Source organism: Capra hircus, chromosome 4, assembly GCF_001704415.2.
Source record: "Capra hircus breed San Clemente chromosome 4, ASM170441v1, whole genome shotgun sequence".
Classification (NCBI taxonomy): domain Eukaryota; kingdom Metazoa; phylum Chordata; class Mammalia; order Artiodactyla; family Bovidae; genus Capra; species Capra hircus.
In genome coordinates, this window is record NC_030811.1 from 26,202,966 (window position 1) to 26,347,144 (window position 144,179).

The following is a 144,179-nucleotide window of genomic DNA, read 5'->3' on the forward strand; positions in this document are numbered from 1 at the left end:
AAAATAATGGATGACAGTGTGCTTTAGGGTAAGGGAAAAAATGGACTTAAAAAGCCTTTCAGGGGACTTCCTGGTGGTCCAGTGGCTGAGACTCCATGCTCCCAATGCAGGGAGCCCGAGTTCAGTCCCTAGTCAGGGCACTAGATCCCACATGCTGCAATGAAGATAGAAGATCCCACATTCCTCAACTAAGACCTGGCATGGCCAAATAAGTTTTTTTTTTTTTTAATAAGTCTTTCAGAATAACGTTAATATAAAACTAGGAAACGGCTCTTTGGCATTGTAAAGCAACCCTCTCATTCTTGGACTGTGCTGAGATGTATATAGATCTTCATGCCTTGACACACTCACACCTACCCCTACTCTCCTAGCCCAGCCGTGTCTGCCTCCTGCTTCCTATTTTCTTCCCCGACCCCAGACCTGGCCATTCCCCAATCAGAGACAGTACTGCCCTTGTATCTTGAAGGTTGGGGTTTCTGGTCTACCAAGAAAACACTGTCTCCCTCCTTTACCATTTCTAAACTAGAAGGAAAAAATAACAACCCTGAATCAGACTCTGCTTTCATGAACTGCATCCCACAGGAGGAAAGTCAGAAGGTGGCAATCTGCTCTGTTGGGGGCAAAATTTGTTTTTTCAGGAGTCAAAGCCAGGCATGATTCTTCCTCAAATACATGGTGTGTAGACTGGGACCAGGAGCTCTGTGATAGTTTTGGCCGGGAATATAAGCATTAACTGGCTGAGCTGCAACTCCAAAGAAAGGCCCCTTTTGTTCCTAACGGGGAGGGTATCATCCACTGGACACCCTGAGGGGCAGAGGAGTAGTCCCGTTAACTTGTCAAAGTGAGACTTGGCAGAAGGGAGTCTGTACTAAAGCCATCAGTCCCCAGACCTGGTGGTTTGAAAAGGTGTTTTACGGCTTCCATCTCAAGTTAGTTAACCAATATTAAAAATAAATTCACTACAATGCTCTGCTTCCAGTTAAATGCTCTGCATGAATTCTTTAAAGTTTTTTTATGCCATCTAGAGAATTCCTGGAGTTCACTGCCTTAAAGTGGTGGTTTGACTCCACTTAGACCAAGTGCCTTGGGTAGAACCTGGAGGCAAAGTCCACATCCTAAAATACAGTGTCTCTTCAATAAAACACTAGGGTTTTTTTTTCTGTGTAGCCAGAGAAACGATTTTTCATTTAAACTACTGTATGTAAGTTGCTACTTTTTCCCACCTCACTGTTGTTCAGTCTGTCAGTCGTATCCAACTCTTTGCGACCCCAGGGACTCCAGCACACCTGGCTTCCCAGTCTATCACCATCTCCCTGCTCAAACTCATGTCCATTGAATCAGTGATGCCATCCAACCATCTCATCCTCTGTTTTCCCCTTCTCCTCCTGCCTTCAATCTTTCCCAGCATCAGGGTCTTTTCCAATGAGTTAGCTCTTTGCATCAGGTGGCCAAAGTACTGGAGCTTTGGCTTCATCATCAGTCCTTCCAGTGAATATTCAGGGTTGATTTTCTTTAGGATTGACTGGTTTGATCTCTGTGCTGTCCAAGGGGACTCTCAAGAGTTTTCTCCAGCACCACAGTTTGAAGGCATCAATTATTTGCTGCTCATATGCGTCAAAGAGCTCATTTCCAGTTTTCATATCCATACATGACTACTGGAAAAAAATCATAACTTTGACTATATGGACCTTTGTAGGCAAAGTAATGTCTCTGCTTTTTAATACATTGTCTAGGTCTGTCATTGTTTTTCTTCCAAGGAGCAAGTGTCTTTTAATCTCATGACTGTAGTCACCATCCACAGAGATCTTGAAGCCCAAGAAAATAGCCTGTCAGTTTCCACTGTTTCCCCATCTATTCACCATGAAGTGATGGGACCAGATGCCATGATCTTAGCTTTTTGAATGTTGAGTTTTAATCAAGTTTTTTTCACTGTCCTCTTTTTCCCACCTCACAAATCTTATTTTCCCACACATCCTACCTCTCCACTCAACCAATCCCAGGCTGACTTGACCTCTTGACCCTGACCTGGCTCCTGTAATAGTGGGGCTATGCTAGAACAAGTACCCAAGGAAAATATTGATTGGACAGAACTCCTATGAATGATGAAGCTTCTGTTAGACTGTGACTTCCTTATCGTTCTTGAGGGCAGGTGCATGTCAGGTGTTCAGTAAATATTTGTTGAATTAACACTTGGGTTAAGTAGACAGAATTCACTTGAAAAGCAATCTTTTTTTTTTTTTTTAACTAGATTTTTTTATGAGTGTGCTTTCTATGCTAAAGACCATCATTGGGAATGCGGGCAGAAGGCCCACATGTGGCCTCTACATGTGACCTGGGCTTCCTCATAACACAGTGGCTGAATGCCAAGGGCAAGTATCCTGAGAAAAAGGGGAGTAGGTAGAGGCAGAGCATATTACTTTTTACAGTCTGGGCTTGAAAGTTCTGTGTTTCTTCCACTGCATTCTGTCGATCAACATAGGTACAACTGAACAGTTTCAAAGGGAGAGGACGTAGGGAGAGCTCTCTGGCCGGAGAGTCGAAGTATGGCAGAGAAGAAAGGAAGCAAGAACCTGGCAACTGGCAGTGGATCTAAACTTGTAGAAGCAAAGGCGGAGGGCCAGCTCTACATTTCCATGCATTCCTTTGTGCTGGGCTCTATGAAAATTGATTCAGTAGTAAAGAGTAGGCATGGCGGTGGGAGAAATACCATCTAGATATATATCTAGTTACACAGATAGTAGTTTCTCACTAGAAAGCAAAATTGGTGGCATCGTGCAATCCCTTACAGCTGGAGCTGTATTGGCAGTGGCTGTAAGGTTTCAGGGCTGGGAACACTCCGATCCATTATCAGAGTGGATACCATTATCCCGTTCCCTGACACACTGTATAGTTTCCTCCAAGCCTGTGTGTAATTGGACCAGAGCATGTGTTCTCTGAGCTGCTTCTCTGGAATCTGCTTTCTCTAATGAGGAAACCAAGATAGCTTCAGTCTACTACACGGTCAGACTCTGTGCTTCCTGGCCAGGACAATGCATACCCTAGTTACGTATACTTCTAACAAATGTACAAATGGATAAACATTTACCAAGTGCCTGCTAAGAACTGAGAATAAAAATGCAGTGATGTATCCCCTCAAGGAGCCTACAGATGAGAACCAGAGAGGAGATTTGCAGACTTTGAGATCAATGCCCACAAAGAGGCCACACATCAGGGCTCATGAGGTTGTGGTGAACATGCAAATTACTACAAATCTTTCGGAACAACATGGGATTAACTATGTGTGTGTTTCAGCCACTTCTGCTGCATAACAAATTACCCCCAAACAATAATCATTGGTATCTCTCTCTGTGGATCAGGAATTCAGATAGGATACAATGGGGATGGCTTCTCTCTTCTCCACAGTGTATGGGGCTGGATGACTGAATCATCTGAAGGCTGTTCACTCCCACGTTCAGTGGTTGATTCTGGGTATTGACTGGGGACATCACTGGGAATGCAGGCACAAAGCCCACATGTGGCCTCTACATGTGGCTTGGGCTTCCTTATAACATAGTGGCTGAATTCCAAGAGCAAGTATCTTAAGAAAGAGGGGGAGATAGAGACAGAGCCTATTATTATAACCTGGGCTTGAAAGTTCCATGTTTCTTCCACTGTACTCTGTTGATGAGATGGTTGGATGGCATCACTGACATGATGAACATGAGTTTGAGTAGGCTCCATGAGTTGGTGATGGACAGGGAAGTCTGGAGTGCTGTAGTCCATGGGGTTGCAAAGAGTCTGACATAACTGAGCAACTGAACTGAACTGATTCTGTTAATCAACACAGGTATTAAAAAAATGAATGGTTTTAAAGGGCGAGAAAATAGATTCCACCTCTCAATGGAAGGATATCCCACATCATAGCATGTGGGATGGGACATATATCGATATGACCATTTTTGAAAAATACAATCTGCCACAATGTGCAAGGGCTTCCCAGGTAGCTCAAACGGTAAAGAATCTGCCTGCAATGCAGGAGACCTGGGTCAGGAAGATCCCCTGGAGAGGGGAATAGCAACCCACTCCAGTATTCTTGCCTGGAAAATCCCAAGGACAGAGGAGCCTGGTGGGCTACAGTCCATGGGGTCACAAAGAGCTGAACATGACTGAGCAACTAATACTTTCACTTCACAATGTGCAAAGCCCCCCAAAATGTTGATTTTGTATTAAAATATTTTATATAAGATGTTAATGCTCTTTTAGCACTCTTTGGCTGGGAAAATATTCAACAGAAAAAAAGTTATGTCTAAGGATGTTCACTGTGTGCATTTGTTTATTTATCCATGCACCCAATAAATACTGATTGAAGTAGTTAGCTAGGTGCTAGGAATAGAAGCCTTAAGATTTCCTTTTTACGTTGAAATAGCTTTCTAGTCTATTACTAGCTCGGCTATAATAATACCCATCAAACGTCAGTGATAGATGGTCTTACAAATTATAGTACACCAACTCTGTAAGACACTTGGAGGTGGTGGTTTAGTCACTAAGTTGTGTCCAACTTTTGCGACCCCATGGACTGTAGCCCACCAGGCTCCTCTGTCCATGGGGTTTTCCAGGCAAGAATACTGGAGTAGGTTGCGATTTCCTTCTCCAAGACACTTACAGACTTATTTTGACCTCTTTTCAAAACTCCTACAACTTTGGAAAGACTGTGGAAAGATGGGGGGAATGTTGGGTGGAAGTGAAAACAAATCAGAATTGTATGTCTACTATGATTACAATTTTGTAAAAATATGCATGCAGATCACCAGAACTAGAAAAAATAGCCAAATGTGAAATCAACTTGTCAAAATAGTAATATGGATGATTGTTTTTCCATTTTCAGAACTTTTCTCAATGTTGTATTCCTTTTACAATCACAAAAGTCCCGAAAAAAAAAAAGTGACATGAAGAGGATCCTGTAGGTCAAAGGATGAAAAAGCTCTGCTGAGCAAGGAGCTGAGGAAAGGCTTCATGAGAAAGGTGGCAATCGAATTCCAGGAGGAGGAAGAAGCAGAAGGAATCAAGACATGAAGACAGGAGAGGAAGAGCTGTCTTTGGAAAACTGCAAAGAATCCAAATAAAGATGTACTTAGAAGAGCATGGGAAGATGGGACCCTAAGGAAAGGTGGACCCTAGTGACTAGGCTAAGGACTGCAGACTTTATTTGTAGAGACTCTGAAGCTTTCTGAGCAGAGGAAGCCAAGGTGGTGCTGCAGGAAGATGACTGAGCACAGTCTTGAGGATGGACAGAAGCTGGAGCAGCTACAGGCACGGAGACCTGCGAGGAGGCTGCTGCAGTAGGCCAGGGTCTGGATGCCAGGGGTGGCAGAGAAGACTGGAGAGCATTTGTAGAAGAAAAATGGTCACAGCTTGGTAATCTGAGGCACACAATGCCAACATTTCAGTTTAGGTTATTATGATATGAAGATAGTGGCACCAACAGAAACAGAGGAAGAGGAACTGGTTTGGAGCAGAAGAGAAATCTTAAACATGTTGAGTCTGAGATGCTAATGGGACACTGAGATGGAGATGATAACCAATAGTTGGAAATACAAGTCTGATTCTCAAGAGACTTCCACGTTTGGCAGAACAATTTGACTGTATCCCTTTCCCTCAAATGTTCTTACCCCAGCTATCTGTTACAGCTCCTCCCTGTCTTCACTAAGCCCTCTCCTCAAAAATCACCTCCTCAGACCCTTTCACGTTACCCTTGAAATTACAACCCTGGCACTTACCATCCCCATACCCCACATGCTCAGTTCTTCTTCATTGCATATACCTGAGATTTTACTTAATATCTGCTCCCCCCACTAGCATCCTCTTAGAGATGGAATGCTAGTCTCATCTTCCTGTTTGAGGAACTATATACTAAAGGGCACCTATGTATCAGTTAGGCTTCCCAGGTGGTGCAGTGGTAAAAAATCTGCCTGCCAATGCAGGAGATGCAAGTTGGATCTCTGGGTCAGGAAGATCCCCTGGAGTAGGAAATGGCAACCCACTCCAGTATTCTTATCTGGGAAATCCCATGGACAGAGGAGTCTGACAGGCTACAGTCCTCGGAGTTGAGAAGATTTAGACATGACTGAGCAACTGAGAACACACCACATTTATCAATTCACTCCTAAATAAATTTCTACTGTGAAATGATAACAACTAATAGCATGTGTTTTTTCTTCAGATCCTAGTCTAAAAGTTTCAAGCTTTTCTGCGATGTTACAGAAGTAAAAACACATACCAGTGGGGTGGTTGCACACACATCCCACTGACCAGCACTTAATCACATGGACAGGACTTCCCTGGAGGCCCAGTGGTTGGGACTCCGTGCTTCCAATACAGGGGGCACAGGTTTAATCTCTCGTTGGGAAACTAAAATCCCATATGCTGCATGGCATGACCACAAAAAACATCACACAAACATAACTAACTGCAAAAGAATCTGGGGAAAGTTATTTTTTTTCCCTGGCCATGGCCAGCTAATAATCCTAGCACTACAGAAGAAGCAGATAATGGGTATCAGACAACAGTAGTAGTCTTTCCCTGCAGGAGATGTCTGAATCAATCTCCAGAGCCCTGGCTGCACCTAACTCCAAGAACAGTAACTGTGGATGCAGAACTCCTGGTTCCCTTGAACAATTTAACTCTCATCAAGTGCTTCCTTAATTGCCTCACCCTCTCCGCCTTGCCCGGGGAACTGAAAATGAGGAACTGTCCAACATTTCTGTATTCCAGATGCCACAATTCTATAAAACAAAAAACACTGCAGACTTGTCCACGGTTCTCCTTGACCAACATTCTAAGTGTGTGTAGCCAGCATCAGCATTACAATTGCTGGATCCAGTGTAAAATAAAAATGTGGGGCCCTTGCACAAAACTTACCAAGACTTTTAAGACAGCCACAACAGAGTATTAAACCCAACACAGGGCTGTTCAAAGTGTGGGGTTCTGTATGACTACCCAGGTCACAGGCCTGTGAAGTCATTTCTCTATTTAGCCTTTAACAAAAGAAAGGAGTTGTTATATATCGTGAAACCCAGAGGCAAGTAATGTTGGCTTTTCAGCCTGCTTCAGCTTTTAGGGGAGTTTTTTTTTTTCCTTTGTCATGGCTCTGAAACGGCCCTGGGAATCAAACAGTTGGATGTTTGATTTTACAGAAGTCCAGAGAGGATCTTGGGGCTTCCCTTATAGCTCAGTTGGTAAAGAATCCGCCTGCAATGCAGGAGACCTGGGTTCAATCCCTGGGTTGGGAAGATTCCCTGGAGAAGGGAAAGGCTACCCACTCCAGTGTTCTGGCCTGGAGAATTCCATGGACTGTCCATAGGGTTGCAAGGAGTCTGACTTTCACTTTTACTACTTTCAGGGAGGATCTGTGAGTGCCTGGGGTGCGGCTGGGTGCTGGTACCAGAGTCCACTCTAGAAGTCTGCCCCCCACACTGTGTCCCCTGGGAGCCCTGACTGCATTGCAGGAGGGGGTCACTTTTCCCATCAGGCAGGCTCTGTGGTGTCAGGTCACAGGCACACTGGACAGTCTTGAGACCTCCCATTGCTTACTTGGGCTAGACTCCTCTTCCCACCTCTGGTCAAAGCAGAGAAAAAAATCAACCAGAAAGTCACCTTGTTCTTGATTCCCTTTAGGGAAGTACTGCTAGTCATGGAAAGGCTGAGTGGCTGGCCTGAGAAGGAAGAGCTTAGCCACTGCGCTCCCAGGCTCCCTCCTCAGATATCCCCTGGCGGTGGGTCTGTGCCTCTCTAAGTGGGCAGAGAGATTACAGGAGGGCTGCCTGACACAGCAGAGGGCTCACCCTGACGGACACTCGCCGGGGTGAGGTATGGGCAGACAGACAGTCATCCTGGCAGAGGCTGGAGCAGGAGGCAGCAAGCTGGGGAGGGCAGCGTTGGGGCTGCGCAGAGCAGAAGCAGGGGCAAAGACAGATGAATGCGTCACGGAGAGCAGGCGCGCGAGTTATCAGATGGGCACGCTTTTCTCCAGGGGAAGGAAGGCTGTGCGAGACGCGAGAGGGAGGAGAGTGGAGTGATTAGCAAAGCAGGGATTGAGTCACGCGTCCAGTCCCCAGGGCAGCGTGTGCAGGCTGCGGGCTCTCCCGGGTGCAGACGTGGTGGCAGGCAGCCCAGCAGGCTCCGGGAGAGGTGCCAGGCTTCCTGCGGGGCCTCGAGAGGTGGGGCCTGGAGCCTGGGGTCTGATGGCCACCTGGCTCCTGGCTGGGATCCAGAGTCTGCGGGCATCTTTGCCTTTGGGCGTCCTCGCTGGCCTCAGACACCGTCCCAGTGAGCAGGCCTGATGTCCCTCCCCCGCACCCCCTTCCCCTCCACACTCTAAGGATTCGGGGTTTCTGAAGAGCTCGAGGGAGGCAGAACTCCCCCCGAGGCTCCCTCCCAGCACCACTCTGGCCCAGAGGACAGAACCTGCACCCCGTGGGTGAAGGAGAGAGCGTCCAGGTCTAACACACACCGAGGTGCTGGTGATCGTGGCCACATCACCGCGGGCAGACCCTGCCTCTCCACGACTGCTAGGCCTGTGTCCACTAGGTTTCTGGCGCCCTGGGGAGTTGTGGTAAAGAAACCCCACTATTGCTCTTCCCCGGAGGCTGGAGAGCTGTGAGTGGCTCCCCATGCCGCCAGGCCCCTCATCGCCCGGTTCCCGGGTCCCCACAGCCCCTGAAGATGAACGTCGTGCGGCCCTGTTTCTAGAATTCCCTTTTAAGAGCCGATGGTCCCGCCCCCCGGGCTCTGCTTATGGGGGCTCATCAAAGTTGGGGAGCACCGAGGGCCGAGGTCGAGGGGGACAGGGAGCCCACGGGGAGGAGCTGTTCAGAAACGCAGGGCCGAGCGCACTTCTGAAGCCGTGCCAATGTCTCCTCGAGGACCAGGGAGTTCTTCACACCCTGGCCTGGTCACTGATGCTCGCCCCTCTGCTGCCAGAAGCTTCTCTGCCCTTGCTGAGGAGGGGTCGGGGTGGGGTGGGCGTCCAGGAGGAGGAGGCCACACCTCTCCGGCCCCAGCAGGCGAGGGCCGGACTCTGTCCCGGGCTCGACCCCGCACGCGGCCCTGCGTGTCCTCTCCCTTCTTCCGCGTCCCTCGCGGAGGCATGGACCGTTCTGAGGCTGGGGCTTCTGAAGCTGCTTTCACCTTCCGCTCACGTTCCCCGCCTCCATTTTCTCTGTCTGCAAAATGAGATCAATACATCTCGGCTGTGAGGTAAGAGGCCCTCCCAAGGCTTAGCTTGGGACGGAACAACAGGCCCGCCGCTCCAGGCGGTGACGTGCTTTCTCTCCAAAGACAGAGTGAGCGAGCCGCCGAGCGGGCCTCGTGCTGCTGCTGCCTCGTGCGTCACCGGCGTGGGGGGGCCAACTCCCCAGCCTCGCCCAGAGGCCGGGACAAGGGGGAATGGTGCGCGCGCACGTGTGTGTGTGTGTCTGTGTGTGTGTGTGTGTGTCTGTGTGTGTGTGGCTGGCTGGCTGTCTCCCTGTGTCGGTCCTTGGTATATGTGAGGTGTGTGTGTGTGCCCCTGGTGTATTTGGGGTGTGTGTCCCTGGTATATCTGGAGTGTGTGTGTGAATGTGTGTGTCCCCCTGGTATATTTGGGGGGTATGTGTATGTGTGTCCCTGGTATATTTGGGGTGTGTGTGTGTGTGTTCATGTGCGTGCCCTAGTATATGTGGTATGTGTGTGTTGTGTATTTTGTGTGGTATATGTGGAGAGGTGTGTGTGGTGTGGTGTGTGGCTTGGATTAGAGGCTGGGACAGGGGTCAATGGTCCTAGTATATCTAGGACCCTAGTATATCTGGGATCTGTAGGGGCTATGTATTTCGTGTGGTGTATGTAGAGGGGTGTGTGTGGTGTGGTGTGTAACTTTTCTGTGGTGTGGCATGTGTGTCTAATGTGGGACTGTGTACACAGCTAGTACTAAACCGTTTATGAAATAAAAAGAGGGCAGGAGAGACTCTTAAGAGGCCATGGGGGTCCTCTTCCCTGTGCTGTCCCCTCAGCACCTTGGTCTGCCCCCCCCAACCCTCTTCATTAGATGAATGTTGGAGAGGAAGCAACTCCTGACAGACCTAGAGCAGATGTGGGTGCAGCTGGGGCAGGGCAGCAGGTGGCCGTCCTTGGCTGACACGCCCTGGGTTGAGAGCCAGGTTCGGCACGCCCACTGCTGGTGGGCTGCCAGGAGCTCTTCTGCAGGGAGCAGGACCCGAAGCTGCACCCCACCATTAGACCCCCAGGCAGCAGGATTTGGGGGAGGGTGCAGCACAGCCTCAGTGCCCCCCTCCAGGATTATATGCCAGGCAACCCTCTGGGAGAGCAGGAGGAATTCGAGGTTTTCAGGGTCAAATGTCTTGACAGGCTCTTAGCCTCCCTCTCCCCAATCTGTTGTTGTTTAGTCACTTAGTTGTGTCTGACTCTGTGACCCCATGGACTACAGCACGTCAGGTTTCCCTGGCCTTCACCATCTCCCCAAGCTTGCTCAAGCTCCTGTCCATTGAGTCAGTGATTGATGCCATTCAACCATCTCATCCTCTATCGTCCCCTCTCCTCCTGCCTTCAATCCTTCCCAGCATCAGGGTCTTTTCCAATGAGTCAGCTCTTTGCATCAGGTGGCCAAAGTATTGGAACTTCAGCTTCAGCTGGAGATTAACTCATGTTATAGCAAAAGCATTTAGGTTTTGCATTCAGAGCTCCAACTCCCCTGCTTACCAGCTAAGTGGCCTTGGGCAGGTTTCTTAACCGAGTCAGATTTTTAACTGAAGCCTGTGAAGCCCAAAGTCATACAGAAACTATGAGAGCTTTCTGGAAAATGGAGACTGACAACACTCCCTACAGGGAAGAGCTGTGAAAGTCATTCACAGCTCACCAAGCCCTCTGGACAACGAACTCCAGGGCACCTAGCCAACAGCGTCTCCATCGTCTGTCCTATCTGAGTCCTCTCCCAATCCTGATCTCATGAAAAGGAAACAAGAAGGGCTCTATTACTTGGCTTCTATCTGGCATCTTGAGATTTAAGGACTTTAATCAGTAGAACGTTTAAGAGTTAAATAGTTACAATAACAAGAAAGCTGCCAGCTGGCCCTTCCAGTGACCTTGCCAGAACGTGAGGGAAATGCATGGCACAGTCTGAGTTTGACTTCCCTCCCAGGGAAAAGTGAGTGACTGCAACACTTTAGGATCCAAGTTTACCCAAAGATAAGCTATGGTCCCAAACAGCTTATATCTAAAGTATCATCTGCGTCCTGCACCCCACTGCCCCCACCCTACCCCAGCCCTCCTCCATGCCCTGTTCCAGGTCCACAGTTCCAACATGGCATCTTTGGGAAGGGCTTATGGCACCACAGGAGGGCTCCCAGGGAAGAAATGTGGAAAAGTCTTAAAAAGCAGGAAGTCAACAACACTGGTTGAAAAGACAAGAAAAGGGGTGAATTTTTTCCTCAAGTCCAAGTCCAGGATTTCCCAGGCCTCTTCTGGAGGTCATCCTGCTGTCATTGGGGGAACTTACAGCTAAATCTGTGAAGGAAAGATAGAACAATCTTCCCAGCGGTGACCGTCGAGGCAGGAGCGGGAAGGAGTGTTCCTTTTTTGAGGAACCACTGACAGGAAGCCTGAATTTGGAGACTGGGAGGCCGCCCCTAAACTCCCATGCCCCCCCAACCCCAAACCTCAGCTATGGCTGACTAGCCCCTGACCCACCTTGTCCCTGGAAAGAAGAGGCTAGGGGAGCAGGAAGAAGGCGGGATTGAAACTCGGGCTGAGGCTCAGGCTCTGCTCTTGGAAGCACTACCGTAAGGAAGGGGCTGGGCTCTTCTCTCCCAAAAGAGTTGTAGGTGATGCGGCAGTCTGGGAGACATCTCCCCACTGAAGGACACACTGCAGCCTTGCACCACTTGGCCAGCTTGCCCTCTCACCTCGCTGCCCCTCAGACTCCTTTCTTCAGCCCTGGAAGCTTTGCCGCCTTTGACTGGTAGGACATCACAAGCCGGCCCTAGAGGTCGTCAGCGTCTCGGCCACTCATGACCTTTCTGAAGGAACTGACCGTCAGTCATCCTCCCAGGGAGCAGCTTGAGCTACAGAGGTTGGGGTGGCCTGACTGTGGTGGGAAGAAGTGGTGGTGAGGAAGAGCTTGCTTCCTGAAGCATGAGAAGCAAACCCGGGAGAGAGAGCCTCATGAGGTCAGCAAGGGCTTGAGGTGGGAATGGGGCGGCAGCTGGGTAGATGGTGCGGCTCCCGAGGCTGGGACCAGAGCTCCTCCCAGGCTGTAAAGTGTGACATCAACCACCCAGGAAGAATCTAATCAGATACCTGCTGACACTGGCACTTTACAGGTCACTCTTTTTTCTTCTTGGGCTAGGGTCTCATAACCTTTGGAGGGCAGTTTCTCTCATTTCAGAGAGGAGGAAAGCAAGGTCCAGATCACATTCTAAATAGAATCATGAAGACTCAAAGTCACGTTTGGTTTAAAGCTCATGTAACTAACCCCTGGGGCCTGGCCAGCTGGGTCCAGGTGCAACCAGGGCGTCAGGGCCCACTCAGCCGCTGGCTTGTCCTTTTCAGGGCAGGCTCTCCACAGGCGGAAATCACATGACCCAAGGCTCAGCACCACCCATGCCAGTAAAAAGACACTGAGTCTTCTTTTTTAATCCTTTAAGAGAAAGTATAGAGAATACTCTTATACTTATTACTCAGATTTATCTAATACCTACTACTCAGCCCTGAGTTGGTGTTGAAAAAAAAATTTTTTAAGAAAAAACATAATAGATAAACTGTAGTATATCCAGATAGAGGAGTATTATTCAGCACTTAAATGAGCCATCAAACTATGAAAAGACATGGAGGAAACCAAGTGAAAGAAGCCAATCTGAAAAGGCTACATCCTGCATTACCCCAACTATGACATTCTGGAAAAGCAAAACCATGTAGACAGTGAAAATATCAGTGGTTGCCAGGGGATGAGGGAAGGGGAGGTGCATTGGTAATGCGCAAAAGATTTTTAGGGCAGTGACATTATTTTGTATGATACTGTGATGATAGATACATGTAACATGTATCTTTTTTTAAAATATGAAACACTTCACAAATTTGCATGTCATCCTTGAGCAGGGGCCATGCTAATATTCTCAGCATCATTCAAATTTTAGTATATGTGCTGCTGAAGCAAGCACTGTAATATGTATCTTTAATTTTTAAAAAGTATTATTTAATAAAATACATACAAGAGTGAACCCTAAGGAAAACTGAATTATGCCTGCTTGTGACGTGTCATCCTTTGCAACAAAAGTACCCCTCTGGTGGGGGACTTAATAGTGGAAGAAGCTGTGGCTGTGTAGAGGCAGGGAGTATATGGAAAATCTCTGTACCTTTCTCTGTTTTGCTGTAAACCTTAAACTGCTCCAAAAAAAGATAATCTTGTAAAAAACAAAAAGTACAGAAACATTAAGGACAATAACACCTAAGTCTTGATGACACAAAGCCTCTACAGTGCCCCCATGGAAGTAGTTCTGTAGGTCAGTCATAACAACATACCTCAAACCTGGTGACTTCAACAGAAATTTCACATAGCTCTGGAGGCTACCCATTCTGGATCAAGATTTGACAGGGTTCATACCTCTCTCCTAGCTCTGGTGGTTGGCTGGTAATCTTTGGTGTTCCTTAGCTTGCAGATGTATCTCCTGTTTCTGCCTTCACATTCACATGCTGTTCTCCGTGTGTCCGTTCAAATTTCCCCTTTTTCTAAACACACCAGTCATGTTGGATTAGGTAGGACCCATCCTAATGATTTCATTTTAATTTACCTCTGTAAAGACCCTATCATTGAATATGGTCACTTTCTGAGGTACTACAAGTTAGGACTGCAACATATCTTTTTTTTCGGAGCCACAGTGCAACCCATAATGCCTGCTGAAGACACAGCCTTGCTCCAACATGTGGCAGCTGGTTGAGTGCTACGTTGCTATGGAGCCATTCAGACAGTGTTTATAACTAGCCCCGGCCAAGCGGATTTTATTCCATCTCAGAGTCTCACAGGTAATTTCACAAGCAGACTGCCACTCACACCTGCTCTCCCATCAGAGCAGCCTGTCAACCTGCAGCGTGGTGAGACGCATTTTCCAGGTGTCACTGGACAGTTCTACACGTGGCAGGTCAGCCTGCATTCAACAAGCACAGACAATTCTCCACCAGAGGGTCTCAGGGAACCCGGGCACTCTCAGAGCTTTTCTCTTTCCCATCTGTCTCTCTTGCACAGAAGCCATGCCAGACATTCCACCAGTGAGAATTTTCTCAAGATCTATTGCCCAAAACACACTTACTGTCTGACACAGTCGTTTTTATATCTTTTAGAGTCCCTTTTTGCACTGCTGACTCCAAGAAAGCTAATTAATTATTTTAGACACCACTATTAAATTGACACAGTGATTAATCTGATCATCCTCTTTATGAAATTACCTCTGAAATGCTAACTTCTCGTCTTCTGAAACTCACTGTGTAAATTACTCTGAAGATTACATTGTACCAGCTTTTGGCTCTGTAAATCTTACTAGCAGTTTTTTGTTTTTTGCCGAAAGCAATAAAAGCTGTCCCGAATTTATCAGGTCAATCAGGAAAGAGGCGGGCAGCAGGAAATTGAAGGTGACTCACGCCACAAGTGGGAGTTTGACTGATGGATTGTTCAAACCTTCTGTTGCTGGTTACCATCAGGGGACTTGGCGTCAGTGAGTCAGTGAGCAGTACACAGGCAGCCTCATGAACCAGAGGGACATGTGGAACCCACAGTTGCAGGTGTCAGGGCTCCAGCAGGAGAGAAGAACTAGTGTTCTAAGAGTGGTCGCTCCCCCCACTCTCCTCACCCCCTCCACCGCCTTTCTTGTATTTTCTCTCAGTGCACCCGCTGAGTTTCTTGGTGTCCCATTTGGGCTCAAAGCCCACAGAGAGCTGCCTCATGGCTGCCCACCCTGAGCAATCCCCAAAACTCCTAGGCCTGGGGAGGGAGCAGAGAGCACACCTTAGCTACTGCCCTCCACCATGCTTTACTCCACCCAGTGGGCAGGCTCCTGGACTCCAGGCTCCATCAACGCTGCCCCACAGAAGGAATTTTAAAGCCTGCAGAGGCTCTCAGGCCTGGTAGAAATAGCAGTGTCAATCTTCAATTTTTTTTAAAAGCTAGTTTTCCTTCTTTTTTGTAGTAAATCCTGAGCAGCCCATGTGTGCCTTACCAGGAGAGTGTTAGATGTCACATTGCCAGTCCCTTCTCAGGCTGCATGCAAAACAACTTTTACTTGTTTTGAAAACAGCTGAAAGACAAAACATGCTGAACCTGTATCAGGCTTCCCACTTCTTTACCAGTGGCAAAGAATCCACCTGCCAATGCAGGAGACACAAGAGAAGCAGGTTCGATCCCTGGGTTGAGAATCCCCTGGAGAAGGGAATGGCAACCCACTCCAGTATTCTTGCCTGGAGAATCCCATGGACGGAGGAGCTTGGCAGGCTACAGTCCATAGGGTCTCAAAGAGTTGGACACGACTGAGCACGCTGAACCTGTGGCCTCATTTATCCATCCATCAGCCCATCCATCCATCCATCAGTGTATACTGAGTAACCTACTGCATGTAAGGCTCTGCTCTAGGCTGTTGCGGAAAACAGAACAAGAACATGGCAGAGTTGATTCCTGCCAGTATCCGTATCCAGAGATGATACCCTTAATAGAGAAGTTGGACAATAAATAAGATAAATACTAAGTAAGATGGTGTTCCATGCTTTCAGAAGAGGATAGGGACTACTAGTGTGGGTGGCAGTCTACAGTTTTAATTAGAAGAGACAGGGAAGGCTGAGTTGCCTCACTAACCTCACCCTAGCCCTGGCTCTGCCTCATGGAGAAGATGACATTTGAATAAAGAACCGAAGGAGGTGAGAGGTTGAGCCATGTGGAAACTGGAAGGAAGAGCCTTCCAAGCAGAGGGGAACCTTCCAGTGCCAAGGCCCTGACACGGGAGCATGCCTGACTGGTCGAGGAACAGCAAGGAGGTGCTGTGGCTGGAAGAGGGTGGCAGGAGTTGAGTCAGAGAAGTCTGGAATCCACGGGCCATGGAAAGAGCTGAGTAAACTTGCCACTCAGGTGTTTAAAGGAAGAAAGCATCTCCGTCTTGTTCCCGTGGTCCCCTGGGGTTCTGGCCTGCCCTGAAGGTGTCTATCGGCAGGCAGAGCACAGCCCAGGCTAAGAGAAGGGTTTGGGCTGGAGAGCATGGGGTTGGGGGGGGGGGGGGGGCGGCGGAGCGTTTCCTGGGCTCTGAAGCCCCGCTGCCAGGATTCTCCATGTGCCTGAGGAAACTGAGGTTAGAGGGCCTCTCCCTGCGGCTCCCCCTGTAGTGTCACTAGGGCAGGCCTCGCCTCTGAGCAGGTTCCTTCTGCTTCACTGGGGGCAGGCAGTTTACCACCTGCAAGCTCCCTCTGTCGGGGATTTTTCTCCCATCCCTGCGCACGCAGGTGCGAGATAAGAAAGTCCGTTCCCAGGAGCTGCTGGGCCGACTCCTCTGGTGAAGGCGAAGCGGTTAAGGATGCCCTCACGTTGCTCCTGAGGGCGGAACACTGTGAGGGCGGGCTCCGGTCAGCAGCTGGAGCGAGGCACGGTGAAAGGCAGTCCCCGTCCTCTGGAGGCCTGAGGGGAGAGGGGGGCACTCCTCTGTGACCCCCACACCCGAAGTCCTGTGTGGAAGTTAGCCTGTTATTTCATTACTCTCACCCCTTCAACAAAAGGATGACTTTTCCAGTCATGACGCCACATTGAGGCATTAAAGCCTTCCCGGGGTCTGAAGGAGGGACGGGAAGGGCCCAGGAAAGCTTCTGAGGGGAGCAGGGCAGGGAACGCAGTGTCTGTCCCCCTAGCTCTCCCGCGCAGGCTGTTCGTTTCAGACAAACTCTTGTCTTTGGGCCTGCGATCGCATCTGTGACTGCCCCTCTGCTGAGCTGCCCCACGAAAGGATCTTTCTGGAAAGGGATAGCGAAGTGTGAATCCGGGGAGGCTAGGAGAGCTCTGGCAGCTGTTTTCTGTTCAGCTCTGGGTGTGAGGATGCGTGACAGCGCCATAGCTGTGTGTGTCCCCTGCCCTCTGGCTTATCTGCCTCTTCCCCCCAAGAGGGCCCAACTCCTGCCTCTTCTCCTCCCCTCCTCCAGGCCCACACCACGTTCCAGAACAATCCCCCACACCCCAACCGGGTGCGTGGTGGAGCCGGCCTTCCTCCCGTGGCTTTTCTAGTGAGCCTTTCCTTCCCCCAGAAGTCACGCTCACATACCCGAGAGCGCCATTATCGACGGCCCTCAGGGTTGCCATGGAAACAGAGCATTCCTCCCGCCTCCCCTCCTCTCTGTTTACCTTGGTAAGGGACTGCGGCAAAAACCAGCCTGCGGCGGAAGGGGAGGGAGGGCGGAGGGAGGAGAGAAAGCCAGCCTGCTCTAAACCAGATCATTCCGGTTCAGAGTGGTCCCCACTCCCTCTCCCCCGCCCCTTTCCAATCCCGGGAGCCGCTCGGCCAGGCCTGGTGGGCTGCATTGGTAAACTCTGGGCCTTCCGGTAGCGTTAGTGGAGAGGGCCCGAGGCTCCTCTCCCCGGCCTCCCCGGCCTCTGATCAGAGCTAGACAGGTGTTCACTACACAGGGGCGCCCTGCTGAGGGTGGGAAGGGAGGAGAATTGAAATCCAGCCCTGACCGGTGTGCCCTGGCCGCCGGAAGCGTCCTTACCCTGCCTGGACCACTGCCGTGACCTCCCAACAGAGTCCTGCTTCCTTCCGCGCCCTCCCTGGGGCAGCCAGAAGCATCCCCCTGGCTTAAAAGCGTCTCACTTGCTCTTAAATAAAAGCCAAACTATTTGCCCAGCTCTTCTTGATCTGCCTCACCTGGCTCTCCTTTCTCGCATTCCGCACCTCTGCTTCCAGGTTCCCCTTGTTCCTTCCTTATAGAAGACTCCAGAAGGTGGGTTTTGTCCGTGTCAGGTTCGTTATAACAACATTTGATACGCTCTGGTCCGTTATAATAACATTCGTCCTCACTGGCGCTTTCTAGCTTCCTGAACATTCAGTAGGTTCCTAGGTTTTATCTAGCTTTTCTATGTAAAACGTAAAATAGTTCGTATTTACATCAGCCCCATTCCACCCACCCCAGATGGAAGCTCCCTGAAGGCAGGGCCATAATCCCTGCTGCATGGCTCACCAGGAGGCGATTGCCTCCTCTAGGGGAGCTCCGTTGGCTTCCTTTCTGCTGAGGGGAAGAGGGAGTAATTGGCAGGGGAGCCACCCAGACAGCTCTTCAGGATGCCCGAGTTGAGCACCAGGTCACCTTTAATTTTTTTTGGCCGCAGCATTGGGTTGCAGCGTCTCAATTCCCCAACTTGGGACTGAATCTGTACCCCCTGTATTGGAAGCTCGGAGTCTTAACCATTGGACCAACAGGGAAGTCCCCACCAGGCCATCTTGCTGCTGACAGAGTAACACTGCCCAGTGTGTGTGCAGCGGGCATCCCCAACCCTGCCCAATGGGGAAAAGCCAGGATGGCAGGGCGGCTGGAATCTCAGTCCTGGAGTGGAGGGGGCATGTGGGTTATCCTGCATCCTGAGGTGTAACTCCAGTGCCAGGGCTTCACCGCCCCAAACGGCCCACCCCCAGGAGGTGGGGGTGGGGGGAAATGGTTCTCCAGATGCCCTTCCACTAGGATTTTCTTGGTCATGACCTGCTGTCTGCAGCCAGGCCCTGCCTGGTGGATGACAGTTCTTACAGAAAACCTCTCGGAACTGTAGGCAGGGCACCCTTTTTCTGGGCTTTGCAGGTCTGGGTAACTCTCGTGGCAAATCACATAAGTTGGCTTGTCTTGGTTTCACAGTCTGTGAAAGGGGGGTAAGACTTCTCCATCCTTTCAATCATCCAGTCATTTACAAACAGACTTGGCCAGAAGGGACCCAGAGTTACAGTATCTTGAAGAACTAAATTGAAAGAGCTGCACAGGGTTCTGCATTATAAAGGAAAAAAAAAAAAACACACAAACCCACCAAGAACACACACTTAAGGAAACAGCAGCTCCCTCTGCAGCCCATCTTATCTCCCAAACTCTCTTACAGTTGCTAGGTCGTTCGTCTGTTTTTTCCCTCCGTTTCTTCTTTTTTAAAATTTATTTATTTAGGCTGTGCTGGGTCTTGGTTGCTGCACAGCATTTTCTCTAGGTGTGGGGCATTGGGCTTCTCACTGTAATGGCTTTCTTCTGTGGAGCATGAACTCTAGAGTTCAAGGACTTCAGCAGTTGTGGCTCCCCAGCTCTAGAGCACAGGCTTAGGAGATGTAGTACATGGGCTTAGTTGCTTTGCAGCATGTAGGATCTTCCCGTGGGATCGAACCTGTGTCTCCTGCATTGGCAGGCATATTCTTTACCACTGAGCCACCAGGGAAGCCCCGTTTCTTCTTTACATTTCTAATATGCTTCCCTGATTATTTTTAGCTTTTCTATGTTATTTCCTTCCTGACATGGAAAATGAGGATTTATCTCTCTTCCAACACTCACTCTCTCTACTACCTCAGCTTCCTCTATTTAGTTTCTTTACTGGGTTATCTTTATAATTTTAATAAGTAAAGGTACTTCACCTTTACTTCTTATTCCATCATCTCTAGAGAGTAACCTAATAATGCTTATTGTGTGCCGAACATCATTCTGAGCACTTTACACATATGTTTAAGCCACACAGTAATATCAAGAGATGGGTTATAGTTATTAGCCCCATCTTAGGGAAAAGAAAACTAGGACTATTTTACTATTATCACTAGCGGTTTACCAAGAGGGAGAGGAGATAAACGTGGGTGGCCAATCTGCCACCTGTGCACTCAGTTCTAACAGGGAAAGTTTTCGGAAGCATTCATTCTGGTCTTTGCTCTAGTTCCTTGTTGGGCAAATAAGTGTGACGGTGGCAAGTAAGGTACAGCAGTCTCCTGGTCATCTCAGCCAGCACCAGGCAGTTAGCTCAGCTGTGGGACAGGGATCCTCAAATGTCACTGATCAGCTAAAATGCAATCAACTAAGGAGTTTGTTAAAGTAACTCACCTACAAAAACAATCTTTGGGATTTGGACCTAGGAATCTCTGTTTTTACCAGTCATGCCTCATGCTTAGAAACCAGTGGTTTTTCCCTTGAATCATACAGACAGTTGTGACTGTACGTAAAGATGCACATTTTTCCTCTGAATTCCCTGTAGCTTCTCCAACCCTTCAAAAGTCTTGGTACATCCATATAAACTTGTCTAGCAGTGATCTGGGGAATATATGGGATGAGACAGTAAAAGGGAATATGATTTGCCCTGCAGTCACTCCCTTGCTGATGTCCTGGAGGGAGCCAAGTCGTGTTGAAGGGACTATGTGTGTCCAGGAGTTCCAGAACAGGAGCAGAGAGAAGGCACACACAGTGCCTGTGGGCATGAAAGGTGGAAGACACACAGATATTACAGAGAAAAGCTGTCCCTGTGGGTGGCAAAGCACATGGTGGCGGCAGGTGGGACTGATACTTAGGTCATACAGGTGAGCTCACATTACCATCAGACAATCACATTACCATCAGAGCATCACATTACCATCAGACAATCAAGGTGGCCTTGAACCAAATAGATCTGGATAAGATTTATTGATCAGATTGTTTTAGAAAACCAACAGCAAAACACTGACAAGATACATAAATACAGATTGGACATTTTAGGGTAAATTCACTATATTTCCTACCTGCTCTTAGGAAACCAGGTAAGGTGGAAAAGCTGTCCTGATCACATGGCATGCACACCAGACTGCAAAAGGACTTCCACACTATTTAACAGGACTGTGGCAAATAGCTTTAAGGTAAGGCGAGCATCGTGTGTGGCCTAAGCATACCCTGTACCAAGAGCCAAGCCCAGGCTCGTTCTCAGAGACTGCTGAGTGGGGGGTTCCCTTTTGTGCCCATGTCCTTCCACTGAAAGCCTCACTGGCAAGTGCCACTAGAGGGAGATGCCTGGTGCTGTCCCTGCTCAGACTCTGTGTACAAGGAAGTGGCTTTAGAGAAAGTCAGTGTGTTTCTGATGCCTCCTTTGTATTCTAAATGTGCAACTATTAAAACAGCAATTACTACAGCTTGGTGAAACTGCCTCTGACTCACCCTGTACAGTGACTAAGCAGGTCCTTTTCAAAACTTATAAAAAGTAAAGAAGAAAAAAAGATAAAAACATTTAAATTATACTAAAAAGATGGTACCACTTTTTGAAGCACAATTCAAAACTTTTTTTCTTAACACCAGATGAGGGAAGAAGTCACTTTCCAACGAATCTAATGACCTTAGAAGGGAAACACCACTGCTGGGCATGAGCTGGTGGCGACGCACAGAGGTCACGGAACTCTACCAAACCTACCTCAGGCCCTGCCAAGGCCCTGGAGCCCCAAGGCATTTGGGGAACTTAAGCAATTGAAGCCAATGGTGACTGGTTTTGGAAGCTTATGATCTTAGGACCATAAACCCTCATCCATCCTGGAGCTCAATGCTAGAACAATGAAGAAGAAGGAAAATGGCTTATTGTGCTACATCAGAGTGCTGGCAGGTAGACAATTCAATAACCTATACCGCCTTCTAAAAACATCTGTAAGACACATAAAAACAAACTGGTTTTAGAGAATTAAGACCAACATAGTCTTAAAGGATAATTTAACCTTCCCTACAAGCCAAGCTGAATGGCTGGAAAAGGTATCTCCTAAGGAAAATGAAGTTTCCTTCAAGAACAGTGGAAAAGCAAGTGTTTGCAAAGAGAGCCAAAGAAATGTATTCAAATGATGGGATTTCTTGTGCATCATACACAGCTTTTTCTTCTAATATGTGCTAAGAGTTCTTTGGTTGTTACAGGAGAGACAGCCTAGAATTCAGGGCAGGAGACTATGCCAAAGCAGAAGAGCAAAGAGTGATATCTAAACTCAGTATTAACAGCTGTCATCTTGTTGACCAATTACAGCTAATCAAGCTGTTTTCATGTTCGCTGGTTTCTAGCCCCTCTGGGATTCCTGCTTTTCCATTTCTAACTATACATTAGCCCCACTCCACTGAAAATGAGGTACTTATGGGAAAGGGGTAGGGAGAAGGAAGAACTATAAATGAATCAATTGTTTGATAGGAAAGTTGAAACACTGATTATCTATGGATTTCAATTATCTGTGCTTTAATCTGGTTACTCTGGGTAACCAAAGGTCACTGTTAATATACCTTTTGCTTAGAAATGTTAATGTTTATTATTATATTTTTAAATTAGTTATGTATTGGACATGAACAGTTTAGAGCAAATTTTTATATCATGTTCCAGGGCCCTGAAAAAAGAAGATTCTGCCAGTAGAAAGGGTTTCAGTTTGGCTCCTGAAAAACAGTTAAAATTTCAATCTATTCTATATTGGTTTATAGATTTTCCAGAATATGGAAAATACTTTATTACATGAAGAAAGTCATCATTTTCTTCATGCAATAAAGTATTACATTCACAGATAAATTAGTATATACATGGGAGAACTGACAGTATTAAATATTAGGTTTTAATTCTCCATTTAAAAAACTTATTACAGGTAGACTTCCTTGTTCCTGGGCAAGGAAATTTAAGAAGATATGCAAACATGAGATTGAGTACAAAGATGACTGGGGAAAAGTCTCAGTGCTAATAAGACCAAGAAACAATAAATCTCTAATAGTTGGAGTAAGGAGACACTGGACTTGAAATCCAGGTTTGCCAAGAGTTGGCCTAAGTCAGCCAATCACATCTCAAATTTCTGGTATAATTTTAACTCTAATGTAGTAAGCTGGCTTCCCCAAGACAGATACAAAAAAGTAGTCTACCTGCTTTACAGTCACACCCTATATATAATCTGTATATATCCATATGTGTTTCTATATATTGCACTTAAACTCATAGGACTGCAGTAAGATGGCTGGGAGTACCTCAAAGAGGCAGAGAAGCAGCAGGCATAAACTTTCCTAAATCAAGTAACAGTGTCAGGCATTCAGAGTGCTGGTTATGGATATACTAAATGCCTGGTGATCCCCTATATAAAACTCTAGTCATCTACATTTAAGTCATCATACACACAGTCTCATTTGGCATCCAGAACATGTGCACCTGTGTGGTTCTATAGCGCTCAGAGCTGATCATACTACATCATTTTCACTAGTGTTATATTAAAAGAAGACACTTTAGACCAAGGGTATGTACTTTTATGAAAATGTCACATACAAGGTCTTGGCTGTCAGGCCCCCGAAGTCCACATCAAAGAAGACTGCCTTCAGAAGGCTTTAAAAAGGAGGCTAGCAAGTGTGGATTGAACCAGTCTCTCTTTTAGCTCTCTGGTGTCGCAGAAGTAGAGACCTGCTTATATCCCAAGACTATGGAAGGATAAGCACAGAGGCTGAGCATTCAGTCTTTGGTCCCTATGAATCCATGACAAAGATCTTTCTGCCACCCTGAGTAGTGTGACTTATTTATGGATAGTCTCCCCCCAGCCAAATATCCAGAGACTAGACTGGAATCATGCAACAAAGCTTTGTTTTGAACTAACAGAGCTGCTCAGACTGACTTGGTCTGGAGAGAGCTCCTCACAGGAACAAGCCTACCAGTGGGTGGTAAGAGGTTAAAAGGCCAGACCGGTCATGGCAATGTGGGGGTGAGGCCTCCAGAGGAATCGCTCCTTTCCTCCTCTCCCCTACCCCTTCAACCCCGCAAAGGACCCAAACTCACAGATGAAAGATGATAAGACCCTTCAGAACACAGGCTCCATGAACTCAATCCCACATGGTTGGGAGATTATAATAAGGCCTAGAAGTTAGGAGTCCAAGTCCAGAGGCCATATTTTTCTCTTTCCCAGAACCAAACAATAGATAGTAACTTTTCAGCTACAACTCAAAGGTGATTTTAAATCCACACATGAGCCTAAGAGATTCCCTTCTGAGATGAAGGAAAAACAAGAATAATCTTAAAAGCTAAGTGAAAAAGAGGCACTTAAAGGAAAAATATGTCCCCAGTCTGTCTGAGTCTCCTGTTGTGATGTAACCAACGGGATGATCAGCACTGTGCCCGCCTGCACACCTTTAGCACCTTTCATGCACATAAGGACCTCCAACTGCTCGTGTCTCAGTAGGTCACTGATGGCAAAGCAAGTGAAAATTTAAGTCATTTCTGTTTTAAAATTAAAATACAATATAAAACAAACCAGAACTAAAACTTCACACCAAAGAAGTGAATGATTCTCAGTTCCTTTTCTTCCGCATGCTAGTTTTTAAAATGATACTTAGGTCTTCAGGAAGAATGACTTGTGGCTTTTCCCCAAGACCTTTTATCCAATTAATAGGCAATTACAGCACCATGCACATTAAAGCAGACAGAAAACGAGGCAAAAAGCTAAGAGAAAAATCAAGGGCCGATTGGTTTTCTAGAGATAGAACCCATTGCCTGAGAATATGGTAAGTGCATGGCCCAGAGTGAGAAAAGAAATATTCTAAAAGGAAATGGCCAGCATGACAGCCAAAGCTCACAGCCCAAGAGCAGAAGCCCTCCCTGCACTGCTCTTCTCTGGCCTCTCGTGAACTTTATATGTTTAGGGTCTGCAGTTCCCCATGATGGAGTCAAGATACCTGAAACCATTAACAGGCAGAGGAGAATTTAAAAACTGCCCAGAATGAAGAACTTTGACCACAAGTTTCTTGATTTGAAATGTTCTCATGCCATAATTTCTAAGAGCAACAACAAACAGCACAACCACCACACACGATGAAGTCTTTAGACAAGTCAACTCTAACCACTGCTGGCACCAGAAGGATGAGAAAAGAAATCACTGATTGAGAGTTGCTGAGCTGCTTAACTTTCCTCTAAAGCAAGTTAAAAGATGGGTTATGAGCTGCTTAACTATCCTCTAAAGTAAGTTAAAGGATACGTTTGGGTATCTAGGCTGCAAGATACCAACCACTGCTGCCATTAGATCCAGCTACTCAATTAGATGTACCTTTGAAAACAGCAAGTTAAACACTGAGCTTTCCCTATAATCTGCAGGATTCTCAAGGTTAGCCTTCTTGTTCTATCCCCAATGCTGCTTCTCATTGTTGCTGGATTTACTTTTTTTTATTTTTGTTTTTATTGACGATGTTGATTTAATTTATAGGGCAATGCCTGACATGGTCATATGTTGAGAGTTCCTTTAACATTTTTTTTATCTTATCTTGATTCATAATGTTATGAAGGTACTTTCAGACTCTCCCTCAACTTCCATCAGGGAAGAGGGAGTATGTGAGTATGCGTGTGTACTGGGGCAGAAGGGAGAGAAGCAAAGAAAAAAGCACAAGGGAAAGTGAGATTCCATAAACTTAAAACAATTTACAGAAAGGCATCTGATGTATTTTCTGAATAAGGCCTTGATCAGGGTAACCAATTCTCTCTGTAGCACATTCTACACTGCCCATAAATAAAGGAGTCTCTTTAAATTAACATTTCCAGTATCAATGAACAGTCCAGTAATCCTCATTTCAAGCGCTCGATGAGTCCCTGTGTGAGTCCAAGGTGCAGAAGCTGTGTTCGGGAGAGGTTTGCTAGGTTGGGGAAGGCCGCAAGCAGCTTCTCCCACGCCAGTTCCAGCAGGCTAGGAACCACCAGCCAGATCTTAAACAATGACCCAGTCCGTTTATTTTCGTGGATGTTCACCACTCCTCCATGAATGTACATGCAACCAGCCTATGAACAAATGGCAGTCAAAAGAGGATAAATGACAGATACTTAAGCTGAAAATTCGGCAAAAAAATTTCATAGCAGGCTGAACTGAATGAAGTGAAATCAAAAATTTCTCACTGATACCAACACAGTGCAGAGATCAAGAAAGATTTATATAATGAATGAGTTACTAAGGGAAAAACTAGAGATTACTTTTACTTCAACAACTTTGACATCGTTAAACTAAGATTATATTAAGTACCCATCATGCCAAAGATAAAAATACAGAGATTAAAATAAAGCTCTTAGCATTCAAGAAGCTAGGAGAATCTTCAATAACACAGCATTTTGGGGGTAAAATTATTCTGCCCTCCCAGGAAACATCTTTGATATTACTGTCAGGGCCTGAATACCACATGCAGCATTTCTTTTACATTTTATGCAGCTCTTTTAAGCTGGTACATGATGGATTTTCTCCCTTTTTCTCAGAGGAAGAACTAGCTTTGGAAGAAAGGTTTTAAAAGCACATTCTTAATCCAAGCTTTGCTAATATCAGACATCTTTTTTTCTTGCTCTATCCCTAAAAGTATTTCCTTATCATCTGCAACTACATAAAGAAGATAAGAAAATGAAAACTTACTGGTGTAACAGCTGCACAGTGAAAATAAACTGGCTCCGGCATGGTAGCTGGGAGCTTAACCCATTGAAAAGTCTGCAGATTCAGCTTCCAGATATCTCCCAGGATCACTTCTCCATTATAGCCCCCACAAATAAACACATCTATCAGTGGAAGAGAAAACCAAAATCAGGCAAAGGAAAAGAGCCACGGTGACAGCATGTCCTATCATAGCTCTCATGGCTAGCTGACATGGGGCCGGTCCAGTTCCCATACCATAGGGAACTTCAGCTGGTGGGCTGCTCATTCTGCTGCCTTGTCCCTCACTAGAGTCTGAACTCAGTGTTTGGATTTTTTCTAGGGCTAAGGATGCAAGCCTCTGAGGATGCTTCCTGTCCAGGTTCTTAAATTCCAACACCTTCAGGTGCCAGGCATAGGAAGTGAATGAGCAAGAAGGTTCAGGGAAAATAGATAAGCCAGGTAACAAACAGGAGTGCACTTGCTCTAACGGGCAAGATGGTGATGCAGCTCCAGCTGATGGAGCTACGCGGGACTTAAGGTCAGTCATGGCCAGACCTTCCAATTTTGTAAGAGAAGCTGGAAATTCAGATTCTTTTTGAAAAACAATACTTCTTGATTTTTAAGTACTGGCCACTAATTCAAAAACTGTAATACACACATGAGCCAAACAAACCACAACTGCAGGCTACCAGTTTGCAAACCCTTCTTTTAAATAATGTCCCTAAAAGGACGGACATTTATCTGCCCATAGAGACAAACATTCTCTACGTAGACAACTAGCCTGCAATGTTCAGTTTGGGGCACAGAGGTTTTTCCAAGCTTTCTTCAGCCCAAAGAGAACAGTCTGAAGCCCATGTTGATCTGTGCTAGTTATTAATGTCAGGAAAAAAACCTTCCCAAAATCAAAAAAAATTTTTTTTAAATCGCTGTTATTTTTCTGTTTGTTTTTGTAAAATCAGTTATAACCAAGTATACAACATGTAACAAAGGCTATGTGAAACTTCAAACTAAATGCTCAGAACTACAGCTGAGTTCAGCTTCTATGGTGCCTGGATTCAAAGAACCAAATGAACCCTTGTCTTAACTCAGGTCTAGATCAAGTTTAAGCCAATACCTAATTAAACTATAAAATACACTAGAAACATTTTTGGCTAGGATTCAAAAAAAAGTATGGTTCCATTTTTAGAGAGGCAAAGCTGAACAATGCCACTATCTATAAATCTTGCCCAAAGAGCAAAAGCATAATAAAAAGCACCTCTGTACTAGAGATGGCAGCATAATCCTAGTAAAATCTGAACTAAGTTGCTAAAAGGATATAGGCTATCAAACTCGTTTATACACACCTTCTTCCTCTCCAAAACTTTAAGGCAGTATAACCAACTATAAAATAAACTGTAAATTAAAAGACAGGAAGGTTGTCCAAAGAGGAGTCATTTATCACACTTAGATAAAGTAGCTGCAGCTGCTTTCTGAAGCCATACAATGCCTGTGTTGTAATATGGCCAAAGAATGAGCTAAGAGTTCTATTTGGCATCAGACAGAGAACAGAATAAACTTTAAGAAATAACACTCTGAAGGAGTTATTACAATGTTAATACAATGTCTACCAAGGTCTCTATTGTATGTCAGGATTATTAGTGTTACTCATAATAACCACAGACATCTGTTAAGGTACAGTGCTGAAAGATTAGGTGGTATAGAAAAGCTTACTTATCGCTTATTTTTGAGTTCTCTGATAAGAAGGAACCTAAGCACATTAGTTTACTTTATGAAAATTCCTAAGAGAAGCATAACTTTATGGATTTCCCTTTAAGTATAAACTACAAGAAATAGACTCTCCCCAAAGGTATGCTATGACTCTTTTAGGGTTATCATTAAGAAATAAGATATTCTCAGAATATACAATTACAAAAATGGAACCAGCATGCGATTTGAAATCCTTACCATTTTTTATTTGAACACAACTGTGACATCTCCGGGCTGCAGGAAAACCTGCCAAACACATAAACATGGAAATTCCATTATTCATAAGATACAGCAAAAGACAAACTATGAATAAGTTATTTAAAACAATCCCTTTGTTGCATTAAGCAAACACTGACTAGTCTTTCCAACCCTCCCTTATTTCACACTCAAATAAAGCCATCAGAAGTTCCATCATAATGATACAATGTTAAGATGTCAGCAAAATAAAGTGAGGTGGCAGTGGGCAACGGTTACTAGTGGGTCTCAAGCCCTTTTACCCACAAAGAGACAGGTACATCTTGATTTAAGTGCCTACTTCTTATCCTACCCAGATTTCCCTCTGCCACAGAATTCAGCAATCCCCATTAAAAGTCTTTGCTCAGCTGCTGAGGAAGAATAATTGGGCTAAGGAATACAAGTAATTTCTTTCTTTCTTTTTCTTAGTTCCCCAACCAGGGATCAAACTCATGTCCCCTGCAGTGAAAACACGAGTCTTAACCACTGAACTGCCAGGGAAGTCCCATAAGTAATCTCTAATACCAGTTCAACAGATATTTTTCTTGTCATATAATGCAATAAAATCACTATTTCACTTTCAGAACCAACTGTAAAGTACATTTATTAAAGATAAATGAATCAATACTTTAAATTTACCTATTTTTTCATGGGGTTTTGTTGCAATTTCCTCCCATGCATTCGTTTCAAGGTTGTATGCATGAATCTTGGAGACAGAAAATAAGAAGACACACAAATAACTTTAGCCCGAAAACTGGATTTTTCACAAGCCTGTACAAACATATTCCTGGTTGAAAATGCTGCTTCTCCTTTGCTATTCTCTGATCTCTCCTAATTCTAATATAAAGCAAAACATTAGGTGAAGCAGTTGAAAGTTAAGCACACACATAATTTTATTATTTTTAAGTCATAGAAAAAAATGAAGAAAGGTGGAATTCCGCTGCTTCCACATTTTCTGTGATAAACATATATCATTTTTATAACAGAAAAAAGCAACTGTTTGTAAATAAATATGAGAACACAGTTTTGACAAAACTTGGAAAGGACCATTAAGATTCCAAAGCAGACCAGGAGCTCTGAGGCCTATAGACTTCCTCTGGGACATGTGGATTTAGAAATGCCACAGGGATGGATGAACAGAAGCCCTTCAGAGCTCAGCTTTCTAAGGTTAGTGATGTGTCGTCCTAAACATGCCTGTTCGTTTTAGATACACAGTACTGACAATGAGAGCAATGTGACATTCTGAGAATCCTGATTCCAATTCTAATTAGTTGCTCCATTTGAGCTACTGTATCTTTCTTTTAGTATCTTTTCTCATCTAGCGCAAAGGGATAATTCTAATAAAGGATTTTCAGTGTGTGGTTACACAACTGTCAATGGGAAAGCATATTAGGGGCACAGAGTTCAACCTTATATTATAAAGAGCATCCAACACAAATAGGTCTTCATAAACAACCTGCTTGAAAATTAAAATGTCTACCATAACAGGACTGTTACTTATTATGCTCAGTGTAACAATGCCTTTCCTCTGGCCCTCTTCCTCTCTCTCTCCTTTTTAATGTACCTTGTTTAAGGAATAAGCTGTCCAAGAAGTACCACCTCCCAAGATGTAAATCCTCTGCCCATCATGTGCAATTTCATGTCTGTACCTGAAAATATACAATAAATACATTTATAATTAAGGGAGAAATGACCTACATAAGAATTGGCTGCAAGACTTTTACTGCATCATTATTTATAATAATAAATTACTGGAAATGACTCAAGTGTCTAATAATAATGAATTGGTTAAATAAATTATACAATATAAAAAATGGATTAGTATGCAACCAATAAGAATGTAGACACAAAGAATGTTAATATACTGAAAACTTCTTTTCATGTCACTGACTGAAAAAAATCAGTTAGATAAGAGCAGATAGGTTATAAGCCTACTAAAAATTTACAGATATACAAATAATGCTCAGAAAAATGACTATAAGGATACATGTAAAATGTTAACCCTAGTTATCCCTGAGTTTAGATTTTATTTTTTTATTTTCTTCATTTTGCTTATTTGTATCTTCTAGATTTTCTATAATCTTTTTGTGGTAACTGTATAAGGGGGGAAAATATTACGGAGTTTTAAAAAGTGATCTGCCTACATTTAATCAGAAAGTCTAGACTATGGGTTTTCAAATTAAGTTGCTTATTTAAGAGATACACAGATTATCAGGAAAAATCATGCTACATAAAGCTGTGAATATAATATGAAACATCTACCAGAACTTTCATCCAAATAGTTTAGCTAAAAGCTGAAACAATTTATAATATATCCATAAAATTACTCAAAGAAGGCAACTATGTGAAAATACTTTGAAAACTTAATCTAGTTTCTCCTTTCCTGAGGCCTTGGTGCTGATAAAATATATTACATCAAAATTATTCCCTGTACCAAGCCACCTCCCACGTCCTCCTGTGGTAGTTCTGCAATGATCAGAGCACTAAGATACTACAACAGAGATAAATCTTCCTTAGCACCCAAATGCCATTTTTAAAAAGCCAACAACAGTAAATAAAAAATTGTTTACTATCTTTGCTTTTAAACTAGAGAGGGAAAAAGAAAACCACCTCTTTAAGTTTACTGGTGAGTTTATTTCTAAGAACAGGCAATTGCTGTTAGGAAGGAAAAATGAAAGATAGTTTATTTAGGACTGCTACTAAAAGGTAACTAAAGAGAATCATGTGATGTCTGAGTGTTTAATAGAGCACTTAAAATACACAATCTTCCCTCCCTTTCTTCCATCCATCTAACCACCCATTCAGTCAACATTCACTGAGTACCACATGAGCAAGGCACTGTGTCCTTCCTGGGGACAGGTTATTAAGCAAGGGAGCCAAAGAATCCTAATATGCAAGTTAAGAAGGCAAATCAAAAGTAACTAGAAAGTAACTGTTATGCTGGTAATATGAAATTTAGTTACAATTGTTACCACTGGTTTTTTTTTAAGGGCTACTACTTTCTTAATGCAGGAAAACTGAAGCATAAAAGGAAATAACGTGAAAAAAATGCTATAGTTCAGAGGGAAACATCATTTCCTCACCAGAAAACCCTTCTTTAATGCTGAACAGGGATCTAATAGCCAGTCAGCTATTTCAACCAGGGCAACTGCCAATATTCTAAAAACAAGTAAAATCTTAGCAAGAAAGAATATGCTTTAATTCTAGAATCTCACCTCTCTTCTGGTAGATCACAGGATAGGTTGTTTGGTTTCAATTGTGTCCACTCTCTGGTATTGAGATCTAATTTGTGCAGGTCTGTGCTGTAAATATAGCCAGTTGTCCCTCCAAATACATAAAGGGAGCCATTGATGATAGCCATAGCCTGGATAATGAGGAGATGTGCACAAGACTGCCTCGTTAACACATGATTAAAGAATGTAAACTTATCAGATACCCCCAAATCAAGTTTTATGAAGTTTTCTTGTACTTTTTAATCTTCTAAAAATCAGACCCTTAAAGGATTAAAGATTTTAGAGAACACAGAGATTGTTTTTAGAAAAATAACTTTTGCTCAACTGGAAAGCAACTTCTGTCTAGATGGGCAAAGGGCTCCTTAGGGGTCTTAGCTAACCAAAGAATTTACAGATCATGGACATGAGCATTTTCACTGAAAGCTGCTTCACTTTTTAAGCAGTCTAGAGAAAAATGTCTTTAAGAAGAAGGAGCAGATATGAAAATAAGACCCCAGGATCCCTAAAGTAAGAAAGTTCTCAAAACTTGACATGTTCCACCAGACTCTTCTCAACGTAAGTCTGGCTTTTGCTATAGTCATTTCTTAGCGTTTAAACCTGTGGTGGGATACAGTCATCCAGTATGTGCTTCTACACACAGTCCAGAAGCTACGTATCAATATCAATGCCAGCTAGTTGAGAAAGAAGCCATTGCTTTGGCTGTTTTAAGCTTAGCCCATTATTCTCAAAGGGTCTCTGATGTATGATGAGTTGCTTCCTATCATTTTGTATGTAACTTTTCAAACCTAAGGTCTGAAGTACTAGAACCTAACTGGAAGCTAATTTCTGTGTAATATGTGTTTTAGCCAAGATCTATATAAAAGTCTCTTAACCAAGTGCAGGGATCATCTACTCTAAACTTAGGTTAGAAAGCTCTTCAAAGCATCAAATCACTGTAAAGACGATAGGACTTGGACTATATATATAGCCCAATCTCTCACTGAGGGTAAGTGAGGTCCTGACATTTAGGAAACTTCCATATAGGTCTAGATCATTGATCCTAAAAGTTGGAGTAGGGAAAAAAAAAGAAAAAAGAGGGGGTAAAAGAACGGAAAGAAGAAGGCAAGCAAGCAGATTTAAAACTTCACACTGGAACTGAAAAATCGAATAGTAACAATGGATTTATTTTCCGTTTAAAAAGTTGGTGGTAAAAAAAAAAAAAAAAGTTGGTGGTAATATAAATATTCTGACATTGTTCCTGGAACTAAAGAACCTGAACAAACTCATCCACCATGACTGGCCATAGATTGGTACCTGTCCATATATACGACTGGGTTTCTTCCCCCGACAGCTGAGCAAAGCCCATCTCTTATATTTCACGTTGCAGACGTGGACGTCATTGCCATTGCTCTCACCAAATGGGATGCCAGTACCTCCAAACACTAACAGGTTGTTTCCATGCAGCACAACTGGGAAAGAAGAAGCATGAATTTCATTTCCGTACTGGCTACTTGCATGGTACTCCCACATTAACCCAGGATATCGGAAAAACTAAAAAATGTCTTCTTAAATGCTTTCAGAAAATAGCTCAAATCACTGACATATAACTACTGTAAGTTCTACAGAAAAAGATCTAATTCACACTACATCACATGGCTCACTCTTTGATACGTGACATGTATTCAATGCACAGTTGTGGAATTCATGAAACATCGTATATAACAATACAGAATGATATGAACTACAATCCACCACTGCTGCTTAACACAGTTCAAGTACGCAGTAGAGCAGAAGAAAATGAAGGCTCATCTTTGCCTTAGCAAAGACCCAGTGGGACTCAGGATGAAGGGATAAAAGGATCATTCTGTTTTTTTCCAGGGGAATGATCTCTACATGTTAAATTATAGATTCTGTCATCTTAATCCTACACCTGATAAAAAGAACATGAATATCCTGCTGGCAACTTTCTGTTCCTGTCATCAAATACACTTGTATATTCTTTCTCTTATGGCAAATATTCTGAAAATACAGCTACTGTATCATTTCAATGATTTTTTTTTTTAAACCAGTTCTTCAATTGATAGTGTTAGAGTCAACAGCAGGAGCTCCAGAGACAGTGAAAGCTGGGTTTTAAGTCTCATGTGACCTCAGGAAAGTTATTTAATCTTTTTAAATTAATCTTTCCAACAACCCTATGAGGTAGGAACTATTATTCTCTTCTTCATTTTTATAGATGATGAAATAGAAAGTGGTGAAAGGTTTAAATAACTTGTTGAAGGTTTTCTAAAAAGAACCTTGCCAAGCTAGGGTTCAATCCCAGGCAGTCTGGCTCCAGACCCTATACTCACAGCCACTGTCCTCAGGGCCTCTCTAAAGCCTCAATCTCCTCATCTGTACAATGGCAAGAATTCCAGTGTTGGCACCATAAAGATGCTGTGAGGACTAAACAGATACCATGTGTGAAGCACTTTGCTCAACAGCTGTAAACCCCATTTGTTGATCTTCTACTACATTTTGCCAAGCTGATATATGATACTTTATGTTGTACCCTCTGAGATATTAATCCCATTTTATGGGTAAGGAACTAGAAGCGAAAAATCATTAGGCAAGTACGTGACATACAGCTAAATTCAAACTCAGGATGATCCAACTCACAATTTATTCTGAAGACAATGCTAAAGTGTTATCATAGTGAGTCTACCCATTAACAGGACTTAATCATATTACTATTATGATTTAATATTCTTAAAAATCATGAACAAGAAAAACACCTAACATTGAACCACACCTCTCGGATATTTCATAAAGCCCAAAGTTCAGAACTGCTTGCACTCACGTGACATAGATGCCAATTCTCGGGGCATGTAGCCATCTGTGCCCATCTGGTGCCATACTCCTGTAGCAAAATGATACCTCCAAAGCTCCCTGAAGAGAGGATAGTCTTCATTATCTGGCCCTCCTGATTCATCATAATCTGGGTTATAACCTCCAAACACATACAGATTGGTATTATCTGCCACACAACGATGTCCACTTCGTGCTGGTGGAGGTCTGTGGCCTAGGAGAGAAGAGGACAGTTTTCCACAGGTGGCCCAGCAGATTAAAAGCACACACAAAATTTGGTAACAAGCATTTGATCTTTAAAAGGTAATCAGGGAAAATTTATGACGTGGATGCACTTTTTTTAAACTAGGTTATTTTTTATGTTCACACATACTACTTAGGATTTTAAGGAGCTAGTCTCCATTTCTATTTCATAGAACTATTTTCAAATTTTGATAACTGTAAAAGGATTTTTCCCACGGGAGGCAAAACAGCATCATAAACTTGAGAAAATGGCTGGTAACAGAATTTTTCAAGAAAAGGAGGAGAAGGGCTTAAAAATACAAAAGCTAAAAGGACGAATTTTCTATTTTCTTAGAGGAGGAAAAACACAGGCCAACTAAATTAAACTGAAAGTATTAGAGAACTACATAAATATAATCACAAATGTGAATGAGTCATGTATAAATAAAAATACACATACATAAAACCTGTGATTTTTCTACAATATATAATTATACACTTAAAAAGAAAACTGGCTTTCAAAGAGTTATAGCAAAGTTTAGAATTTAAACACCACTCCAGATATTATGGTAGTTAACAAAGAATATCCCTGTACTTATCTTAAAGAGCATCTTTCATCCTATTAAGAACTTTATTAAGAAAAGCTATTTCAGGGAATTCCCTGGTGGTCCAGTGGTCTGGATTCAGTACTTTCACTGCCGGGGCCCCAGGTTCCATCCCTAACTGGGAAACTGAGATCCCACAAACCATGCAAAAAAAAAAAAAAATCTGTTTCTACAACCCATATTTGCAAGCTCTCTGAAGTTTAAATTGTCAACTAGTTCACTAGAAGTTACTTCGATTATTTTAGAGTAAAAAAACCCCAAATTTATATTATTTCTTCTATCCTTACAATTTTTGTACCAGTCTACACAAATCCTTACATAGCTATAGAACCAAAGATGATTAAATATACACTGGATGGAGTAAGGTACTAGGTTGTCTGTTATCCTAAAGACTTATCTACTTTCATATATTACGAATGGATACTAGTATAACATTAGTATTTATGACAATGCTAGACACCTAATAAACACTGTTATATAAACATTACCAGCCTAGTACAGGCCTCACTTTTTTTTTTTTAATCAAAATCCTACTTCCTATGGTATGTTTTGAAACAAGAACTGAAATGAAACTGCACAGATTTAGAAAAACTAAAAGCCAAATGAACAAACCACGCCATCAAATCACTCAAGTCCAACCTGTAGGTCCTGAGAAGTTCTCAAACAGCAATTCAGAGCCTTCCATGCTCCTTCACACTCCTGCCTATTTAAGTCTGCTCTCTGCTTGGAAAGCCGAGTCCTTCCTTTAGCCCTTGACCTGGTCTACCTAGCCTTCAATGTCTGGTGTGGCAAGACCTCAGGGCTCAGTCCATACAGTTCTCTCATCAATAAAACTCTATGGCCCTGGGAGTTCTCTGGTGGCCTAGTGGTTAAGATCCTGGGCTTTCACTGCCATGGCCCAGGTTCAATCCCTGGTCAGGAAACTGAGACACTGCAAGCTGTGTGGCACGGTCAAAAAAAAGAAAACTTGTGGCCCTTACTGTTCAGTACCACACCACTCAAATATTAGGATAGACGTGGACAATTAATAAGATGACTACACCATAACTAGGTAAGTACATAATAAATATAATATTACACAAACTATAGTCAGTTTGGAGTTTACTCATGAGCTATGATTTATCTCAAGAGCTAAATTTCTATTTCTAAAAATCTTGAAGCAGAAAATGTGGTGTGGAAGGAAAAGCGATAACTTCTATAAATATCTAGATTTGAATCCAGGTTCTAACTACTTCCTTGAGCAAGTCACTGACCCTCACTGAGTCTCAGCCTGCTTTTGTATGAAGGAATATTATTTCTGTACTTCACAGATTATACTTGCTATTTTGTTAAACTATGTTTATTGGTTAATATATGTATCTTCCTAGGAGGCAATCTTTTGCCTGGAAAATCCCATGGATGGAGGAGCCTGGTAGGCTGCAGTCCATAGGGTCGCTAAGAGTCAGACATGACTGAGCGGCTTCACTTTCACTTTTCACTTTCATGCATTGGAGCAGGAAATGGCAACCCACTCCAGAGTTCTTGCCTGAAGAATCCCAGGGACAGGGGAGCCTGGTGGGCTGCCGTCTATGGGGTCACACAGAGTCAGACACGACTGAAGTGACTTAGCAGCAGCAGCAGCAGCAGGAGGCAATAAACTATTTGAGGGAAACAGAACGTTATTTGTATTTACCTTTCTATTACCAGGCCTAAGGAACACAGGAACTACTGAACAAATTTACAAATTTTAATTTTTCTCTATTCATTTCATTAATATTTATTTTTCTTCTCCAAATAAAGGGCAAAAATCACATATAGCAATTATTTCTGTATCACCACAACATCTAAAACAGAGATGTATAACAGACACTGGAAGTCTCATTGATATTAACTTCAGGTCAAAGTTAACAGTAACAGGGTTGATCAGAACAGCATACAGCTCTCAGAGGACTTTGATACTTTACTTACAATGAGATACAATTTAGGGGAGAGGGATTGGATTATGCAATGGTCTTCTTAAAACATAAATGCTTATAAGAATTAGCAAGACAAATTTAATGAAAAAAAACTCAACAGAGTTACTATGGTCAACAGATAGGAACTCTAAGATTCTCTATAGTGTCATTTGCTTGATTACCTGGAACCAACAGAAATTTGTGAAACTGCTTTTGAGCAGATATGAAAAGACATATAGTATATTCCAGGATCTTCTCTAAATGCACAGCAGAGAAGTCATTCCATTTTATGTTTACTGCCAACTATTTTTGAGACAAATATAACTTATATGATTAAAGGTTGAGAAGTCAATGAAAAGATGACTTTATATTTTTCCATTTATTCATTGAGCCAAAAATATTATTGGGCGCCTGCTATATGGCAGGTACTGCAATAGGTGCTAAGGATACAATGGTAAGATCGTTCCTCTTTCTGTCCTTTGGGCTCAGAGTTAGCCCTGTGCTGTCCAACACGGTGCCCACTAGCCACATACGACTGCCAAGCATCTGAAATGAGGCTAGTCCAGACTGAGTTATGTTTTAACTGTAAAATACTCCCTGGATTTAACAGACTTAGTATCCAAAAATGAATGTAAAGTTACTAATTTTTATATCTGAATATAGGTTAAGTGATATTTTTGATCTCCTGATCAAATAAAAATTAAGATTAATGTCACCTGTTTTTTACTTTTTTCATAAGGCTACTAGAAAATTTAAAATTTCATGGCTCACCTAATATTTATATCAAAAGCACTGGTCTAGTTCAATTGCTGGCTTCTGTAAATAATGACATTATCTATGCAAATTAAACTGCTGAGTTAGGAACATCTGATCGATGTTTGATAAACATTAAACATCCCGTCAAGAAGTCCTAGGGCTGGGAGTGAAGAGCTAACTATTCTTTCTCTCTAGTCAGTAACTAAAGATTTCTTTGGGTCTGGGGTCAAAAGAACTATACACTTAAAGTTGTCACAGATGCAACAGGGTTACAACTGAGCTATATTGCTTTTCAAGAAGACTGAAACAATGTATATACCCAGCAATAGTGTATAGAAGTGCTTATTTCTTCATGCCCTCTTCAACCTTTTTAGTTTGTGCCAATCTAATGGGTGAAAGTGAAGTCGCCCAGTCGGTTCCGACACTTTGTGACCCCCGTGGACTGCAGCCCCCCAGGCTCCTCCATCCATGGGATTTTCCAGGCAAGAGTACTGGAGTGGGGTGCCATTTCCTTCTCCAGGGGATCCTCCCGACTCAGGGATTGAACCCGGGTCTCCCGCATTGTGGGCAGACACTTTACCCTCTAAGCCACCAGGGAAGCCCAATCTGATGGGTATCAGACCAATTTGCATTTCCCTGATTATCAGCCCATTTGTACTTCTTCTTTGGGGAACTGCCTGATCATATATCCTTTGTCCACTTTCTTATCTACTGTATTGTCTTCTCACAGATTTGCAGAAATTATTTATTCTATTTCTTTCTTTCGGCCTACTCTGGTCTTTTAATTTTGTTTATGGTATTTTTTAACATATGGAAGTTTTTGTACAATTGAATCTCTCAATCTTTTAAGGCTCCTCCTTTGCAACAACAGCAACAAAAGGCTCATTTGCTTTACATCTTACATTATAAGATTCCTCGTGCCCTTGTGCTCCTGTCGAGTCGCATCTGACTCTTTACGATCCCATGGACTGTAGCCCACCAGGCTCCTCTGTCCGTGGAACTTTCCAGGCAAGAATACTGGAGTGGGTTGCCATTTCCTACTCCAGGGATCTTCTTGAGCCAGGGATTAAACCTGCATTTCTTGCACTGGCAGGCAGGATTCTTTTACTACTGTGCTACCTGGAAAGCGTAATTATAAGATTACTATTTTCATTTCTAATAATTTTTAGTTTTGGTTTTTCATATTCAGAACCTGAATACATTCAAAACATATTTTTGTATATTTTGAGGTAGGGCACTAATATTTCTCACAAAATGGATAGGGTGTTGTCCCTGAATCCCTTATGGAAAGCTATCCCTCCAACACTGAACTGAAAAGCTGTCTTTGAAGCTAGAGTAGTGTGTGCATGCCAATCACTTCAGTCATGTCCAACTGTACCATTACCCTTAGTCTTTATTGAATACTACACTGACAAGTTCTAGAGTAGAATTAGGAAAATCTCAATATCCAGGTCTAATCACCATGGACACAAAATCTATTGCTCTTTAAGAATGCATACAATCAACAAAGACTCCACACACTCTTAAATGCAAAAACTTGTAAACAGAATATAATATTTTAGCTTAATAAGCCTATCACTTACAAGATGAAGCCACCTCTTGATGTGCTATGAAACATTTGTGGTAAAGTCATTAAAAAAAAAATTGAGACCTTTACTTCTAAAAGCATTAACTAGTTATAAATATATAGCCTAAAGGATGAATTCAGTTTTAACTGGTTGCAGTTGTGTTCAGTCGTGTCCAACTCTTTGTGACACCATGGACTGCAGCACACCAGGCTTCCCTGTCCTTCACCATCTCCCAGAGCTTGCTCAAATTCGTGTCCATTGAGTCCGTGATGACATCCAACCAATTTAACTGGTTACTTCTTTCCAAATATAAAGCCTACCATTACCATTATCTGAGAAGACGGGTCTTCTGTTGTACACTTGGAAGCCTGGACTGTGCCAGCTGGCTCCCACCCCTGACTGGTAGGCAGGCCTTTTTACTACTCCCAGAGTCCAAGCTGCTCAGGCAAAGGCCATCCATCAACAGCAGCACACAGTATTCTTGGTTATGTAAGTGTCTCGTACTGCAGGGCTTCCATACCCTGTGTAAGACTTATATATAAGATCTGGCCTCTAAGAGCAGAGTAATCTTAAGTCTAAATTGGCAGCAATAAAAAACTTGGTCTGACAGACACTGGTGCTGCCATGAGTTCGTTTCAAGTGCTGAGCAAAGCGTACTTGTGATAGCTGTCACTACATACTGGCCTGGGTTTCTGGGCTCTGTTCAGTCCCGCTATTTATTAATACCTGTACCATTACTACACTGTTTTAATTACGACAACTCTGAAGTATCTTAACATCTAATGGGACAAATTCCCTGCTGTTACTCTTTTTCAAAACTTCTCAGCTACTTTTCTCCATGTACTCTTATACTGGGTTTTAGAATCAGTATGTTAAAATCTATGAGGCCCCTTGGGCAGATACCATCGTATCCAGGTGATCAAAGTTCACATCACCAGTAATGGGATAAATTAACAGCACATGCAATGAAATGAACACAATATTACTTCAGTTGGTCTTCCAGCCCCAAACGTATAAGCTGAATGTAATCATCAAAAAACATGAGAAACCCAAACTGAAGGACATACTCCAATATGACTAGCCTGTACTGTTCAAGAATATCAATGTTAAGGCTAAAGATACATGAGATCTGAATGCAACACGTGATCGGGGATTCTATTTTACTATAAAGGACATTTTTGGAAGAACTGACAAAATCCCAAAATGAGGTCTGTAAATCTGATAATAGTGTTAATTCAGCCCATTATTTATAGTGTTAATTTCTCAGTTTTAATACTTGTTCTGCAATTACATAAGAGAGTATCTGTTTTCCAGGAACAGACACCAAAATATTTAGGGGTAAAGGAGTATTGTGTCTGCAGCTCAATCTCAAATGATTCAAACAGAAAAACAATATGTATATACATATGTATTACAGATAGAGAGGGGAGAAGGGAGAAGAAAAAGAAAGGGAGCAGGATAAAGCAAATGTGATCAAATGCTAACATCTGCGGGATCCAGGTAAAGAATACAGGAAAATTTTATCATTCTTTTAACTGTTCTGTAAGTCTGAAATTATATAAAAAGAATGTAATCTCTAGCCATTTATCCTCATCTTTTTGTATCATCAGTATGCTTTCATTGTTTTCTTGTTTTCTTTCCTATGTTAAAATTTTCTGTACAACTGTAAATAGACATCTTCTATTTTTTAATTCAGTTCAGTTGCTCAGTCATGTCCGACTCTGCAACCTCAAGAACTGCAGCACGCCAGGCTTCTCTGTCCATCCCCAACTCCGGGAGCTTGCTCAAACTCATGTCCATTGAGTCGGTGATGCCATCCAACCATCTCATCCTGTCATCCCCTTCTCCTCCTGCTTCAATCTTGCCCAGCATCAGGGTCTTTTCCAGTGAGTTCTTCACATCAGGTGGCCAAAGTATTAGAGCTTCAGCTTCAGCATCAGTCCTTCCAATGAGTATTCAGGACTGATTGCCTTTAGGATTGACTGGTTTGATTTTTTAATTGGTTAATATATGGTCTGTAGCCCACCAGGCTCCTCTGTCCATGGGATTTCCCAGGCAAGAATACTGGAGTGGGTTGCTATTTCCTTCTCCAGGGGATCTTCCCAACCCAGGGATAGAACCCAGGTCTCCCACATTTCAGGTGGATTCTTTACTGTCTGAGCCACCAGGAAAGCCCTCAGGCAATTGTTAATATACAAGAAAGTAATTCATCTTTAAAGTCTAAATTTTATCTAACTAATTTTCTAAATTCTAGTATTAGTTATCATTAGTTAATTATCTTGAATTTTATAGTAGATAATCATCCTGTTATTAATGGCAATTTGCAGCTCTTTCTAATATACATACCTTTTTTTTCCTCCATCTTTTATTGTATTGGCTGAAACCTTCAGAACAAGGTTGAATGGTGGAGATGACAATGGGCACTTCTGTCTTGGTTTTCACTTTTTCAGAGGATACTGGTAATGTTTCACCATTATATATGAAATTTGCAATTGGTTTCTTATATAGTCTATCAATAAAACAAACTTTCTTTTATTCCTGGATGTCTACAGATTTTTTTGATTTAAAAGTCTTATTAAAATGTATATATAGAAAAGGGCAGATATCATAACCAGGAATGAGTATGATTTAAAAGTCATTATTAAAATGTATATATAGAAAAGGGCAGATATCATAAGAGTATAGTTTGATGGATTTTAATAAAATGAATACAGAGTATCAAATTTTATTAAATGTGTTGATAACAGAAAAATCAAATTGTTTCTTTTAACCTTTTAAAGTACTATGTTCCACAGATAAACCCAATTTGATCTTGATTTTCTTTATATTACCCCTGCCATCTTATATACATATATACATACATATATATATATACAGTTTTTTTTAAATCTGTCATTCTTTCTTATTGTTCCATTTTCCCACTTACCTAATCTTACTGAAATAATCAAGGTTTCTTTTTTCCTCAGTTGAGCTACATACTATTACCCCCTAATATTCTTTAAAAACCCATAAGTTTGTATTTCTATAACAATACTAAGAGTAAACGAGGCCTGGAAAGAAACTTGGCTATTAACGGTGGTTACTTCTGGGAAGGGGAATAAGGTGAGGAGTAAAGATGTGAAATGGCATCTTGCTTTTTTAAGTTCTTTTATTGAGAAATATAAGACATGTATGTCAAATATAAGACATACATAATTATAAATGTATAGTTTAACAAATTTATCAGAAAGGTAACATGGAACCATCATCTAGGTCCAAAAATAGAATATTGCCAGCACACAGATGCCCCCCTTACCTGCCCCTTTTGATTACAACTCTCTCCATCCCATTGGCTTCACTTTTAGAGAAAATCTATTTCCTAACATTTTACAGCAATCATAAAACTTGCTTTCTTTTAACAGCCTGATTATACCTAAGTATGAACCTCTAAACAGTCCTGTTTATTTTGGCCTAGTTTTAAAGTGTATTTGTATAGAATAATACAGCATGTTTTCTTTCTGGGATCTTTCATTCACTATTGTGTTTCTGAGATACATCCATGTTGCTGGGCTTAGAGGTGGTCTGTTCATTTCCACTGCCAAATAGTGTATGTCTTTGTATGAATACATACCACAATTTACCCAGTCTATGTTGCGTGAATGGACATTTGGCTTGTTCAAATCAGTGGTTCTTAATGTTGCTATAAACACTTCCGTACATGTTTTCAGGTGTATAGAGATCTATATTTGTTGGCTGTAAATGTAGTAATGGAATTTCTGAAGTCATAAGCTACGAAAATCTTTACTAGATAAGGCCTGTTTACAAATTATTTAGTATTAATGTCTTCAGTCTTTTAAATTTAGCATTCTTGTAGACCTAATTCACCATGGTTTTAATATGCATTTATCTCATTACTAATGAGGTAGAGCACCTTCTTGTTTACTGGCCAACTGGATTAATCCTTTCAGGAAGTGCCTGCTCCAGCCTTTTATACATTCTTGTACTGAGATGTCTTTTTCTGATTGATTTGTACAAATTTGTTATATATGCTTGAGATACGGACATTCATTTTTCACCCTATATATTTCCATATTAAATTTTAATAAGCATACATTATACCTATAAATCCTAAAACAAAAAATTATAAGATCTTTAGTAGTTTTACTTTCTCCCTAGTTTATTTAAATCATCTGAAATGTTAGAGAATATTTCATATATATATATACACACACACACATACATACATACACATGCATATATATTTTTTATTATTCTGTATATTTAGAAATCTTTTGTTATCAATTATACCAGGTTTCACAGTCCCTGTATTTCAATGTAACTCTAAAGTTTTACTGTGTTTTTTGCACATCACCACTTCTTGTGCCCAAATCTTCCCCTTTCTTGGATTTGTTTTCCATTTTACTGGGAATACCTCTTCAGGTAATTTTCTCAAAAAAGGTGTTTCCCATACTTTCAGAGTATTTTGACCCCTATTTAAACATTCAAATATTAGTGAGGCTGGGTACAGTTCTGTGTTCAAAATAATTTTCCCTCAGAACACTGAAGGCACTTATTTTCTAGAAAACTATACTATACCCCAAACCAGTCTGATTCTTAATCTTAAGTCTTTCTATGTAGCCTGTTTTCCATCTTTGGAATCATAAGTAGCTCGGTAATGTACAGATAGATGCTTTTTGCTTTTACATTTCTCTAGCTTGTTCCCTGGTAGGCTCTTTATACTTGAAGATTCAGTCTTTCTTCAGCACAGGGAAATATTCTTTAATTCTTTATATTTTCTCTTTCACTGTCTTTCCATATGTACCTCTATAAAATGAATACTGGATCACTTAGATCTATCCTAATAGCATAATTTTCCTCATGTACTTTCTCTTTTTGTCCTGTTGCTTTATGGTCTGTAAATTTCCCCTACTTTAGTTTTGTAAAAATTGGTCTCAAGTCTGTGTACTATTTGAGTTGGACACAACTGAACGACCTCACTTTCACTTTTCAGTTTCATGCACTGGAGAAGGAATGGCAACCCACTCCAGTGTTCTTGCCTGGAGAATCCCAGGGACGGGGGAGCCTGGTGGGCTGCCGTCTATGGGGTCACACAGAGTCAGACACAACTGAAGCGACTTAGCAGCAGCAGCAGCTGTGTACTATTTAACTAACTGCATTTTATTTCAGCAATCAAATTTCAATTGGAACTAAATCTTTAACCACTCCTTTTTTTCTGCACAGCAGTTATATTTTTATTTGTAAACCCAATTTTCTCTTGATTCTGAGGGAACCTGCTGTGATCAGAACTTCCTCAAGTTCCATTCTGTTTCCTTGGTATCTCTATTTCCATAGTCAGCTGTTTCATTTATTCAGCTTACTAATCTTTTTTCAGGTTTTGTTGTTGTCCAGTCGCTCAGTAGTGTCTGACTCTTTGTGACCCAACTGAGCATCCCAGGTTCAGCAGCACTCCAGGTTCCTCTGCCCTCTGCTATTTCCCAGAGTTTGCTCAAATTCATGTCCATTGAGTTGGTGATGCTATCTACCCATCTCATCCTCTGCCACCCCCTTCTCCTTTTGCCTTCTACATCTTTCTCAGCATCAGGGTCTTTCCCAATAAGTCTGCTCTTCAAAATAACAGATTTCTTCTACAGTTATATTACTCCGTCTCCAAACTTCCAAATGGGAGATATGTTTGACTGTGGGTCTCTGCAGGTATGTGGTATACTCACAGACAGGTTTCTCTTTAGAAGTGGAGAAAAAAAAACAGTTTTTCCAAAATATTTTGATGGTACAGTCATTTAACATACCTCAGTCTTCAGTGGTGCTCACTTTCTTCTCCCACATTCCGTCCACCTCATCCAATCTGTTGTGGAGATCCACTACCTAAAGCTCTGCTTTGCGTTCACACTCTCCAATCCCAGGTCCACTGTCTGCTCAATCCCCCCTCCAACAAATCCCCTACTTTGCTTGAAGAACTGTCCTCAGAGCAAAAGCCACTGCTCTTCCTCGCTGGCTCAATGGTAAAGAATCTGCCTGCCAATGCAGGAGGTGCCGGTTTGATCCCAGGGTGGGGAAGGTCCCCTGGAAAAGGAAATGGCAACCCACTCCAGTATTTTTTTCTTGGGAAATCCCATGGACAGAAGAACCTGGCAGGCTATAGTCCACGGGGTGGCAAAGAGTTATGTTTAGTTATGTGACTAAACAACAACAATAACAAAGCCATTGCCAGGGAGGGAGAGAAGAAGTAGAGGAAATAAAAGTTTTGAAGGCAGTCTCTTAATTATTTGCCCTGATGTTCCATTTTCCCCCAACCTTCTCCTTCCTCCTACACCTGCTGGTTCTAGGCTTAGAGTTTCAGGAAAGAAGTTCCATTAAGCAATTCTCTTTCAGCATGCAGCAGGAGTATCTACTTGGGGTTGCATTTTATTCTGTTCTGGTTTCTCAATCATTATAATTCCAACTGTTTTCTATTACCCTGAAATTCCACCAATTTTCTGGTATTATAACAATAGCAAGAATGACAGCAGCTACCATTAAGTCGATACTGGCTGAATGTAAAAGCTCTTGAGTGCTTTGCACATATTACCTCTCTTGATACTCACAGCAACCCTAGGAAGCTGGTATCATTATCATTATCCTAATTTTGCAGATGAGGAAATTGAGGTTAAAAAAAAAAAAGAATAAGCAACTTGCCCAAAGTCACACAGTTGGTAAAAGCCAGAGCCTGGATTCAGACAAGAGTAATCTGGCTTCAAAGCCTCCCTTTACTGTTTTTCAATACAATTATGATTCATTCTTTTTTATATGTCTGTTTTGTAATTTTCAGTAATATATGAGAAGTATGGGAGAGGAAATGGGTATAATCAGACCATCATTTTGCAATGAAAACACAGTCTTCACTACACTGATATTATTTTCACACTACTTTTTACATGGGTAGAAAATATCTTTTAGAAAAGATACAGGATCTAGTGAAGGAATCTAGTGACAGAAAATGAGTACCATGAAACTGTTTCATCAGAATCAAAAGAGGTAATGTGTAGGAGTCCCAAAATGAGAGGCTTAAAAGTGGCAATTTCAAGAGTATAGATAACTTAAAAAAAAAAACTAAGAAAACACTAAACTGCATTTTCATATTCTCAGCAACTCATTAGTTTGCTGTCACTATCACCAGAAGGAAGTAAAAAATGTACTAAAATTTTAGTCCCATCCTATTCTCTTGACAGCAGCTTTACAAATAACAAATTCAACTCAAATACATGTGATACACCTACCACATGCACTGTGCTACAAACTGAAGATAAAGAAATGAAAGGCAGTGTTCCACTGTCCCTGCCCTTACAGAGCTTACAGTCTACGGCAGGCACAAAACAAGTAAACACATGACTGTAACTCAGTGTGATCAGTATTATGATACAGGCAGCTACACAGAGGGTGCAATCAAAACAAAGAGGCAGGCTTCCAAAGAGGTTTCCCTAGAAATAACTCTTAGACTGAGTGTCCAAGGACATGCTTTTATTGGTTTGGGAAGTTTAAACTGAATTTATTATCCTTTCCCTCAACCTGCCCTTCCATCCATCTAATACAACACCTGGTAAAGAGAAAACGGTCCACACAGAAAGCTGACGCTTTCTTGGCTTTTCCCTCCTCCTCTTCAAGTGGTCACTGAGTCTCATCTAATTCCACTTCATTACATTTTAAATCCATTACCTACTCTCTAGTCCTACTATATATAACTACCTTAGTTGAAATCTCCATCATTTCTCACCTTGATAACTCTAGCAACCTTGTAACTGGTCTTCCAATTAAATCTCTTTGCTAGTTAAATAAACTGATCCTAAAAACTCCTCAGGGACGGTGCCCAACTTGATCTGGACCTTCTCCAGCTTCTATCCGCACTCTTTCCCACTCTGCTCAACTCCCTACAGTTCCTCTGAAAGACCGTACTCTGTTCTGCCTAACTGCTTCTACTCAAGCTGCTTGGTCCCCATGAGGTGAGATGTTCCAACCCTGCCCTGTTAACACCTACTCAGACTGCTTGTGTATCTCTTCTGAAAAGGCATCCTGATGACTTCCCTTCCTCTGTCCTTCCCACATGTTGAGTCAGGTACCTCTTCTTGCGCTCCCACACCATACTACCTCATCAGGACATTTACCACAAAGAATTACACGTTCAAATTATTCTGTAATTATGTCTTTACCTGATTCTCTAGTATCTAGATGACTGAGATAGCACAGAACCTGTTACCCAGGAGGCAATCAAAAAATACTGGAAGAATGAAAGCATGAATGAACGAACAAGGTTAGTTAAGTCTGTGAAATCTGATGAGATAACAGAAGGAGATAATGGAGAGGACAGAACATTGGAGTAATACCCATCTTTAGTGAGCAGAAAGAGAAGAAGCTAGTATAGGAAACGGAATGAACAATCAAAGAGGTTGGAAGAAAACATCTCAGATTGTACATCAAAGTATAACCCAAAAAGAGAGAAAAATTTAAGAAGGTGCAGGTGGTCAACAGATCAAACACTACAAACAGGTCAAAGGTGAGAAATAAGACAAGGCCCTGCATCAGGGGCGGCCACTGGGGGGTCCTGATGTTGCTGGTGCTGAGTTTAGTCCCCTCAATCTTCTCAGCACAGTCAGTCCATCTTCCTCAGCCATTTTTTGAGGCAATTTAGGGCTTACAAAAATAACCAAAGGTATGAAACTTACCTGTACTAATCTCTTTTTTCTGTGATTAAAACATTGGAAAAGAGAGAATATACGAAAGAAAATAAAATCCCACCAACCAGACAAAATGTTATTTCACCATTTCCTCTGTTTTTTTATGTTTATATTTGTACAAAATTAATATTATATTGAATTTTATATCCTAATTACATAATTGCTTAATTATACTTAAGTTTAGTCAGCCCGTTAGCTTTCTCATTATAAATCAATAAATTAGTATTTTAATCTTTTAAATAGGAAAAAGAAAAATTATGTTATAGAATTAGATGTACTGCTTGGCCACATGTACACAATGGTTTTTTGTGGGTTTTTTGGGGTCACATAACACTAAAATTACCTCTTAGTTTCTATTAATACAATTATTTTTGCTAGAAGATAGCATAGCAGGAATTCCCTGGTGGTCCGGTGGTTATGACTAGGTGCCTTCACTTCCATGGCCCAGGTTCAATCCCTGGTCGGGGAACTAAAATCCCACAAGCCATGCAGTGCAGCCAAAAAACAAAAGAAAAGAAAAAGAGAATTCTTAAAAAAGGTAGCATAGCACCCTCCGTATCTTATCTTGACCTATTTATTATTTCATGATCTGGAGCTTGGCTGCTAAAAATAGATTAGGCACTAGAAACAGGAAACATCTTTAGCTGCTGCAGGACTTTTTTCTAGACTTTTTTTTAAAATAATCTCTTTAGTCAAAATTAGATAAATTGGCTTTTAAATAAGGTCTAAATTATAATATTAAGAATGTTTGTCTGAGAATTTTGTTATATCTAGAAAAATAGTGTGAACCAGAGTTTTCAACCCTCTTCTGAGATTTTCTTTTTTTCAGTAGGAATATGTTTTATTGAAAAAAAAAAAACCAGAAAGAATGAAACCTAAAAGTAAGGTTACTAGGTCAAAGGATGTGAACATTTTTAAGGCTTTTGATACATACTGCCAAATTAAATCCAGAAAGGCGGTGTTAAATTTGTACTTCCTTCAGTATATGAGTTTGGATTTCCCCATACCATTGCAACACTGAGTACTTTTATTTTTAGTCTTCGCTGACCTAACAGGCAAAAAATCTTATTATTTCAGTTATGTTTATAACAATAGTGAAACATCTGCTCATATTTATTGAGCTTTTTATTATTTTTAATTAATTGTTCACGTTCTTTTGCCTATTTTTCCAATGGGTATTTGTTTTTAAACTATTGATTTGTAAGAGCTCTTTATATATTCATGATACTAACCATTTGTTACAAATATTTCCCCCTTTTATCTTTTTATTAATGGCTTCTGACATACAAATTAACAGTCATATAAATTGTATTTCTTCCCTAAAATCATATTTAGAAAAGCATTTCCCATACCCTTATTTTATAAATTATTCAAAGTTCTTTTTAATATATTTACAGGGGAATAACACTGATATCAGTGAGATGATTTTATTTCTACCATCTAATACACATGAAGTGATTCTAACTTCCCAAAACTTATAATTACAATTCCAACAGTGCTCAATATGAAATACAGGTTTAAAATTAAAATTCTAGACTTTCCTTAATCCAATTTTAGCTGTTCAGACAATTTTTAAAAACCAGAGTTTTGAGTTAAAAAAATTCAAAGCTCCCTTTAACCCATACGAAGCACATATCTCTTGCTAGTTATCACCCACCTCTCAAAAACCTGTTAGGGATCCTTATGATGGGACAGGACTGAATGAAGCGCCTCCTAACTGGGTCCCATCGTATTTTCTTCTTACCTGTTACCACAATTATCAGCAATAAGTCAGACACATACAACACATGGCAAATAATACATAGCAACTGTAGTTAAAAAGACAGAAAAACAGGAAACAAAACAATACTTGAATACAGAAAGAAATGATGTAAAGTAGCATTTAACCCTGTTTTGGAAGTCAAAACAAAATCAAATTAATATATAAGCAGTGATGAAGGTTTTCAATTCATCCCCAAAAGAATATGAACAATTATGTGCACCATTTTTCAAAATTCTGGTTCAACAGAACATGCATTCAATAATCACCAATGCCATCTTGTGGCAAAAATTTACCAGGAGCTTTATAAACAGATCAGAAACGATGACATTTTTAAAAGTCAGTGAATGTTAAAAAGGGAGCTCTTACTAAAACTAATTTGATATAACGTAGGCTCCTGTTCTCTTCTGGGTTTGGTAATTCTTTTATCAGTTTTATGGTTAACAGGATAAAGCAATGGGCATCACTCTTTAAATATGAAATAAGCTGAACTCACTAAATTAAAATTTTATGATAGCAAACGAATAAAACAAACATTTAACATTTGACAATTCCACTGTGGGGGGAGAAAAATAAGGAAAATTTTCTATCTTCACAGGAAGCAAATTAACTGCACATTAATCCCGATTAAAACTTGTTTTCTTATAATATAGAAGAAAATGCAAAGTGTTAATGGGATAATTTTGTCTCTTCTCAAAGTTTTGATAGGTCCCAAAGATAGCTCTTATAGGCAATAAAAACAATTAACATTAGTATTGAATTTAAAGTTTACGAAGAGCTCCTATACATGTTATCTCATTTGATCCCCACAATAAGCCTGTACGGATTCAACAGTCATTTCATTAAGCACCTGCTCTGCTGTGAGCCCCAGGCTAGGCTCCACGGTAGCCAGAGAAGGCTATGACTCCTAGCCTCAATAACTCATGGTCTTCTGAGGAAGGCAGATGCCTAAACAAATAATTACATTACAGTGAGGTAACTGCTGTAATAGGGGCAATAAAAACACTTCAAGGTAGATATTATCATTTTAATTTATAAGTAAGGAAGCTAAAAAAAAAAAAAAAAAACATTAAGTGACTTAATGCCAAAGCCAGGAGTCAAGCCTGGGCAGTCTGACTCTTAATACATGCCTTCTTTCTACTACATCACACTTAACCTGTCTCAAATTCCTTAGAAAGCATATAGTTTTTTATTTTGGCAGCTGGAAATATCTTAGATGCAGCACTTGTATGTAGAGATATACAAATTCTGCGTAATGAAATGGTATTACCTGTACATGTATACTTAATATTGTGGAGGATACAGACGTGTGGGCAAAGGAAATAATTATTTATTTTGCATAGAGTTTATCTGTTAATCCTTTAAGTCTTTTAAATCAGTAGTTCCCAAATGTTGGCCTATGGACCACTGCTGGGCTAAGGTAAAGATTTACCAGAACAACACAAAATAAGAAAAATATGGACAAGGCAGTGAGTTTTTTAAATGCTAAAATGTTCCATTTAAAAATCTATCCTTTTTTCAGAAATTAGCAACTTCTGTTATTAAATATTCTTTTGTGAGATGAAGGTGATAAAAAATGGTAGCTGATTTTGTTTTTTAATATTCTTTCTTGGAAACACAGAAATTTTGCAAGCCTGTTTGTATCCCCAAACAGATACATATTTTTAAATTTATAGGTTTATGGCATCCAAAGATTGGAGAACCACAGCTTTAAATCAATACAATACTTGTCGATCACTCATAAGTCCAACATTGTAAAACCACACTATCAAAGGATACATAAGATGCACAAGAAACTTCCCTTGCCCTTAAGGAGCTTATATTCTAATTAGGAAGACAAGACAAACACATAAAACAATTAGATAGCAATACGAGACAAAATATAACAAGTGATTAGCTTAAAATTTGACATCTTTATGTATCAAAAGCATTGAAATGTACATACCCTTTGACCCAGCTATTCCACTTCTAGGAATTTATTCCTAAAGAAACAATTATATATGCATGGAAAGATGTATGGACAAAGATACTACGGTATTATTTATAATGGTAAAAAATCTGAAACACTTTTAGATTCCAATCATAGGGAGATGGTTAAGTATGCTAAGTAAACATACTTAAATATATTCACATTCTACGCACCACTAAAAAATACATACAAAAGTATTTACTAACATGAGAAGACATTCACAATATATTGCAAATGAAAGGTACAGGTACAAAATAGCAGTAGCGTATTATACCATATTAACAAAGAAAAAAGTATATATAGTCATGAAAAATTCAGGCAGGATATACATCAGATTTTAATTGTGGTTATCTTTGGGCAGTTATTAAGAGCAATTTTGTTTTCTTTTCCTAGTGCTGTCTCTATTTTCCAAGCTTTCTCATTGAATAGGTATTACTTTTGGACTAGAAGAAAAACAATACCATATTACTAATTTTTTCTGAAGCAATGATAAGAAAATACCATAAAGAAACATATCAAAGTGCTAACAGTGGTTATGATTCAGGCTGAGGATTATCACTCCTTTTATATTATCCCAAACTTCTAAGACATACATTATTTTATAGTGGAAAAATATAAAACAAATTTAGATAACAGTGAGGGAGTAATACTGAAAATTACTGAACCAAAGTTGTAATCAAAAATTCTTTTTGATGTTTTTTCAGAATTTGTCATACATCTTTGGCGTGCTTCTCTGTCAGCAACCAACATAAGTCTGTCAAAGGCACAGGCTAATATTGACTCTGCAGAGGGTTATTCAGGCGAAGTAGGCACTAACTTCAGAAGCCTTGTTTTCTTCCTTTAGCCAAAGAGCAGATAAAATGAGAAGTCAGCAACATACCAAATATATCTTTCTGATTTCAAGTAAACATATTCCTGAAATTTTGTCATTGAAGCTTTAATTTTTATATATATGAGTGTCAATCTTCATTTGTGATTGCTTCTCCTCTTCAAAACAAAAAACCATAATTTTCCAATCATTTCATCAAGATTTTATTTTTGGCTAGCTTTTAAGTTTTTCCTGTTTATTTATTGTACAATAAATATGATGTAGTCATCAATAATCAAGACAGTAGGCTGAGCACATTGCAAGCAACTCCCCTCTCCCCAAAACCTCACAAATAACACAAAAGCCATTTTAAAAAATATATAATCAAAAAAGAACAAGAAATGGTCTTAGTCAATCACTGAAAAATGAAAAGGTGACAGAATCAGCTTAAAGGAGGTTTATCACAGTCCTACACACCAAGAGTAGAGGGCTATTGCAAGTGATCTGAACAGCCCTCAGAGTTAACTAAATAAGCCCAAAGGTGAAAGCAGAAAGAACAGAAATAATTTACAGAATTTCAGCATAGCTGGTTAGGAGTCGTTGCTTCCAGATGAGAACAATGGCATCAAACTAGAAAGGTGTCACTCCCCAGGTAGGAACAATGAGTATGCAAACACTTGGATCAAAAAGACAGGACAGAGCTCTGGGTGGATATTAAATCCTAGGAAAAAGGGGACAGACATTGGAGAAGACTGGCAATTGTGTATTCCATCTCTACCCTCAGTCAGTGGAGACTCGCTGCAGTGAACAGATGTAAGATTCACAGGAAGGCTAACAAGGACTCTCAAAGAAAGACGAGTGAGCACAAAACCAAGACTCAAACATGAAAAAGGTATTAATGTTACAAAAAGAACTTACACCCAAAGAAAGAGAGCTAACAAATTGAACAGAGTAAGACCTTAGATTAGGTAAAATTACTATCCTGAGATATATCAGACAGCAATACATTTATTTAAGAAGAGATAAACTGGAACTTTTAGAAATTAAATTTTGATCATTTAACTAACAAAAAAATTAATTAAGGATGAAAAAAAAGAATAAATTAAGTTACTAGTTTAAAAGATGGAGCCAAAGAAATTCACCTGAATACAGTATAGAAGGAAAAAGAGGTGGGAAGCATTTTAATAAGATATAAAAGGAAATTGAGCAATTATTATAAAAATTCCACCTGCTTTTTTTTTGCAGAAACAGACAAGCTAATATGAAACTTCATATGGAAACACAAGGAACTCATAAAACCAAAACAATCTTGAAAAAGAAATGAACTGGCAGATATACTTCCTGGAGTCAAAGCTTACTGCAAAGACATAGTATTCAAAACTGTAGTACTGGCATAAGGATAGACATGTGTATTAATGGGCCAGAATTAAGAGAGTCTACAAGTAAATCCATATACATCTGGTCAATTGACTTGACAAGGGTGACAAGATTACTCAATGAGAAAAGCATGATCTTTTCAACAAATGGTCCTGGGACAACTAGATATACTTTCAAAACTAGAAATCTGTATAAACTCAAACTCTCACTCAATTGTGAGAGTGAAATTAAGACATTCTTAAATTTTTTTTATTATTTTTTTTGGCTGTACCGCATATCTTGTGGGATCTTAGTTCCCCAACCAGGGATCAGACCCATAACACATGCAGAGGAAACATGGAGGTTTAAGGACCACCAGGGAAGTCCCTCCCAAGACATTTTTGAATGCACAAAGACACAAAATTTTTGCTTCTCTCAAGAGTTCTAGTGAAAGAATTACTCAAAGATATTATATCTAGAATTTTTTTAAAATTCAGTAATAATCATCAAAGTAAAAGAAAAGAGTAAGCAGAGAAGTACTGACTTACTAAATAAGTGTTTTAGTAAAACAAGAGCTTACTAACATTCAAAAGTATACTCTCAGGTGATACTGACAGAAATAATTGTAAGGGTAAAAAGAAGGGTTGGGAGAAGGGTAAGTTCATGAATGGTTAAAAAAAAAGATACAGAGGGTGACTAATATAGATATTGATGAAAAATATAAACTTAAGTATTATGTAAAAATTTTAAGATGGCTTCATTCCAAACATTTAAGGCAGACACAAATGCGTATAGAGAATAGAGAATCTCATTTATGAGACTAGTAGAACCCTCATATCAAAGTCTGATAAAGATATTAAGAATCATTAAGGTCAACATCTTTTAGAAACACAGGCACAAAAATTCTAAACAAAATATTATCAAATCAAAATTACATACAGAGGATAACACATCATGACTAAGTGAAATTTGTCCCCAAAATGTGAGACTGATAAAAAATTCAAAAATCAGTATAATTTACCACAAAAACAGAATAAAGAGGAAAAACTATACAATCATCTCAATAAATGCAGAAAAAGCATTTGATAAAATTAAACACCAAGCAAACTGGGAGAAAAAAAATAACTTACGCTTACACAAAAACTTGTCCATAAATGTTCACAGATCAAAACCTGACCAACTTTCCAATGAATCAGAATGAGTAAACAAACTGTGGTTCTGTCTATACCATGGCAGACTACTCAGTACCAATCAACTATTGATGGGGGCAATAACTTGGATGGCTCTCAAGGGAATTATGCTGAATAAAAAAAGCCAGCATCAAAAGGATACATGGGAAAAAAAAAGGTTACATGATTCCACTTCTATAACATAACTGAAATGATGAAACTATACAGAGATGGAGGACAGACTAGGGGGTGCCAGAGGTTTGCCAGGAGAGGTGGCTGTGCCTGTACATGAGGGGCCCTTGTAAATGGATCTGTGCCGTATCTTGACTAGGTGGCCATGAAAATCCACACGTGACAAAATTACACAGAACTCAAAGCACGTGCATAGACACACACATGAATTAGTGCATGTAAAACTAAGGAAATCTGAGTGAAGTAAGTTGATGGTATCAATGTCAATTTCCTGGTTGTGTTACTATGTGATAGCAACAAGATATTATCATCTGGGAAACTGGATGAAGGGTATATGGATCTCTCTGAATTATTCCTTACAACTGCATGCAAATTTACAATATTCCAAGGTAAAAAGTATGAAAAATAAAAACCAGAATGAAGAAGAAAAACCTAACTATGTTGATATGGAGCAGACTGCATTCAAAATGACATATCAGAAACAAGAATGAATCAGAACTATTGACAGAGAACTCGATCTAAGAATTCTAGTTTAGATGATATGGTCGTACTGCCTCATACAATTCAATATTTATAACGAATTTCAAAAGAGAAGCAAATTAATACAGTATTCAGAATCACTGCATGGTTGTGCAGACTGCTTACTGCATGAGAACTCCATGCCAAGTGGATAAACGGGAGCTAAAGTTCAGCCTGCACTCTACTCCTAAGGTACTCACAGAACTATGCCTACCTGTGCCGTGGTACACTTTGGGCTGACAGTGACCAACTTGTTAAGTAAATTACTTCCTTTTAAACATAGGAGAAATGACATTTACTGAGTATACACTCTATTCCCAGCATGTACATACATTCAATTTTAAACATCTGTCTTTGCCTTTCAAAATAAGATCTGAACCTGTATCGATTCTGCTGTGCTGCCTGGGTACAGAGTATTTCTTAGGAGGCTTTGGTTCTGCCTCAAATCCTTCTTGAAACAAAGCAGTGTATAAATTAATACAAACCAAAATATGAGTTACAGTGCTATCCTGTGCTGTGTTCCGGTTTAGTCATGCATTATGTGTGTGTATATATGTCTGTGTGTGTGTGTGTGAAAACAACTGTATTCCTTAACAAAAATACTCTTCCAAGAACTCATTTAGTCCTTACCACAACTCAGAGACAGACAAAAATTATGATCCCAAATTTACAGATGAGGAAACTAAGACACAGAGAGATTAAGTAATTTGCCCAAGGTCACTTAGCTAAGTAAGTAAGTAAAAACTCCGGGATTCAAACCCATGCAGTCAATAATGCTCATAACCACAATTCAATTTGGCACCTGAAAAAAGTATGTGTAATAGAGATAAATACTTGTTAAATGAATGAATGAATACTGAGGCAGTAATTCTCAACCAAAGGTACACTCTCCCAACTCCTTAAACAAGTTACTCTCCTCTCCCAAGATTCTCCATTATACAGTCATTCCTCAATATCAACTGGGGATTGGTTCCAGGACCCCTTACAGATACCAAAATCCAAGGATGTTCAACTCCCTTATTCTATAAAATGGTTAAGGCTTAAGTAGGCATACAACCTACTCACACATCTTCCTGTATACTTCAAATCCTCTCTAGATTGATAATACCTAATACAATGTAAATGCTATGTAAGTAGTTGTAAATACAATGTAAATTATCTGTAAATAGTTGCCGGAGTGAAGCAGATTCAGTGTTTGCTATTTCAAACTTTTTATTTTCCCCAAATATTTTTGATTCGAGGTTGGCTGAATCCATGGATGTGGAACTCGTGGATAGAGAAAGCTAACCGCATCATTATACTGCCACTTAATTAAGAATAAAACCATAGCAAGCCATTCCTAACTACTGGAGTAACTGTTAATACTTTCCATCCGTTAGGTTTTGGGAGTCAAACACTGTGAGGAGCAACTGTGCTGGCAACTTGCAGCTCACTCTGACTCTTTTTGGGCCTTCAAGCAGCGTGCAAGCAGCTGTTGACTGCTTGCTGGTTTCTAGTGAACTTCCCAGATACAGGCAAAGGAAATGTATCTTGAGGGAGCTAACAATATTGAGGCAAAAGCATCTATTTGTTCCCCCAGACATCAGATGTTATATCTGCTGTCTTTTAACCACATTCCTTATTTATTTTAAATGCTCCCATTTTCACATGTATCTGCTTATAAGCCAACTCTATAAATAAATGGTAAATGAATGAAAATTGCTGGTTCTCGCCTTTTTGTTGCTTGCCATTTCTATTGGTCATTAAAACATACTCATTTCCCTTGCCATGCTTCATTTTTCTGTTTGCTTTCACTTTAGTCTCTTTGCTCTTCTGACATTACCCCTCTAATACATGTAGCAAAAGGTAGGCCTATCATAGATTTCTTTTATTCTATAAAAATAATCACAGCACACTGAGAGAAATCTTCAAATCTGAAGCTATTCTTTGTCATTTCAGTTTATATTATTAGTTATTCAAGTACTACTTTACTGAAAAAAATTGGGCTCGTTGGATGAGTAGTTTTGTCTTCAGAGGAGGGAGGGAGCACAGGGGGAGCTGTAACTAAACTGTTCCAAAAGGTAGCCGTGAAACCAGTGTTCATAAATGATACTATCCTTCCTTAGAAATAGTAAAAATAAAAGAGGCTAAAATTTTTACAGATTAAAAATTAATCACAAAGTACCGTAATTCATAAACTTCTGTTAGATTGAAATACTATACCCGGATCTAACAAACAAAAATTCTAGGAACACTTCTAATTTAAAATAACATCATCACAGGCTCCCAAGACTTTGAAATAAAGTTTTAAATAAAAACCCACCCTTTTGGACCAGTTTAATCTTTTGATAGGAAAGATATAACTATAAGCACATCACCAACTATATGTATACTAGATGATCTCCAAAGCTCTAAAGATTCTACCATTTTCAACAGAATCAGAAAGGCTTTAATCTTAGAACTTACCCAGTGCAATGGTTCCTGAGATGCTGGACTAGATGGTTCATTGCAAGCTTATTAAAAAATATAAAAACTGGGACTTCCCTGGTGGTCCAGTGGCTAAGACTCTGAGCTGCCAGTGCAGGGGGCCCAGGTTCGATCCCTGGTCGGGGAGCTGTATCCCACATGCTACAACTGGGACCCAGAGCAGCCAAAAAAAAAAAAAAATTAAAAAAAAAATAAAAACAAAAAGCAGATTACCAGGTCCATTCCAGTAGGTCTGGTACATTAACTTTGGTAGGGAATTGGGTTCCACTGAGACTAATAAAAATTATGGCTCTTCCCAGGAAAATGCACATATATGTTCACAACTTTACATATGATATAATCCTCTGAAGACTATCAACAGACTTGTGAATGTATAGACCCCCCAAGTTAAAAAATTAAAAAGAATTTAGACCCAGAAAGTTACAATTGTTTTCAAAGGGTAGTTAAAGGAAGAAGGAATGGATTTATTCCATATTCTACCAGAAGATACAACTGAAAAACTTTAGACCCAGAATATTATAACTGTCTTCAAAGGGTAGTATTCTACCAGAAAACATAACTGGGAGAAACTCAAAGTTGCAGCTGAATTTAAGGCAAATCTCTGTAACAATTAAAGACAACATATAATCTGACAGCTCTCTCTGCAAATAGGCAACCCATTAACTAAAGAGATCAAAATAAGCAGATCTCTTTAAATAGAGATTTTTTTTTTTTTTAATTAGAGCTATTGTGAAAAGGTTTCCACACTGGATAGAAGATAAAGCAAGATGACTTCCAAGGTCTTTTTCAATTTTAATATTTTATGATTCTAAGGCGTTTTAGAGTAGGGGAAAAGGGAAAAATTAAAAGTCATTTTTAAACTTTTTTTTACTCCTTATCTATGTTAATGTGGCTTTTTTTTAATTGAAGTATAGTTGATTTACAAAGTCGTGTTGATGTGTGCCTGTCTATAGCAAAAGGATCTGTATCAAGCATATCAAATATTTTTCTACAACCCTAAAAAATAAACTGATTAGTTTCTTTGCTAACAACTACATATCTGAATCCTAATTATACTGAAATGAAAATGTATAGTAATAATTCACCCAAGAGCTAGACTACACTGTTTGGTCTTTACTTGCTCCTGGATTTCTTGTACTCTGTAACTTGAATTTACAGAGAATAACCTCTTTCCCTAAAAACACTTCTGAGAGAGAGAGAAAAAAAAGACTACGTACTCTATGAGTATAGATGTTAGCAGACTAAATATGAAAAACAGATTTTTAAATCAAATCCTTTTGACAAAGCCTGCTGACCTAAACTTTTGCAGCCTCCCTCCTTTAAGGAACACTGAAGACGGGTAGCTCCTTACGGACACAGAGTCCATGCTATTTCTCAAGTGAAGCTGAGGAACTCCTAAGGAGAAGGAAATTCAAAAATTCCAACAGTCAAACAAGTGTACCCAGAAATGCCATTTATTATTTTTGCTATTCATTGTTTCTTGATTAAAACTAGAAAAGTGATCAGTTTTGAAAGTGAAGACACACTGTTTTCTATGAATTAACTTTGCTTTCTCTCAAGTCACCATTTTCTATTGGTAAATGCAGTGTCTTCCAAGAAAAGATCTAGAGTGACCAATGGCAATGAGAGCTTGTGGTGGACTAAATCTGGCCAAAAGCAACAAAATATTCATTAAATAATTAATTTTTTAACACTGGATTTTTTAAAAACTTAAAATTTGATATTTAGAAACAAACTATCTGAAAAATTGGTAATAATCCTGTTATGTAATAAGCAGAGAGCCAATATCTTAAATTCAACACTAAAAAAATACCAGATATGAATATGGCCAAAATACACGATTTCTAGTAAGATATTTGCATGAAGCATTATATTCAGAAATAGATATTCTTTTCTTAGAAACAAAAATTACAAAAAGTAACATTTCACAAGAACACTTGCACTGAAGTATTCTTTCTAAAAATGCACAGATAAATTTTGGACTTAAAATCAAAACTGAATAGAAAAGATTTTGTTACAGCTTTGAGAAGTTATTTTTCTCCTTGAATGCTTTCCTCAATGTTTTCCTTTGTATATGCATAGTATTTAAAGCTAAAGACATTACCTCTTTCTAAGGTACCCAATTCACATTCATTTCAGTCACTCAGTCGTATCCCGGTATCCCGACTCCTTGCGACCCCACGGACTGCAGCAGACCAGGCTTCCTGTCCATCACCAACTCTCAGAGCTTGCTCAAACTCATGTCCACTGAGTCGGTGATGCCATTCAACCATCTCATCCTCTGTCGTCCCCTTCTCCTCCTGTCTTCAGTCTTTTCCAGCATCAGGGTCTTCTCCAATGAGTCAGTTCTTTGCATCCGGTGGCCAAAGTACTGGAGTTTCAGCTTAAGCATCAGTCCTTCCAATGAATATTCAGGACTGATTTCCTTTAGGATGGACTGGTTGGATCTCCTTGCAGTCCAAGGGACTCTCAAGAGTCTTCTCCAACACCACAATTCAAAAGCATCAATTCATCAGTGCTCAGCTTTCTTTATAGTCCAACTCTCACATCCATACATGACCACTGGAAAAACCATAGCTTTGACTAGACAGACGGCAAAGTAATGTCTCCACTTTTTAACATGCTGTCTAGGTTGGTCATAGCTTTTCTTCCAAGGAGCAAGCATCTTTTAATTTCATGGCTGCAGTCACCATCTGCAGTGATTTTGGAGACCAAAACAGTGAGGCTCTCTGTTTCCATTGTTTCCCCATCTATTTGCCATGAAGTGATGGGACTGGATGCCATGATCTTCATTTTCTGAATGTTGAGTTTTAAGCCAGCTTTTTCACTCTCCTCTTTCACTCTCATCAAGAGGCTCTTTAGTTCTTCTTAGCTTTCTGCCATAAGGGTGGTATCATCTGCATATCTGAGATAATTGGTATTTCTCCCAGCAATCTTGATTCCAGCTTGTGCTTCATCCAGCCCAGCATTTCGCATGATATATTCTGCATTTAAGTTAAATAAGCAGGGTGACAATATTCAGCCTTGATGTACTCCTTTCCCGATTTGGAACCAGTCTGTTGTTCCATGCTTAGTTCTAACTGTTGCTTCTTGACCTGCATACAGATTTCTCAGGAGGCAAGTCAGGTGGTCTGGTATACCCATCTGTTGAAGAATTTTCCACAGTTTGTTGTGATCCACACAGTCAAAGGCTTTGGAAGTAGCCAATAAGGCAGAAGTAGATGTTTTGCTGGAACTCTCTTGCTTTTTCAATGATCCAATGGATGTTAGCAATTTGATCTCTGGTGTCCCTGCCTTTCCTAAATCCAGCTTGAACATCTGGAAGTTCATGGTTTACATACTGTTGAAGCCTGGCTTGGAGAATTGGGGCATTACTTTGCTAGCATGTGAGATGAGTGCAATTGTGTGGTAGTTTGAACATTCTTCGACATTGCCTTTTTCTGTGATTGGAATGAAAACTGACCTTTTCCAGTCCTGTGGCCACTGCTGAGTTTTCCAAATTTGCTGGCATATTGAGTGCAGCACTTTCACAGCATTATCTTTTAGGATTTGAAATAGCTCAACAGGAATTCCATCACCTCCACTAGCTTTGTGTGTAGTGATGCTTCCTAAGGCCCACTTGTCTTGGCATTCCAGGATGTCTGGCTCTAGGTAGGTAATCACACCATTGTGGTTATCTGGGTCATGAAGATCTTTTTTGTATAGTTCTCCTGTGTATTCTTGCCACCTCTTCTTAATATCTTCTGCTTCTGTTAGGTCCATACCATTTCTGTCCTTTATTGTGCCCATCTTTGTATGAAATGTTGCCTTGGTATCTCTAATTTCCTTGAAGAGATCTCTAGTCTTTCCCATTCTATTGTTTTCCTCTATGTCTTTGCACTGATCACTGAGGAAGGCTTTCTTATCTCTCCCTGCTATTCTTTGGAACTCTGGTATATCTTTCCTTTTCTCCTTTGCCTTTAGCTTCTCTTCTTTTCACAGCTATTTGTAAGGCCTCCTCAGACAACCACTTGACCTTTTTGAATTTCTTTTTCTTGGGGATGGTCTTGATCACTGCCTTCTGTACAATGACATGAACCTCTGTTCACAGTTCTTCAGGCACTCTGTCTATCAGATCTAATCTCTTGAGTCTATTTGTCACTTGCACTATATAATTGTAAGGGATTTGATTTAGGTCATACCTGGATGGTCTAGTAGTTTTCCCTACTTTCTTCAATCTAAGTCTGAATTTTGTAATAAGGAGTTCATTATCTGAGCCACAGTCAGGTCCCAGTCTTGTTTTTGCTGACCGTATAGAGCTTCTCCATCTTTGGCTGCAAAGAACATAATCAATCTGATTTTGGCACTGACCATCTGGTGATGTCCATGTGTAGGATCTTCTCTTGTGTTGTTGGAAGAGGGTGTTTGCTATGACCAGTGCGTTCTTGGCAAAACTCTGTTAGCCTTCACCCTGCTTCATTTTGTACTCCAAGGCCAAATTTGCCTGTTATTCCCGGTATCTCTTGACTTCCTACTTTTGCATTCCAGTCCCCTATAATGAAAAGAACATCTTTTTCGGGTGTTAATTCTAGAAGGTCTTGTAGGTCTTCACAGAACTGTTCAACTTCAGCTTCTTCAGCATTACTGGTTGGGGCACAGACTTGGATTATTGTGATAATGAATGATTTGCCTTGGAAACGAACAGAGATCACTCTGTCATTTTTGAGATTGTATCCAAGTACTGCATTTTGGACTTTTGTTGACTATTAAGGCTACTCCATTTCTTCTAAGGGATTCTTGCCCACAGTAGCAGATATAAAGGTCATCTGAGTTAAATTCATCCATTCCAGTCCATTTTAGTTCACTGATTCCTAAAATGTCAATGTTTACTCTTGCCGTCTCCTATTTGACCACTTCCAATTTACCTTGATTCCAGGTTTGTATGCAATATTGTTCTTTACAGCATCAGACTTTACTTCCATCACCAGTCCCATCTACAACTGGGCGTTGTTTTTGCTTTGGCTCCATCTCTTCATTCTTTCTGAGTTATTTCTCCATTTTTCTCCCGCAGCATACTGGGCACCTACCCACCTGGGGAGTTCATCTTTCAGTGTCATATTTTTTGCCTTTTCTTACTGTTCATGGGGTTCTCAAGGCAAGAATACTGAAGTGGTTTGCCATTCCCTTCGTTGGTGGACCACATTTTGTCAGAACTCTCCACCATGACCTGTCCATCTTGGGTGGCACTACACAGCATGGCTGATTGTTTCATTGAGTTAGACAGGGGTGTGGTCCACGTGAACAGTTCGATTAGTTTTCTGTGATTGTGGTTTTCATTCTGTCTGCCCTCTGATGGATAAGGATAAGAAGCTTATGGAAGCTTCCTGTTGGGAGAGACCGTGGGGGAAAATGGGTCTTATTCTGATGGGTGGGGCCATTCTCAATAAATGTTTAATCCAATTTTCTGTTGATGGGCAGGGCTGTGTTTCCTAACTGTTGTTTGACCTGAGACCAAACTATGGTGGAGATAATGAAGATAATAGTGACCTCCTCCAAAAGGTCCCATGCATGCACTGCCACACTCAACCTTGCAGTAGGCCTCCAACACTGCAGGAGGCCACCGCAGACCAACGCCTCCAAGGGAGACTCCTAGACACTTACAGGAAAGTCCGGGTCAGTCTCTTATGGGGTCACTACTCCCGTCTCCCAGGTCCTGGTGCATACAAGGTTCTGTTTGTGCCCTCCAAGAGTCTGTTTCCCCAGTCCTGCATAAGTTCTGGTGGCTCTATGATGGGGTTAATGGCGACCTCACCCAAGAGGGCTCCTGCCACACCCAGGTCTGGTGCACTCAGCATCCCTGCCCCTGCGGCAGGCCACTGCTGACCCATACCTCCACAGGAGACATTCAAACACTCACAGGCAGCTCTGGCTCAGGCTCTGTGGGGTCTCCCTGTGTGCACCAGGTTTTGTTAGAGCCCTCTGAGAGTCTCTGGTGGGCCTGGGGTTTGATTCTAAACACAATTTCGCCCCTCCTACCATCTTGCTGGGGCTTCTCCTCTGTCCTTTTCAATTCACATTAGAAAATTCGCATTCCTGCATCAAGTTTGCGTACTTCCGTGTGTTTTAAGGAAATTATTTTATGTGACACCAAGATGTTTGCAGCTAAGCTTTGGTTTGATCAATTACACATCTGATTCAAATTAACTGGGTTGATAGTTTGCTGAAGAAACCATATGGCAAGAGACACTGAGTAAAAAGGGAAACAACTTTTCTAAAAAAGCACCATTCAACTCCAATGACTGTTTACCTCATCTTTTTTTTTTTTTTTTTTGGCTTAATTACTTCTAATTTCATTGGAGTCTTTAGACAACTCAACGATCACACCTTAGATAAGGCTTGGAGAAAACTGACTGACAGTATAGCACATATGAAAAAGAAGAGCATGAGCTAGAGCTGAATTTTCAATGCAGCAAGAAGCTACTAAGGATTTTGATCTGGGAAGCAATAATCAAAATTACGCTTTGGGGAGATTAATCTTGTTTCAGTATATAGAATGAAATAGAAAAGGAAGACTGAGAGTGACAAAAACATTACAGGCTTCCCCTGTTATCCTAAAGTAGAGTGTTCCCAATGAAACCTTTCCTAAGCAAAATGGTGTTATGTGAAGAAGCAATTACCTTAATTACCTTTGTGCTAACTGAGGTACAAAATAAATCCTAATAAAACCCAGATGCTCACAGACACAGTGTAAAGCTATGGTGTCTTGATGCTGAGATGCTGAGTGTAGTTTCCAGGGAAGGAGCCTGGAAGGGCCACTCACACTGCTTGGGGTGTGTGCTGCCTCTGTACCAGCTTACTGCAAAACAAATGTTGAACCCATATTTTTACTTTATCATAAAAGTGACAATCCTCTTCCAATTTCTTTCAGTTAGTGAAAACAGACACTAACATAGGACTTTCTTAAAAGTGGTGTAAAGTAAACTTGGAAAAGTGGGGAATACCTATATTTGTTTTGTCTATTTGTTTTCTTAGTTGCTAGGTTGTGTCCAACTTTTTAGCAACCCCAGAGACTGCAGCCTACCAGGCTCTTCTGTCCATATTTCCCAGGCAAGAACACTGGAGTGGGTTGCCATTTCCTTCTCCAGGAGATCTTCTCAACACATAGACTGTACCTGCATCTCCTGCTTGGCAGTCAGATTCTTTACCACTGAGCCACTGGGGAAGCCTTTCCCTGTCTTAATAAAGTCACATTTGAGGCAATCAACAGCTGAATTATGGCACTACTGGGAAAGACAGGCAACAGAGACGAGGACAGCACAGTAGTTAAAAACATGGACACTGGAACCACATTGCCTGTATCCAAATCATAAGAGTTCTGTCCCTTGTGAATTATATGGCCTTAGAAAAGGTGTTACCCTCTGGGCCTCAGTTTCTTTCTCTATGCAAAGGGAACAGTAACAGTACCTATTCCTCATTAGGTTATGAGTAAATGTTTATAAAAATTCTTAGCTAATAATAGTTACTATATGTGGATAAAACACAAGGGCTAAGACTAGCTGGATGGGAAAGTTGAGTAAGGTAAAGAGGTAACTATCAGTGTGAGTTTTAAAATTCTATAACTTAAAAGAAAACTTTAAAAACACAGATAGTGAAGGGCAAGTCAGCAATATTTACCACATGCATTACACAATCTTTTTAAAGAGTAAAAGACCAGAAAAATGTAAATATCTATCAGTTGTGTGGCTGGCACTTTGCTGTATACCTTGAAACTAACACAACATTGAAAATCAACTATATTCCAGTAAATTTTCTTTAAAAAAACTGTGTAGCTGGTAAATTACCATACATCCATACAATGCAATACTTTCAGCCATGAAGAAGAATCAGATCAATCTAAATATGCTAATATAGAACAATTCCTACAACATATTTTTAGTAAAAATTTAAAAAGACAGGTGCAGAAAGAATATGTACTCCAGGTATTCTTTATGTATTGACTCTAATTTGTCCAAAAATAAAGATAACACGTCTATATGTGAAGTGAAAGTGAAAGTCACTCAGCCATGTCCGACTCTTTGCAACCTCATGGACTATACACTGCATGGAATTCTCCAGGCCAGAATACTGGAGTGGGTAGCCTTTTCCTTCTCCAGGGGATCTTCCCAACCCAGGGATCGAACCCAGGTCTCCCGCATTGCAAGCAGATTCTTTACCAGCTGAGCTACAAGGGAAGCCCAAGAATATTACAGTAGGGAGCCTATCCCTTGCCCAGCGGATCTTCCCAACCCAGGAATGGAACCAGGGTCTCCTGATTGCAGGTGCATTCTTTATCTACTGAGCTATCAGGGAAACCCCATACCTATATGTATACATATGTAAATTTTAATTCTGGAAAGATAGACTAAAAACTAACAGATGTAATACCTCTGGGGAGAAACTGGAGAATTAGTGATCTAAGGAGAAAGGAGATTTGGTCTCCCTTGTATACTATTTTATCAGGCTTATAGAGTGTTTTTCAGTTTAACAAAAATAATTTTTTAAAAATGACAGGCGGGTAAGGTTGAGTTCAATAATAAGAAATCATATTTACATATGTAAGTGAGCATAACTTTTTTATGTGTTCTACAAGTTTGCCCAGTATAGATACTGGTAACAGTCTAATGATCTGGGTGTTCAAAAACACTAAAGACTGTTTTTTTTTTGTTTTTGTTTTTTTTAAAAAAAAGATCTTAAAAAAGCTCAAGGTCAATATACAAACTGAACCTTCAACCGCATCTGTTGTTTGGTCGCTAACTCATGTCTGACTCCCTGCGACTCATGGACTGCGGCATGCCAGGCTTCCCTATCCTTCACTATCTCCCGGAGTTTGCTCAAATTCATGTCCACTGAGTAGGTAATGTCATCCAACTATCTCATCCTCTGTTGCCCCCTTCTCCTCCTGCCTTCAGTCTTTCCCAGCATCAGGGTCTTTTCTAATGAGTCGGCTCTTAGCATCACGTGGCCAAAGTGTTGGAGCTTCACCTTCAGCATCAGTCCTTCCAATGAATATTCAGGACTGATTTCCTTTAGGAATGACTGGTTTGATCTCCTTGCTGTCCAAGGGACTCTCAATGGTCTTTTCCAGCACCACAATTTAAAAGCTAATTCTTTAATGCTCAGCCTTCTTTATGGTCCAGCTCTCACATCTGTATATGACTACTGGAAAAACCACAGCTTTGGGTGTACAGATCTTTGTTAGCAAAGTTATGTCTCTGCTTTTTAATGCACTGTCTAGGTTTGTCATAGCTTTTCTTCAAAGGAACAAGAATCTTTAATTTCAAGGCTGCAGTCATTGTTCAGTGATTTTGGAGCCCAAGTAAATAAAATCTGTCACTGTTTCCATTGTTTTCTCCATCTATTTGCCATGAAGTGATGTGACCAGATGCCATGATCTTAATTTTTTGAATGTTGAATTTTAAGCCAGCTTTTTTACTCTCCTGTTTCACCTTCATCAAGAGACTCTTTAGTTTCTCTTCACTGTCTGCCACTGAAGTGGTATCACTTGCATATCTTGCATATCTGAGGTTGTTGATATTTCTCCTGGTAATCTTGATTCCAGCTTATGCTTCATCCAGCCTGGCGTTTTGCATGATGTACTCTGCAAATAAGTTAAATAAGCAGGGTGACAATATACAGCCTTGACGTACTCCATTTCCAATTTTGAACAAGTCCATTGTTCCATGTCCGGTTCTAACTGTTGCATACAGGTTTCTCAGAAGAGAGGTAAGGTGGTCTGGTATTCCCATCTCTTTTAGAATTTTCCACAGTGACTGTAAGTACCATCTGCATGCTAATAATTCCAAAATTTATATCCTGAGCCTCTACCTCTCCCTTGATTTGATTATATATGGGGATTGTTTACCTTATATCCTCTACTTTGATGTCAAATAGGCATGTCAAGCTTAACACAGCCAAAAGAGAACTCTTGACTGACTTCCATAATCCTTCTTGTCTCAGTCTGCTCCATCACATTTAATGACACCATCATCCATCCAGTTGCTTAAGACAAAAACTTTGAAGTCATCCTGATTCTTCTCTTTCCTTCATATCTCACAATAAATCCTGTTCATACTATTTTCAAAATATATCTCATACTTAATTATTCTCACCACTTATACAACTATACCTTGCTCCAAGCCACTACCATCTTTTTAGGAGACTATTGCAGTATTTTTCTAAATAGCCTTTATGCTTCACTTTTACCATTTCCCACAATCCATTCTCCACCCGACAGTTACAGGAAGCTTTAAAAAATGTAAATCACACATACACAAAAAATTGTAAATCATATCACATACTCCCTTGCTTAAAACTGTCCAATAGTTCCCCTGCTTAGAATAAAGGAACGTCACAAATTCCGTTTTAGACATGCTGAACTTGAGGGGTAAATGCCATGTGAGTGGAGACATGACGAAGGCAAGCATTTGGCCCTCAAGAGTGATTTAGGCAGAATTACAAAGTGGCCTGATTTCTTCATATATAACTGAAAAATGAACACCATGGATTTTGGGGAAAAAATACCTAAAATAATTTGAAAAAAGAAGGGCAGAGGCATGGGACCAAGACTTGAGAACTCCAATTCCTTAAAGGCCTGGTAGAAGAAGAATCAACGATAAGACTTAGTATGAGAGGCCGGACACAAAAAGAAAACCAGAGCTGACGCCAGAGAAGCAAAGGAAAAAGGATGTTTCAAAATCAAGAGAGATCAGGTAAGGCGGAAACTGAAAAACATCACTTGATTGACAACACATAAGTCACCTGTGACTTTAACAAGAGCTACTTCAAAGAAAAGAGGGGGAGATGTGGCAATGAAGACCTCAACTTTAGTCAATATTTTCATGAACTTGGCTCTGAAGACCAGAAAGATATAACTTGAGTAAGGTCTGGAGAAGGAAATGGCAACCCACTCCAGTATTCTTGCCTGCAGAATTCCACGGACAGAGGAGCCTGGCGGGCTACAGTCCATGGGGTCACAGGCCTGAGCATGTGTGCATGAGGGTGGAGGGTGACAGGTTGGTAGCAATAAACTGGTAGAACTTAAAAAAAAAAAAAAAAAAAATTGAGCAAGGTCAAATGCTAAAGGGATGACTTGATCAACAGAAAGGGTCAGAAGACAGATAAGTGGTAGAAATGTAAATATTCTGAAAAGCCTGAAAAGGCAGGAAGGGGTGGAATCGAGGAAAAGGCAGAAGGATACAAAAACCACTGATAAGATTAGACATAAAACTGTACTTGGAAAAGCCATACAAAAACTGTATGTGCTAAATTCCTAGGTTAAAAAAGTTTATTTAGCCTTATGTAATGTAAAATAACTTAAACTCAACTCTCTGCCTGAGTAACTATAGATATTGACAATCACTAATTCATTCAATAAATATTTATGAAAAGTCTGCTATAAATGGGGCAGTGTTCTCGTCCTGTGGAAGGTGACAGAGAATAAGACATTATTTTTCCCTTTAAGAAGCCCACAGTTACACAGAGAGCTCAGTCCCCGGTGCTTTGTGACAACACAGAGGGGTAGGATGAGGAGGGGGTGGCAAGGAGGCTCAAGAGGGAGGAGATATATGTATGTATACTAACAGCTGATCCACATTGTAAGGCAGAAGCTAATACAATATTGCAAAGCAATTGTCTTCCAATTTTTTAAAAAAAGCCCATAGTTAGATAAGTTCGAAAACAAATACTTGCAAAGTAATTCAATATAAGTACTGTGATCCTTTGTATAAACAAAAGAAGGTGATGGCACAAAGAAGAGGCACAACAGCATGGACTCTGAGTCCAAGAGACGGTCTGAACCCCACCTCTGACATTCATTAGCTATATGCCTTTTGTGCAGGTTCTGCAGCTTCTCTATAAGCCTCAGTTCTTCATCACAGAAGGGAATGAGAAAGTTATGAGGATTAAATGAATTAATATTTGTAAAACACCCTGAACAGAGGCAGACACACAGTAACTACCCAGTATATAAGTACTCTATTTGTATTAAAAGAGCAAACAGAAAAAAAGCTATGTAACATATACTTGGGTGGGTCTTAGAAGGGATTTAGGAAATGGCAGTCTAAGAAAAAAATGGTTATGTGCAGAATCATGACACAGTGTGGTACTGCAAGAAATTGCAACTTAAAAAATTTCTCCCTCCCAACTTAACTTCTAAGAATTTAAAGCAACTAACTGCAAATAGTTCTATTGCTGAAATATAAAATGAAAGACCTAAGTGGTGAAGCTGTAGTGGTAGAAAAGGTCAGAAAAATTATTAGAGTAAAGAGGAAAAATTGGCAAGACTTTGTGACCAACTGTACAAGGGGTGAGCAAAAGAAAGGAATCTAATGTGATTCTTAGATATCGGGCTTGATTCACTAAATTGATGAGGTAGCCATTAAATTAATCAGAATAAGGAACATAGAAGCAAGAACAGGTTTGGCAGGAAAGATAATGAAATTGTTTTCAGACAAGCTGAATTTAAGGCACTCATTAGTCACCTGAGTGGTACTGTCTAGTAGCCACTGGCAAACAGGCCAGGAAAAGAGCTCTGGTCTAGAGATAGATTTGTATGTTGTCAGGATATTAATGACATCACCCAGGGGAAAATATAAGAATGAGGAGGGAAACAAACAGATATACTCTTGGATATCAGTATTAAGCACTAGATAAAGAAAAACTAATGAGAAATTCAAGCGATAAAAAGGGTAACTAAGAGCTCTTTAGGAATACAGACTGTGTCTAGTTATATATTCCCAGGCTTTAGTAAAGGGGCTAGTCAAAATCAAAATCTAGAGCAACTGGGTAGGATGAAGACTAAGAGATAGCTAATGAATTTGGCGGTTAATAAGTTATTACCTTAGCAAGAAGACTTGAGTAGAACAATGGGGGCAGAAGTGAGACGTGCAATAGGCTGAAGAGGAAAAAAGGAAACAATTGAGTCTATTCTTCCAAAACCTTGGCTGTGAAGAAAAGAAGTAAAATAGTACATCAGCTAGAAAAAAATCTAAACAGTTATTTGTATGATCAATTGAGGAGAAACAGAGTCTACTTGGTAAAATAAGAGAAAACACTTAAATACAGAACAGGTTTAAGAGAATCCCAAGTTGCCACTAGTAGTATGTAATGATTTACACAATATTAAATAAACACAATTCACTGATAAAGAACTAAAAAAGCAAAATATCAAAATGCTGACACAAGTATCAAATGGAATTATTACTATAGATGATTTTCTCCTTGTTTCAAGTTTTCAATATTTTCCAAATTTTAATAATGAGCTGTATTCCTTTTTTAAAAACTGAAGTATAGCTGATATACAGTATTATGTATTTTACAGATGTACAATATAGTGTTCTACAATTTTAAAGATTATATTTCATTTACAGTTTGTTATATTCCATAGGTTGTATAATATATCCTTGCAGCTTATTTTCTACCTAATATTTTGTGCCTCTTAGTCTCCTATCCCTGTGTTGCCCCTCCCTACTCCTTCAGCCCATGGGTAACTGCCAGCTTGTTCTCTATGTCTGTGAGCTTGCTTCTTTTTTTTTGCTCTATTCACTAGATTGTTGTGTTTTTAGATTCTGCATATAAGTAATATCATACAGTATTTGTCTTTGTCTGACTTATTTCACCAGGCAAAGTGCCTTTCAAGTCCACCCATGTCGCTGCAAATAGCCAAACCTCATTCTTTTTTATGACTGAATAGTATTCCATTGTATATATACACCACATCTTCTTTATTTATTAATCTGTTGATGGACACTTAAGCTGTTTTCATATACTGGCTTTTATAATAATGCCACTATGAGAGCTTGTATTCCTTTTACAGTGGTGGTAGGAAATAGAAGACAATAAGCTTTACCAAAATTAATGCTGCCTCAGGGGCAGAAAAGACAAGTAATTCTAACTTGAAGAAGACAAGATAACAGAGACAAAATATCAGCAGGCAGAGAACAGAAAAGAAATGGAAGGAACAAAAATGAAACCAATGCAGAAATGAACGCTTCCCTGTAACTAATACAAAGGGGCACAGACACTGCTGAAAGTAGAGTGAAGCACCAGACCGCACTTCCTTGCTTGAGAAAGGCAAGCGAGGCATCAATATAAACAAACTCTGGAAAGGCAAGCGAGACATCAATATAAACAAACTCTGGAAACCACAACACATTGTTGAAAGAATTAAAGAAGATCCAAATAAATGGGAAAATATCCCATGTTCAGGGATTAGAAGACAACATTAAAAGATGATGACATCTTCAAACTGATGTGCAGATGGCAATCCCTATGAGAGCCCCAGCTGAGTTCTTCCTACAAATTGACAAGTTGATTCTCAAATTTATATGGAACTGCAGGGACCCAAAATAGCCAAAACAAACCTGAAAAAAGATAAAGCAGGAGAACTCACATTTTCTGATTTCAAAACTAGGTCCAAAGCAGCAGTAATTGAGGCACTATGGCACTGGCACACGGAAAGACACATAGATTAATGGAACAGAATTAAAAGTCCATAAATAAGCCTATACATGTTTAAGGTTGACTGGTTTTCAACAAGAATGCCAAGACTATTCAATGGCGGAAAGCACAGTCTTTTCAACAGGACAGTCAATTAAGAAAACCTTTACCACAGGCATTAATGTTACAGCAAAACTATAAAATTCTTAGAAAAAACACAGGTCTTCACGACCCTGGATTTGGTAAAAGATTCTTAGACATGACAACAAAAGCAAAGGCAAATAAATAAATAACAACAGTAAGATAAACAGGCCTTCACCAAAATTTAAAACTTTTATGCTTCGAAGAGCACAATTAAGAAACTGATAAGACAACAGAACAGGGAAAATATTTGCAGATCATATATCTGACAAAGGACTTGAAATACATAAAATATAAAATGTAGAGAGAGGCTGTGGTACATATACACAATGGAGTATTACTCAGCCATTAAAAAGAATACATTTGAATCAGTTCTAATGAGGTGGATGAAACTGGAGCCTATTATCAGAGGGAAGTAAGCCAGAAAGAAAAACACCAATATAGTATACTAATGCATATATATGGAATTTAGAAAGATGGTAAGGATAACCCTGTATGCAATACAGCAAAAGAGACACAATGTATAGAACAGTCTTTTGGACTCTGTGGGAGAGGGCGAGGGTGGGATGATTTGGGAGAATGGCATTGAAACATGTATAATATATGTGAAACAAACTGTCAGTCCAGGTTCCACACATGATACAGGATCCTCGGGGCTGGTGCATGGGGATGACCCAAAGGGATGGTATGGGGAGGGAGGTGGGAGGGGGGTTCAGGATGGGGAACACGTGTACACCCATGGCAGATTTATGTTGATGTATGGCAAAACCAATACGATATTGTAAAGTAAAAATAAATAAATAAATAAAGGAACTTTGAGATTATGTTAGGCCTACCTGTGGGGGGGGGGGGGGTGGAATGTAGAGAGAGCTAAAATGTATAAGGAGTTCTTACCATTCAATAATAAAGACAATCCAATTAAAAATTGAGCAAAGGATCTAACAGACATTTCTCCAAAGAAGACATACAATTAGCCAACAAGTATATGAAAAGATAAACAATGTCAATCATACCTTAAAAGAAAAAAAACTAGAAAGGAGGAGAGAAAAGGGAAAAACAAGGAAAGATGCTTGACATCATTAGTCCTGAGGGAAATGCAAGTCAAAAAGTACAATGAGATGCCACTTTATACCCACTGCTGCTGCTGCTGCTAAGTCGCTTCAGTCGTGTCCAACTCTGTGCGACCCCACAGACGCCAGCCCACCAGGCTCCCACATCCCTGGGATTCTCCAGGCAAGAACACTGGAGTGGGTTGCCATTTCCTTCTCCAATGCATGAAAGTGAAAAGTGAAAGTGAGGTCGCTCAGTCGTGTCTGACTCTTTGAGACCCCATGAACTGCAGCCCACCAGGCTCCTCCGTCCATGGGATTTTCCAGGCAAGAGGACTGGAGTGGGGTGCCATCGCCTTCTCCCTTTACCACTGCACCACCAGGGAAATCCTACTTAGGCATGTACCTAAGAGAAATGCAAACATATGTCCACACAGAGATCTACACACAAATGTTTATTTACAACAGCCAAAAAGTGAAAAACAATCTATACGTCAATTAATGGATAAACAAAATGTGATCTAGTCATACAGTGGAATATTATTTAGCCAAAAAAAGGAATGAAGTGCTGATATCTGCATCAAATTAATAAACTTAAAACAGTATGGAAAGTGAAAGATGGCAGTCAAAAAGACTATGGTTCCACTCATAGGAAGAAGTCCATAACAGGGAAATGTAGAGAGAAAGAAAGTAGATCATGGTTACTTAGTGGGTGGGGGAGAAGAGGAGCAGGAAGATGAGAGAGGGACGACTTAAGGGACATAGGGCTTCTTCCTGAGGGGATGAAAATGTTCTAAAATTGACTGTGGTAATAATTCCACAAGTCTGAGTATACTAAAAATCACTGAATTGCACACTTTAAATAGTGAACTGTACAGTATGTGAATTAAATCTCAATAACACTACTAAAGCCATATAAATGGATATGTTAACGTTTAAGAGGATTAACTACTCTTGTGCTAAAGAAAATAAATCAAAAATTGAACTACAAAAATATTCAGAAAGTAAACACAAGAAACCTATAACTTACAAGACACATCTCAAGTACTGTTCAGAAGAAAACTCAAAATTTAACACCCAGGAGGTGCAGTGGTAAAGAATCTGCCTGCCAATGCAGGAGATGAAGGTTCAATCCCTGGGTCAGGGAGATTCCCCTGGGGAAGGAAATGGCAACCCACTCCAGTATTCTTGCCTGGAAAATCCTGGATTCTCTGTGGACAGAGAATCCTGGTGGGCTACAGTCTACGGGGTCACAAAGAGTCAGATATGACTAAGCCCGCACACAAACATACACAACACAAGAATGAAAAGAACATTAAGGATTCCACAGAAGAAGACAGGAAAACAGCCACAAAATAAACATAACAAAAACTAAAGGGAGGATTTAAAACAGTGAGAGAAATATATAAGAAAAGAGAAAATAATAGAACTAATTTTTTTAAAAATCCAAGACTTGGTTGCAAACAACAAAAGGGCAAGGCCTCACATATACTAAACAAGAAGTGATAATGAGTAAAATGACAGTGTAGTCACAGACACAGGAAATTTTTTTTAATCATAAAAGAGTACCTTGCTCATGTTACCCAAATAATTTTGAAAAAGTGGGTGACTCAGATTGTTTTGTAGGATAATACATATTGGCAAAGCTTCCTTACAAAGATATAAATGATAAGCAGTCAAATTATCATAGAAGTAAAGAGATGACTGTCAAAGAGCTAGTCTCCTCCCAAAATACTCAAGGTCCAATAATCTCACAGGCAATTCAACCAAACATTTAACTCGAAGGCCATTTAACCAGAGAGGAGAAAAAAGCCTAGAAAAATAAAAGTTTGAAATTATTTTTATGAAAGTGGCATAATCCAATAAAGATAAAATACATAAAAGAAAACTACAAAGCAATTTAGCTTAAGAGGAGTGATGCAAAATTTCTCAATAAAGTTTAGGAAATAGAACCCAATAGCACATATAAAATAATACACAATAACAAAGTGAATTGATTTAGGAAAGCAAGGATGGTCCAGTCACAGTAAATCTATTAGGACAACTCACCACAATAGTAAACAAAGGAGAAAAATCACATAATTCCCACAGAGGCTAAACTTTTAACTTCCATATTTTAAAAAATATTTGTAAAATGGTAAGAGCTGACTACTTTAACATAGTATGTACACTTTAACCTAAAGTCAGGCTTAATAGGAAAGCATGAAAAAACTAGCATTTAAGTCAGGAAGACAAAAATCCACTATTTTACTGTTTAATATTTTTGGAAAGTACTAACCAAATTGATTTGCCAAAAGAAAGAAAGAAGTATAAAAACTGGAAAAGAGCAGATAAAGTTATCTTTATTTGCTAACAATATTGTGTGCAGTCACTCAGTCATGTCTGACTCTGTGTGACCCCGTGGATGGTAGCCCGCCAAGTTCCTCTGCCCATGGAATTTTCCAGGCAAGAATACTGGAGTGGGTTGCCATTTCTTCTTCCCGGGGATCTTCCCAACCTGGAGATCTAACCTGTGTCTCCTGCATTGGCAGGTGGATTCTTTACCTCTGAGCCACCTGGGAAGCCCAATGATATTATTTAACTGCAAAACCTTAGAAAAACAACTGGGGAACCATAACAGATAGCACTGGGATTCCAAAGGTGGCCAAGTACAAAATTAATACTCAGAAATTAATAGCATTACCATGTTCAAAGAGCAAGATAAAAGTATAACAGCAATAAAAGCCCCATTTACAATAGCAACAAAAAAAGGTAAAATACCAGGAATACATACAAAAGAAATGTAAAAGGTCTGCATGAAAAAAACTTTAAATTGTTGTCAAGGGATACAAAAACAAATTTGAAAAACAAGAAATGAATGTACACCCTCTTCCTGAACAGGAGACTGAACCTCAAAAAGAAGTCAGTCATCTCTAACTTAATCTTCAAATATAATGCAGGATCAACAAAAATACCAAAAGATGTGGGGAGGGAGCTCAATAAACTAAGTTTTATACAGAACAAACAAAGAGTATCCAGGAAAACTCCAAGAAGTAGAATGAAAGAATTATAATCAAAGAATGATGTCATTAGGTGCAAATAGGTAATCTGATCAATGAAACAGAATAAAAGTCTAGTAAAAATACCAAATTATATATAGAAACTAAGCACACCTATAGATAATATTTCAATACTGTGATAACTGGGTAGCCACCTAGAAGAAAAGTGAAGTTAAATCCTACCTAAATACTTTACCTAACTAAATTTTGTACCAATAAGTGCATTTAACTTAAAAATAAATTATAAAGTTACCAAGAAAAAAAAACAAGAATTTTACTTTTAATTGGAAATATCAATAATATTGAAATAGGAAAGGCCTTTCTTATGATCCAAAAAACCTAAAATCAAAAAAAGATTAATAATTAAACTACACAAATATTTTAATTTCTGCTGAAAAATATATTGTAAACAAAGTCAAAAGCTAAATGAAACTGTGACAAGCATCTGCAACACATAACTGAGACAGGGAACAAATTTCTGTAAAACAGAGCTCCTACGAACAATATTAAACACTCCAACAGAGAAAAAAATATAACCAGGTAAATAGGAAATATAAGCAGATGTTATAAATAAAGGAAACAAATACGGCTGTATGGTTTTTATACCTATTGAAAAGATGAAGAAAAATATACCTTTTTAAATTGGCAACATAAAAAAACTTTAATAACCCACTCTGTTACCAAAGCTACGGGAAGCCAGAACTCCAACACCAATGAACACAATCTGGCACAACCTCTATGAAAGGCAATTGACAATATCTATCAAAATTTAAATAGCACATATCCTTTGACCCAGCAATTGTACTTCTAGGAATTTATTCTAAAGACAGACTCACTAATGTGCAAAATTATATACATACAAAAATATTAACGGTATCATCCTTTGTGTTAGTAAGACTGTAAACATCTTACATGCCCATCCAAACAAAGAAATGCTACCATTTTTCTTCCCTCCAACACACACACTCACACACTTTTCTGGAAAAGATACATACAAAATCAGTTGCTTCAAGAGAAAGAAGCCAATTATTGGTCAAAGGAAGAAGGAAAATTTGCCTTTTACCATTTGTGCCTTATAAACATATATCACAAGAAAAATTCTCAGTTAATATTTTCAGTATTATTTTTACCCAGCTTTACCAATTGTTACATTTTTCCTCCTTTTTCTTTGTCAGTTTTCCAGTCCTCATATTAGCAACATTGTTTAACTGTTTCCCTAGGTAACACATGGCATTCACTCAAATTTACACTTAAATCACAATAATAACGTGGGTTCCACTGTCCCCATGATCTCCATGCCCCTGAGCTCTATGACTGCGAGAGCACTGTCCCTGTTCTTTACTGCACACATGGAAAGATTATGAGTAGGGAGAAACCCAGGTCTAAGAAGCTATGAATTTCTTGGCCTATGGGGCAAATGTATAACCACTACTGTATTTAGGAGACAGAAAAAAGGTGAGAAGCTGCTCAAACAAGGTTTCACAAAACATTATTTGTGCCGCCACCACAGATGCAAAGTCTAGTCCACTATCTTTATGTTCAAGAAACTGATTGTATCCATTTGTCCAGAGTCAATGGGGCAATACGGAACTGAACCACACTAATTAATCACATTCACAAGAATTTAACTGTTTACACATAATGCCAATGTATTAATTTAGTTTTAAAATACATATGTGTGTCTGTATATGAATACATGTATATACACATATATATTTGATGTATGTGTGTGTAAATGTATGTAAAAAGTAGCAAATCATGCATATCAAAGAATTACATACAAATGGAACCACATGGGGCTACTAGTGTGTATGGAGAAAACAAATAAAAGGTCAGAGATGACTTTTCTGAAAAACAGTGTGATCAAGCTGAGATCCAATGGGAGAGAAGTTTAAAAAGAGAGAGAGAGAACAGAATGAGGATTAAGAGGGTTGCTAGATGACGGAATAGCAAGTACAATGGTCCTGTGGCAGAAGGGAGCACAATCTAAAGATCGTGGGAAAAGATCAAAGAACAAGACAACACGATATAGGGTTATCTGGAGAGCTAGAGAGGGGCCAGACAACTCAGTGGCTTTTAGGCCACGTTGAGGATTTCTGCCTTATTTTAAGAGGAATGAAAAGCTAGTAAGGGGTTGTAAGCTGAGATGAAAACAGACTTGTGCTTGCAAAAGATTAGTGTGTTGTACAAACTGGAGGGCAACAGTATAAGCAGGAACACTGCTTAGAAAGCTAGTGTAGGAGACCTACGGCAGGGATGATGGCTGCATTGACTGGCACAAATAAAATAAATAGGACTTGGTGACTGATTACACCAGAAATGCAAGGAAGAGGAAACCGTTAAGGAGGACGCCCAAGTTTCAGGCTTGCATAACTGCAGGGATAAAGATGCTATTGGTGAAAGAGAGACAACCCCAAGACCGGATAGCTCTGTTTTTGTTTCATTGGTGGATGGAGGAGGGTGTATTGTGTGCATGCTCAGTCAAGTACGATTCTTTGACCCTATGGAATTGGAGCCCACCAAGCTCCTTTGTTCATGGCATTTTTCAGGCAAGAATACTGGAGTGGGTTGCTATTTCCTCCTCCAGGGGATCTTCCTGACCCAGGGATTGAACCCTCATCTCCTGCATTGGCAGGCAGATTCTTTACCTCTGAGCCACCAGAGCTCCCTGGATAGAGGGTAGATATGCAAAAAAGTAAGAAGGGTTGCTCAGTGCTCGGTACCTGAAAATCTTGGTAGAGCAGGAGGAAAAATGTTAAATGGGATTAGAAATCAGAAGTGGGGGAAAGTAACCTACAAAGATGTACTATTACCATTATTTTTTAATCTCCAGGGTCAGCCAGAAAAAAGCCTAGATGTTTCTACCCCTCCCTTTCACTTAATATCTTGTTGAATATCTCAAAATAAAACCTTTCAATCAAGGGGAGAGGTAAGGCTTAAAATGAAATGCTTGGGGAGAAAAAAAAATAATTGGTGTGAAAGAATTTCAAAGTATATATTGAAATATCAGATGTTTCCAATTTTTGAGAGTCAAGAGAAGACTGAGGCTTTCTGCTTGGGGAAGAAAGAATGAAACGCCAGTCAAGGGGGAAAGAAAGCAGAAAAAAGAGCTGATGGCCCCATTGCATGAATTTTCACAGTTTAAACACGTTTATCTTTACCTCTGGACAAATGGCTGTTACTGGTCTTGTGTGCAAAGAGAATGCAGAAATAGCTCCACACTGAAGCCCCTTTTCAGAAACCAAGGCTTCCACTGCCATCAAGTGGTGGCAGTGAGGAAGTGCACCAACCAGTTTCTTGGAGCCTGGGAATGCCAATATGAAGACTATGGTATAATTAATCTAAGCTCAAAGATTTAAGATTGCAGTAATAGAGGACAAACTAGTTACAGTCTTCGGTATCTTCTAACCTGTCAATATACAAAAATGAAAGTTTTTGCTATTACTTTGGGGTTAAAAAAAAGATTTCTCCTTTTACCTTTTTGATGTTAAAGAGTACATATTTAGCAGTTTTAGAATACCCAGTCTGATACGATCATCTCAAACCCAACTCCTGGTGTATTATATATTTGACTAAAACTGCTTCACAGTTAATTTTAATGGTGCATATAAACGGATTAATGTGCATTTCTAGCATAAATCAATAACCTTATCACAACCATAAGCAAGTGCCGCACTCAGTATGCAAAATCCCCTTGCTCTTCAAATTAATCAAATAATTTTTTTTATTACTTAGTACAAGGCATGGTAGTAAACACCCTCATTCTCAAAACTCATCAGCTAAACAAATACAAAATCACTGATAAAATCAACTTCAATCTTATTCACAAAAAAACATAGTGAATGATTAACACACATTCTTGATAGTTCTCTTCATGGTAAAAATAAGCTTGCCCAACATAATATTTGACATTCTAGGCAGTACACCTTCATTCTCTATACTGAATATTCACCTACAAATGTAGCTCTTTAAAATTTGCTGCACACACACATCGATTTGATTTGTCTTTCAAGGCATCGGAACACAGGGATAGTAAATTTACACAAAAACGTTAAATATTCACACTGGGTACATTTTCCAGTTCTCAATAAGCTGTTTTCATATGGGGGTGTGTGTTTAGTCGCCAAGTAGGGTCCGACTCTTTCACGACCCCCTGGACTGTAACCTGCCAGGTTCCTCTGTCCATGGAATTTCATATGGTAGACACAGCATAATTTTGTCACTAACGATATTCTTGATTTTCATTTTTTCCCGTTAAAATCCATACACGCTATCCATTCTATTTATATTCCAAAATATTAATAATTCAACTAGTTTCCCTAATTCTCTTGGTTCTGTTTCCTACCCACCTCCCTCCCACCCCCTTCTTCCTCCTTTCTTGCTTCAGAATGCCTAAATCTTACACACTCGAGGTGGTTTTTACAAAAATCATTCCTTGGAATGCTCTTCCCTCTTTCTTTCTTTAAAAATAATTTCCCAAAGCTAGGCGCCAATGTCTTTCTTTTACAAGATCAAACTGCGGAAGAGGACGAGACTGGGAACCGAGTAAGCGAAACATTTGGGAATGTCAATGAGACGACGGCCTCTCCTTTGAAAAGAAAACACAACAACTTTCAGCACAGAGCTTTCAATAGATCAAAAATACTTTTTTTTTCCGCCGTGCTCCTGTTCCCTCCCTGACCTCAAAGACACCTTTCCTTTTCTCTAAGCCCCCCGTCGTTCTGCTGTGCGTGGGGCCTGCCTTTGCTCCTCCCAAGGAAAAGAAAGGCAGGGAGAAAAGAAAAGGGAGCAATCACCTTCCCACCCCGCCTGCGAGCTGTCAGGACCGTGCCCCACCACTCACCTGGCAGGTGCGGCCGCCCGGAGAGTTGCACGAAGCGGTTGAGCTGACCAGTCCCCCGACCCCCGTTGCCCCCACTGCCCCCGCCGGCCCCGCTACCTCCGCCGCCACCGCCGGCTGCGCCTCCTCCCCTCCGGCGGTTCCTGTCCCAGCCCTGGGCGGCCGACATGACCGGCTAACGACTGCCGCAGCCTGGTCACGGCACCCCGTGGCCCGGCGGCACAAGCGGAGCCTCCTTCCTGGGCTCCTCAAGAGACCCGGGAGACCGGGGAAGGGGGAGCGCCCAGTCTCATCAGCAGCCAATGACTGAGTAACTTGGTGACAGATAGCCAATGGCCAGTCGTCTTCTTGGTAGGTGGAGGGAGGCGGGGAGAGACGTGGTAACCATAGCTATGGCTTAAAAAAAAGAAAAAAGTTGGGGGGGTTGGAGAAAGGCAGAAGCAGCCACTCATCACTCGAATCCACCACGCTAAGCAAACCCGCGGCGCGGTGACTCCTGAGGGGTCAGGCGGGCCAATCGAAGGCCGAGTGAGAGAGGCCACACCTGCAGAAAGAGTCCCGACGATAGCCGGGAATCCAGGCGTGTTCAGGACTCAGGAGCTCTTCCCCCATAGACACTGAAGCCAGAAACAGGACGCTGACGAAATACACATATTTTGAGGCAATACAGTGTTCTGCAAAGAGCTCTCTTCGACCGGGGTGGGGGGGGGGGGGGGGAGGGGGCGCGGGGAAAAGAGGCAGAGTCAAAGCTTAAATGTAAGAATGAGATCTCATTTGTCCTGTCTTTCAGTCCACTGGCGAATTCCTCCCTAATTCAATACAAGCCACGTCTCACGCAAACGAACAATTTTAAACCTGGTTAACAAATGTGGGAAGATGTTCGAGCTCACCAATAACTGTAGAAATACAAATTGAGATCCCAGTGAGAAACCATTTCAAGCTTATTACGCTAGATTTCTTAAATAACATCCAGCAGAGAATTAGAGTGCCAAGAAAAAGGTTCTTTCGTAGATGACTGACGGCACTGTAAATGTTTTTGCTCAAACTCTTTGCTCGTAGAAAATTCGAACCAGCTGGAAGACAGGAACAGGTACAGAGGATGAAGATCAAAGAAAAATGTAGATGCAGAGATCAGGAATTCTACTGTTCCAAAATTAAATGGAAATTTTGACTTTGAACTTAACTGGGCACAGTGCAAAGTAGGAAAATAGATTGTCCACTGATGTTTATGAATGGTAAGAGAAAACCATATGAATTCCTCAAGAGAAACAAAACTTTTCAAGATTTTTAGATCAGGTGACTTTTTTTTTTTTTTTTCCATACAGGAGACCCTTACGTGATGCGGAGAAAAAAGAAAATCTGCTGGAGCTGAGGATGTGTATCCTCTTGGTGCATGTTTGGAGTTTCACTGTCCCCACCTCCTTTCATCATTTTCAGGCCCCGTGGACAGATAATTTTTCCCATGAAGCATTAGATAGCACTGCTTATGAAAATGTTTGAGATCTGAGGGGGAAAAGTCTATGGCTCTAAAATATTAAAATTAACAAAATGTTAATATTTATAAAGAATCTGTACCACTGAGTAACCAAGTAGCAGAAGAAGAAAATTTTCTTTTTATAGTATTCCAAGAAATAAATGATGAGTGATAAGACTATCACCATTTTGTAACTTCTAATGAACTGAGAGATCAAGCCATTGAGCATCAACTACATTATCACAAAAAGCTGAGACATATGCCTCTAGAATGGAAACATGACTGTACTCTTGTAGAAAAAAAATTGAACTGGAATCCCATCAGACATCTATATCTAACTACCAATTTATAAGAAATATGGAGGCCAGAGAAACATTTAAAAAAATACTATAGGGATGCAAAAAGCAAAATCTAGACTATGAATATTCTACAGGATAAAAAAGCAATTTCTTCAACAAAAATTACAAAGGAAAAAGATTTGGAGATTCCCCTGGTAATCTGTGGTTAAGAATCCGCCTTCCAATGCACCAGACATGGTTCAGTCCCTACTCTGTAAGATTGCACATGCCTCTGGGCAACTAAGCCCAATTGCCCTACCAAACCCACACCCTGCAACTGCTGAAGCCCCGGCACCTAGAGCCTGTCCTCGCACCACAACTAGAGAGTAGCTCTCACATAGCAGCAAAGACCCAGTGCAGCCAAAAATTAAATACATAAAATTTTTTAAAGAAAGCAATAAAGAGAGAGATGCAGGGAAAAAATCTATAGACTAAAAAGAGATTTGTGATTGTTATATAACTCTAATATATTAAAAATCACTGACTGGTATTGGCTGCACAACTTTGTGAATATATTAAAAACCACTGAACTGTACATTTGAAAAGAGTGAGTTTTCTGGTATGTGAGTTTTATCTCATTTTTAAAAATTTAATAATACAAGAAGGGAGAAGTGGATGGGGAGCTGGCCCATCTTTGTATATATTAAAATTCTTCATAATAAAAAGGAAAAAAAGAATCTTCAAAAATAAGGTGATATTAACCAATCAACTGAAAACCATCTCATATAGTTACATAAATAATCAATTTAAAATTCCAGTCACAAAATGAAAATTTTATTCTGAACTAAATTTAAAATTATGAAATTGATTTAAAAGTCTTTAAAAATGGTTATGGTTTAATTTTTTAATGTAGAATATGGATACACTGATGAATACAGACATGATTTGGAGAGGGGCCTTCAAAATAAGTGCATCTAAATAATATGTACCTGCTCAAATGATGTACTATGAAGTACACAAAATCACTTATGAAGTAATCATGCCAAAAACATTAACTTGAATTAATGAAGATTTAAGTGCTACTATGGGCAGGAGGAGAAGGGGATGACAGAGGATGAGATGGCTGGATGGCATCACCGACTCGATGGACATGGGTTTGAGTGAACTCCAGGAGTTGGTGATGGACAGGGAGGCCTGGCATGCTTCGATTCATGGGGTCGCAAAGAGTCAGACACAACTGAGTGACTGAACTGAACTGATCCAGTTTACAGGAACTTTCAAGGGTCAAAGTAACAAGTTAAATGGCATGTGAAATGATGTAATAAATCCAAGGAGACAGTCTCCATAATATCTAGACTGATCTTGTCTGTAAGCCAATTGCAGAAAAAACAACATAAAAAAATGAGAGGATGGTAACCCCTTATGACATAATAGTCCTACTCAACGATAACCAGTGGCTGCTAGCATAACAAAAATAAACAAGACATTATGTTGGTGAATATTTGTACCAAAAAAAAAAAAACTGAATAAAATCAAAAGTTTGAGCTCTAACTACCTGGCGGCTCAGACTGTAAAGAATCTGCCGGTGACCCGGGAGACCTCGGTTGGATCCTGGTTGGGAAGATCCCCTGGAGGAGCGCACAGCAACCCACTCCAGTATTCTTGCCTGGGAAATATCCCATGGACAGAGGAGACTGCCAGGCTACAGTCCATGGAGTCATAAAAGAGTCAGACACAACTTAGCAGTTAAACAACAACAACAAAGAGACATATCAGCCAAATGCAGTGTTTGAGCCTTATTTGCATTTTGATTAGAATAAGCCAACTATTTTTAAAGGGAAAATATGCTTGGGCATTGGATTATGTTCAGGAATCATTGTTAATTTTTTTTTTTAGGTACTGTAGTTTCTCTTTTTTTTAAGAACTCAACTTTTGTAGAAGCAGACTGAAATATGTACAGGTAAAATGCTATGATGTCTAGGATTTCCTTCAAAATAAGCCAGGAAGTGGGGCATGGGAAAGAGGATGCAAATGAAGGTTAAACAAGACCGTCCATGAGTTGATGCTTAGTGTTGCTAGGTGATGGGTACTTGGAGTTCGTCCCACTATTCTCTCTCTCTCTCTTTTTTTTTTTTTTGTATATTTGAATTTTTCCATTGTGAAATGGTTTTTAAAAAATAGTTCTTCAAAGGACAATTCCAGATTAAAGGAAATTTACAACAGAATGTATGTGGTCCTCTTGAACAAATCAACCTTAAAAAACTAGTGGGGGGACAGCTAGAAAAATTGGAATTTGGAAAGATTATCAGAGGCTCAGTTCAATTCAGTTGTGTATGACTCTTTGCAACCCCATGGACTGCAGCATACCAGGCCTCCCTGTCCATCACCAACTGCTGGAGTTTACTCAAACTGACGTCCATTGAGTCAGTGAAACCATCCTACCATCTTACCCTCTGTCATCCCCATCTCCTGCCCTCAATCTTTCCCAGCATCAGGGTCTTTTCAAATGAGTCAGTTCTTCCCATCAAGTGGCCAAAGTATTGAAGTTTCAGCTTCAGCATTAATCCTTCCAATGAATATTCAGGACTGATTTCCTTTAGGATGCACTGCTGGATCTCCTTGCTGTCCAAGGGACTCTCAAGAGTCTTCTCCAACACGACAGGTGAAAAGCACCAGTTCTACAGCACTCAGCTTTCTTTATCATCCAACTCTCACATCCATACATGACTACTGAGAAAACCATAGCTTTGACTAGACAGACCTTTGTTGGCAAAGTGATGTCTCTGCTTTTTAATATGCTGTCTAGGTTGGTCATAGCTTTTCTTCCAAGGAGCAAGTGTCTTTTAATTTCATGGCTGCAGTCACCATCTGCCAGTGATTTTGCAGCCCCCCAAAATAGAGTCTCTCACTGTTTCCATTGTTTCCCCATCTATTTGCCTTGAAGTGATGGGACCAGATGCCATGATTTTAGTTTTCTGAATGGTGAATTTTAAGCCAACTTTTTCACTCTCCTCTTTCACCCTCCTCAAGAGGCTCTTTCGTTCTTCTTCACTTTCTGCCATAAGGGTGGTGTCATCTGCATATCTGAGGTTATTGATATTTCTCCTGGAAATATTGATTCCAGCTTGTGCTTCATCCAGCCCAGCATTTCTCATGATGTACTCATCATATAAGTTAAATAAGTAGGATGACAATATACAGCCTTGACTTATTCCTTTCCTGATTTGGAACCAGTCTGTTGTTCCATGTCCAATTCTAACTGTTGCTTCCTGACCTGCATACAGATTTCTCAAGAGGCAGGTCAGGTGGTCTGGTATCTCCATCTCTTTCAGAATTGTCCACAGTTTATTGTGATCCACACAGTTAAAGGCTTTGGCATAGTCAATAAAGCAGAAGTAGATGTTCTGCTGGAACTCTCTTGCATTTTCAATGATCCAACAGATGTTGGCAATTTGATCTCTGGTTCCTCTGCCTTTTCTAAAACCAGCTTAAACATCTGGAATTTCATGGTTCACGTACTGTTGAAACCTGGCTTGGAGAATTTGGGCATTACTTTGCTAGCATGTGAGATGAGTGCAGTTGTGTGGTAGTCTGAACATTCTTTGGCATTGCCTTTCTTTGGATTGGAATGAAAACTGACCTTTTCCAGTCCTGTGGCCACTGCTGAATTTTCCAAATTTGCTGGCATATTGAGTGCAGCATTTTCACAGCAGCATCTTTTAGGATTTGAAATAGCTCAACTGGAATTCCAACACCTCCACTAGCTTTGTTTGTAGTGATGCTTCCTAAAGCCCACTTGACTTGTCATTCCAGAATGTCTGGCTCTAGGTGGGTGATCCCACCATTGTGGTTATCTGGGTCATGAAGATCTTTTTTGTACTGCCCTTCTGTGTATTCTTGCCACCTCTTCTTAATATCTTCTGCTTATTTAGGTCCATACAATTTCTGTCCTTTATTGTGCCCATCTTTGTATGAAATGTTGCCTTGGTATCTCTAATTTTCTTGAAGAGATCTCTAGTCTTTCCCATTCTATTGTTTTCCTCTATTTCTTTGCATTGATCACTGAGGAAGGCTTTCTTATCTCTCCTTGCTATTCTTTGGAACTCTGCATTGAGATGCTTATATCTTTCCTTTTCTCCTTTGCTTTTCATGTCTCTTCTTTTCACAACTATTTGTAAGGCCTCCTCAGACAACCATTTTGCCTTTTTGCATTTCTTTTTCTTGGGATATTAGGGTATTAATGTTACATTTGGTAGGTGTGATAATGATATCAAGATGCTGTAAGAATATTCCTTTATTTTTTCTAATTTTATTTTTTAGACATGTGTAATAAAATATTTAAGGTTGGACTATCAGTATGCAAGATCAAAACAGTCAATCCTAAAGGAAATCAACCGTGAATGTTTATCGGAAGGACTGATGCTGAAGCTGAAGCTCCAACCCTTTGGCCACTTGATGCAAAGAGCCAACTCATTAAAAAGAAAAAAGAAAAACACGACGCTGGCAAAGACTGTGTGTAGGAAGTGAAGGTGGGGACAGAGGATGAGATGGTTGGATGACATCACGGACTCAATGAACATGAGTTTGAGCAAACTCCAGGAGATGGTGAAGGACAGGGAAGTCTGGCGTGCTACAGTCCATGGGGTTGCAAAGAGTCGGACACGACTCAGGCACCAAACAACATCATTACATCTCTATGCCTTCAGGCAGCAGGACCATCTCTACTCACCTGAGGCTTACCCATGATCATGATATGCAGGTAGAACTTGCAACAGATTCCAAATCAGAAAACAAGTCAGTCGGAATTAGCAAGAAATCTACATTGAGAACACTTTCCAAGAAATTATTTTATAATGTTAAATACATACAGTGATTCAAACAAATTTCCAGAATTATTTTCCAGCAGAGATTCTGTAACTACAACATTTGATGTAGTGAGGAAGCAAAGGACTGGGTAAGTAGTGACAAGTACTTACTATATATGAAATCTAGTTTTATTTATCATATTGGGGTCTTAAACTCAACACTGCACTGGGAAACCCAAAGACTGTCAACACTGACTGCATTTTGGACTAACCTTAGACCATTTTGGAAAATACTGATATTCAGGTTCCATTCAGACCAATTAGATCAGAATCTCTGTAGCACAAACATTGGCCATACTTTTAATTTTTTTTTCATTTTATTTTGGTTACTTATTTTATTTTTTATTGGAATATAGTTGCTTTACAATGTTGTGTTAGCTTCTCCTGTACAGCAAAGTGGATCAGCTATACCTATACATATACATATAACTCCTCTTTTTTATATTTCCTTCCCATGTAGGTCACCCTGTGCTATACAGTAGGTCCTCATTAGTTATCTATTTTATACATAGCATCAATTGTGTATGTGTGTCAATCCCAGCCTCCTAATTCACCCCACCCTCGCCTCTCGTTATCCATAAATTTGTTCTCTACATCTGTATCTCTATTTTTGCTTTGTAAATGGCCATGTTTTTAAGTTCCCTGAATTATACTAATCTACAGCCAGAGTTGAGGAAACAAATGCAATCCTTTGAACCCCAGTTTTATCACATGCAAAATGAGAGTAATATCTTCTGTATTAGCAATATCTTAGTGTTATTGTGAGAAATCAATGAAATAGCATATGTGAAAGTACATGGAAAAGTATAATGTTTCACCTGAATGTAAAGTCATATTACCATGTTAACAATCATGGTACAGCAATCATTTAAAAATGTTTACTTCTTGGATTGTTGGTTATTGTTATAGATTAAATATAATGCTGGATCATATGAATTTTTTGGTGAATAGGCAAAAGTGACTAACCACCCATCATTGTACCATGCACTGTGTGTTCAGTTGTGTCTGACTGTTTTGTGACCCCATGGACTATAGCCCGCCAGGCTCCTCTGTCCTTGGGATTCTCCAGGCAAGAACACTGGAGTGGGTTCTCATTTCCTCCTCCAGGGGACCTTCCAGACCCAGGGATCAAACCTGCATCTCCTGCATTGGCAGGTGGATTCTTTACCACTGTGCCACCTAGGATCAAATGGGGCATTGATACTAAGAAGCCCAAAGTAATGAGTCTTAGTTTACTTAATTATGAAAAATTATAAGCATTTACACATACAAGCTGGAGTAGGAAATGGCAACCCATTACAGTATTCTTGCCTGGGAAATTCCATGGACAGAGAAGTCTGGCAAGCCACAGTCCATGGGGTCGCAAGGAGTCAGACACAGCTGAGTGACAGAGCATGCATGCACACATACAAGGGTCACACACACATACGTCATAATTGTATAGATGTCATAGAAACACAAAGTACAAATTTTTTAAAATTTTATTTATTTATTTGGCTGCTCTGGGTCTTAGTTGTAGCATGTGGGATCTAACTCCCTGACCAGGGATCGAACCTGGGCCCCCCGCACTGGGAGCTCAGAGTCTTAGCCACTGGACCACCAGGGAAGTCCCAACAAAGTACAAATTATAGCTAAGACTGCCCTAGGGAAAGAAAGAAGAGGGTTTCCAATTGTTGGCCACCTTTTGTGAACTAAGTACTTTTGTGTATTATCACTATGGTATTTTTTGAGACATTAAGTCATGAAATTAGTTTAGTGGGTTATGACCAGTAACTTCTTTTTTTACAACTATAAGTCACCATTCAAAGATATTACAGTGATTGACTATATTGCCCACACTGTACATTTCATGACTCATGACCAGAATGTCTTACATGAAATACAGTGGAAAAAGAAGAATAAAAATATGAACAGGAGAAAAGGACCCAGGATATCTTAAAACACCTTATCTAGGGACTTCCTTTGCTCCTTGGAAGAAAAACTATGACAAACCTAGATAGCATATTAAAAAGCAGAGATATTACTTTGCCAACAAAGGTCCATATAGTCAAAGCTATGATTTTCTCAGTAGTCATGTATGGATGTGAGAGTTGGACCATAAGGAAGGCTGAGCACCGAAGAACTGATGCTTTTGAACTGTGGTGTTGCAGAAGTCTCTTGAGAGTCCCTTGGACTGCAAGGAGATCCAACCAGTCCATCCTAAAGGAAATCAATCCTGAATATTCATTGGAAGGACTGATGCTAAAGCTGAAGCTCCAATACTTTGGCCCCCTGGTGTGAAGAGCCGACTCATTTGAAAAGACCCTGATGATGAGAAAGATTGAAGGCAGGAGGAGAAGGGGACGACAGAGGATGAGACAGTTGGATGGCATCACCGACTCAATGGACATGAGTTTGAGCAAGCACTGGGAGATGGTGAAGGACAAGGAAGTTTGGCGTGCTGCAGTCCATGTGGTCACAAAGAGTCAGACAGGACTGAGTGAGTGAACAACAAAGGGACTTCCCTGGCAGTCCAGAGGTTAAGACTCTGCACTTTCAATGCAAAGGCCACCGGTTTGATCTCTGGTCCAGGAACTGGGATCCCACATGCTATGCGGAGAGGTTGAAGAAAACATCTTATCTATAAGTATTCTCGTTTGAAGAGCCTGTTGGGGAAGAACAGGTAGACTCTACAGCTCTTACCCTCCCCTCTCATGATTCTCAGGCAGGTATTTGATCAACATTAGAGGTGGCAACTAATATGTTTAGCGAAGTTTTAGGTTCTCAGAAGCCCTGTCTCAGAAATCAATCTGCAAATTGTGAAGGCGACTCTTTGTCCCTCTCCTACACCCACTTAAAACAAAACAAGGAAACAAAATGAATTTCAAAGCTCTCATGTTTCTTTGTGTAGCTCTGTGGGTAAAAGCCTGAATTTGCCATCGAGGTTTGGAAAAACTACGTTGGGCTTTGCAAAGGTAAAACCAAGATTTCTTTCTGGACTGGGGAAGGAGTTAAACAATTCTACTTGAGATGACATTGGAAAGGTAAGCCTCATCCAAGAGCTTAGACTGAATCCTAATGGAGCGGGAAGCCACTGAAGGCTTTAAGCAGAGAGGTGACATGATCAGATTTATGTTTTCAAAGATCACTCCAGTGAATTGGGTTGAGGATTTATCCTGGAGACGGTCTACCCCTACAGGTGCACCTGCCTATAGGCAGCAGCCTCAGGGAAAAGACCTCTACTCCCAAATATCTTCTACCTGTCTCACTAAAGATCTATCAGCTTACATTATGCATGTCTGCAAGCAATATAACTAGAGATTGGAATTCTTGTTTAGGCTATGATTTAAATGCAATAGTGTTCTAACGCTGAGCCTCAAGGTCTTATAACCTTGAATTATGAAGACAATATTTTTGTAGTGGTGTTCTGTAACTGAAAGCTGAACAGAATTAAAATTCGTTATTTAAAATTGGGCTTTTTACTTGTCATCAGGAAAATGACATACTGTAATGCTCTGCTGTGCTTAGTCACTCAGTCGTGTCCAACTCTTTGTGACCCCATGGACTGTAGCCCACTAGGCTCCTCTGTCCATGAGGATTCTCCAGGCAAGAATACAGGAGTGGGTTGCATGCCCTCCTCCAGGGGATCTTCCTAGTCCAGGGATCGAACCCAGGTCTTCCGCATTGCAGGTGGATTCTTTACCATCTGAGCCACCAGAGAAGCCCAATGTAATGCAGTAATATCTTACTTTAATTGTTGCAGGCTAATGAGGACATGGCTGATATATAACATGTAAATGTTCACTCTTAACTATCTGACATCACAGCCCCAAAGCAAGTCAAGTCCAATAAAAAGTAGAAGATTATTTAAAAAAAAAACTGAATAAGAGTCAATCATTCTTAATTATGCAAATGAGTCATTTGAGTGTTTACTTCCTTCAATAATCTAATACAAAGTTCTGGGCTAAAACTGGACAATTTTTTCTAACATCGGCAATATTGAACTTGAAGTCCAGATATTACTTCCTGTTCCCAGTTCCAGAACAGTTGCCTTATATACTCATTTAATGCAGATTTAAAAAACACTAACTTGACTACAAGGGAACAAGACACTTTTACAAAGATGTGAACTGACATCTCATTAAACTGACCTTTGAGGAATGCTGTCTGGCACAGATTTCTGAAGTATTGAGTCAGATGATCCTGAACAAGTAAACAAAGCATTGAAATTATTAATATCATTTTGTATTTTTGATGTGACAGGCTTGCATGAACAAGCACTCTCTGCATGTGTTAATATCAGTCAAACTAAATTACACAAGCAAATTAAATAGAGAACCTACACTGGGACATATTTTTCTACTTTTCTCCAATGTTGGTGATTGTAGTTCAGCAAAGCAACATCATTCATCAGAGTCATTTCATCGATATGAACTGTTTTGAGTTTATGGTTATTTACTCTACATTTGTATTCTGATTTTATAAGTACTCCGACTCTGCAACCCCAGGGACTGCAGCCTACCAGGCTCCTCTGTCCATGGGATTTTCCAGGCAATAGTACTGGAGTGGATTGCCATTTCCTTCTCCAACTATAAGCATAAGGAACTTTAAATAATTTATGTGTTTAAGTAACATTCTGATAAAAATAACTTGTCAATAAGTTGAGGAGGGGACTTTTTCTCTGTTTGAAACAAGAACAAAAAACATGGACTGAACATTACTCAATTTTAAGAAATACTGTTCTACCAAATTTTCCTTCTCAAGTTAAATTAGGTTTGTTACCTGAAGTCAGTAAAATCCTAATTAATACACTGTCGCTAGAGTTGTGAGAAATGGATGCAAACGATAAAGTAAACAACAAATGTGAGATATTTACTACACAAAGTAGATTAAGAAATGCTTTTTAGTTGGCCAGCTAAGAGAGGCAAATATTATTCGTTACAGCATCGGACTTTACTTCCATCACTGGTCACATCTACAACTGGGTGTTGTTTTTGCTTTGGCTCCATCCCTTCATTCTTTCTGGAGTTATTTCTCCACTTATCTCCAGTAGCATATTGGGCACCTACCAACCTGGGGAGTTCATCTTTCAGTGTCATATCTTTTTGCCTCTTCATACTGTTCATGGGGTTCTCAAGGCAAGAACACTGAAGTGGTTTGCCATTCCCTTCTCCAGTGGACCATGTTTTGTCAGAACTCTCCACCATGACCTGTCCGTCTTGGGTGGCCCTACACAGCATGGCTCATTGTTTCATTGAGTTAGACAAGGCTGTGGTCCATGTGAACAGCTTAATTTTTTCCGTGATTGTGGTTTTCATTCTGTCTGCCCTCTGATGGATAAGGATAAGAAGCTTATGGAAACTTCCTGATGGGAGAGACTGACTGTGGGGGAAACTGGGTCTTATTCTGATGGGTGAGGCCATTCTCAGTAAATGTTTAATCCAATTTTCTGTTGATGGCCAGGGCTGTGTTCCCTAACTGTTGTTTGACCTGAGACCAAACTATGGTGGAGGTGATGAAGATTATGGCAACCTCCCTCAAAAGGTCCCATGAATGCACTGCCACACTCAGTGTCTCCAACCCTGCAGCAGGCCACCGCAGACCCACACCTCCACCGGAGACTCCTGGACACTTACAGGCAAGTCTGGGTCAGTCTTTTGTGGGGTCACTGCTCCTTACTCCTGGGTCCTGGTACACACAAGGTTTTGTTTGTGCCCTCCAAGAGTCTGTTTCTCCAGTCATGTGTAAGTTCTGAATTCAAATTCCACTGGCTGCTGAAGTCAAATTCCCTAGGGGTTCTCAATCCCTTTCCCAGATCCCCAGCTTGGGAACTCTGTTGTGGGTCCTAGAACTTTCTTAACAGTGTGAGCATTTCTTTGGTATAATTGTTCTGCAGTTTGGGGGTCATCTGCTCAGCAGCTCTATGGTGAGGTTAATGACGACCTCCTCCAAGAGGGCTTATGTCACAGGCAGTGTCTCCAGGTCTTCTGCACTCAGAGCTGCTGCCCCTGCAGCAGGCTACTGCTGATGCGTACCTCCACAGGAGGCACTCAAACACAGTTCTGGCTCAGTCTCTGTGGGATCTCTGGGACCTGGTGCACACAAGGTTTGGTTTGAGCCCTCCGAGCATCGCTGGAGGGTATGAATTTTGATTCTAAACATGATTTTGCCCCTCCTACCATCTTGCTGGGGTTTCTCCTTTGCCCTTTGATGTGGGGTATCTTTTTTTGGTGGGATCTTGCATTCTCCTGTCGATGGTTGTTCAGCAGCAAGTTGGAATTTTGGAGTTCTCGCAGGAGAAGATGAGCACACATCCTTTTACTCCACCATCTTAGTTTCTAGAACAACACTGCATAGGAACCTGGAATGTTAGGTCCATGAAACAAGGTAAATTGGATGTGGTCAAACAGGAGATGGCAAGATGACATTTTAGGAATCAGTGAACTAAAATGGACTGGAATGGATGAATTTAACTCAGATGACCATTATATCTACTATTGTGGGCAAGAATCCCATAGAATAAATGGAGTAGCTATCATAGCCAACAAAAGAGTCCAAAATGCAGTACTTAGATGCAATCTCAAAAACAACAGAATGATCGCTGTTCATTTCCAAGGCAAGCTATTCAATAGCACAGTGATCCAAGTCTATACCCCGACCGGTAATGCTGAAGAAGCTGAGGTTGAACGGTTCTATGAAGACTTATGAGACCTAGAACTGACACCCAAAAAAAGATGTCTTTTTCAACATAGAGGACTGGAATGCAAAAGTAAGAATTCAAGAGACACTGGAAGTAACAGGCAATTGGCCTTGGAATACAAAGTGAAGCAGGGTGAAGGCTAATAGAGTTTTGCCAAGAGAATGCACTGGTCATAGTAGACACCCTCTTCCAACAACACAAGAGAAGACTCTACACATGGTCATCACCAGAAACCATCACCATGGTTAATACCCAAATCAGATTGATTATATTCTTTGTAGCCAAAGATGGACATGCTCTATACAATTAGCAAGAACAAGACTGGGAGCTGAACGTGGCTCAGATCATGAACTCCTTATTGCCAAATTCAGACTGAAATTGAAGAAAGTAGGGAAAACCACTAGACCGTTCAAGTGTGACCTAAATCAAATCCCTTATGATTATACAGTGGAAGTGAGAAATAGATTCAAGGGCTTGCATGTGCTAGATAGTGACTGAGAAACTATGGACAGAGGTTCATGACATTATACAGAAGGCAGTGATCAAGACCATCCCCAAGAAAAAGAAATTCAAAAAGGCAAAGTGGTTGTCTGAGAAGGCCTTACAAATAGTTGTGAAAAGAAGAGACGTGAAAAGCAAAGGAGAAAAGGAGGATATACCCATTTGAATGCAGAGTTCCAAAGAATAGCAAGGAGAGATAAGAAAGCCTTCCTCAGTGATCAATGCAAAGAAATAGAGGAAAACAATAGAATGGGAAAGACTAGAGATCTCTTCAAGAAAATTAGAGATACCAAGGCAACATTTCATACAAAGATGGGACAGAAATGGTATGGACCTAATAGAAGCAGAAGATATTAAGAAGAGATGGCAAGAATACACAGAAGGACAGTACAAAAAAGATCTTCATGACCCAGATAACCACAATGGTGTGATCACCCACCTAGAGCAGACATCCTGGAATGACAAGTCAAGTGGGCTTTGGGAAGCATCACTACACACAAAGCTAGTGGAGGTGTTGGAATTCCAGTTGAGCTATTTCAAATCCTAAAAGATGCTGCTGTGAAAATGCTGCACTCAATATGCCAGCAAATTTGGAAAATTCAGCAGTGGCCACAGGACTGGAAAAGATCAGTTTTCATTCCAATCCCAAAGAAAGGCAATGCCAAAGAATGTTCAAACTACCACACAACTGCACTCATCTCACATGCTAGCAAAGTAATGCCCAAATTCTCCAAGCCAGGTTTCAACAGTATGTGAACCATGAAATTCCAGATGTTCAAGCTGGTTTTAGAAAAGGCAGAGGAACCAGAGATCAAATTGCCAACATCTGTTGGATCATTGAAAATGCAAGAGAGTTCCAGCAGAACATCTACTTCTGCTTTATTGACTATGCCAAAGCCTTTAACTGTGTGGATCACAATAAACCGTGGAAAATTCTTCAAGAAATGGAAATACCAGACCATCTGATCTGCTTCTTGAAAAACCTGTATGCAGGTCAGGAAGCAACAGTTAGAGCTGGACATGGAACAACAGACTGGTTCCAAATCAGGAAAGGAGTACATCAAGGCTGTATATTGTTACCCTGCTTATTTAACTTATATGCCGAGTACATCATGAGAAATGCTGGGCTGGATGAAGCACAAGCTGGAATCAATATTTCCAGGAGAAATATCAATAACCTCAGATACACAGATGACACCACCTTTATGGCAGAAAGAAGAACTAAAGAACCTCTTGATGAAAGTGAAAGAGGAGAGTGAAAAACCTGGCTTAAAACTCAATATTCAAAAAACGAATTTCATGGCATCCAGTCCCATCACTTCATAGCAAATAGATGGGGAAACAATAGAAACAGTGACAGACTTTATTTTGGGGGGCTCCAAAATCACTTAAAATGGTGACTGCAGCCGTGAAATTAAAAGATGCTTGCTCCTTGGAAGAAAAGCTATGACCAAACTAGACAGCATATTAAAAAGCAGAGACATCACTTTGCCAACAAAGGTCTGTCTAGTCAAAGCTATGGTTTTCTCAGTAGTCATGTATAGATGTGAGAGTTGGACTACAAAGAAAGCTGAGCACTGAAGAATTGATGCTTTTGACCTGTCGTGTTGGAGAAGACTCTTGAGAGTCCCTTGGACTGCAAGGAGATCCAATCAGTCAGTCCATGCTAAAGGAAATCAGTCCTGAATATTCATCAGATGGACTGATGCTTAAGCTGAAAACTCCAATACTTTGGCCACCTGATGTGAAGTACTGACTCGTTGGAAAAGACCCTGATGCTGGGAAAGATTGAAGGCAGGAGGAGAAGGGGACGACAGAGATGAGATGGTTGAATGGCATCACCGACTCAATGGACATGAGTATGAGCAAGCTCTGGGAGTTGTTTTTAGACAGGGAGGCCTGGTGTGCTACAGTCCCTGGGGTTGCAAAGGTCAGACATGACTGAGCAACTGAACTAAACTGAAGAGAGGCAAAATAAGATAATAAATATAAGAAGTTGTAGATACTTCTAAGATAGCTATATTGCCCAAGAGCTATATGGATAACTATACTGTGTCTTTAAATTAAACTTAAAATTTTTAAATAGTGAATATAAACATTGTATAATCGTCAATAAATGGAAGAAGACATAAAAAATATGAAACTCTCCCCTTTACCCTCCACTCAATCCTCCTCCCTACTCCAAAAGACTGTTAACAGCTCAATGTCTAGCCTTCCAGGTTTTTTTCTATGTATTGATATATATGCACATGTGGACCCTGGCATCTATTCTATTTTCAGTTCAGTTCAGTCACTCAGTCGTGTCCGACTATTTGAGACCCCATGAATCGTAGCACACCAGGCCTCCCTGTCCATCACCAACTCCCGGAGTTCACTCAGACTCACATCCATCGTGTCAGTGATGCCATCCAGCCATCTCATCCTCTGTCGTCCCCTTATCCTCCTGCCCCCAATCCCTCCCAGCATCAGAGTCTTTTCCAATGAATCATCTCTTTACATGAGGTGGCCAAAGTACTGGAGCTTCAGCTTTAGCATCATTCCTTCCAAAGAAATCCCTGGGCTGATCTCCTTCAGAATGGACTGGTTGGATCTCCTTGCAGTCCAAGGGACTCTCGAGAGTCTTCTCCAACACCACAGTTCAAAAGCATCAATTCTTCGGCACTCAGCCTTCTTCACAGTCCAACTCTCACATCCATACATGACCACTGGAAAAACCATAGCCTTGACTAGACAGACCTTAGTTTTAGCTCCTTACATAAATGGGACCTTACAGAATGTCTTCTGCATGGCTTTTGTTCTTTTTATACAAAATGTCTTGGGTATATTGGATACATTTGTATTCATTAACAGGTCATTCTTTTTTTAAAACCTGCAGCCGTTCTTCTGTCCCCTTTGGTGGGAAAAAAAAAAAAAAAACCAGCCAAGACCTTCAAGCCCCAAATCAGCACACTGTCTTTTGGAATGTAAGTTTACAAACACAGCAAAAACAAACAAGAAGGTGTTAAAGAAATCCAAGGATTCCAAACAAATCCAAGCAAAGTTAGAGTTGCCTTCAGCACCTGAAAAATCTTTTTCTTCTTCTTCAAAAAAAATATTAGGGGTTGGGAGGGGGAATTTCGCCAAATGAGTAACATAGCTTTCAAGATCTCGGAGGATCTGGGAATACCCTTGTTGACTGCATTGCACAGTAGGTTGAAAAGCCCCACTGACTTTCATTTCCCTGAAAGACTTGTTCACAGGACAATATTCTGGTTTCTCCATGCAAATTTCACTTACATCGGGGGTTTTGAACCTTTTTCAGTCTGGTGATGTCTGTGGATACTTTTATAGAATAATATTTTTAATGCATAAAACAAAATTTCTGACTAAAGAAACCAATTATACTAGAATGTAGCTATCAAAATATTAAAAGAATTAAATTTGTGATATAGCAGTTCCTGTACCTCCCTATCAACACATTAAATAACAAGGTCAAATGGGAATCTAATAACTACTATAATTTAAAATAGAGCATAACAATACTTCAAGATGTTTGCAGTAAGTGTAATGGTGACAAAGTCAGAGTATAGTTAATACCACTGTAGTTTGTTGCTTACATTTATAATTGATAGATGGGACCAGATCACTTCATGGCAAAAAGATGGGGGAAAAGTAGAAACAGTGGCAGATTTTATTTTTTTGAGCTCCAAAATCACTGCAGGTGATGACTGCAGCCACAAAATTAAAAGATGCTTCCTCCTTGGAAGAAAAGCTATGACAAACCTAGACAGCACATTAAAAAGCAGAGACATCACTTTGCCGACGGAGGTCAGTATAGTCAAAGCTATGATTTTTCTAGCAGTCAAATATAGATATGAGAGTTGGACCATAAAGAGGGCTAAGCACTGAAGAATTGATGGTTTTGAACTGCAGTGCTAGAAAAGACTCTTGAGAGTCCCTTGGTCTGCAAGGAAATCAAACCAGTCTATCCTTAAGGAAATCAACCCTGAATATTCATTGGAAGGACTGATGCTGAAGCTGAAGCTCCTACACTTTGGCCACGTGATGAGAAGAGCTGACTCATTAGAAAAGACCCTGATGCTGGGAAAGATTGAAGGCAGGAGGAGAAGGGGACGACAGAGTATGAGATGGATGTGACTCAATGGATGTGAGTTTGAGCAAACTTTGGGAGATAGTGAAGGACAGGAAGGCCTGACATGCTGCAGTCCATGGGGTCACAAAGAGTCAGATTCGACTTAGTGACTGGACAACAACAACATAATTGATGTAAATGCTAACTTTCAGTTAGAGAATTTTTAAAATAATGGTATTTTTGCCCTATCTATATTAGTTTTTTTGGTATATTAATTTGATAGGCTCCATAAAAAAATAACACATACTAGAGGACTTAAAACACAAAAATTTATTTTTTCTCACAGTTCTGGAGGCTAGAAGCCTGGGACTTCTCTGGCAGTCCAGTGGTAAAGATTCCGCAGTTCCACTGCATGGGGCAAAGGTTCGACCCCTAGAGGGAGAACTGAGATCAAGCATTTCCAAGCAGTGCCGGGAGGGGAGGGTGGCGGAGAGGAACAGAATGCTGAAGCACTGGAGGCTAGAAATCTGACATCAAGCTGTCAACAGGATCAGTTCCTTCTGGAGGCTCTGGAGGAATACCTGTTCTGAGCCTCTCTCCTGCATTTGGGTGGGGTTGCTGGCAATCCCTTGCCTTCCTCGGCTTGCAGCTGCGCCTCTCTAGGCTCTGCCTTCATTGCTACATGATGCTCTTTCCGTGCGCCTATGTCCAAATTTCCCTATTCTTATAAGGATATCCGTAAGGACAGCCATATAGGATTGAGGGCACACCCAAATCTAGGGTGATATCATCTTTACTAAGTCCACCTGCAAAAATTCCATTTCCAAATAAGGTCACATTCAGAAGTTAGAGGTGGACATAAATTTTGGAGGGACACTATTCAACCCAGTGTACCATTCAAGTTCACAGACTCCCTAGCTTAAATGGAATCAATACTATGTTTGCAGGAGAGAAATGATGGAAAATTCTAATGATTATCGTGTTGGAGAGTGAAATTATGGAATTTTTTCTTCTTATCTCTACTTTCAGAATGTTCTAAAATATGATTATATTACTTTAAGGATAAAAAGTTAATAAAGAAATAATGATGGTATTGATTCTAAGCACTGGCAACTTTTTAGATAATTTCTCCTGAATTCAACCTTGGATAATTTCAACAGCCTAAAGACAAAGGGACCTGGACAGCAAGAGGAGTAAGACTCCTGATTTTATACATCTGTGAAGTTTCAGATTAACCTGAAAAATCTCTCTCAAAGAAAAAATATAGTCATGTTTAATTCTTTTAATATAAGAGAAATGTTACCAAAGTCTCCTTGGATAAAAACAAACTACAATTGCCATGTAAAAATGAGATTAAAAACACTAGCCAACATACCTGGTTAGAAAGAGGCAGGGAACCCTGCATTTATGGGCAATTAACTTTTGACAAGAGTGTCAAGTGCATTCAAAGGGGAAATAATAATCTCTTCAACAAATGGTGCTGCAGTAACTGGATTTCCATAGGCAAAGGAATCAAGCTAGACCCCTAACTCACACCATATACAAAAATTAATCCTCAGTGGATCAATGACCTACATATATGTGCTAAAACCATGAAACTATTAGAAGAAAACAGAGGTGAATCTTCATTCTCGGATATGACACCAAAACATAAGCAATAAAAGAAAAAATAGTTAAATAGGATTTCATCAAAACTTAAAAATGTTTATGTGTCAAAGGACATTATCAGAAAAGTGAAGAGACAACCTACAGAATAGGAGAAAATAATTGATGTTTGCAAATCATAATAGGGGTTTAATATCAAGAATACATAAAGCACTCCTAAAACTCAACAACAAAAAGACAACCCAATTTTTAAAATGGGCAAAGGATTTGAATAGACATTTCTCCAAAGGAGATACACAAATGGCCAATAAGAACATGAAAAGATGCTCAACATCATTAGTTGTTAGGGAAATGCAAATCAAAACCACCTGAGATACCACTCCACATTCCCAAGGAGAGCTAAAATCAGAAAGAGAGACAAGAATAAATGTCAGGGAGGATGCAGAGAAATTAGAACACTCATACATTGCTAATGGGATTATAAAATGGTACCACCACTTATATTTTTCAGAGTTAAACATATGACCCCAAAATTTCACTCCTTGATTTCTATTTAAGAGAAATGAAAACCTACCTACACAAAAACTTGTACATATTCATAGCAGCATTATTCACAACAGCCCCAAAGAGTAAACAAACCCAAATGTCTATCAACAGATAAAAACAAAATATGATATATCTTTACAATGCAATATTATTCAGCCGTAAAAAAGAATGAAGTACTAATACATGATACAACATAGACGAACCCTGAAAACATGCTCAGTGAACAAAGCCAGACACAAAAAGCCACATATTGTATGACTTCATTTGTATGAAAAGTCCAGAACAGGCAAACTCATAGTGACTCATCAGTGATTGCCAAGGACTGGGAGAATCCCAGGGACAGTGGAGCCTGGTGGGCTGCCGTCTATGGGGTCGCACAGAGTCAGACATGACTGAAGTGATTTAGCAGCAGCAGCAACAGGGGGAAGGGAGAAATGGAAAGTAACTGCTGTTGGGTATGGATAGAGATGGATAGGGTTTCTTTTTGGAATAATGAAATGTTCTGGAATCAGATAGTGATGATGGTTGCACAACCATGTGAATACACTAGAAACTGCTGACATGTACACTTTATTAAAGGGGGAATCTTGTTATTTTAGTTATATAATAATAAAAAGTAGCTCATAAGAAATCACCACCTAATTTGAAGAGCCGACTCATTGGAAAAGACCCTGATGCTGAGAAAGACTGAGGGCAGGAGGAGAAGGACAGGGAAGCCTGGCATACTGCAGTCCATGGGGTCTCAAAGAATCGGACAAAGAGTCGGGCTTAGTAATTGAACAACATAAGGAATCGAAATGTTTGATAAATGTGTGCCCACTTAAAAGCCTATTAAGTATCATGTTTTATAGAGACTAAGTTTTCAATAAAAATATAAATTTTGCTGTTTGGTATATTTTTCTACTTCATGAAAGAATGATATGAGCAAACTTAGTATGTTTGACATATTCCTGAGAGGAGAGGTCCTACATAGCAGAATAGGCTTATCCACATACATTTTTTGTATATTCTCACCACCCAAAAAACCCACAGGACAGTGTGACAGCTGGAGCTATCAGCAGAGTTGTTAACTTCACAGGGACAAAAAAAATGGATAAGCTGACCCTGAGAGGGTGATTAGCATGATGCAAGTTTTGGGGGAGAGCACATGGAAACAACACTATGGAAAGGAGTGGGAGGAAGCAGGATGGCAGGCGGAGAGGCAGGACTGGGATCCATTCTTAAGGGAGGCCCCAGGGGTCCCTACAGACAACTCTAAAGCTTATGGCCCTTCAGCATCATCCAGAGTTAGGAAGAGGTTAGGCCTTTTAAACATCTGTCTTGGTTAATTTCTGGATTCAGGATGCCCTTGGGAAGGAGAATTAGGTTGAGTATATAAGGTTGGTCTTATGTAGAAATGGGCTTCCCTGGTGGCTCAGATGGTAAAAAATCCGCCTGCAATGTGGGAGACCTGGGTTTGATCCCTGGATTGGGAAAATCACATGAAGAAAGAAACAGCTACCCACTCCAGTATTCTTACCTGGAGAATTTCATGGACAGAGGAGCCTGGCAGGCTGCAGTTCATGGGGTCGCAAAGAGTCAGACACACTTTGGGTCTTCACAACCCAGATAATCATGATGGTGTGATCACTCACCTAGAGCCAGACACCTGGAATGCCAAGTCAAGTGGGCCTTAGGAAGCATCACTACGAACAAAGCTAGTGGAGGTGATGGAATTCCAGATGAGCTATTTCAAATCCTGAAAGATGATGCTGTGAAAGTGCTGCACTCAATATGCCAGCAAATTTGGAAAACTCAGCAGTGGCCACAGGACTGGAAAAGGTCAGTTTTCATTCCAATCCCAAAGAAAGGCAATGCCAAAGAATGCTCAAACTACCGCACAATTGTACTCACCTCACACGCTAGTAAAGTAATGCTCAAAATTCTCCAAGCCAGGCTTCAGCAATATATGAACCGTAAACTTCCAGATGTTCAAGCTGGTTTTAGAAAAGGCAGGGGAACCAGAGATCAAATTGCCAACATCCACTGGATCATCGAAAAAGCAAGAGAGTTCCAGAAAAACTTCTATTTCTGCTTTATTGACTATGCCAAAGCCTTTGACTGTGTGGATCACAATAAACTGTGGAAAATTCTGAAAGAGATGGGAATACCAGACCACCTGACCTGCCTCTTGAGAAACCTGTTTGCAGGTCAGGAAGAAACAGTTAGAACTAGACATGGAACAGACTGGTTCCAAATAGGAAAAGGAGTACATCAAGGCTGTATATTGTCACCCTGCTTATTTAACTTATATGCAGAGCACGTCATGAGAAACGCTGGGCTGGATAAGCACAAGCTGGAATCAAGATTGCCGGGAGAAATATCAAAAACCTCAGATATGCAGATGACACCATCCTTATGGCAGAAAGTGAAGAGGAACTAAAGAGCCTCTTGATGAAAGTGAGATAGGAGAATGAAAAAGTTGGCTTAAAGCTCAACATTCAGAAAACTAAGATCATGGCATCCGGTCCCATCACTTCAAGGCACATAGATGGGGAAACAGTGGAAACAGTGGCTGACTTTATTTTTGGGGGCTCCAAAATCACTGCAGACGGTGATCGCAGCCATGAAATTAAAAGATGCTTACTCCTTGGAAGGAAAGTTATGGCGAACCTAGACAGCATGTTAAAAAACAGAGACGTTACTTTGTCAACAAAGGTTCATCTAGTCAAGGCTATGGTTTTTCCAGTAGTCATGTATGAATGTCAGAGTTGGACTATAAAGAAAGCTGAGCGCAAAAGAATTGATGCTTTTAAATGTGGTGTTGGAGAAGACTATTGAGAGTCCCTTGGACTGCCAGGGACCAGTGGATGCAACCAGTTCATCCTAAAGGAGATCAGTCCTGGGTGTTCATTGGAAGGACTGATGTTGAAGCTGAAACTCCAATACTTTGGCCACCTGATGTGAAGAGCTGACTCATTTGAAAAGACCCTGATGCTGGGAAAGATTGAGGGCAGGAGGAGAAGGGGACGACAGAGGATGAGATGGTTGGATGGCATCACCGACCTAATGGATGTGAGTCTGGGTAAACTCCGGGAGTTGGTGATGGCAGGGAGGCCTGGCATGCTGTGGTTCATGGGGTCGCAAAGAGTCGGACACGACTGAGCGACTGAACTGAACTGAATTCTTTGTTGTAAGAGGCTGTCCTGTTCAGCAGCAACCCTAGCCTCTACCATCACCCCACTGGTAATAAACTAAAATGTCCCTAGAAATTGCCAAATATCCCCTAGAAGGCAAAATTGCACCCATTTGAGAAACACTGATCTATAGTAACAAGAGGAAAGGTAAAGTACTATCAGAGGATAAGCCAACCTCTCAGTATATGAAAAGACAAGACAAAGTGAAATTTTTATGACCAACCTAGATAGCATATTCAAAAGCAGAGACATTATTTTGCCAACAAAGGTCCATCTAGTCAAGGCTATGTTTTTTCCAGTGGTCATGTATGGATGTGAGAGTTGGACTGTGTAGAAAGCTGAGCGCTGAAGAATTGATGCTTTTGAACTGTGGTACTGGAGAAGACTCTTGAGAGTTCCTTGGACTGCAAGGAGATCCAACCAGTCCATCGTAAAGGAGACCAGTCCTGGGTGTTCATTGGAAGGACTGACGCTAAAGCTGAAACTCCAATATTTTGGCCACCTCATGGGAAGAGTTGACTCATTGGAAAAGACCCTGATGCTGGGAGGGATTGGGGGCAGGAGGAGAAGGGGACGACAGAGGATGAGATGGCTTGATGGCATCACCAACTCAATGGACATGAATTTGGGTGAACTCCGGGAGTTGGTGATGGACAGGGAGGCCTGGCATGCTGCAATTCATGGGGTCACAAAGACTTGGACACGAATGAGTGACTGAACTGAACTGAACTGATAAGCAGTGTGGCACAAGCTCAGAAAAAAACCAAACTGCTACTCTTATACTGGATTTTGAGCAAGTGGGGAGTTCAGGGATTGGTGACCTTTCAGAGGTCTAAGGGTGTTGACATTCTCCCTACAGGTGATAACTTGGGTGAGACTATTATTGATTGGTTGGCATTTGGTGGCTTGTTTATTGAAGTGAGCCTGTGATTGGCTGATTTTCAGAATCAATGGGTTGTCTTTGGGTTTGCAAAAGCTCCTTCACTGGGATGAGTTATCAGTTGATTGAACTTAAAACTGGTTGTGATTTCTGGCTACTACCATGAGAGTGAAAAAAGAAAAAAAAGTGAAAATGTTAGTCGCTCAGTCCTATCTGAATTTTTGCGACCTCATACACTGTATTCCACCAGGCTCCTCCATCTCTGGAATTCTACAGGTAAGAATACTGGAGTAGGTAGCCATTCCCTTCTCCAGGGGCTCTTCCCTGACCAGATCTCCTGCATTTCAGGCAGATTCTTTACCATCTGAGCCACCAGGGGAGCCTACTACCATGAGAATATGGGAACTTAAAAAAAATTCTCAGTACTCTATATTCTAGTGGGTAGATGTGGAGTGGAAATTTGTGAAAGTTTTCTTCTGATTGCTTAAGTTTTTTAAGTGAAATAGGAAATAAGGACATTAGCAGACAGGGAGGATGGATTTGAAGAGATGTGAAAATCACCTATGAAGGCAGGAGAGGAGGTACACTAGGGGAATGTAGAATGATTACTGGGCAAAATTAAGGGCCCACTTGAGGTCGAAAATAAAGAGAGACAAATCAGCATGTCATTCATTTTTCTTTAACCATAGTCAGCTAACAGAGTTCAAGAGCAGAGTGGTGGAACACTGAATTCTATTGTGATTGAGGTTTTGCCAAATGAGAACTACAAATCAAGAAAGGTTCAAAGAAATTGAGAGTACATTCAAGAGAATGTATGCTTTTTAACTTATATATTTTGCTTTTTATTATGACATTGTCAAAAATACCCAATAATATAAAGAATAATAAGCCCTCATCTATCACCCAAAGACAACAATTCAAAGCATTTTGGAAAACAAAACAAAACAAAACATTTTGTCATCTTTTTTCATCTATTCTTACATTTCCTTTTCATCCAGAATTTTAAAGTAAATTCCAGACATCATTCTAGTTCACCCCCAAATACCTCAAAATGTACCTAAGGACTTTTGAAAACCATAAATCACAATGCTACTATCACATATAACAAAAGGAACAAGAAGTTTTTAATATTAACTATCAATCCACATTCAAATTTTGCAAAGGAATGATAATAATGATTGGCAATGAACTGGCTGGCTAAGGAGAGAAGAAATACGACAGGTGTTGGAGTTAGGATCAGTGGAAAGACTTAGAGCCATAGGTGAAAGTCCTGGAGGGTGGAAACATTATTGGAGTTAGGAGCCCACAGAAAGTGAGCTAGAAGGGTCGGAGTGGTTCCACTTTCAACTTTGCCTATTGCTCAGTCATATCAGTCTTTTTTTTCCTCTTAAGAGTCTGTGTATTTCTCTTTCCCACCATCTCATCTATTTTAATTCCGGCACTGATGCTCTCAGAAGAATCTGCGGACTGAATTAGGTCCTTTATACCCTTGGTATTTCTTTGAAGCACTTTTAATTTCAAAAGTTCACGATAACTTTTTTTTTTAATGTCTAACTCCACTAAGAACGATGTCTCCTTTATTCACTGCTGTCATTGCCATCGCTGAGGGCAGCGTCAGGAGAACACCCTCATTAAATATTTTTTTGGACAAAGCAGGGAAGAAGTGTTCAATGATGGCAAATACTGGAAACTTCTAAATCCACCCATAACACTGTTTCTAAGAAGATTTCGAAATTATTTACTCTCAAGTTGCCATTCTGTCACATGTAAAAAGATACAACTTTAAACCTTTTGAGTTAAATCTTTTAAACCTTGAGTTAAACCTTTTTAAACCTATGAGTTAAAACTTTTAAACCTTATCAGTTAATTACCTTAAGACTAAATTGAGCACCTCACCCCTGTTGAACTCTAAAAACCTATCAACCCAGGTCTGCTCGTACATAAAAGAAACGATTAAACTTCGTGATTAAACAGAGCCCTCCCGCAAGGGTCTATCTCGTGTTTTTTTGCGGGGCGGGCCACGCTGCACATCAGGCGGGATCTTAGTTCCTGCGACCAGGGGATCTGAACCCGCCCCCTTCAATGGAAACACGTAGTCCTAACCACTGGACCTCCAGAGAAGACTCTAGCTCGCTCTAAAACGAGAATTTGCTTCCTTCTAACGTGGCCAAGAAGCGCTGGGCCCCGCGGTGAGGCCCCACAGGTCTCTCGGGCTAACAAGCGGGAAGCCAAAGAAAGATCTTAACCGCCCAGAACGGAAGTTCCTGAGCCTTCACACCCGCGGGGAAGTAACTCGGACACGGACCAAGATGGCGGCGCCCAGTGAGGGGACTGCCTTTGCTGCGGGGGTCGAAAAGAATTGGAGTGCGGTTGTTCGCTCTCCAGAAGGGACTCCCCAAAAAGTCCGGCAGCTGATAGATGAGGGAATTGCCCCAGAAGAGGGAGGCGCCGAAGCGTGAGTGCAGCCTGTGTCTGGCGACGGCAAATTGAAAAGGGTTTAGGGGACTCGGAGCAGAGGGGATACCTGGGTCTGTAACTCGGGCGTTGGGGGCGGCTTCGACCTGGGTCTTGAAGAGACTGGGATTACTTCGCCTTGTCGCCTTTAATCTTCTACTCAGGAGATGCTGGATCCCACACCGCGGGCGCAATTTTGCCTTAAGCAGACTTTTTTTTTTTTTAAGCGGGGCGGGAGGGAAAAAAGAGGACCGCTAACTAAAAATGCGCACCCAATTTCTCTTGGTTGGACTTCTTAAGCTTTTTAAAGTCCTAGACACTTTTGGCGGCCTGGTAAAGTTTATGAACACCTCAGAAAGTTATATTTTTCAATGCGTGAAGTAAATGCATAGGATTATAAAGGATACCACTTACTTTGGAATGCAGTTTATCAGAAAGTAAAAGATTTAAATGTGATGCAGTAAAACGCTTCATTAGTAAAACGCTTAATTATTTAGTAGTAAATATGTTGTCTACTGTGATTTTGATGTAGTGTTAAGCATAAACAGTATTTCAAAACATACGCAATAACCATAATGTGGGGACACAATATCTGTAACTTCCATGGTGACAAGTTTACAGATACTGCTGATGCTACTGTGGTTTTTTAAATTATCTTCATTCGTAATGGAAAGAAGTGCTGCATTTCAGTTCAGTTCAGTTCAGTTCAGTCGCTCAGTCGTGTCCGACTCTGCGACCCTCTTCTCCTGCTCTCAATCCCTCCCAGCATCAGTCTTTTCCAGTGAGTCAACTCTTTGCATGAGGTGGCCAGAGTATTGGAGTTTCAGCTTTAGCATCAGTCCTTCCAATGAAAAACCCAGGAGTTAGAGGTTACTAAAATAAATGTCACTTTTTTCTATCCAAATTTCTGAATCCTCTGAATTTTTTCCTAGATCCAACCTCCCTGAGGCTCTCTGTGACTCTCAGAAGGATTCTTAGAATAAATTACTTTGAGTTATAATGATTGATGTAATCTTGAAAGTGAAAGTTGTTCAGTCATGCCCAACTCTTTGGGACCCCATGGACTATACAGTCCATGGAATTCTCCAGGCCAAAATATTGGAGTGGGTAGCAGTTCCCTTCTCCAGGGTATCTTCCCAACCCAGGGGTGGAACCCAGGTCTCCCACATTGCAGGCGGATTCTTTACCAGCTGAGCCACCAGGGATGCCCTGATGTAATCTTACTTTTATTAAAATTATTTTTTTCTAATGCAGTTCCTCCCTTTACCCTATCCAGGCTCTGTTGAAGTGCCTTTCATTGACTATAAAAGAATTGTTTTGCTGTTTTTTTCTCCTTGAATTTTTTCATGAAATAGCCTAAAAATCTTTACTTAGATTTAAATTTTCAAATTAGTTCCTTTGGGGGAAAAGTGGGTATCAAGTATCAATCTAGGTAGAAATATAAAAACTTATTTTCTGCTGTTAAAAAGAGTTGAATTTGTAAGGTGGTTCAAGTTGTATAATTGATGATAGAAGCCTTGAGTCTTGTTTTGTGTTTACAAAAGTTATGCAAAGTGCTGTCAGAGACCAGAGAGTGAGATAAAACAGTTTACCAGTACAGGATTAGCAGAGCATGGTGAAGTAGAAATTGCTTGAAACGTAGTTATGGCCAAACTGTAAAGAGATTTGAATGCCAGACTGAAGAATTTGGATTCTGTGGAACTACTGAAAATGTTAAGTAGAGAAGTGAAATTTAGAAAGTTTAAAATCTAGAGTGGTGTGATTGATATTATGATGTACAGAGAAGCCAGATACAAAATGTTTAGGCAAAGTGATGCCTTGAAAGGATTACCAGTAGTTCTGCCACTTTATTTTAGGAAGGACACATCTGCCACATTCCAGTCAGTTAATGGATCACCCCAAGCAGAAGAACCTCCGTTGGAATCTACAAGCAAAGAAGCCTTCTTTAGCAGAGTGGAAACATATTCTATATCCTTTTAGGTTCGTGTGAGTTGCATGTTCTCCTGCTGCTGAATTCCACCCCCCTCCCCAGGAATAAGACCACTTACTCTGGTTTTAATTTTTAGAATTAAACTTGGTAAAAAAATTTTTTAGGAAAATTAACATCATAAAGTATTAAGGGACATTTGACTGCTAATCTTTTTTCCCCCCCCACAGAAGAGAAAACTAATAGCCTGAGAGAAAAAGGAATAATAACTGACGTTGTATATAGTGTTTTCATGTTTATTATCACATTTGAGCTTCATCTTAAACATCTGAAAATAAGTATTCTTAATAAGTATTCATTTTTGCAAAGAGGAAACAGTTCAGGTAGATTATTTGATTTACCCAGGGTCAATTTACTAGTAACTGGTAGAACCGGAATTATGATGTAAGGCTGTTAGTGCTCAAACCTAATATTATTTTAGACTACAATACATTTCCTGTCTCTTTCAAGATTTTCCTCTGAAAGTTATACATGGTTGCACAACAGATTATCCTCAGACTTAGTAGCTTAAAACCACAAACACTTATTATCTCACGTTTTCTGTGGATCAGGAATCTAGGCACAGCTTAGCTGAGTCCTATGGTTCAGGGCCTCTCTCAGACTGTCATCAAAGTGTTGGCCAGGGCTAGACTAGTAAAGGTTCTACTTCTAAGCTCACTCACGTGGTTGTTGGCAAGATTAATTTCCTCATGTCTATTGGACTGAGGGTTTTGGTTCTTTACTGGCTTTGACTGGAGCTACATGGGCCTCTCACAGGAATAGTTACAACATGGCAGCAGACTTCAGTCAGAGGGAGCAAGCAAGAGAGAGCAAGATAGAAGCTGGATTATTTTTATAACCTAGTCTCAAGCAACATCACATCACTTTTGACGTTTTCTATTTGCTGCTGCTGCTAAGTTGCTTCAGTCATGTCCGACTCTGTGCGACCCCATAGACGGCCTCCCACCAGGCTCCGCCGTCCCTAGGCTTCTCCAGGCAAGAACACTGGAGTGGGTTGCCATTTCCATCTCCAGTACATGAAAGTGAAAAGTGAAAGTGAAGTTGCTCAGTCGTGTCCGACTGTTAGTGACCCCATGGACTGCAGCCTACCAGGCTTCTCAGTCCATGGGATTTTCCAGGCAAGAGTACTGGAGTGGGGTGCCATTGCCTTCTCCTTCTATTTGCTAGAGTGTTTTTAATCTAAAAGCAATTACAGACTTAATAGAAAAGTTGTACAGGTAACAAAGAACCTTCTTTTGAGTACTTGAAAGTAAGTTGCCAAAGTGACACCTCATGACTCCCAAATATTTCCCACAAACAATGACTTTCTTTTACATAACCACAATGAAATCATCAAAATTGGGAAATTCACATAATAAATTACTACTGTCTAACCCTCACATCATAATCATCCCATCAGTCATCATAACCTTCTTAAGAAGATCCAGTTAAAATCTTCAGTTTTTCTTTGAATTTCATGACCTTGATACTTTTGAAAATGATAGGCCAGTTATTTTATAGAGCGTATCTCAGTTTGGAATTGTCTGATGTTTGGTTATGATGAGATGCAAGTTGTGATGCTGTGTTCTCGTTGCATCCTGTCAGGTGGCCCATGCTTTTGATATGCCCCTTTACCTGGATGATCATTTTGATCAGTTGATTAAGTGGGTGTTAACTGTTGTAAAATAACTTTTTCCTCCTTTGTAATTAAGCTGTTTTGTGGGAATATGCTTTGAAACTACGTAAATATAATTCCTCATCAAACTGTATGTAACTTACTTGTTTGTAGTAGCTTGGTCTCCTGATTTCCTTTTTTATTCAATGGATTTTAATCCATTACTATTATTATATATTTTGAAATTCCTGGTGCCCCCTGATTTGGTGAGTGGGAGGCCCATGTAGATACTCTTTACACCTCACTTGGTTACAGCACCCCAGGGTGCTCCAACATCCCCCTCTATGTGGACTCCCTCTTTACTTCGGCTTTGACGCCTTGCCCTGAGCTGTCCCCCCCCACCTCACCCTCCTGGCTTATTCCTCTGCCTTGCACCCCCTGGTGGCTTTAGGACTGAATTGTTCAGGCAAGAGAAAGTATTTTAACCATCCTTGTACTGCTGTTCCTTGGATTAATTCCTAATATTGATACAGCATTTAACAATTATTTCATTTTGTTATATTTTGTTCTCAGTGAATTTAATTTGATTACCAAAGTGATTCTCTCACTTAAAAAAAAATTTTGTTTAGTTTTTAATTGAAAAATAATTGCTTCACAGAATTTTGTTGTTTCCTTCTTTTATTCTACAGAATTCAAACTCCTTTAGCATTTATATCTAGATTCTATTTCTGTCCTTCAGTTCTTTTGCTGCTATTAAAATGTTTTCAAATTCCAATATCCCTTGTAAAAATACAGAACTTTCCTGCAACTTTCGTGTTTTATCCTTTTTGTGTGTATATGCTCTGTAAAACAAGAGCTCTGTAGGTAAACAGAAAAAAAAGTGTTGAATGTTAAAGATCAATAAATGATTTTATTTTCCCCATACTTGTAGATGCTCTTAATGCTCTCAGCCTATTTCAGACACACATACCACCTACACACATTAGTATATAACAGTCAAATTTAGGGCAAGGATGAATAATGAATAATTTTACTGACTTTATTTTTCAGAAGGTAAAAGTAGGGCACCACAGAGGAGTGATAAATATTTCTGTTGTTTGACCTTCACCATCCCCTATTGCTCAGGCAAATCTGGGTACTTTCACTGTGTTTTCAAATCCTTAGCATTTTTTTTTATTGTATTGTATTTATTTGTGGCTGCACTTGATCTTCATTGCTGTATGCAGGCTTTCTCTAGCTGTAGCCAGCAGGGGCTACTCTTCATTGCAGCGCACAGGCTTGTCATTGTGGTGGCTTCCGTTGCAGAGCGTCGGCTCTTGGGTACTCGGGCTTCAGTAGTTGTGGACCAGGCTTAGTTGCTCTACAGCATGTGAGATCTTGGACCAGGGGTCGAACCTGTGTCCCCATCATTGGCAGGTAGACTCCCAAACACTAGATCACCAAGGCAGTCCCTAGTATTTCATATTAAGCAAAACAGAATGGCTTCTCTACTCCATCCCACAACTGGTAATAAAAAACATTTTAAGCATATAAAATATATAGGGCTTCCCATAGCTTTTCCTCTGAATGTGTTTATTCCTAACTATATTAAGAGTGAGTTAAAGTTTTCATTTCTGACTTGTTCATTTTAATGTACTCATGTTTTTCTTAACATGAATACTCTCTGAAATGGGCAGGCAAGCCCTCTGAGCTGTCTCCACTGGTCTGTGCAAAATACGGCTGGGTCACAGTTGAGTGTGATATGCTGAAGTGCTCCAGCTGTCAGGCTTTCCTCTGTGCCACTTTACAACCAGCTTTTGATTTTGACAGATGTAAGTATAAAGTACAAATTACATTTTTCTCCAAGTTCAAAAGATATCTATGCTAGCTTTTCTGAAGACTAGCCACTTGTGTTTGATCAAAGAATGTGTCCTATATATAACAAGGTAAATTTGTGATTTTCTTCAGCTCAGCTACTTTAGAGTGAACCTGTCTGTATGCATTCTGGGAAACTAAACAGCAGTATGTTTATATTAGGATTCTGAAATTTATACTTTAGGCTAAGAAACACAGGTTGTTAATGAAGGCTCACATTTTGGAATGCTCTGCCCTATAAAGATACATAATAGCTCCTTGTTAACTGGTCTTAGAATCTTTATTTAAAACTTGTTTTGTGACAAATATTAAGATGATGCAGTTACTAATATTTCATATCTTTAAAAATTGCCTTAGTTATTTTTATTTTTAGTTGTATCTATACTCTTAAAGGCTCTTGGCCATTGGATGTTGAATCTGTGATAGTGTTTTTTAAGGCATTGTTACCTATGTGGGTTCCAGATAAGGAACGATGTGCCGAGCTGAAGAAAGCCTTATGTACTGCCCATGAGAAGTTCTGTTTCTGGCCAGACAGCCCCTCTCCAGGTACTTATTCCCAGCATTTCCCAATTATCATCTCTTTGGTCATTGCATTTCTAGTATTGTCTATTTCTTTGTAAAAATCTAGTCTTTAAAGTTTCTTTTTTCTCCTTTCTATTTGTGCTTTGCAAGAGGCACTGACATTAATTTATTCTTATGTCATTATTTTATTAAATGCATTTGACATGACAGAGATTAAACCATGCATACATTATCCTATTTAATCCTTTCAGGGGCCCTGGGAGGTAGATAGTATCAATCTGATTCTTAGGTAGGGAAACTGAGAATCAGAGATCTTAAAACCAACTAGTGAGGAGCCGTAACCGTGGTTTTATCTGATTTCAAACTCTCTGCCTTTCCTACCGTAGCAAACCAGCCCCATGTTCTGCCCAGGCTTCCTGGTACACTAATGGCATTAATGGTGGCAGTTGAACAGGGTTCAGTTGCTAAGGAAGACTCACAGGACTGCACATGCGAGTGACTACAAATCTACAGTTTATGACAGTAAAACAGCACCACATACCGGTAGCATCGAAGTGAAGGTGTCACAGGGGCTTCCCAGGTGGTCCAGCGGTAAAGAACCCACCTGCATGCAGGAGATTCCAGAGACAAGCCCTGGGTTGGGAAGATCCCCTAGAGGAGGAAATGGCAACTCACTCCCATATTCTTGCCTGGGAAAATCCCATGAACAGAGGAACCTGGCAGGCTACAGTCCGTGGGTCACAAAAGAGTCGGACGTGACTTGGTGACCAAACAATAACAAAGGCTGTCACAGCCAAGGACGCCCACGCCGTAGGGAGTCTGGAGAGGCCAGGTGCAGGCTCCTCTTGAGCTTCCCGTGGAAGAGCTGTGGCAGTATGCCCTTTCTCTCCAATCAGAAACCACTCATGTGTGCACAAAGCTCTTCAGAACAAGGGAGCCCAAAACGTAGTCTCAAGTGGTACTTGTTTATATTTTGCTGGTCTCGGAGGCATATTGAGTAAAGCCTTGAGCACAGCCTTCTGGGGGCTCACAAGACCAGAGACAAAACTCTCTGGACCCATGGAAAGTGTCTCTTTGTTTTATTTTTTAACTTTTTAAGTAACTTCTAAAATTTTAGTGTTTCAAGTATAAAAAAAATGTAAATAGTAATATAAGAAGCATCTCTACATCTACCACCCAACCTCACCAATTACTAACATTTTGCTACCCTTGTAAACACTTACCTTGCATTCTTTCTGTTAATCAGAAAGAATTACAAGTACAGCTGTGTAGTCCTCCCCAGCCTCATTCCCTGCTTCCCTGTCCTGCAGTAACTACTATCGTGAATTTAGTGACCATGATTTGTTTACATGGTTTCTGTATCTACAGCATTTTCAAGTATCTAGAGGCAGTATATATGGTACTATTTATTTGTTCTACATTTTTCTATAAATGTCATTCTGTATATATTCTGCAACCTATCCTTCATAGGGGGAGTCAGCTTTTTTGAAATTAATCCATGTGTCATATGTAGCAGGCTTGAAGCTTTATAATTGGTAGAACCATCTAATTTTAATCTGAGAGCTGAGGAGTAGTGTTTATCTAGTTGAGTCTCCCTTTGGGAACACTGGCTTATTCATTTTAGAGCCTCCTGTCAGACCCTCTTTCTACATTATTGTTGTGTGACTGTAACTTGAACACCCTTCTCACCAAGTTACGTGTCATCACAGGTGTTAATCAAGCTTGCATTCTTGGTACACTTCCTACTTACTCTAGCATAGTGGCTCTTTCTCTGCTTACATAGATTTTGAGCTTTTGGATGTACAGGTTAATGTTTTTAATCAAATTTGGGAAGTTTTCAGGTCATATTTCTTCAAATGTTGTTTCTGCCCCTTTCCCTCTCTTCTGGGTCTCCCATTATGCAGCTGTTGGTGTGCTTGATCGGATCCCACAGGCCTCTGTTCATTTACCTTCATTCCACATGGATGTTCCTTCTCTCCATCCTTGTGCCACTGATATCTTAGAGGGATTACTACTTCAGATCACCCCACTGTCTGCTATACTTATTTCTTTGCATCTAGGCTAACCCCTTAGTCTCTAAACTAGCGCATATATTCTATAATATATTTTTCCTTTAAAAAAAAATCTTCCAGTAGTTTCTCATCAACATACATTAATAAAATTATGGCCTGACTGCTGTCTATACTTTAACCTTCTCTTCGACTCGGCTCCCCACAGGAATAGTGTGTTCCAAGCCTGAGAAACTATTTAAAATTCCCCACGTATGCTGTCCCTTAGGGCTTTACTTTTACACATTGTTGTTGGTCTTTCCAGTTCAGCTTAGACCTGACTGCTTCTGAGAAACCTTTCCTGAGACTCTGCTTTCTAAATATAATCACAGGGACTTCCCTGGTGGTCCAGTGGTTAAGACTCCACACTCCCAATGCAGGGGGTACAGGTTCAATCCCTGGTCAGGGAACTAAGATCCTGCATGCCCCACAGTGCAGCCAAAAAATAAAACAATCACAGAAGTATCATCACAGCCCTATCCAAAAAAAAATCGGTAATTTCTTTTTTTTTTTTTTTTTTTGGTAGTTTCTTAATATCATCAAATATCATCCGTTTTACATTTCCCCTGCTGCTCTATGCATGCTTTCTTTTTAAAAGTAATTTGCACCAATATCATCTTCAGTTTACTGTTTCCACAGATCGATTTGGGATGTTGCCATTGGATGAGCCCACTGTTCTTGTTAATGAATTCCTAGATCGTTTTCAAAGCCTTTGTCACTTGGACCTCCAGCTTCCTTCCTTGAGGCCAGAGGACTTAAAAACGATGGTGAGTTTTTCTTGGCTAACATACAGTGGCCTTCAGTTGTCACCAGCATGCAGCATTTCCTTTAATGACCAGAGGATGAAGATAGCTAAGAAGAGAACTGCTTGTTTGTCTCTCAACTGACCTTTTCCAATCTCTATTGGAAAGGTGACTTGAGGGTTTAAATAAATGAGTTCTATTTGCACTTTTAGATACGATGCTCTAAGTGGCATAAATTCAATTTTATCTCAATTTGTTACTTAAACTACTTAACAGAAGATACTGAAATGTGGCTTATTGCATACCATTTTCCAAAGAAAATGTTAGAGAAGTTATAAACTCCCTTCTCCCTTGTAAACAGAAATTTTGAAATACTTTGGCCCATCTGTACTTTGAAACTGAACATTTACTGTCCCGTTTGTCATCCTGTGATTATTCTATCAAGACAGACTGTAACTGTAGGAAATAGAAGCTATTATTTTGCTTTTCCAGTTGAGAAACTATTATATATTTTAGCATCAGACTATAAACATCTGATGCCTATTATAAATGTCCACATGTCCCTAGCCAAGGCAAGTTTTCTTCACCCTGTCATGGGTCTGCATTATTCTTAGAACAAAAGTAAAGATTCTGGCAAGCTCTTTTGTTGTGTCAAAAGCAAATTCAGGGCTTCCTTGGTGGCTCAGAGAGAAAGAATCCACCCGCTAATGCAAGAGACACAGGTTTGATCCCTGGTCCAGGGAGATCTCACATGACGTGCAGTAGTTAAGCCCATGAGCCAAAACTATTGAGCCTATGCTATAGAACCCAGGAGCCACAACTATAGTGAGGCTACATGCCTTAACAGCTGAAGCCCACATGCCTGGAGCCCGTGCTCCACAGCAAGAGAAGCCACCGCAGTGAGCAGCCTGCACACCGCAGCTAGACAGAAGGCCAGGCAGCAAGCAGCTAGACAGGCCAGGCAGCAACGAAGACCCAGCACATCCAAAAATAAAGTAAATTCAGTGTCAGCGCAAGATACAAGACATAGGTGGTAGTCATTATTTGGTTTTGAAGTTTACAGATTTCAGAGAAAATATGGAGTTGGTGATTTGAAAGCAAGTTGGTACTAAGAGAAGATGAGGTAGTTCCAGGAAAACTGTTCCCTTTCTCACAGCAGATCCCGGGCAGGTCAGGAAGTGCCTGTGGATACCTTAGCCTCTGCTAGAAGTAAGTCTACTTGAGTGAAGAGAACTGTCTTTGTGTTTATCATTTTTTCCGTGATTTTTGCCTTGTACCATCCAGATGCATCCTTATGGCTTCTGTTCATGGTGGTGGAGATTCGTGTAAGTCTTTCATGTTGGTTCCTTTGCAGTGCTTGACAGAAGACAAGATCAGTCTTCTCCTGCACCTGCTTGAAGATGAACTGGATCACCGGACTGATGAGAGAAAAACTGCAACCAAATTAGGCTCAGACATCCAAGTGCATGTCACTGCCTGTATTCTCTCCGTGTGTGGCTGGGCGTGTAGGTTAGCGAATGTGCCTGGGGACATAAACCGTGGTGACACTATATACCCATGTGTATCAGTTACTCTTAGCATTTGTAGATCACGTGGTATTTGTGTAAGAAAGGCAGTGACAGAGAAAACCTAAGTGGGCGGAAGAGGGATAGTAAGAATTAGCAACAAAACCAGAATTAGAACTCAGGAATTCGTGAACACACCTGAACTGTTTCTTTTACTATCACTTCCCAGTAGGAAATTTGTGTTCCTGTAAGCAGTGAAGCTCCTTTCTAGTTTTAGAAAGGAAAAATCAGTTTAATTGATGAAATCTACCAAGGAAGCACCAGCTGAATCCTCTAGGCCCCAACTTGGTGTTTCCATTCCAGCTGCTCAGTTTGGCACAGAATCCTTCTGAGACAGAAGACTCAGACCAATTTTGATTTACTTTAAATATACTTTCTTTGGTACATTAAGGACTATTCTTTTATAGGGAAAAACTTTTAAAAGGGACATGAGAAATTTATAAAACATACCTTTAAAGTGGGGCTTCCCTGGTGGTTCAGACAGTAAAGAATCTGCCTGTAACACAGACGATCTGGATTTGATCCCTGGGTCGGGAAGATCCCCTGGAGAAGGGAATGCCTATCCATTCCAATATTCTTGCCTGGAGAATCCCTTGGACAGAGGAGCCTGGCAGGTTACAATCCATGGCATCACAGAGAGTCAGACACAACTGAGTGACTTAACACTTTGATCTTTAAAATAATCTTGCCATAGTTGGCACACTAAGACCCCTAGATCTTTCTATAGGAAATTCGTAAGAGGTGATGAAGTTAGGTCCTGAGACTGGAGAATAGGGGCCCTGAGAGGAGGTGGTCCCTAGGCCATTGGACTGCCCAGAGATTTGATGAGATGAAGCATGCTCACAAATCATTATGTTTAGTCCCTTGGCAGTATTACCTTCTGAGAAAACCCACTCTCTTTTCTTTTCTTTTCTTAGTTCTTTGTTGGAACCCATGCAGCTCTCCCTGATAACTTGTTCACAGTGTATGAGGAAGGTGGGGCTCTGGGGCTTCCAGCAGATTGAGTCGTCCATGACCGACCTGGACGCTTCCTTGGGCCTGACCAGCTCCCCTGTCCCGGGATCTGAGGGCCGGCCAGAGCGCTCCCCTCTAGTGCCTGAGTCTCCTCGCAGGATGGTGACTCGGAGCCAGGACACCATCTTTTCCCCAGGCTCAGAGCAGGTATAGACTCCTTTGGCTTGTGTGGGGTGGACTTTTTAAAAACATCATTCTTAACAAAAATCTTGGTGGAAAATTGGAAATTAACTTAGGTTAATTGATCAGAATACCATAGAATGGTTTTATTCATTAGTTGCAGTGGAGATGCTAAATTCATTATTTTGTATGGAAATCTGTTATTTTTGAAGAGTTCAGTTACACAGTTCAGAAACTAAATTTTTATAGTTTTTAAAATGTTAAAAAGATAAATGTTAGCTTTCACATACTTCTAGAAATATTTCTCCAGACCATAGTCATTAATGTCATTGTCCAACATCTCCCCTTTCCTTCAGGCTGAAAAGAGCCCAGGTCCCATCGTCTCCAGAACTCGGAGTGGGGACTCCTCCAGTCCTGTGGACCGTCCCGAGCCGGAGGCTGCTGGCCCCGCCACCAGAACCCGCCCAGTGACCCGCAGTATGGGTACAGGAGACAGCGCCGGCCTGGAAGTGCCATCTAGTCCTCTTCGAAAAGCCAAACGGGCTCGCCTCTGCTCTTCCAGCAGCTTGGTGAGCCCACCCACATGCTTGCAGGTTCCTGAGCATGGCAGCATGCGAGCCCTCACCGTGTATACAGCGTGGAGAAGCAGGCATGAGCCGAGCCTGCTCCTGTGGGTATAGGAGGCTGTGGGAATAAGTTTAAAGATGGGACAGTTGGGTGACTAGAAGGGGGGTGGAAAATTAAGGGTTTTGCCTTTTGTTTCTTTGGGATGGCTACTGGAGACATGATAAATTTGTCTAGCCCAAGGGACAGTAGTGACAAAGGGGAACAGACCTGGTAAGTTGTGGTTTAACAGAAAGGGAGTGAAGGAATTTTTATGAGAGGGAAGTAGATGGGCAGAGTTTAAAGGAGAACATAAAACTAGAAATTTGAGCATCATGAGATTCTGAATTTGACGACTTACGGTGTCTGCCCTTCATTAACACTGACTGCTCTGCCTCCTTCCTCAGGACGCCTCTTCCCGAAGCTTCTTTGATCCCACGTCTCAGCACAGAGACTGGTGCCCTTGGGTAAACATCACACTCAGCAAAGAAACCAGGGAGAATGGTAGCACGGAGGTGGATGCCAGCACTCCGGCAGAGCCAGGCTGGAAGGCAGTGCTGAACATCCTCTTGGCCCACAAACAGTCTAACCAGCCCGCTGAAACCGACTCCACGGTGAGATAAGCCGTTGCCCTGATCATGTGCAGCACTTGCTGTTTATGAGATGAGGAGAGGCTGTTCCTATAATTAGCACCCTGCCTGCCCACACTTTTCACAAGTCAAGATGGACTCAGTCTGGGTTCATCCTAGAGAACAAACACGGGACCGGCTCAGTCCTTCTGCAGTTTAGCATTTGGCATTCCACCAAATTCTGATAAATTCTTTGTCTTCTCAACTTAGATGACTCGAAGTAGAAAAGGGATAGAGAAACAGCAAGAGGTAACAGGCTGCTGCTCCAGCCTCGTGTTGTAGAGCAGCTGCTTTTTCCGTCTGAGTTGCTGTCTCTTGGACTTGGAGCCCTGGCCAGTTAGCGTAGCTGTCTGCATGGAGCTCTGTGCTCTGCTGCCACGAGCACAGCTTCATTCCTCATGGCGGGCGCGTTATTTTGCCGTGTTCCGAGGCCCCAGGCTTGTGTACTGACTCTCAGCTGCCATCACACGAATGACTGCTGCTGGTTCCAGTTGTGGGTAAAGCAAACCAGTCACGAAAGCTGAGAAAGCAACTCAAGCATTTGCTCTATGCCACGGATGGAAGCAAGAGGACGGTGGGCATTAAGGAATCATGAAAACTGCATTCTCTTTCCTTTGCTGGCTCATTTCCAAATTTGCCATGTCACCTGCTTGATATAAATATAGTAATTTCTGACTTCTGTTCCCTCCAAGGACAAAGTAAAATAATACTTGCCAGCAGCTGTTTATCAGAAGCATTCCCAGATTCATGGTTTTGTAGGGTTACAGGATTCCACTGGAGGGAGCTGCTGTGATGCTAAAAGCTCAAGAATGTACATTCATTTACCCTTAGTAAATATGCAGATGATGGTTTTCCAAGTTTTTACCAAAAAAAAAAAACCCTGCATTTTTCCAGTTTAAAATCTTGGAAGTACGTAAAGCTACCTGAAGACAAATGTTTTGGCCCACCTTGCAAATGGGAGAGATTAGGTCTATCTTTGCACATGAGTTCTCTCTGCCTGGGTCCTCATGAAAAAATGTATGGCAGTTCTAAGTAACTCCCCTCTGTCACTGTCATGCTAACTGGAAACCCCACAGGGCTTTTTTTTTTTTTTGGTAGTGGGAAAATTTGGCCTCATAAGTGGCCCTGAGTTCCAGGAGTTTGAAGGTCTGTTTTTGCAACTTGTCTGCTAAGATTCCCCACAGCTGCTGTGTGACTGGGAATTACAAAATTTAAGAGGCTCTCCTATAAAGGGTTTTGAAGCTAGAAAAAAAGTTTGCACTGTTTTCCAACTTAAATTTCTTTCCATTTTGTCACTGTATTAACTAAATTGCCCTCAGTCACAAGTAAGAGTTCAAACTTTGCCCTCCTAGAGCTTTATTAAGACATTCAGCCACAAAGAGGATAAGGAAACAGTGAAAATGTCATCTTCTGTCAGACGTTGGAGGGAACTTTTGGGTTATCTCGTTAGATGTGTTTGTGCTCTCACCGAGACCCTGTGCTCATCTGTGGCTCTCCAAGGCAGAGGGAACCAAGTGTTCTGCTTCCCTGAGAACTTTTATATTTCAGTGAACTGTTTTGTCTCCCTGTAACACCATTTCTCAGAATCTCAGATCACTTTGCAGGCATGATCAAGTGGCAGTGAGATTCTTCCTATTATTAGCTCTGCTGGCTAAAACAGGAAGCTGAGAAGGCCAAGGTCATAGCTTAAACTCTTCAGAGTCATTTAACTTTGTTTCATTCCTCAGCCTTAGACTATTTCATGAATACCAGCTAGGCATCTTATGAATCTGAATCCTTGTTCACAGGGCCAGTTCAGCATCACAGATGAGAAGTCAGTGCAAAGTGTGTGGTGCTACACTGATGGCGGGTCACACGTGTCATCCTCTCTCTCATACAAAGATGAGGACACATACAGATGCTTGGAGGAGGACATAAGCCGTATTGTAGAGGCGCCGAGTGTGTTAGCAGTGGTATCACAGCAGACTCAAGCTTCTTGATTCTTAGTCTGGCTTTTAGCTACCCACTCCAGTATTCTTAGGCTTCCCTTGTGGCTCAACTGGTAAAGAATCTGCTTTGAATGCGGGAGACCTGGGTTTGACCCTTAGATTGGGAAGATCCCTTGGAGAAGGGAAAGGCTACCCACTCCGATATTCTGGCCTAGAGAATTCCATGGACTGTATAGTGCATGGGGTCACAAAGAGTCAGACATGACTGAGCGATTTTCAGTTTCACTTTATGTATAGCACAGTATACAATTAACTTGTTTTATTTACTCCTAGACATATCTAGATCTTTGTGGGAGAAATTTACAGACCGCATCTTAAAGCTATTACCCTTTGTCTCTGTAAAGGAATTTAATCTCTAATAATGAACTTTTCTATCTACAGAGTCTCTCTGAGAAATCAAGAAAGGTATTCCGAATATTCCGGCAGTGGGAATCTCTGTGCTCATCCTGAAGATATCCCAGCCCTTCCTGCAGAGAAGTGGAATGAGTGGCTTTGAAAAATAAAGCCTAAATTCCTTTTTGAGCAGCTGATGCTAAGGTTTTCTCCTTTCTGGTTTAATCACAAGGAGCCCCTGCCCTTGCAAAGACATGTGTGTCACCGCCTGCGTCTGACAAGAGGAGACTTACTTGCAGCATAGGGATGTGGGCAGGAGAGGCAGGGCGAGCCTGGCCCTGGTGAAGGAGTGCCTGATTCCAAAACTCCAGAGAGGACCCCAGCCTTGAGCAGTTTTCGTGTCTGAGGTCGGGGCAGTGTTTTGGAGACTCTTATGTCCCAGGAATATGTCAGTGTGTGTTAATAAAGCATTTGTTAAGATTCTTACAGTTGGAGAGCTATTTTCCTCCTTGTCTAATGGGCTGATATAAAGGAAGCTGAAACTGAGAAAACCACTACAGTGGAGCAGTAAACAAAGTCAAAATTTTAGTTTTCAGATTGGCTGCAAAGCCTGGAGTTTATCTGTGATTCTAGTCGAAGAGGTATTCCTGAACAGAGACAAGACATTGTTCTCTGCATCCCCAGACCTCCTCATGCGTTATAGTGAATGGTAAGCTAATGGTTTTCTCCCTTCACTTGATAATAACAAGAATGAGAGCTGCCAAAGGGAGGCAGGCTCTTCAGAAGAGACCCCTCTACGCAAGGCTCCCCTGAGTGGGGCTCCCCAGGGCTCTTTCACTGCTGGTGGGGCGTTGTCGCCGAGGTGGGGAAGTTGACCCTGACCTGTCCCAACTAAATAGACTACCCACAGAGAGAGCGACCACGAAGGAAGCTAGGTATTCTGCCAAATGTATTTTCTTTCAGTAGCTGCAGTAGGTTGGTTTTATACCTCACTCCTTTCATACTGCAGTATTCTAGGAACATAGTATGTAATATAATACTCCACCCATGCTAAACTTTATATCTCTCAAAAAATTTTTTTCTATGTATTGCACCCAACAAAATAAACCCTTAATATCTAATACTCAGTCCATATACAAAATTCCCAGTTGTTCTCAAAATGTCCTTTATGTTTGATTTGTCCACAGCAGTATCCAATTCAAAAAGTAATGGGTTGCATAAATCTCTTTAGTCTAAAGGACAGCCCCCTTTTTTTCATGTATGTCAGATTTTAAATCTGTTATTTTTCTCAATCCTGACTTTTTAAAGAGGGTACATAGTGTTGAATTTGCTCTTAAATCAAGCCTCCATCAGTGGGTAAGACTGGTAGAGGTTGCCTCCAGGTTATTTTCCTAGGGGCACTCCTTTGCCTTTGGCACTGATGAATGGCATGACGGTTCATTTCCAGTCTCCATGGTCCCCTTAGAGATTGGTTAACAGGTAGCTTTGTAATGTTCTAGTAATGAGACTTCTGGCCTAGGATGCGAAGCCATCTGCTGACTAGTGACTGTGTAGAAGTGTGCTCACTAGAAGCTCATCGCTTCTAGGTCACAATTTCTTAAGGAGTAGTGTTGAATCATTAACACAAGGTATTCAAATGGACTACAAGCCTAAGTTTCAGATTATAATTGGGTGTTTGTTTTGAGTCTTTATATTATTATTTTAATTTATACCTCCCACCAAAAAAGGTTTTCACTCTTCTTTAAAATAGAGTTCCATACTATTTTTGGCTTTGTGGGATTTTTAAAAATTATAAATGGTAGCAAATTGGGATACACTTGATATCATTTAAGAAACATTAAGTCTCGTGTGTGGCACTGTCCAAGCCCTTGTATAACACAAGCATGAATGATCACCTGGTTTCCACCCTCAAGAAGTTCCACCCTCCAAGTCCAGCCTGGAAGATATATGTGTACATAAATGTTACACAAGACAAAGAGTGACAAACAGTATAAGTTAATTCTCATCTATGGAATATATGGAATTGGGCTGAGTTGGAGATGTAGGCTTTATGAGAATAGGGACCTTGTCCTGTTTTATCATCTCAACATTTAAAGCTGCCCTGCAAATGGTAGACGCTTAATGAAAAAAGGATATTTGAGGCTGAAGGAACATTGAACAAAGGAGCAGAATTTCTAAGTTCCTGAAAGAGCAGGTGTTCTGCCGTGACAAGACCTCTGCACTGAGTAGAAGAGAACGCTGAAAGAATGCAGTCTGGGCCAGTCTGAAGTCTCATGTTACACTGAGGCAGTTCTGCGGGGAGAGAGAAGCCGTGGGAGAATGTTTTGAGCAGGGAAGTGACGTTTGCTCAGGAGGACAATCCTGGAGTGTGTAGCGCATGCACTATGGGAGACGGGAATGGGTGCTTGGATAGAAATGTCAGTGGTGACTTCAGCCTTTGGAGGGAAGAAGATGGGAGGAGTCATGGACGGCCCTGAGGTTTGTGGCCTGCCTGATCAAGGCAGAGAGCTCAGGTGCGGAGGGAAGACAGTCGCTTTATTTTTAAACGTTGTTGAGTTCAGTTACGTAAAAATACCTGCCTGGAAATGGTGTTCTAGAGGTCAGGAGAATTCAGTGCGCTAGTCAAGGATCATTGTTTCAAATGCTCAGAATGTGCAGACTCTAAAGCCGCAGAGAGCGATGCTGTCACCGTTACCACCTCACAAGGACCTTAATGCCAGCCTGTTTGTTTGTCTTGTTTGTGCCACATCGCCAACTGAGATCTCAGTTCTCCAATTAGGACTGAGCCCAGGCCATGGCATTGCAAGCCCAGAAACCTCACCACTAGGCCACCAGGGAACTCAGTGCCAGCTGGTTTAACGGTGTGCCTATGCCTGAGGGCTTGAGGCTGCCTGTCAAGTTTCTGGTGAATATGCTACCAGACTGGATGAGTATACTTTCAAATAGTGTGTGGTCTCAGATGGGGTGATGATTAATTTTATGTGTCAATGTAACTAGTTAATGGATAGCTGGTAAAACATTATCTCTGGGGACTTCCTTGGTGATCCACTGGTTACAAATCTGCCTTCCAAGCGGAGGACAGCGTTTCGATATCTGATTGGGGAACTGAGGTCCCACATACCATGTGTGCAACTAAGCCAAAGTACCACAGCTACTGAGCCCACGCGCCACAATGAAGATCCAGCACAGCCAAAAATAATATTATTTTCCGATAATATTATATTATCAGCCTGTGAGGGTGTTTGCAAAATAGATTAGCATTTGAGTTGGTAAACGCAGTAAAGAAGATCACCCTTACCAGTGCAAGTGGGCATCACCCACTGAGAGCCTAAGCAGAACAAAAAGGCTAAGGAAAGGCGAATTTGCTCTCTTTGTGGCTGGAACATTGGGGCTCCTGGTTCATGGGCCTTTGGAGCTGGACTGGGGACTCCACCACTGGCTTTCCTGGGCTTCCAAGCTTGCATGTGGTTGGTAATAGGATTTCTCAGTCTCTGTGATCATGTGAGCCACATCCCATAATAATTCTTTCTTTATATGTATCCTATTGGTTCTCTTTTCTCTGGAGACTGCTGACTGATACAGATGAGCGTGAACTTACGAGCTTCATCTTCCAAAGCATTTTATTTCTTCCACACACTAGGACATCACTTCAAGTTATTATTCATTCTTGTGGGTTCAGTTCAGTTCAGTTCAGTTCAGTCAGTCAGTTGTATCTGACTCTTTGCAACCCCATGAATCGCAGCACGCCAGGCCTCCCTGTCCATCACCAACTCCCAGAGTTCACTCAGACACGTCCATCAAGTCAGTGATGCCATCCAGCCATCCCATCCTCTGTCGTCCCCTTCACCTCCTGCCCCCAATCCCTCCCAGCTTCAGGGTCTTTTCCAATGAGTCAACTCTTCTCATGAGGTGGCCAAAGTACTGGAGTTTTCAGCTTTAGCATCATTCCTTCCAAAGAAATCCCAGGGCTGATCTCCTTCAGGATGGACTGGTTGGATCTCCTTGCAGTCCAAGGGACTCTCAAGAGTCTCCTCTACAAGTGTTTGGTTTGACCTTTCTGGTAACCCATTTTTCCTTATTTGGTTCTTTATTTGAAAAAAAATTTTTATTTCACTTGGCAAACCCTTTTAAAGATGGAAATTGCCTAAATTTTCAATTTTGCTACTTTCCTATCTTAAAGATAGCATTATAAATCATCATTATAAAGAATTTCCCCGCTTATACCTAGCCAAACTAGGTAGCTTACAGAGGTACTATATAATCTCTGTGTTGTCTACTGCTGGCTTTCTCATGGGTAAATAGAACTACCAACACCTTCTTCTCTCCCTCCCAGGTCAGAACCTTTTACAGTGTGGGTCCCAGTGGTCAAGGCAGATGGTACCTTGAAGACCCTCAGCTGTTCAAGTCTATTCAGACTTCCTAGTTTGGCCAGTCCTGCCAGCCTTCAGATTCTCCTTATATTATTTTTCTCCACTGAGGCCTCTAGGATTCTGTGTTTTGTTCTAACACAAGTTGCATTTCCCATCTGAGTAGATTATGTTTTTTTCACAGGTTAAGATTGGCGCTCAGACATTGAATAATGTCTTGCTCTGTCGTACAGCTAGAATGTGACAGTGTGTGTGTGCTAAGTCGCTTCAGTCATGTCTGACTCTTTGCAGCCCTATGGACTGTGGCCTGCCAGGCTCTTCTGTCCATGGAATTTTCCAAGTAAGAATACTGGAGTGGGCTGCTTCGCCTTCCTCCAGGGGATCTTCCAGGTCCAGGGATAGGACACACATGTCTTGCATTTCCTGCATTGGCAGGTGGGTTCTTTACCACTAGTGCCTCCTGGGAAACACAGAGTGTGACAGAGCCCCCACTTAAACCCATGTCCCCCAGCCTCTGTCCTTTGCACTATGACACAGCTCAGAATACCTTTCAGCTCAGTGAGTCTTAAGATTTTCCTTTTCTGAGCATCAAGTCAAGACCTACTCTCACAGGGGAAATAAGAATCTTAAAATCACTAATGGGATACCAGTACCAAAATGCATTTGTCACCTGGCTGTTAGATTTTAGCCAACTTGCATAGACTTAGCAGGTGGAACATTCTCTTTGGGGGCTTTCCTCATTTACTCATCAAACTCTTATACCAGTTGTGGCTACACTGGAGCCAGCTTTTAAATCCCTTCCACCCTGTTCCATCTTAGAACAGAAACAGCTGCTTGTACAACTTGACCAAGGGCAAAAGTACAAACACTTCTTCCTCCTCAGTTTTCCTTGCTATTTTTAGTTTTATTCCTATTTTAGATTTTCTTTGGCTTTGTGTAGCTGTTATCTGGATTGGGTGACCCATACCTTTGGAAATGAATGCTGCACCCGAGCCCTTTAATTAAAGGCCATCATTCCATCTTTATCCCATGCTCTCTTTTCTCTCATTGCTTCCTGGCTGAAGTGTTGGTGGTGGTTACTGTTTTTCTTTTCATAGTGCTTCTGTTTGAATTGACTGTCATGTCACTAAAGCTGCCTAGGATGAGAGGAAAAGGGGAAACCGTAGGAAAGTCTCTGAGGAGGACTGGTAGGTCATGGAGATTGGTGGTATATCCAAAAATTATCCAAAGATTCAGACCACCTTAATATACTCTTAAGCTTTTTGTCCTCACTTCTGTCAGCTACCTAGCAATAGAGTGAGATATGGGAGGAAAAAAATGGACTGTTTTCCAGGTAGGTCAGTAATAGCCCTCCAGAGGGTAAAAGAGCATAAAATAGTAGATTTGGAAGGAATTCTAGCTGTATCTTCAGGGCCTTCACCATTCTCACGAGAAGCCAGCATCACAGAGGCAAAATCACTTTTAGCCTCCAGCTCCATTTCCTAGCCAATCTTGTCCAGCTTAACAAAACCATAGGAGGAGGCAAGTCTTGGGTGGCAGGATGGATTTTGAGCCATTTTGAAGTGATGGTGAAGTAAATAGTGTAGCTAGAGGCTGCATCTTAGACTTGAAAGAGGAGGCAAGAATAGTCTAGAGCAGGAGAGCCTCTGAAAATTGATTTTCCTACTATGACAGAGAGCTGTTACTTCAGAAACATACTAAACTCTGCTTAGTGTTTAACCGAGCACTTTTCTAACTCAGCCTTCGAAGCCTATGTTCCTAACACTACTGTTTGTCTCCTAACCAGGAGCCTAGCTCAAAAGAGCAGAAATTACATATATGAAAGGTGTTCAACACATGCTTACTTGCAATAAGAAGCTGACAATAACCTAAACATCTAACAGTTGGAGAATGATTACATAGAGTATAAATTTGTGGAATATAATTCAAACTATTAAAATGTTAGTTGTAATTATTCTGTTGGTATAGAAAGTTGTTTGCAATATCCATGAAAAATAATGCCAGGTCTTATATCTCCACTGTGATTTATATACCCATGTCTAGAAGAAAACTTGAAAAAATCAAAAGTCAAAGTATTAAAATAGAATTATATAATTTTCTTTGGATTCTTTTTGTCACACATACTGTTTGTGCAATGAAATTTTTTTTGTTTCCGTTTCCTCATAGCTCAGTTAGTAAAGAATCCACCTGCAATGCAGGAGACCCTGGTTCAATTCCTGGGTCGGGAAGACCTGCTGGAGAAGGGATAGGCTACCCACTCTGATATTCTGGCCTAGAGAATTCCATGGACTGTATAGTCCATGGGGTCGCAGAGTCGGACATGACTGAGTGACTTGAAATAATAAATAAATACATCTTTATAATTCTGTAACCGGTAGTCTGTGGCCTAGCAAAGATTTCTGGTAAACTTTATGTTCTTTTCTTAAGCCATGGATAAAAGTTTTTATATTTTGTTTCTCCTGTACTTTTTGTTTGCATTTGATATAGAGTAGGTGAGAAACAATAAAAGTGATTAATAGCATTAAGTGAAAACATTAAGATAGAACGCAATGAAGTGTTAGCTTGAAAGCTGCCACGTACATTGCCTAGTTTTGGTTTATATTTTATCTGTAAGCATGTAAAAAAGAACGATTCTTGGTAATTTACTGGCTCATACTGGATATCATTCTACACAGTTTACAGACTGAACAGGAAAGCTACCTGTTCTATATCATGGAGTAGTAAGAACAGAGGAGCTGGGCCCTCCTTTCCTACCTTCCTCTATTCACCTTCAACCCGCCTTCACTTGAGCGCACAATCTAGTCAAATCCTCTCTGAGCTGAGTATCTTCATAGCTGTTAAAAAGGAAATGGGTACAGACCCATATTCATCGAAGCATTATTCACCATAGTGAAGAGGTGGAAGCCTAAATGTCCACAGAGGATGAATCAATAAAGAAAATGTGGAAAATAGGTAATGGAACCTTCAGCATAAATAAAAATTTAAAAGAAGGAAATCCTGTCATATGCTACAGCACGGAGGAGTCTTGTACATTCTCCTAAGAGAAATAAGCCAGTTGCAAAAAGACAAATACTGCTTGATTCCATCTACATCTAAAAGAGACAGCTAAAGGAGTCAGACTCCTAGAAACACAAAACAGAACATGGTGACCAGCTGCTGGGAGAGAGGGGGAAATACGGAGCTGTCCAGAGGGTTTAGAATTTTAGTTTTGCAAAAAGAAACCGTTCTAAAGATCTACGCAGTACAATATACATGTAGTTAACACTACTTCTTACTCTCAAAAATGGTTCAGATGGTAAATTTTATTATTTTAAAACTACATTAAAAAGAAATGGCCACTTCTACCGCCCCCAACCTTTTCTATATACAGAGCAGGATCACAACTTGAACCCTGTGTCCTTCATCCTTCCAGTCTAGGCTTGGGCAGCTTTGTCCATCATCCCTTTTCCTTCCACTGGCATGTCCGGGTGCATCTTTGCTCTGAGGCTCTTCAGCTGGGCCATGGCCTTGATTATTCGTGAGCTTGAAGTAGCTGCTTCTCTAATATGGGGAAAAAATGGGTGTGAAACCCGATGTGAAAACTTTATTCTGTACATACAAAAAAATTAGATGTCAAGTGAAAGGCGGCTTATCAGATACTAAGTGACTAAGGGATATCTCTCTTCCCTAATTATCAGACCAGGAAGACATCTACACAGAGTCAAGATCATGGACGTTGAGCAGCAATGCAGCAGTACCTTCCGGAGCCACTAGGTGGCGCCCATGGTCCACCCCGACTTCCCTGCCGCGTGGACCTGGCCTCAGCACTTGATGGCTAATCACTAGCAGAAAAACAGCGGCGGACAGTCAGCATTTACTTTTCCAAACGGCTTAGTCTCATTTTCAGCATCATTCCTACTTTGTTCTTATTTTGTTACAGGTCTTCTCCTAACCAAACTTCTTGAAGGCGGAAGCTATCTTGTTTCTACTGTAGGCTTATACAGAGTGGAACAGAGGGACAGACTGAAAGCGCTGAGACAGAGATAGAGGGAGAAAATGGAGCCACAGAAGTGAAAAAGTTTAAGGTCAGGGTTAGGACCCTGTGTCCAGGATTAGGGGAACAAGTAGCAAGGACAAGAAGCTGACTGAGTGGGAATTCAGCTGCAAGAGGAAACCCAGGGGAAGATAAAGCCGTTGGTGGGGAACATTGGCACTCATGAGGCAGCCCTTCTGTGCTCCATCTCAGCACCAGGACTCAGGGCTGGGTCACCCAAGGGCCAACCCACAAAGTTAGGCAATCCACTCATGAAGCTTTGAGGAGGTGTTCTGAGAAGCACAGGCCAGAGTACTATGTCACCAGGGCCACAGAGCAGCCTGAACCCAGCAGATGACCCTTTTCTTGTGAGGATTCCAAGGTCTGTGACTCATGCTAATTAACCCTGACTCACTGTAGCACTGAGCACAACAAAGTTATTGTCCCCGCCCAGTTGAGTGGGGAAACTGAGGAATGGAGTGGGGAAGCAGCTTTGCTCCATGAGTGGCAACAGGCCCTGAAGCTGCAAACACCCGTGAAGCTGCCCTTGAAAATCAGGAGCAAACACTTCCCAAGAGGGCGGTCCAGAGGAAGAGGGGGAGGAGGAGAGGGGGAACGTTTAATTTGTGCTAGTTCCTTGTAGGGTAGAGCCATAAAACTCTACAGTTCAGTTCAATTCAATCGCTCAGTCGTGTCTGACTCTGCGACCCCATGAATCACAGCATGACAGGCCTCCCTGTCCATCACCAATTGCCGGAGTTCACTCAAACTCATGTCCATCAAGTTGGTGATGCCATCCAGCCATCTCATCCTCTGTTGTCCCCTTCTCCTCCTGCCCCCAATCCCTCCCAGCATCAAGGTCTTTTCCAATGAGTCAACTCTTCTGCATGAGGTAGCCAAAGTATTGGAGTTCAGCTTCAGCATCAGTCCTTTAACTCCTAGGACTGATCTCCTTTAGAATGGACTGGTTGGACCTCCTTGCAGTCCAAGGGACCCTCAAAAGTCTTCTCCAACACCACAGTTCAAAAGCATCAATTCTTAGGTGCTCAGCTTTCTACAGAGTCCAACTCTCACATCCATACATGACTACAGAAAAAACCATAGCCTTGACTAGACGGACCTTTTTGGCAAAGTAATATCTCTGCTTTTCAATATGCTATCTAGGTTTGTCATAACTTTCCTTCCAAGGAGTAAGTGTCTTTTAACTTCATGGCTGCAATCACCATCTGCAGTGATTTTGGAGCCCCAAAAAATAAACTCTGACACTGTTTCCACTGTTTCCCCGTCTATTTTCCATGAAGTGATGGGACCAGATGCCATGATCTTCGTTTTCTGAATGTTGAGCTTTAGGCCAACTTTTTCACTCTCCTCTTTCACTTTCATCAAGAGGCTCTTAAGTTCTTCTTCACTTTCTGCCATAAGGATGGTGTCATCTGCATATCTGAGGTTTTTGATATTTCTCCTGGCAACCTTGATTCCAGATTGTGCTTCTTCCAGCCCAGCGTTTCTCATGATGTACTCTGCATATAAGTTAAATAAGCAGGGTGACGATATACAGCCTTGACATACTCCTTTCCCTATTTGGAACCAGTCCGTTGTTCCATGTCCAGTTCTAACTGTTGCTTCCTGACCTGCATATAGGTTTCTCAAGAGGCAGGTCAGGTGGTCTGGTATTCCCATCTCTTTCAGAATTTTCCACAGTTTATTGTGATCCACTCAGTCAAAGCCCTGGCATAGTCAATAAAGCAGAAGTAAATGTTTTTCTGGAACTCTCTTGCTTTTTCAATGATCCAGCGGATGTTGGCAATTTGATCTCTGGTTCCTCTGCCTTTTCTAAAACCAGCTTGAACATCTAGAATTTCACGGTTCACATACTGCTGAAGCCTGGCTTGGAGAATTTTGAGCATTACTTTACTAGCGTGTGAGATGAGTACAATTGTGCAGTAGTTTGAGCATTCTTTGGCATTGCCTTTCTTTGGGATTGGAATGAAAACTGACCTTTTCCAGTCCTGTGGCCACTGCTGAGTTTTCCAAATTTGCTGGCATATTGAGTGAGCACTTTCACAGTATCATCTTTCAGGATTTGAAATAGCTCAACTGGAATTCCATCACCTCCACTAGCTTTGTTCGTAGTGATGCTTTCTAAGGCCCATTTGACTTCACATTCCAGGATGTCTGGCTCTAGGTGAGTGATCACACCATCGTGATTGTCTGGGTCGTGAAGATCTTTTTTGTACAGTTCTTCTGAGTATTCTTGCCACCTCTTCTTAATATCATCTGCTTCTGTTAGGTCTATACCATTTCTGTCCTTTATCGAGCCCATTTTTGCATGAAATGTTCCCTTGATATCTCTAATTTTTTGATGAGATCTCTACTTCTTTCCCATTCTGTTCTTTTCCTCTATTTCTTTGCATTGATCGCTGAGGAAGGCTTTCTTACCTCTCCTTGCTATTCTTTGGAACTCTGCATTCAGATGGGACTATCTTTCCTTTTCTCTTTTCTTCTTTTCACAGCTATTTGTAAGGCCTCCCCAGACAGCCATTTTGCTTTTTTGCATTTCTTTTCCATGGGGATGGTCTTGATCCCTGTCTCCTGTACAATGTCACAAACCTCCGTCTCTGTTAAAACTCTACAGTGCCATGTAAAACAACAGCAAGTTGCTATTTGCCCTCACCGGCTGCTTCTACAGTGAGGAATCTGAAGGCCAGAGTTGGGGGAGAGAGGGCCAAGGTTGCATGTAGGGTATTGTGGCTGCACCAGAAATCTTGAGGCTCCATTATCAGTCCTCTCCCGCTACAGCCCCTCTGTCGGGGGAAGAGGCAGTAAGTAGAAGAGGGGGTAAGAGCACGGCCTGCAGATCCCGTAGCCTGGGTTCAAACCCTAGATCCCCTGGTTACCTATGTGCTTCTGAGCCAAGGACCCCTTACAGTTTCTTCATCTGTAAAAAGGTGATAATGCTAGTAGCTATGTCACAGGGATGTCTGAGAATTAAGAGATATGTGAAGTCCTTAGAATAGTGTCTGGCATGTAGTAAGTGCTAGGTATACTAGGTTTTTTTTTTTTCAGTATTATTTAAATAAGGCAGGTATGATAACGCATGTGTGTGTGCTAAGTTGCTTCAGTTGTGTCTGACTCTTTGTGACCCCATGTACCGTAGCCCACCAGGTTCCTCTGTCCATGGGATTTTCCAGTCGAGAGTACTGGAGTGGGTTGCTGTGCTCTCCTCCAGGGGGATTGTCTCAACCCAGGGATCGAACCTGCATCTCTTACATCTCCTACACTGGAAGCTGGGTTCTTTACCAGTAGCACCACCTGGGAAGCCAGTTATGACAGCACTTAGCTGCATATCCAGCCACTCAGCCATCCCATTGGCTTCAGCTCAACACCTGGCCAAGTTCCTCCAGTTCACCTGGGGTCTTGTCAGGGAAGAGAGCACTGAAACAGCAGGTGTTGGGTCAGGAGGAAGAGACTGACCGGAGTCTCTGCAGCACACTGTCCGTGCTCTGAGTAGGGCTCTTAGCCTAACAGCCTCTGTGATGTCATCAGACAGTGCAGGTGCTGGTGACTCAGCTCCAAGCCCAGCTCTAGAAGCATCAGGGATCTTCTTGGGCAAGAAGACACAGAGCCAGAAAGCCACATTCCTGCCAGCCTCCTCGGGTCCTGGCTCCAGGCCTGGCAAGCCCACTCTCAGAAGGCGGTGGTGCAATGATGACAGGAGAGCTCATTACAGCCGTCATCCTGCCAGGATAAGAACACGGGCTTGTCTGTCCAGCACAGCTCACCTGAGTCATCCAGCCTGTAACCTGTAGCCACCTGGGCTTGGAGCTGGACCAGCAGGCTGCCAGGAGTCTGGAACACCTCCTGCGTGCTGCCCTGGTGAGTGCCAGCACTTTCTGCTTGTTCTCTCCTCAGAAAGCAAGTTGAGACACAGCTCCAAACTGACTGAAGAGCCTAGATGGGGGCTTGACAACAGGCCAAAGCTCCAGGGCCCGTCCTGGGGTGAGCAGAACCAGAGCTGAGGCTCCAGAATCTGCAGAAAAACGCTTCCAGGGATCTGAGATGAAACCGAGATGGGGTGGCAGCTTCCTCCTTGCCTCTGCATCACTCCCAACACCACTGAGCCACTTCTTGGCGCCCCTGGCCCTGAGATGGGTGGCAGGCACGTTTGCCAAACCCCAACACTGCCCAGGCCACCCCCACAGATTGTGCAGTGATCTGAGTCACCTCCCATGAGTTCGGTCTGGGTTTTCTCCAAAGTAAGACGAGAAAGAAAATAGGGACTGTATTTCACACACACACACATACACACACATTTTTAAAATTACAATAGAATTAGAAAATATTTTTCAAAAGATTTAATAAATGAGGATGAAACTCCCCTGTTCTCTCTCTGATTCAATGGGTGAGGGAAACAAGGGCTGACAGAAGAGGAAAGGTGTGCGGGAGGCCCCAGGAGGAAGAAGTTTACTGCCTTGAGGTGATTTCCATAGCCTGGGAGGAGGGGACCCTCTGTGGCACAGCCAGGGAAGAGTAGCTTGAAAAGGCCCTCAGACAGTAAATCTCATCGGCCCAGGAAAGCAGCTCTCCTCCGGGAAAGAGCTAAAAAGCCCCATGAACCGAAGCGCTGGTCAGGATGCCAGCTTCCCTGGGCCTGCAGGGACCTGAGATGGGGACTCCGTCAGGCTCGCTCCCCACAGCTGCAGCTGTTGCTGGGGCCCCTCTGCTCCTGTAGCTCCGCCAGGAAACTGGAGGCTTGGCAGTGACACCCCGTGCTGTGCAAACTGTGAACCCTTAAAGCTTCTCCATTTCTGTTGTCCACCCACTGCCCCTCCTCTTTCTAGTTTGGTGGGAAGTGAGGCTGGTGACAGACTGTCTCCTGAGGGAAGGGAGAGACAGGTGGGAAGGGAAGACTCAATTCTAATAACTGGCTTTCTGGTTAGCCTACCAACTTGGGGTGACTCCCAGCCCTGACCTTTTCGACAGCCTTGTAAAGAATGTCGTGGCCTTCCCCAGAGCCAGAAAACCGAGCGGAAGCCGCATGGTCTGTTCTGAACCAGCCTCGTGTTATCCAGAATCACTTCCTCTGTAATGTGTGGGCTACCAGCAAGTGATGAAGGTCAATTCAAATCCAAAGACAAGGATCCCCACCTTTCAAAGAGAAGAATGTCGAACAATTTGAGGACATCTTTTAAAATGCTACACCTCCCTTGTCAACTTCTCTGGGATGAAAACATTAAAGGTTAAGGGTGTAAGTGAATTCTTCAATTAGAACAAAGGTATGAGAGAGAGAGGCTGTGGGGGTGGGGGGGTTGGGTCGGTGTGCTTCCCTGGTGGTTCAGATGGTAAAGTATCCGCCTGCAATGCGGAAGACCTGGGTTCGATCCCTGGGTCGGGAAGATCCCCTGGAGGAGGGCATGGCAACGCATTCTAGTATTCTTGCCTGGCAAATCGCCATGAACAGACCCTGGCGGGCTATGAGGTTGCAAAGAGTCGGACACGGCAGCAACTAAGCACAGCACAGCACATGAGAGAGAGAAGCAAGGCCAACTTCCTGGAGGTAAAGGAGTACAATGGAATCACCTGTGAGAGTTCAAACAGGAACAAGAAACTCAAGGACAGAACTCAGGCTTGAATACCATCAGCTTAGTCCGCATTCTTCCAAGGCAGCCTACTGAATGGGAAAAAAAAATGTGCAAATCATGTTTCTGAGAAGAGATGAATATTCAAAACACTTACAACTCAATAGCAAAACACTTCTTAAATAATCCAATTAAAAAATTGGACAGTAGATCTGAATAGACATTTTTCCAAAGAAGACATACAGATGGTCAGCATGTACATGAACTGATGCTCTACATCATTAATCATCAGGAAAATGCCAATCAAAATCACAGTGAGATACCACCTCACACTGTCAGAATGGCTGTTATCAAAAAGATAAGAAATAGCAAGTATTGGCAAGGATGTGGAGAAAAGGGAACATTTGTATACTGTTGGTGGGAATGTAAATTGGTGCAGCCACTATGGACAATATGGAAAATAGTATGGAGGTTCCTCATAAAAATTAGAAATAGGGCTACTATACTATCCAGCAGTTCCAGTTCTGGGTATTTATCCAAAGAAAACAAAAACACCAATTTGAAAAGATATATACCCCTGCCACACCATGTTCATTGCAGCAATAGTCAAAACATGGAAGCAACCTGTGTCCATAGATGGATGAATAGATAAAGAAATCGTAGTATATATATATATATTTTTTCATATACAATAGAATATTATTCAGCCATTAAAATGAATGAAATCTTGCCATTAGTGATAGCATGGATGGATCTTGAGGGCACTATGCTAAAAGTGAAGTAAGTCAGACAGAGAAAGACAAATACCATATTATTACTCTTACATGTGGAATCTAAATAAATAAAGTAAAAACTAAGTTCACAGATACAGGGAACAGATTGGTGGTTGCCGGAGGTGGAGGTTGGGGAAGGGGAGAAACAAATAGGCGCAGTTTGTTTTGTTCTTTTAGTTCAAATAGAATTGAAAAAAAAATCAGGTGAGTCTCTATTTTAAATTTTATTTTATTATTGGAGAAGCAGATGAGTCTCTTATTTTACCTATCCCATTACAGAACAAACATTGAACTCACTGCTCATTCACTAACTTTTTAAAGATCAGATGCCAAACAGGACATCTATGATTAAGAATCCGGGTCAGGAGTTGTCTATTCAAAATTAGAGTTGGAGCCAGTGACGGTCTATGTCCAAAAGAAACAAAATTGAGTCAATAAGAATAAAAATTGTTCCCAAAGACTTTGGCCTCAGGACCTTGGAAAAGGTAATACATCTGGCCCAGAATAATGTATACAAAGGAATTTTCTAGCCATGGTATGCCCTTCTTACCATTTCTTTCATAGTCCCATGTCTTTGGGAGATGGGTAACATTGTCAGTAGATTTAAATTTATCTGATACTCTTGGAATGTTATTGTGGTTGGGCTTCCCTGGTGGCTCAGTGGTAAAGAACCTACCTGCAATGCAGGAGATGCAGGGTCAAACCTTGGGTTAGGAAGATCCCCTGGAGGAGGGCATGGCAACCCACTCCAGTATTTTCACCTGAAGAGTCCTATGGACAGAGGAGCCTGGTGGGGTCCATGGGGTCGCAGAGAGTGGGACACGACCGAGCACGCACGCATGTATGCTATTGGGGTTATCCTATTATATCTCGCAGATCTTGAGGAAAAGTCATACATGTTTCAGCATGTTGAAAGAAGTGTCCCTATAGCTATGGGGCTCCAAATATATCAGGCCATTGTATCCTTCCCCATAAATAAATATGTGTAAAGACCAAACAAATACCAACCTCCATCTTCTTTCTTTTTTCTTTCTCTTCTCTTTTTTAGTTTCAAATGATAGCAGTTTTATTTTCTTTTTATTAACAATTCAACTTGCAATCTCAGAATATGCTTCAATTTAACAAGGTATGCGGAGAGATTTTCCACAAGGTGTCCTCTTCAAAAATATTAAATTGGCAGCACATGGTACTGCAGCAATGGTCTCCAGCAGCTTTAAATTGGAGAACATACCTTGACATGTCCTCCGTTATTTAAAATGTGTGGTATTATTGATTTTATTACAGCTTTTTAGATACTTGAAACTATATAAAAATTAAAAACTGTAATTAAACATTTGAAATGCTAAGGGCTGTGTAGAATACACTGTAAATTCCTCCTCTCCCCATTCTATGTGTGGGTGCGTCCATGTGTGCTCACATTCCATTTCTTTTTCAAATTGAGACTTGTATGCTACACTGAAACTCACTTCTCTTGTTCAACTCAGGTTCACATATCTTTATTTTGCTGTTCAAAACTATTTCCTTCACACAGATCCTTGATTTCCTCTGAAATCTCATTAAGTAACTTTTCTATTTCTTCTCTCTGATATGTCCAAAATTTTAATGTGTACTGACTCTTCTAAAGAATTATGAATTCTTAAGAATTAAAGGATCATGAAATATGTCTTAATCCTCAAAAAATTTTGATCTATGTATTTTTTCTTTTCTTCATACTTTATTTCCATCAAATCTTAGTCAATAATTATCAGCTTTATCAAATCCAATATACTTTTTAAATTGATAAATAATTGACATGTAACACTGTGGAAGTTTAAGGAGTACACTGTGTTGATTTGATACATTTATATGCTGTGAAACAGTTACCACATTTGAGTTAGTTAACACCTTCCCTCCCTTCATGTAATTATCATTTCTTTTTATGTGGTGAGAATAATTAATAATAATTAAGATCTAGTCTCTCAGCAGTTTTAAGTATATAACACAGTATTATTGACTATAATCATTACACTGTGCATTAGATCTCCAGAATTTTTACATCAACTAGTTGCAAGTTTCTTAGAAAATGAAAGGCTTCCTGACTGGCTCAGTGGTAAAGAATCCACCTGCCAATGCAGGAGACACAGGAGACGTGAGTTCGATCCCTAGAGTAGGAAATGGCAACCCACTCCAGTATTCTTGCCTTGGAAATCCCATAGACAAAGGAGTCTGGAGGGTTACATAAGGACTTGATTTGGGGATCGGAAGTGCTACCACCGGAGGGGTAGGGGATAGCAGGCGGGGGACAGCTGCATCAAGAACAGGGGAAGAGCAGAAGTGAGAGATGATGGTGCAAAGTCAAGGACCAGAGGAGAGCCCTGAGAAACAGCTCTGGGGCTGTGCAGCTCTGAGGCTGTGCAGCTCTGGGGCTGCGGGTTGGAAGAGAGAAGAGAGTCAGGTGGTGCCCTGGGTAGGGATCATTCTCTCCCTGCAGCTTCTGGAGGCCCGCAGGCCTGCAGTCAGTGCTGGGCCTGCCAACTGAGGAACACGATGGCTGGGCTCCCAGGCCATGCGGGCCTTGGAGCCGCTGCTCGCTGAGCCAGAAGCAAGCCACAGAGGCCGACAGACCGCCGTGAAAGCCAGACTTGACGCCAACTCTGTGGAACAGCTCACGAGTCCAGGTTTTGGGCCCATCATCGGCAAGTAAGACAAGCCTCTGAGGGAATTCTGATGTTTGGCCCTGTTGATTGCCCAAGCCGGAAATTAGCGACACCCAGAATCCTCAGATCTTTTGGGGTATCCCAAGAGAGTGCTTCACACATGTCCACGAGCCAGTCTGTCACAGGGCATCTTCCATCAAGCTCTGTGTCTCTGGCTTCGGCTGCCGCCAGCCGACCTCACACAGCTCAAAGTCACTTGAGGGAGCCAAAGCTGCCATGCTTCGGGCACCCCGAGAGGCTGGGTTCCTTGTCTCTGTGTCTCCCCAATTCAGCACCAACATTGTCAGTACACCCTGAAGCTGCAGTGCATGGTCCAGTCTTAACACCCTTTGTTATCGGTTTGGTTAGCTTCTGGTTCTCTCTCTCCAACCACGAGGGCCTAATCCTAGACCAAGGATGGTGGGGAGGGACACCCACCTGTCAGCCTGCCTTCTCTCTGCTGGGATCCTCCTTCCAACCTCTTCCTTTAGCACCCAAAGCCCATTGTAGCTTCCTGGAATCAGGACACAAAACAGCTCCATTTCAGAAGTTGTTCTTAATGTTTCTATTTCTGAAAGATCAAATTCAATTTCTTTTTCCTTCTTTTGCTATGCTGGATCTTAGTTGTGGCATGCGAACTCAGGGATCGAACCCTCGCTCCCTGCATTAGGAGTGTGACGTCTTAGCCACTGGACTACCAGAGAAGACCCTGTAAGATTGATTTTAGTGCCTTTTTCTGAAACAAAAAATGGTGCCCTCAACGTATACAGGAATAGCTTTCCAGCGAGAAATTGGTTTTGATTGTTCCCCGGGCTCTGAAAATCTCAGGACTGAGTTGCAACAGGGCTCAACATTACGTAAGGGCAGGAGGGATAGACAAGACGAGGCGTGTGTTGAGTGTTGAAAGATGTGAAACCACGTGGAAGATCACGCAGGTCTCTCAGAACTTCTCAGCAGCTTCACCTACCCTCTGCCCCATGGCTCTTCCCCAGTGTTTATCCCCAGGGACTGACACAAAGTGCTCAGGAAGGTTTTACTGCGTAAATGGATGTTTGCAGTTGGTGTCGGTGTTTGAAGGCAGAACTTTGTATTGCAGCCCTGGTGTAGGATTGAGAGGTCCCCTTCCGGTCCTTTGGAAGGGGTCTGAAGACAAGATTTCCCCTTCTGCTGATGAGAAGAGGGCAGAGCCATCTAGGAAGTGGAAGGGAAAACTACCTGAGGGCTGGAAAGGGGAAATTTGGGGCTACGTTTAGGCTAAGAAATGAAGAGGGGAACCATGCGTCCCAGCAAGTATGTGGCCTGACTTTGGTAACATTAGGAAAATTTTTGATATAACATACACTTCTATAATCAGGGCTTCCCAGGTAGCACAGTGGTAAAGAATCCGCCTGCCAGTGTAGAGATGTGGGTTCAATCCCCGGCTCAGGAAGATCTCCTGGAGCAGGAAATGGCACCCCAGAAAATTCCATGGACAGAGGAGCCTGGTGGATTACAGTCCATGGGATCGCAAAGACTCGGGCAGGACTGAGCACACAGGTACACTTCTATAGCTTCTCGTGGTCTCAACATGGCACAGGCAAGTGAGAGAATTTATGTGCAAGTGTTTGTTTTTTTTTTTTTTTAATTAAAATAAGGGTAACTAACCTTGTAATGAGTTTTACCATTCACAAAACCCTGACATGTACAGCTGTCTCATCTGACCCTCCAAAACCTCCATAGAATTTAGATGTAGTCTCACCTTCCTTTTACAGATAAGAAAAGTGAGAATTTCAGAGTCAGGAAAGGGAGTGAAGACTCCAACCAGGGCCTGTTCAACTCAGAGCTCTACACTCTTTCTACCGTATGTGTTTTACTTTGCATTCTTTATATTACAACACTGCAACAGGGAATTTTTAAAAAATTCATTTTAAAAACTCCTTGTAAAACATAAAGCTTTATATATACATAAAAGTTTTTTTAGTTATAATAATACAGCATATGGCCAGGGCTACTGCTGGTCCATATGAAGTCTTTCTAGCAGTTTATACAGTGAACAACCCGCCCAACTGGTATATATTTCAGGGTACGGGGGAGGGGAGCAACAGATCTGAATTCGCAAAATCTGGGGTTTAGTTCCAATTCTGCCCCTATTAGCTTTGCCACAGTAAGCATATCATTTTGCCTCTCTGAAATTCAGTTTCTACATCTATAAAATTCAGACGTTAATTGTGCTTTCACCTTTATCACAGTGTTATGAGATTTGAGTTAAGATATTATATGAATGTTGTTTTACAGATAAGGAAAGACTTGCCCCGGTATGTATGTGTATGTATATATCTATAGATATTGTTGTTGTTTTGTCGATAAGTTGTGTCTGACTCTTTTGTGACCCCATGAACTGTAGTCCGCCAGGCTTCTCCATCCTTGGGATTTCCCAGGCAAGAACACCGGAGTAGGAATGCCATTCCCTTCTCCAGGGGATTTTCCTGATCCAAGGATTGAACCTGTGTCTCTTGCAGTGGCAGGCAGTTTCTTTACCACTGAGCCACCAGGGAAGCCCCATATCTAAAGATAAAGATAGATATAAAAACTAGAACTGATTTTTTGCCCTCTGTTCTTATTTTGTTTCATTGGGGAATAGCGGACTAGTCATCATCCACCCAGCACCTATTTCCCTTCTTCCTTCCCAAAAGGTCTCAGCTTTTCGTGGATCCGGGGCTTGGCTTGTACGTCCGCCCCCAGGATTGGAAGGTCAGGGCTCTACAGCCTCAAGTCTATGGAGGGTGTGTACTTATCCTGTGGGCAGAGCTGTGTGTGCAGCCCCGATTGGCTTCAGGGCTGAGATTTTACAAGGTGGGTATCTGAGAATTCTTTATGGTCTTTGCTTACCCTTCATTCAACAAAGATGACAATCAGGATTTGGGTCTGAGCTCGCAGAGAGGAGAAGACTGATAAAGGAGCATATCTGGGGGAAAGTCAGGGTTGTTGTTGTTGTTGCCACATCCCATGGCATGTGGGATCTGAATTCCCCAAACAGGAATTGAACCCATGCCCCCAGCAGTGAAAGACTGGAACTCTAATCCCTGGACTGTCAGGGAATTCCCAAGAGTTTTCATTTGATCATAGATAACTTTGAGATGCTCATTAGAAATCCATAGCAAGACAGTATGAGAGCACTGAGGACCATGGGGTTCACTGTTCTACATATTTGCATTATTCCATAATAATAAAAAAAGAAAAAAATTCATCACAGGAATCTGGAACTCCAGGAAGAGCTGGAAACCTTTTACAAGAGGTTGTAAACTTGGA

The 144,179-nt window shown here is 41.1% G+C and overlaps 2 protein-coding genes across 4 annotated transcripts; one reads left to right on the forward strand and one right to left on the reverse strand.

Annotated features, from left to right (window-relative positions):
* KLHDC10 (kelch domain containing 10) lies at positions 20,649 to 82,372 on the reverse strand. 3 transcript variants are annotated; one of them, XM_005679589.3, is made up of 10 exons: positions 81,959 to 82,372; positions 49,853 to 49,939; positions 34,398 to 34,619; positions 32,876 to 33,030; positions 31,565 to 31,713; positions 29,914 to 29,998; positions 28,989 to 29,055; positions 28,314 to 28,361; positions 26,373 to 26,512; positions 20,649 to 25,756 (listed from the first exon to the last, which is right to left on the reverse strand). In XM_005679589.3, exons 1-10 carry the CDS (start codon positions 82,122 to 82,124, stop codon positions 25,547 to 25,549), a joined length of 1,329 nt encoding a protein of 442 aa, XP_005679646.3. In that variant the 5' UTR covers positions 82,125 to 82,372; the 3' UTR covers positions 20,649 to 25,546. The 3 variants fall into 3 exon arrangements, with proteins under 3 accessions (XP_005679646.3, XP_017902416.1, XP_017902417.1); XM_018046927.1 differs by lacking the exon at positions 49,853 to 49,939 and having other exon boundaries at positions 81,959 to 82,234; XM_018046928.1 differs by lacking the exons at positions 49,853 to 49,939; positions 81,959 to 82,372 and adding an exon at positions 41,837 to 41,992.
* On the forward strand, positions 108,059 to 123,973 carry ZC3HC1 (zinc finger C3HC-type containing 1). Its single transcript, XM_005679468.3, has 10 exons — positions 108,059 to 108,486; positions 110,342 to 110,453; positions 113,727 to 113,877; positions 114,383 to 114,466; positions 117,130 to 117,257; positions 118,588 to 118,742; positions 119,716 to 119,959; positions 120,289 to 120,501; positions 120,943 to 121,149; positions 123,534 to 123,973. Exons 1-10 carry the CDS (start codon positions 108,341 to 108,343, stop codon positions 123,600 to 123,602), a joined length of 1,509 nt encoding a protein of 502 aa, XP_005679525.2. The 5' UTR covers positions 108,059 to 108,340; the 3' UTR covers positions 123,603 to 123,973.

What these genes read in the sequence shown, in the direction of transcription:
- KLHDC10 (XM_005679589.3), bottom strand. Translation starts at nt 82,124, where the DNA reads ATGTCGGCCGCCCAGGGCTGGGACAGGAACCGCCGGAGGGGAGGAGGC. An exon ending in CCAGTCGTATATATGGACAG is followed by an intron (nt 31,714 to 32,875) that starts GTACCAATCTAT and finishes CTCATTATCCAG; the next exon opens with GCTATGGCTATCATCAATGG. An exon ending in TTGTGTTCAAATAAAAAATG is followed by an intron (nt 26,513 to 28,313) that starts GTAAGGATTTCA and finishes TTCCACTGATAG; the next exon opens with ATGTGTTTATTTGTGGGGGC.
- ZC3HC1 (XM_005679468.3), top strand. Translation starts at nt 108,341, where the DNA reads ATGGCGGCGCCCAGTGAGGGGACTGCCTTTGCTGCGGGGGTCGAAAAG. An exon ending in GAAGAGGGAGGCGCCGAAGC is followed by an intron (nt 108,487 to 110,341) that starts GTGAGTGCAGCC and finishes ACTTTATTTTAG; the next exon opens with GAAGGACACATCTGCCACAT. An exon ending in GTGTGTGGCTGGGCGTGTAG is followed by an intron (nt 118,743 to 119,715) that starts GTTAGCGAATGT and finishes TTCTTTTCTTAG; the next exon opens with TTCTTTGTTGGAACCCATGC.